This window comes from Gobius niger (genome assembly GCF_951799975.1).
Source record: "Gobius niger genome assembly, chromosome: 11".
Classification (NCBI taxonomy): Eukaryota; Metazoa; Chordata; class Actinopteri; order Gobiiformes; family Gobiidae; genus Gobius; species Gobius niger.
Genome location: NC_136862.1, coordinates 11090549 through 11234202, shown reverse-complemented (window position 1 = coordinate 11234202; position 143654 = coordinate 11090549). Strand labels below are relative to the sequence as shown.

Below are 143654 nucleotides of genomic sequence, written 5' to 3'. Positions count from 1 at the left end.
GCAGTGACTTTGCTCCTCAGACCGGAGAACTTCTCATGCACATATTTAGGATATCCCTCATCCATCTTCTTAGTGATCTCATTATAACTGTGAAAATAAACCCATGACTGTTAATATTTGTTATCTCACAATAAACCAAACTTACACAAAGCACACTACATACCTGTAATACATATCGTCTACAAAGAACAGCGCCTTGCGAGTGTCCACATCAAACAAAGCAGCGTCGATTTTCTTCACCGTCTTGGGAAGACCAAAGCTGGAAATGGATTTTGGGTAACCTGCTACAAGATCATAAGTGTTGAACGCCCACACCTGGCGACCTGTGAAATAGTTGAAAAGGTTGTTGAGTAAAGAGCAACATAGTAGTGCAAGTTTTGTCTTTGAGGTTCCGCAAAGGCGGACTCACCTTTAAAGAGAAGAACCCGGTCCGTCTCCTGGCTCTCATAGGCTGCGTCCACAGTGTCAGGAGCGTCAGGCCAGAAGTTGGTGATGAGAGACTGCTGCGTCGCGTAGCTCTGAGGGTAGCTGCGCCAGAAGAAGCTAAGGCACACAAGAAAGTAAAATAGTATTAACTTTTTATATGAAGAACATACAGTATGTGACAGACATAAAGATATGGTTAATTTAAGACTGTTATATGAGTGTAATACCAAGGCTATGTTAGAGAGTAGATTTAATATAAATGTTATGCTCTGTATCAGTGTTTCTCAGCTTAATCCTCTCATAGCACTTGAGAGTCAAGCTTAAAATAACTTTATAGAAGGATTTGCAAAACCAAATACTTTGTGATCATGTGAATTAGTTTTTGTCAGTAGTTCATATTTATTCATACTTAAGGTAACAGATGAAAACTAGAAATGCAATGGCTGCGCCATTGCGATTGACTGCGGAATTGCGGGAAGCGAATGCAGAAATTGTATAAACTGTTCAAATTGCATAAATTGCTTGATTAGCATAATCTAATTTGCATAAACTGGTAAAATGCATAAAATGTCATGTTGCATAAACTGCATAAAGTGGTAAAATGCATGAATGGGTTAATTTGCATAAATTATGTAAATTGCATAAACTCTTTAAAATTTATAAATCCTAAATGGCATAAACTCGTCAGTTGCATAAACGCTTTAAAACGCATTAACTGGTTAAATCCCATAAAGTGGTTACTTTGCATAAATTATTAATATTGCATAAACTTTTATATTCCATAAACTGGTCGAACTGTTGCAAGTGTTTGATTGGCAGAAGCTGCACAAATGGCTGAAAGGCGGAGTCTCCCCATTGGCTGGATTCCCCCATACACACCAATGCAAAAATTTCAAACTCTCGTATAAAAAAACTGGAAATCTGCAGAAGGCCAATTTTTTCTCAAAACCCACAAGTTGCTGAAGCTGAACATGCACAAAGTGCAGAAAATGCAGAAAATGCAGAAAAAAGTGCAGAAAAGCATGGATTTGCTGCAGCCCCATTATAAGTCAATGGGAAAAATCTCCGACATTTTGGCCAATTGCGGAAAAAACGTAAATTGCAGAAGTCCCAAAAGTAATAGCACCCTTCTCCTCAACGTGCGGAACGTTTTGATGCATAACTTGCATAAATTGCACAAAGCATGAAGGTGCTGAAAGCTCTAGAAAATCGGGAAAAAGATGGAAGAGGAATAATAATAAAGAACATGAAAACCAATAATTGACTGCGGAAGAATTCCGCAGTCAATCAATTAAAGCCGCAAGCGGCATCGTGCCTCCTTTAGCGCCTCTATTGCCGCGCCATAAGCCTACCGAGGGCTCCAGCGTGACCACACTGCATTTTATTGCCCTGATGTGCCACATCAAAACAACATTTTTAGCCTCTCCATGTGAATAATGGAGAACATTGGCGCAATGTATTTTAATTTTTGTAGGTTTTATTTCCCCAATATGAAACACACATTTAAATAAATTTTTCACCAAACCTGAATTTTGGGCAAAGTTTGGTGAGTTTTAGACAATGTTCAGGGGGTCACATTAAGGAAGGAAGGAAGGAAGGAAGGAAAATAATATTTTCTGCAAAAACAACAACAACAACCCGCACACAGCGGTGGGGCTCGGAGGTGGATGACGAGCGATTCGCACTCGTCATCCACCTCCGTATGACAGTTGACCATATACCCCCATTCATTTTCTTGCAATAATAAGTATAAAGGGTCAGTCACTGTTTTACACGGTGAGTTTATGTTTGACATGGGGACAGCGCTTCGTGCTGTTTTCGTGCGCTCCGCGCACCTTGGTACATGCGCTTCGCGCACTGCCTGCGTTGCGATTACAATAGAGTCTTGCAACGCCAGGCCGCTCGGGCCTAACAAGCCTCTTTGATTCATTTCATCTGAGAATTTTAATCCAGAGTTAGACAAACAAGGTCTGCTACAGTTTTTATTCACCTAAAGTCTCAAATTAAATCATATATAGAATAATAAAATGACAAATACATAAAGTAAAAACAAAAATGGTACTTTTCTTTAAAGAAGATAATTTCTCCTCTGAGGCTGGCAACAGCATTCAAGACCAGATTGGAGTCACATGCGTCAGGAGTAGTGGGAGCCGTGGGGTTAGGTCCTGGGCCAGGTTTATCAGGGTTTGGGCCTTTAAGAAAAAGATACATAAGTGTGAATGATACCCAAAAAAAAGTGTTCAGTACAAATTTGTGCTCACCATAGAGGGACTGAATGCCGTTGACATCGTCCTGAGGTAGAACAAAGGTGTCAGGGTTGCTGAAGGAGTAGATGGGGGCCATGAGTGCGCCAGGTACTTTCGAATGGGACAGGCCCAAAGAGTGACCGAACTCATGGGCAGCCACCAGAAACAGCACATAGCCTGGGAGACAAAGATTTGTTTTGTTAATTTGTGTTACAGTGTGAGTGTGAGTGTTCAGCTGTGGCATCATGAGGGAACTAACCAGAGTTTGAGCGGTAGGTGAAAGTCTCATCCTCGTCGAAATGTGCGTCTCCTCCGATGCCGGATGACGGGGCGAAAGCGTGGGCCAGTGTGCCACCAGGTCCGTCAAAGGGGTAAAAGTCAAGGTGGTCTGTCGGCATGAGGATGATCGTCGTGATCATCTAGTTTTATTAACTCTGCTACTGCCATTTGATCAAATACTTACATCCGCTGCCAAAGGAGATCATGATGTCTGCAGTGCCGCTGTAGATCCGGGTGAACCGCAGGGGAGTGACTTTGGCCCACACGTTTAGGGCTTTTTCAATGGAGTCATCGACTTCTGCCGCGGTCATATCTGGAGTGTAGTTTTCAATTCTGTTCCAAGCGAAAATAGTCAGTAAATGCACATTCTATGAAAGATCTTTTCCCCTTGAAAGAGACGCTCACCTGTACGTCAGGGTGTTTTTTGGCCATACGAGGTTATTCCCAAAGGTGGAGAATCTGGCGACTTTTTCATCCGGAACACCGCAGCGAGGTTTCTTCATCATGGACATTGTTTCGGCGTCAAGGTGACCAGTGACTTTGAGTCCGAAAAACTTCTGCATCTCTCTCAGCTTCTTGGTGATGGGACTGAGGCCTCGTCTGACCGTCGGGCCCGTCTCCTCAGTGAGGTTGTAGAACTTCTTTAGATAGTCCTAAAAATGGCCTAGATTTTAGATTTTGTACATGAAACATACACTGATCAGTACTAGCATTTCAATAGCTCATCTTGTCATTATTGCAGGGACTCTCAAACGTTTTTTGGACTGAGGACCCGGAACTGAACAAAACCCCAAAAAATCCTATGGGTTCCTCATATAGTATAAAGATATACCATTGCAAAGCTCTCATCCTGCTTGGTGATGGTTGACAGTGGCATACAGTAGACTACAGTGGCCAGGCTCAGGATCAGTAAGCTCTTCATGACTGTCTTCATGTTTCTCTCTTGATTGAGATTTGTGTTTGTGCTCGGGGACTTGCCGTTTTATAGCCCAGGTGCCAGGGTGTGTTGAGCAACTCCACTGTCACAAACTGAGTAAATGCTCCTTTAAAGGAGTAAAGAGGAAGTGGTGGGCCCTTTGGTCATACAATACTGCTGAAGTATGACAGCATTATGATTCGGGAAGAATAGATTTACGTTAATCTATTTCTGCATCTGAAACTCATAATAATTCTGTGTTGCAAATTTTCAAGCTTATCACATTTCAGTCAGTCCATCAGTACATATACAACAATTCAGTGACGTCTTTAATTGAATTAAATACATTGTGTGATTAAAAAGTAATTTTTTGTTTGAATACTTTTTCTCGGCGGGGTGTTCTTGATGGCCCTGCGCCTTGTTGTTCCTGCAATACCCAGTGCAGTAAAGGCTTTGTGGAGGGAGCACCCTACAAATCCTCTGCAGTCAACCTCAATAGGCATGTATCTCGCCTTCCATTCCTGAGCTCTGTGACCAGATGTTCATATTTGGTCATCTTTCTTTTGTGAGCTTCTCCAAAGCCGTCCTCCCATGGCACGGCCAGCTCCACGACGATATTCTTGGTGCTCTCTGAGACTACGTTGGCGGATACAGAGTTGTGCTGACAATGTGCTGGGGGAATTTCAGCTGCTTCTCCGAATCCACAGATAGTTTCCAGTCCTTGGCTGATGCCAGGTGGTGCCTTCCTCCCTGCTTGTGGCTGTTCCTCTGCCCTGCAAATGTGATTGAGCTGGTGGTGTTACTCCCTCGGCCACCTGGTTTTGATGCCAGGTGTAACGAACCTGACCAAGCACTGTTGGACAAGGGCTCAGAATGTGCTCCAGCATTCCAGATGGCAAATTGGTGACATATCTGCTTTTCCCCACGTACAGAGGTTTGATAGGCTAGATTTGGCATCATATGCCCGAATCAGGAAGGTTATGCAGTGCAACTCACTCTGCCAGGCTTCTTTGTGCTGCTTCCTGAGGGACTTCAACTCCATCCACCTTCTGGTTCCTTGTGTAGGTGGATCGAGTTGATCGCTTCTCCTCAGCACCGAACCTCTCCTGAGCTAAGCTGGAGATGATGGTCATCATTGCCTGCAGCCTTCAATCCACATCTCCCTTCACTGTTGCTTCACTGTTGCTTCAAGCACCTTAGCGACATCGTCTAAGGACGGGGGACACCCATGCCGCTCGTCACTACCTCCTATTGGACATTATATTTGCCTGGATTCACCTGAACTTTTAATTTTCAAATTTATTGCCCTGTTTTATTGCCTTAATGTTTGGTGCACCCCTGTGAGGCGACTTCTGTTGTGATATTGGGCTATACAAAACCATTAAACTTGAAACTTGAAACTTGTCAGACTGCTGTCAGACTGCCATTTTACAGGCCTGTGGCCACTTGATTTGAACCTTTGCCTGGGGTAGAAGACATGGAGGGACGGTTAGAGGCTCTGAGTGCTATGGGGTGCTTCCTGGCTCGGCTCCTCCTGCGTTCTGATCAGAAGTAGCCTCTGTACGCTGTGATGTTCTCCAAACACTTCATCCTGACTTGGTGGATCTTAAGGTCATGGCCGTTTTTGTAGGTTTTCCCACACCTGCATACTGCGGTCGTTGTCGTTTCTCCATTGCCATTAGTCGGTAACCTTGGGTCTGTCAGATTAGGGTTCTCATTCTCCCCCCCTCTCAGGCTCCCCTGGGGGAATGCTTTCATGAGTCGATCTGTAGCTTCAAAAGGGTTCCTCCTCTCGGAGAATGCGGTTTGGGCTGCCAAATACAAAGCTACAGCAACAAAGCGAATGCAGAGTATCTTAAATTCCAGCAGGTCGTTCACGGGGCCGGTGGAGACCACTTGTTTGGAGTTGTGGTCATACGTGTAGTGGACATTCCCCTTGAAAAAGTGCACATAATCTGCGGGGGAAAACATCAGCAAACTATGAAGACTCAAATATGCTTGTTTGCAAAGAGCTAGCAAGAAAACAGTTTTCCCATTATATGAAAGAAATGCCTGATTGAGGCGTGGAAATGTGGCTTTGTAAAAAAAACTAATGTGTGTGTCATTTTTTATGAAGCTGTTGAAAAATCTCCTTTGAAGAAGAAAAAAATTATAGGTAAATTTCAGTATTTCATAGAATAATCTATCCTATTTATAGACTTATACAGTTGCATGAGGCTTTGATGGCAAACATAATGTAGAGCAATTAACTTAAACAGCAGCTTGCTCTATGGGTGATGGTCTGTTGTCCAGTACCTCTCATAGTTCATCATATCTGGAAAAAACAACATGACAAGAAATCTTCAACCTCAACAGTGTAAACTGGAGTCTGTATTAAGTGTTATAAAAAGATCAGCAAAGTCATTGTTAGTGGATGGTTGGATGACAAATAAACATCCTCAGTGTGTTTGCTGTTGCAAAGAGGAAATTACTTGTTTACTGTATATGGCTCTGTAACCACACAATTGTGCAGTATTTCAAGTTAAAGCAGAAGAGACGTGTTTGATTGCCTATGCCTATTGCAGTTCTGGTGTGTACCCCCAACACTCATGTCCAGTGAAGAACACACTGTAGCGCTCAAAGCGGAAGTGAAGAGCAGCATCCACAGATTTTACTCTGGAAGGAAAACCCAAGTCTGTGATGTTTTTGGGAAAACCTTCCCTCAGCTGTAACTGAGCTAGTTTCCAATACTGAGTGCCTGAAAAGCAAAACACCAACATTAACTACATAACACTAAACTATTAAGTAAAATTCACACAGTGAAAGTCATGATCAAAACTCCATAAAGTCACAACAGCTACAAAAACTATGCAAACAAACTATGCATGTATAAATGATTTGTCTGTGATGAGAAGTGTGTGTGTATTAGGGTGTGTGCATAATCAGTGTAATCAGATCTGTAGCCATAGTTTTGTCTTTCATTGGCACCTTTTGTTCATTTTCTTTTGAAAGAGTAATTTGTGTAGTAGGCCAGATGTTAACTGAACCTTACATAGGCGTGGCTGCAATGGGTGGTTGATCAGGAACCAGAACCGAGCTTGAAACCAGTCCTCCAATCGCAGGCCAGAGCTCGCACAGCCAGATATCCATGGACGGAATAGACAGGTTTAGGCCACACAAACAAATACAGTATACAAAAAGGAGGGAGCCTGAGGGCTGTTTCATAATTACCAGACTCTGTAAACTAGGCTTATTTGGCCAAGTCTGGCTTATTTTGTTGTCTTTTCGGTTTCATAGACCAGGCTCACTCTGAGTCTGGCTCAGTTACTATGGAAATATAGTCTAAGAATTTAGCCTGGTCCGGACCAGGCTATAAGCAGATTGAGCGCGAGCTATGTTTCTTCTTCGTGGAATCCAACACCAATGGGCAATGTAAATGACACAAGCAGGACATTAGCGCCATCATCTGGCCAAAATGTATGTTCGCCTCAAAAATGTGAAAAAGAAAACATGACATCACAAAATCAATTACTTTATGCAATAAATTATAAATATACACCAACATTGTCTCTTTCTCTCATCTGTGAAATACAAAGTTGTGTGACTTATTAATGACTTTATGTGTCATCAAAAAGCTTGTCCAATAAAAGGAACCTTAGCCCACAGGCCCCTCCCTCATGACCTGTGTCATGTACCTATGAAGCTAATGTAGAGGAACAGAGCTGGCGGCCTGTGAAGTATGCTGCATGTTCACGCTTGGCCATGATTTCTCAATGAACTCTGCGATTGTTAGTGTGGTCTGCTTATGTATGTGTTACACTTGTCATCAAAAGAAGAAGCAACTTGTCGATTTTCAGCTGGTTTATTGTCTACAGACAACAGCAGGCATCTCTTTTCGGTCACGTTCACAGTGCGTTGTACCCATAGACTGTAAAAAATAATGGACGTCTTATGCTCACTCCTCCCCGTTTACCAGAATGACCACGGTCGTGGGGGAATTCATGGCGGATTTACAGACTCCCCCTCCCCAGCTCTGACGAAGCATGTTTCTAAAAAGGACATACGGGCGGGATTTTCACCGTAGACTCGGCCCTTGCGTGACGTGTAGCTCGCGCTGCTCCAATGCTAACAGTCCGAGCCTCATTAAGTACGAGATTTCAAAAATTCTTCTTACGAAAACCAGCCTGGTTTCATATATTGTGATTAACCCAGCGTTATCTCAGGAGGAATATCTAGCCTAGTCTAGTGTTGAAAAAATTTAAACCAGGCGTTAAAGTTGTTTTTAAGGTGTCTAAACTCCAATGCTTTTCAATGGGGGCCTAGTGGCGATATGGAGGTACTACAGCAATGGCGGAGCAATGGCGGAGCAATGGCGGCCCCCAGTGTCGTGGTCATAAAGCAGAGCAGCCAGTGCCCATTGGTTGTACCGCAACTTGTCTTACTCGAGACTTTTACCACACATATTGAACGACGAGCGCCCACCTGTGGCGCAAAAGCGCTATTGCTTCTACAGGTTAAAGGGATATTTCAGGATTTTTAACATAGGGCCTCATTTCCTAGTTATCCAGAGTGTTGCTGGTATCTTGAGATATTTTTTTTTGTAATTCATGCAGTTCTTATGTTTGAAGAGTTTCGTGGCGCTAGGCCAATGCAAGGCTAGCGCATTTCTACGATATCAGCTAGCCTGCATTAAAAACAGTCTTACGCACTCCACAGTGCACCTGAGGCAAATGACTTATTACTTACAAAAAAAATATCTCCAGGTACCAGCAACACTCTGGATAACTAGGAAATGAGGCCCTATGTCAAAAATCCTGAAATATCCCTTCAACTAGATTTGCTTACAACATACTTTTATAATTATGTACGCTATCAGGATCCAACTACTAAGACATTTTATGGGAGTGTACAATTTTACTTATTCCTACATACGCAGCAAGTGCTAATTAGTTGAACCTCATGTCTTGAATTAGTGAGATTAGTCAAGCTCGGTGTCCCTTTTGGTGAAACCCAGTAATCGCAGCTTGAATTGTTGTGCCTAACTTATGTCAGGATTTGGAGCCTAAGCCTGGCTTTACTGAGCGAGTTTTATGAAACAGCCCTCAGGAGGGGGGCCGTAACAACAAGCATGAACCAAAATACAAAATCCTTTCCGGTGACATCTGGTGGCTGTACTTTGTATTGCAAATATAAAAGATGAGCTCCTATCTTTGCATGTGGTCAGAGCTTTAATGTTTGTTTGTTTTCAATTAAAATAATAAAGGATAATTTGGTAAATAACAGTGGTGTAAAAGTGTAAATGTGCTGATAATCAGATTTTTTGTTTTTGCTTTTCATTCGGTGAGTACTGCCAGTCAGTGGTGAATTCTTCTGTCTCTTCTCTACATGTACTTTATTTTTCTAATCTATACGCAGCTCTACAGAAGATAGATTACATTAGGCTTAGTATGCATGCATGTCTTCATAATAATCAATGTAATGAAAAGATGTCAACCATTTGATTTTTTTTATAAATTTATTTTGATGAGATTTATGTAACAAGTTCCAGACTGACTTCAAAGAACACATATTAACTTAGATTTAAATAGCAGTAAAAAACACATAAATAAGACACATATGAAGTTAATTAAGGTGCTTGAACAGAAAGGTGCATTACAGTATTTAACCGTATCAGTGCAAAGACATTCATGCTGTTTTTACTTCATGTGGCACTCAGGACGGCTCTAGTAGTTGCTGCAGGGCAGGAAGTAGTTGTTGTTGAGCATACGGAACAGGTGTCCACTCCTCAGACTGTACTCAAACATGAACGGACCACTGTAGATGTACGTGAAACCTGCGCAAAAACACACTTATGTTAGTCCATCATCGAAACTGCACATTCATTATGAGGAGATGCACGTCTGCACCTTTGTTATTGCTCAAATAATATGACTTTTTAACCTAAGCAACTACAACTATTATAAATGCTTTTAATTAATACTATTCTTTTTTCTGGGGTGGGCAGGCTTTATTGGACAACACAGTGAAGACGATATATTCAGCAAATCTAGGACTTTGAGACTGGCGTTGTGCTATGACTGAGTGATAAGAGCCGTCACCAATCGCCTCAAGGCCATTGCAGAACTCAACAATTTAAATTCTATCATCGTCAAAACACAAATGTAGTTTTATTCAGTCACTGACAGACTCTGTTTGTGATGGACTCACCTCTGTGCTGGAAGGCTGCAGTGACTTTGCTGGTCAGACCGGAGAACTTCTCATCCACATATTTAGGATATCCCTCATCCATCTTCTTAGTGATCTCATTATAACTGTGAAAATAAACCCATGACTGTTAATATTTGTTATCTCACAATAAACCAAACTTACACAAAGCACACTACATACCTGTAATACATATCGTCTACAAAGAACAGCGTCTTGCGAGTGGCCACATCAAACAAAGCAGCGTCGATTTTCTTCACCGTCTTGGGAAGACCGAAGCTGGAAATGGATTTTGGGTAACCTGCTACAAGATCATAAGTGTTGAACGCCCACACCTGGCGACCTGTGAAATGGTTGAAAAGGTTGTTGAGTAAAGAGCAACATAGTAGTGCAAGTTTTGTCTTTGAGGTTCCGCAAAGGCGGACTCACCTTTGAAGAGAAGAACCCGGTCCGTCTCCTGGCTCTCATAGGCTGCGTCCACAGTGTTAGGAGCGTCAGGCCAGAAGTTGGTGATGAGAGACTGCTGCGTCGTGTAGCTCTGAGGGTAGCTGCGCCAGAAGAAGCTACGGCACACAAGAATGTAAAATAGTATTAACTTTATTTGAAGAACATACAGTATGTGACAGACATAAACATATGGTTAATTTAAGACTGTTATATGAGTGTAATACCAAGGCTACGTTAGAGAGTAGATTTAATATAAATGTTATGCTCTGTATCAGTGTTTCTCAATTTAATCCTCTCATAGCACTCCAGAGTCAAGCTTAAAATTAGTTTAGCCTGTTGTTGTTGTTGTTGTTGTTTTTTGTCCCGGCTTAGTCGAGATTTGGATACGTTTTGGGAAATATTTGCAAAACCAAATACTTTGTGACGATGTGAATTTGTTTCTGTCAGTATTTCATATTTCTTCATACTTAAGATAACAGATAATTTGATTCATTTCATCTGAGAATTTGAATCCAGATGTAGACAAATAAACAAGGTGCCATCGTTATTATTCAAATTAAATTGTATATAAAAAACAATAAAATGAGAAATACGTAAAGTACAAACAAAAATGGTACCTTTCTTTAAAGAAGATCATTTCTCCTCTGAGGGTGGTAACAGCATCCAAGACCAGATTGGAGTCACATGCGTCAGGAGTAGAGGGAGCCGTGGGGTCAGGTCCTGAGCCAGGTTTATCGGGGTTTGGGCCTATGAGAAAAAGATACATTTGTGTGAATGATGCCACAAAAAATACATTTTCTATAAAGTGTTTGTACAAATTTGTGCTCACCATAGAGGGACTGAATGCCGTTGACATCGTCCTGAGGTAGAACAAAGGTGTCAGGGTTCCTGAAGGAGTAGATGGGGGCCATGAGTGCGCCGGGATCATCCGAATGGGACAGGCCCAAAGAGTGACCGAACTCATGGGCAGCCACCAGAAACAGCACATAGCCTGGGAGACAAAGATGTGGTTTGTTAATCTGTGTTACAGTGTGAGTGTGAGTGTTCAGCATAATGAGGGAACTAACCAGAGTTTGAGCGGTAGGTGAAAGTCTCATCCTCGTCGAAATGTGCGTCTCCTCCGATGCCGGATGACGGGGCGAAAGCGTGGGCCAGTGTGCCATCAGGTCCGTCAAAGGGGTAAGAGTCACGGTGGTCTGTCGGCATGAGGATAATCGTCGTGATCATCTAGTTTTATTAACTCTGCTACTGCCATTTGATCAAATACTTACATCCGCTGCCAAAGGAGATCATGATGTCTGCAGTGCCGCTGTAGATCCGGGTGAACCGCAGGGGAGTGACTTTGGCCCACACGTTTAGGGCTTTTTCAATGGAGTCATCGACTTCTGCCGCGGTCATATCTGGAGTGTAGTTTTCAATTCTGTTCCAAGCGAAAATAGTCAGTAAATGCACATTTTATGAAAGATCTTTGCTCCTTGAAAGAGACGCTCACCTGTACGTCAGGGTGTTTTTTGGCCATACGAGGTTATTCCCAAAGGTGGAGAATCTGGCGACTTTTTCATCCGGAACACCGCAGCGAGGTTTCTTCATCATGGACATTGTTTCGGCGTCAAGGTGACCAGTGACTTTGAGTCCGAAAAACCTCTGCATCTCTCTCAGCTTCTTGGTGATGGGACTGAGGCCTCGTCTGACCGTCGGGCCCGTCTCCTCAGTGAGGTTGTAGAACTTCTTTAGATAGTCCTAAAAATTGCCTAGATATTAGATTTTGTACATGAAACATACACTGATCAGTACTAGCATTTCAATAGCTCATCTTGTCATTATGGCAGGGACTCTCAAACGTTTTTGGACTGAGGACCCGGAACTGAACAAAACCCCAAAAAATCCTATGGGTTCCTCATATAGTATAAAGATATACCATTGCAAAGCTCTCATCCTGCTTGGTGATGGTTGACAGTGGCATACAGTAGACTACAGTGGCCAGGCTCAGGATCAGTAAGTTCTTCATGACTGTCTTCATGTTTCTCTCTTGATTGAGATTTGTGTTTGTGCTCGGGGACTTGCCGTTTTATAGCCCAGGTGCCAGGGTGTGTTGAGCAACTCCACTGTCCACAAACTGAGTAAATGCTCCTTTAAAGGAGTAAAGAGGAAGTGGTGGGCCCTTTGGTCATACAATACTGCTGAAGTATGACAGCATTATGATTGGGGAAGAATAGATTTACGTTAATCTATTTCTGCATCTGAAACTCATAATAATTCTGTGTTGTAAATTTTCAAGCTTATCACATTTCAGTCAGTCCATCAGTACATATACAACAATTCAGTGACGTCTTTAATTGAATTAAATACATTGTGTGATTAAAAAGTAATTTTTTGTTTGAATACGTTTGCGTTTATTATTATTATTATTATTTTTTGTATTTTTAGTATAGAAACACATCTTCAGATGCACCTCAACACATCATCAGTGATGTAACCTGGGGTCATTGGGTGTTTGGGTCTTTCAACATCAGACTCCCTCGCCCAGGCGACCCAGCCACGGCTAATCAGACCGCAACTTGTGTCCTGGTTGCCCCCATGGTTCTCCTCTACGGATCCAGAGCCATCTTGAGGCTTTCTCGGCTGTGCGGGGTGTTCTTGATGGCCCTGCGCCTTGTTGTTCCTGCAATACCCAGTGCAGTAAAGGCTTTGTGGAGGGAGCACCCCACAAATCCTCTGCAGTCAACCTCAATGGGCATGTATCTCGCCTTCCATTCCTGAGCTCTGTGACCAGATGTTCATATTTGGTCATCTTTCTTTTGTGAGCTTCTCCAAAGCGGTCCTCCCATGGCACGGCCAGCTCCAGGATGACGATATTCTTGGTGCTCTCTGAGACTACGTTGGCGGATACAGAGTTGTGCTGACAATATGCTGGGGGAATTTCAGCTGCTTCTCCGAATCCACAGATAGTTTCCAGTCCTTGGCTGATGCCAGGTGGTGCCTTCCTCCCTGCTTGTGGCTGTTCCTCTGCCGCGCAAATGTGATTGAGCTGGTGGTGTTACTCCCTCGGCCACCTGGTTTTGATGCCAGGTGTAACGAACCTGACCAAGCACTGTTGGACAAGGGCTCAGAATGTGCTCCAGCATTCCAGATGGCAAATTGGTGACATATCTGCTTTTCCCCACGTACAGAGGTTTGATAGGCTAGATTTGGCATCATATGCCCGAATAATCAGGAAGGTTATGCAGTGCAACTCACTCTGCCAGGCTTCTTTGTGCTGCTTCCTGAGGGACTTCAACTCCATCCACCTTCTGGTTCCTTGTGTAGGTGGATCGAGTTGATCGCTTCTCCTCAGCACCGAACCTCTCCTGAGCTAAGCTGGAGATGATGGTCATCATTGCCTGCAGCCTTCAATCCACATCTCCCTTCACTGTTGCTTCACTGTTGCTTCAAGCACCTTAGCGACATCGTCTAAGGACGGGGGACACCCACGCCGCTCGTCACTACCTCCTATTGGACATTATATTTGCCTGGATTCACCTGAACTTTTAATTGTCAAATTTATTGCCCTGTTTTATTGCCTTAATGTTTGGTGCACCCCTGTGAGGCGACTTCTGTTGTGATATTGGGCTATACAAAACCATTAAACTTGAAACTTGAAACTTGTCAGACTGCTTTCAGACTGCCATTTTACAGGCCTGTGGCCACTTGATTTGGACCATTGCCTGGGGTAGAAGACATGGAGGGACGGTTAGAGGCTCTGAGTGCTATGGGGTGCTTCCTGGCTCGGCTCCTCCTGCGTTCTGATCAGAAGTAGCCTCTGTACGCTGTGATGTTCTCCAAACACTTCATCCTGACTTGGTGGATCTTAAGGTCATGGCCGTTTTTGTAGGTTTTCCCACACCTGTCCTGCATACTGCGGTCGTTGTCGTTTCTCCATTGCCATTAGTCGGTAACCTTGGGTCTGTCAGATTAGGGTTCTCATTCTCCCCCCCTCTCAGGCTCCCCTGGGGGAATGCTTTCATGAGACGATCTGTAGCTTCAAAAAGGTTCCTCCTCTCGGAGAATGCGGTTTGGGCTGCCAAATACAAAGCTACAGCAACAAAGCGAATGCAGAGTATCGTAAATTCCAGCAGGTGGTTCACGGGGCCGGTGGAGACCACTTGTTTGGAGTTGTGGTCATACGTGTAGTGGACATTCCCCTTGAAAAAGTGCACATAATCTGCGGGGAATAACATCAGCAAACTATGAAGACTCAAATATGCTTGTTTGCAAAGAGCTAGCAAGAAAACAGTTTTCCCATTATATGAAAGAAATGCCTGATTGAGGCGTGGAAATGTGGCTTAGTAAAAAAAACTAATGTGTGTGTCATTTTTTTATGAAGCTGTTGAAAAATCTCCTTTGGCTCCTTTGAAGAAGAAAAAAATTATAGGTAAATGTCAGTATTTCATAGAATAATCTATCCTATTCATAGACTTATACAGTTGCATGAGGCTTTGATGGCAAACATAATGTAGAGCAATTAACTTAAACAGCAGCTTGCTCTATGGGTGATGGTCTGTTGTCCAGTACCTCTCATAGTTCATCATATCTGGAAAAAACAACATGACAAGAAATCTTCAACCTCAACAGTGTAAACTGGAGTCTGTATTAAGTGTTATAAAAAGATCAGCAAAGTCATTGTTAGTGGATGGTTGGATGACAAATAAACATCCTCAGTGTGTTTGCTGTTGCAAAGAGGAAATTACTTGTTTACTGTATATGGCTCTGTAACCACACAATTGTGCAGTATTTCAAGTTAAAGCAGAAGAGACGTGTTTGATTGCATATGCCTATTGCAGTTCTGGTGTGTACCCCCAACACTCATGTCCAGTGAAGAATACACTGTAGCGCTCAAAGCGGAAGTGAAGAGCAGCATCCACAGATTTTACTCTGGAAGGAAAACCCAAGTCTGTGATGTTTTTGGGAAAACCTTCCCTCAGCTGTAACTGAGCTAGTTTCCAATACTGAGTACCTGAAAAGCAAAACACCAACATTAACTATATAACACTAAACTATGTAGTAAAATTCACACAGTGAAAGTCATGATCAAAACTCCTTTAAGTCACAACAGCTACAAAAACTATGCAAACAAAACAAACAAAATACAGGATTAGGGTCACAGTCGTGACACTTATTCCTATGGTATTAGTATTGTTGAGAAAAGATGTATGCATGTATAAACTGATTTGTCTGTGATGAGAAGTGTGTGTATTAGGATGTGTGCATAATTAGTGTAATCAGATCTGTAGCCATAGTTTTGTCTTTCAATGGCACCTTTTGTTCATTTTCTTTTGAAAGAGTAATTTGTGTAGTAGGCCAGATGTTAACTGAACCTTACATAGGCGTGGCTGCAACGGGTGGTTGATCAGGAACCAGAACCGAGCTTGAAACCAGTCCTCCAATCGCAGGCCAGAGCTCGCACAGCCAGATATCCATGGACGGAATAGACAGGTTTAGGCCACACAAACAAATACAGTATACAAAAAGGAGGGAGCCTGAGGGCTGTTTCATAATTACCAGACTCTGTAAACTAGGCTTATTTGGCCAAGTCTGGCTTATTTTGTTGTCTTTTCGGTTTCATAGACCAGGCTCACTCTGAGTCTGGCTCAGTTACTATGGAAATATAGTCTAAGAATTTAGCCTGGTCCAACACCACTTGGCAATGTAAATGACACAAGCAGGACATTAGCGCCATCATCTGGCCAAAATGTATGTTCGCCTCAAATATGTGAAAAAGAAAACATGACATCACAAAATCAATTACTTTATGCAATAAATTATAAATATACACCAACATTGTCTCTTTCTCTCATCTGTGAAATACAAAGTTGTGTGACTTATTAATGACTTTATGTGTCATCAAAAAGCTTGTCCAATAAAAGGAACCTTAGCCCACAGGCCCCTCCCTCATGACCTGTGTCATGTACCTATGAAGCTAATGTAGAGGAACAGAGCTGGCGGCCCGTCTTATGCTCACTCCTCCCCGTTTACCAAAATGACCACGGTCGTGGGGGAATTCATGGCGGATTTACAGACTCCCCCTCCCCAGCTCTGACGAAGCATGTTTCTAAAAAGGACATACGGGCGGGATTTTCACCGTAGACTCGGCCCTTGCGTGACGTGTAGCTCGCGCTGCTCCAATGCTAACAGTCCGAGCCTCATTAAGTACGAGATTTCAAAAATTCTTCTTACGAAAACCAGCCTGGTTTCATATATTGTGATTAACCCAGCGTTATCTCAGGAGGAATATCTAGCCTAGTCCAGTGTTGAAAAGTTGAAAGTTGTTTTTAAGGTGTCTGAACTCCAATGCTTTTCAATGGGGGCCTAGTGGCGATATGGAGGTACTACAGCAATGGCGGAGCAATGGCGGAGCAATGGCGGAGCAATGGCGGCCCCCAGTGTCGTGGTCATAAAGCAGAGCAGCCAGTGCCCATTGGTTGTACCGCAACTTGTCTTACTCGAGACTTTTACCACACATATTGAACGACGAGCGCCCACCTGTGGCGCAAAAGCGCTATTGCTTCTACAGGTTAAAGGGATATTTCAGGATTTTTGACATAGGGCCTCATTTCCTAGTTATCCAGAGTGTTGCTGGTACCTGGAGATATTATTTTTGTAATTCATGCAGTTCTTATGTTTGAAGAGTTTCGTGGCGCTAGGCCAATGCAAGGCTAGCGCATTTCTACGATATCAGCTAGCCTGCATTAAAAACAGTCTTACGCACTCCACAGTGCACCTGAGGCAAATGACTTATTACTTACAAAAAAAATATCTCCAGGTACCAGCAACACTCTGGATAACTAGGAAATGAGGCCCTATGTCAAAAATCCTGAAATATCCCTTCAACTAGATTTGCTTACAACATACTTTTATAATTATGTATGCTATCAGGATCCAACTACTAAGACATTTTATGGGAGTGTACAATTTTACTTATTCCTACATACGCAGCAAGTGCTAATTAGTTGAACCTCATGTCTTGAATTAGTGAGATTAGTCAAGCTCGGTGTCCTTTTGGTGAAACCCAGTAATCGCAGCTTGAATTGTTGTGCCTAACTTAAGTCAGGATTTGGAGCCTAAGCCTGGCTTTACTGAGCGAGTTTTATGAAACAGCCCTCAGGAGGCCTGGGGCCGTAACAACAAGCATGAACCAAAATACAAAATCCTTTCCGGTGACATCTGGTGGCTGTACTTTGTATTGCAAATATAAAAGATGAGCTCCTATCTTTGCATGTGGTCAGAGCTTTAATGTTTGTTTGTTTTCAATTAAAATAATAAAGGATAATTTGGTAAATAACAGTGGTGTAAAAGTGTAAATGTGCTGATAATCAGATTTTTTGTTTTTGCTTTTCATTCGGTGAGTACTGCCAGTCAGTGGTGAATTCTTCTGTCTCTTCTCTACATGTACTTTATTTTTCTAATCTATACGCAGCTCTACAGAAGATAGATTACATTAGGCTTAGTATGCATGCATGTCTTCATAATAATCAATGTAATGAAAAGATGTCAACCATTTGATTTTTTTTATAAATTTATTTTGATGAGATTTATGTAACAAGTTCCAGGCTGACTTCAAAGAACACATATTAACTTAGATTTAAATAGCAGTAAAAAACACATAAATAAGACACATATGAAGTTAATTAAGGTGCTTGAACAGAAAGGTGCATTACAGTATTTAACCGTATCAGTGCAAAGACATTCATGCTGTTTTTACTTCATGTGGCACTCAGGACGGCTCTAGTAGTTGCTGCAGGGCAGGAAGTAGTTGTTGTTGAGCATACGGAACAGGTGTCCACTCCTCAGACTGTACTCAAACATGAACGGACCACTGTAGATGTACGTGAAACCTGCGCAAAAACACACTTATGTTAGTCCATCATCGAAACTGCACATTCATTATGAGGAGATGGATGGATGGATGGATGGATGGACGTCTGCACCTTTGTTATTGCTCAAATAATATGACTTTTTAACCTAAGCAACTACAACTATTAGAAATGCTTTTAATTAATACTATTCTTTTTTCTGGGGCGGGCAGGCTTTATTGGACAACACAGTGAAGACGATATATTCAGCAAATATAGGACTTTGAGACTGGCGTTGTGCTATGACAGAGTGATAAGAGCCGTCACCAATTGCCTCAAGGCCATTGCAGAACACAACAATTTAAATTCTATCATCGTCAAAACACTAATGTAGTTTTATTCAGTCACTGACAGACTCTGTTTGTGATGGACTCACCTCTGTGCTGGAAGGCTGCAGTGACTTTGCTGCTCAGACCGGAGAACTTCTCATCCACATATTTAGGATATCCCTCATCCATCTTCTTAGTGATCTCATTATAACTGTGAAAATAATCCCATGATTGTTAATATTTTTTTATCTCACAATAAACCAAACTACAAAGCACACTACATACCTGTAATACATATCGTCTACAAAGAACAGCGTCTTGCGAGTGGCCACATCAAACAAAGCAGCGTCGATTTTCTTCACCGTCTTGGGAAGACCGAAGCTGGAAATGGATTTTGGGTAACCTGCTACAAGATCATAAGCGTTGAACGCCCACACCTGGCGACCTGTGAAATGGTTGAAAAGGTTGTTGAGTAAAGAGCAACATAGTAGTGCAAGTTTTGTCTTTGAGGTTCCGCAAAGGCGGACTCACCTTTAAAGAGAAGAACCCGGTCCGTCTCCTGGCTCTCATAGGCTGCGTCCACAGTGTTAGGAGCGTCAGGCCAGAAGTTGGTGATGAGAGACTGCTGCGTCGTGTAGCTCTGAGGGTAGCTGCGCCAGAAGAAGCTAAAGCACACAAGAATGTAAAATAGTATTAACTTTATTTGAAGAACATACAGTATGTGACAGACATGAAGATGTGCTTAATTTAAGACTGTTATATGAGTGTAATACCAAGGCTACGTTAGAGAGTAGATTTAATATAAATGTTATGCTCTGTATCAGTGTTTCTCAATTTAATCCTCTCATAGCACTCCAGAGTCAAGCTTAAAATTAGTTTAGCCTGTTGTTGTTGTTTTTAGTCCCGGCTTAGTCGAGATTTGGATACGTTTTGGGAAATATTTGCAAAACCAAATACTTTGTGACGATGTGAATTTGTTTCTGTCAGTATTTCATATTTGTTCATACTTAAGATAACAGATAATTTGATTCATTTCATCTGAGAATTTGAATCCAGATATAGACAAATAAACAAGGTGCCATAGTTATTATTCAAATTAAATTGTATATAAAAAACAATAAAATGAGAAATACGTAAAGTACAAACAAAAATGGTACCTTTCTTTAAAGAAGATCATTTCTCCTCTGAGGGTGGTAACAGCATCCAAGACCAGATTGGAGTCACATGCGTCAGGAGTAGCGGGCGCCGTGGGGTTAGGTCCTGGGCCAGGTTTATCGGGGTTTGGGCCTTTAAGAAAAAGATACATTTGTGTGAATGATGCCACAAAAAATACATTTTCTATAAAGTGTTTGTACATATTTGTGCTCACCATAGAGGGACTGAATGCCGTTGACATCGTCCTGAGGTAGAACAAAGGTGTCAGGGTTCCTGAAGGAGTAGATGGGGGCCATGAGTGCGCCGGGATCATCCGAATGGGACAGGCCCAAAGAGTGACCGAACTCATGGGCAGCCACCAGAAACAGCACATAGCCTGGGAGACAAAGATGTGGTTTGTTAATCTGTGTTACAGTGTGAGTGTGAGTGTTCAGCATAATGAGGGAACTAACCAGAGTTTGAGCGGTAGGTGAAAGTCTCATCCTCGTCGAAATGTGCGTCTCCTCCGATGCCGGATGACGGGGCGAAAGCGTGGGCCAGTGTGCCATCAGGTCCGTCAAAGGGGTAAGAGTCACGGTGGTCTGTCGGCATGAGGATAATCGTCGTGATCATCTAGTTTTATTAACTCTGCTACTGCCATTTGATCAAATACTTACATCCGCTGCCAAAGGAGATCATGATGTCTGCAGTGCCGCTGTAGATCCGGGTGAACCGCAGGGGAGTGACTTTGGCCCACACGTTTAGGGCTTTTTCAATGGAGTCATCGACTTCTGCCGCGGTCATATCTGGAGTGTAGTTTTCAATTCTGTTCCAAGCAAAAATAGTCAGTAAATGCACATTTTATGAAAGATCTTTGCTCCTTGAAAGAGATGCTCACCTGTACGTCAGGGTGTTTTTTGGCCATACGAGGTTATTCCCAAAGGTGGAGTATCGGGCGACTTTTTCATCCGGAACACCGCAGCGAGGTTTCTTCATCATGGACATTGTTTCGGCGTCAAGGTGACCAGTGACTTTGAGTCCGAAAAACTTCTGCATCTCTCTCAGCTTCTTGGTGACTGGACTGAGGCCTCGTCTGACCGTCGGGCCCGTCTCCTCAGTGAGGTTGTAGAATTTCTTTAGATAGTCCTAAAAAATGGCCTAGATATTAGATTTTGTACATGAAACATACACTGATCAGTTCTAGTTTTCAATAGCTCATCTTGTCATTATGGCAGGGACTCTCAAACGTTTTTGGACTGAGGACCCGAACTGAAAAAATCCTATGGGTTCCTCAGTGTCCTCCTTACCTTATCAGTGCAAATTGACAATTCAGGAGTTTAAAATCATGCATACAAGAAGGAAGGAATCTTATTTGTATAATGCTTTTCACATGACACAAGCCACTCAAAGCGCTTCAAGGTTATATCATTCAATCTATAATCGCTGGTCGACTGACAGAAGCGCGGCTGCACACATCTGCACCAACAGACCCTCCAAATCACTCACACAGTTTGTGGTATTGCCTCACATCTCTTAGCTTATTAAGAAGCTCACATATTCACATTCATGCATATTATAAAAGCATAAAAACATACCATTGCAAAGCTCTCGTCCTGCTTGGTGATGGTTGACAGTGGCATACAGTAGACTGCAGCGGCCAGGCTCAGGATCATTAAGCTCTTCATGACTGTCTTCATGTTTCTCTCTCGAGTGAGATTTGTGTTTGTGCTCGGGGACTTGCCGTTTTATAGCCCAGGTGCCAGGGTGTGTTGAGCAACTCCACCGTCACACAGTGAGTAAATGCTCCTTTTAAGGAGTCAAGAGGAAAAGAGGAAGTGGTGGGCCCTTTGGTCATACAATAATAATAAAAAACAATCCCTAAACAAAGTGTGACAGCATCATGATCCGGGAGAAATAGATTTAGTTTGAATACATTTTTAATCTATTTCTGCTCAAAATAAGTCTGTGTTAGCTGTAAATATTTAAACTTATCACGTTTCAGTCATTTTATCAATACATATACAGCAATTCAGTGAAGTCTTAAATGATTATAAACTCTATTTTTACACATTTATGAGGTTCATGGGTCTGAACAGCTATGTTTAGATCTCTACAAATCGGCCAAAGTGGGAGGAAATGTTCTGCCATTAACAAGGCCAGATGTTTTGGTCTTTACAGTTGTGTGTTTTTAGTATTGAACTTGTAAATTAAATGGAATGTGTGATGAAAAAGTCAGTTTGAATATATCATTAGTAGCAGTAGCACTACTACTACTAGTACTACTACTACTACTACCACTACTACTACTACTACTACTACTACTACTACCACTACTACTACCACCACAGTTTAATGTAATGTGCAGTAAGGACATTTGGAGCGGCGCCACGGCTGCAAACACAGACATGCTCGTTCACGTCATCTGAGACAAAAGCCTGTTACACCTCGCTGTGTTCATTTAAAGATTAATCTGATCTGTAAATACATGTTTTCCTGGAATAACCATGTCAGAAATCCAAATAATTCGTCATTATGAATCATTAAAATCCACTTTATTCACCTTTTCTGTTCAGGTCATTCATAATTGCCATAATCCCTGCAGATTATATACTATAGTTGACACATCTTTTCACGCATCCAACAAAGATGTTATTTTCCACTAAGTAAAGTGTCGCAGTATTGCTGATTTATTGTTGTATGGAAAGCTACAATTTAGGTAGAGTCATTGCCTAATAGAGGACATCTGTTTTGTGTAACAATTTGGTCAGGTAACTTCCCAAAATATATATATACAAAGCTACAACGACAAAGCTAATGCAGAGTATCTTACAAAAGGACAAACACAGACAAAGTAAAACTTAAATATGTGCATAATTTAAAAAAAAACAATAAAACACAAAATGATCGTCACAGGTAAACTCATTACAACCATAGATATTACAACACCTTGTCTACAACAGGAGACGTAAGCAATCACATCCGCTTATTCACCAACCTGCAATTCATAAAGAACATTGTGGTTTGTTGAAATTATACAGTGTCACATTTGCGTCCATTATGTGCAGTTAGTCAGTGTGGATTTCGTTGTTTATGGTTTTGGTGCATTCCAGCAGGTCGTTCACGGGGCCGGTGGAGACCACTTGTTTGGAGTTGTGGTCATACGTGTAGTGGACATTCCCCTTGAAAAAGTGCACATAGTCTGTGGGGGGAAAAAAACATCAACAAACTATGAAGACTCAAATATGCTCATTTGTAAAGAGTTAGTAAGAAAACAGTTTTCCCACTATATGAAAGAAATGCCTGATTTAGGAGTGGAAAGGTGGCTAAGAAAAAAAAAAAAAAAGAATATTAAAGGCCTACTTTAAAGAGAAATGATTATAGGTAAATGTCAGTATTTTGCAGAATTATCCTTTTTATAGACCTATACAGTTCTGATGAGGCTTTGATGGCAAATATAATGAAGACTTGAACTGCATGAAGTTTGCCCCATCAAAGAAAGGACTTTTTGTACCATCAAAATATACAGCAGCATCAATTGGGGCTGGAATCCCAGGCCACTCTTGCTCTATGAGTGTTGGTCTGGTGTCCAGTACTTCCCATAGTTCATCATATCTGAAAAAACAACATGACATCTTCAACGTCAACAGTGTAAACTGGAGTCTGTATTAAGTGCTATAAAAAGATCAGCAAAGTCACTGTTAGTGGATGGTTGAATGACAAATAAACATCATCAATGCGTATGCTGTTACAAAGAGGAAATGACTTATTTACTGTATATGGCTCATGAAATTGCAAAAATACAGTATTTCAAGTTAAAGCAGAAGCAGAAGAGCAAGTCTCTTCTGCTTTAACTTGAAATACTGTATTTTTGCAATTCCCACGTATGCCTATTGCAGTTCTGGTGTGTACCTCCAACACTCTTGTCCAGTGAAGAACACACTGTAGCGCTCAAAGCGGAAGTGAAGAGCAGCATCCACAGATTTTACTCGGGAAGGAAAACCCAAGTCTGTGATGTTTTTAGGAAAACCTTCTTCCAGCTGTAACTGAGTTAGTTTCCAATACTGAGTACCTGAAAAGCAAAATACCACCATTAACTATATAACACTAAACTATGTAATAGGATTCACACAGTTTAAGTCTCAAAGTCATGATCAAAACTCCATAAAGGCACAACAGCTACGAAAACTACACAAACAACACAAACAAGTCAGGATTAGCGTCACAGTCTTGACACCTAGTATTGTTGAGAAAAGATGTATGTACGTATAAACTGATTTGTCTGTAATGAGAAGGGTGTGTATTAGGATTTGTTCATGAGATCTGTAGCCATAGTTATCATTCAATAGCACCTTATGTTTAATCCTTTTCTTTTGAAACAGTAACTTGTGCAGTAGGCTCAATGTTAACTGAACCTTACATCGCACACGTCAAGTAACACTTTGGTTCCACATGTCCTTTGTCTTTTATTTCACTCACAGAGATCTTTATTATGCACACACACACAAAATGGTAACTTCACATTACAGAAAAATCATAAGATAAACTATTGTGTGTCTGAGAGGTGAAAATAATCTCCCTAGTTTTGACTAAAGCTGAAAATGTTTAAAATCCTACATTTTTCACCAGTGATTTTTGTACTTTGATTTACCTTTGAAAAACACATTGAAATTCTTCTCTATATTCATGTAGACGGCGTCCAGGTTTGAGGGTATGATGCTCGGCCACAGGCTGTTGGTCAGAGTTATACGGGTTTCCCCAAACTGTGGATGCTTGCGCCACATGAATCTGAAAAGGCAACACCTGAGTTAGCTTAATCTTTTTGTTTTTTTTACCTGGAGCGTCTGTCAGCCTACGCAACGCAGATGGAAAATACATGTAGATACACACCTGTCTTTGAAAAAATGCAGTTCTTGTTGTAATTCTGTTACGGCGTCAAAAGACAAGTCTGGGTCACATTTGTCAGGGGTTTTGGGAGGAGGCTTATTGGAAAACAGTGAGTCAAAATGTGGGCTAATGCCTGTAAAACATTTGAAGGACACGTTTAGATCTCTTCCTTTCTTAAAGGAACAGGCCACCGTTTTTCCATACTGGGATATGTTCTTACTTGAGCTTAGACGAGTTGATGCGTACCTGTCTGGTCTTTGTGCGTGCCCTCAGTCACGCAAACGACCAAAGATGTTGTAAGCATTTGGCCTCTACCAGTATATTCCTATGGCTCCAAACAGGGGTGACGTTGGAAGCGACCAAGCTCTTCCACGGACACGCACAAAGAACAGACAGGTACGTATGAACTCGTCTAAACTCAGGTAAGAACATATCACAGTATGGAAGAACTGTGTGCCCTCAGTCATGCAAAAAGACCAAAGATGTTGTTAGCATTTGCCCTCCCCCAGTTTATTCCTATGGCTCCAAACGGGGCCATAGTTCGTTGGAAGTTACCACGCTCCTCCACGGGCACGCACAAAGACCAGACAGGTACGTATGAACTCGTCTAAACTCAGGTAAGAACATATCTCAGTATGGAAAAACGGTGGCCTGTTCCTTTAACCTAAAGTACCTAATTAAAAACTAGGATAACAAAACTAGGTATATGGGGAATAAATTATTTCAGAAAAAACTACATACCAGCTAAACATTGTTATGTACAGAGATCCACAATTTCAGAAAACCAAACAGGAATTTTGTTTATTTATTGATTTATTATTGATTATAGTATCCATTAGTAGTTTTACCAGCACAATAACACTTTGTAATAACCTATTTTCTTATTAAATCACGAACTAAGACTTTATTAATCATGAACTATTTATTAATAAATACTTATATATAAACTGTGAAGTAAGAACTTACACAATTAGATGCCATACTAGAAGTGCCATAGTGGGTAAGTAGTATAATATGTAGTAGTATGTTTCACACTTAATTAATAAAGTTCATGACTGATTAAGGTATAAGGTGTAGGTATTATAAAGTGTCACCGTGGCATACTAAAGAGTGCCAGACAGGTGAATTTAGTATTTGAATATGCGACATCTTACCATACAAGTGTTGGACTTCCTTCACATCCCGAAATGAGAGTTCAAGTGTATTGTTTGGTTCAAAGTTGTACGAGGGGTACATGACTGCCCCGGGGTCTGGTGTGTGGGCCAAGCCAATGGCATGGCCGAACTCGTGCACCGCCACGGTAAGCAGATTGTATCCTAACACAGGATGTGCAGTTGGTAAGACATAATGTTTCATGGTCAGTTTGAAAGCTATTCTGAAAGTCTCACCAGTAGAGTTTGTGCTCCAGTCTTCATCTGCATCAAAGTGCACGTCTCCGCCAATCCCAGTGCCAGGCAAGAAGGCGTGCGCAAGGATTCCCTGTTTACCGTCAAATGGGGTGCCATCTTGATGATCTGCAAAATAATTATCATAAATTACTCTGTACAAGTTACCTCTGACCTTTATGCTTACCACCACTGTAGAAAGAGATAGTTATGTCGGCCTCTCTTCTGCCGCGCTTCTGAAATTTCATCGGCGTGACATTGGACCAAATCTTCCATGCGTCTCTGAAGACTTTTCGGACTTGCGAGGCAGGGATTGGCAGCCTTTTTCCAACTATCCTGAAAAGTATTTTGGATTCATTAGTTATACCATAACATTCCAGCTCTGGACAGGGCACAGTGTCATAGTGTCCTTGGGCACATTGCTTTCATTATCTTCTGTTGGTAAATAGGATTAAAGAAATGTTGTCGTTGGTTTAATAAGCGGGAAAACGATTTTAGCATCAGGGATAAAACTCCCAAAGGTCTGATTGGTGTAAAACTTTTATGTTTGTGCACGCTCTAATTCATCCAGGTAGTGTTCAACGTAATGAAACTCAACCTGTTACCTGCCAGGTTAGGGTTAGGGTTGGGTTATTAGCAATTATACCTATCCATATGTTGACGCGTTATGACTGGAGAGCTTACAGCTTTAGCATGCCTTGTCTCCTTTCTATAATGGCCTGGATCAAGTGAATGATCATGTTTTGTTAAAGTGATAATCTGGAAGTCTAAATGTATTACACATTTTATTAAAGGTGCAAAATTGACCACCTGGTCTTGGATTTTAATGCATAAAGTAAGTACAGTATACACTGTATATACATTATTTTTCCTTTCCTTCCTTCCTTTATCCTTCCTGGATCTCAGCAACTAATCACAGTCCAATATCCACCCGTGTTGACCAATGAGACAAGCTTTTCCTGTGAACCAGCCTGTCAGCTCCAATCAGGAGGGAGGGGGAGGAGCTTGATCATTTCCTTTTGAAAATTCTGATCCTGCTCACCTCATTTTGGAAACTCAGAAGGCTTTCTGGTAAAAGAGGGGAGGAATTTGATTCTCTCTCTCTCTCTCTCTCTCTCTCTCTCTCTCTCTCTCTCTCTCTCTCTCTCTCCTCACTTTCTTACAAACTATCACTTTAATGCTAAAGGATCATAGCACCCTTTTGCTTCTGCATCAGAGAGTTACAAAAACTTGCAAATTGAGTGATACAGTCTTGTTCCCTCCTCCCAGCAGGGGCTAGAGTCTTGATTAACGATCGCTCTAGCTCGGGCTAAGTTGTCACAATTTTCTGACCACAAGAGCAAAGAAGCAGCTTCTGCAAATAAAAGAGTTCTGCAAACTCAACCAAACTTATTCATTTCGACTTTTAGCTTTACCTGTAGCTCAGTCTGCTTTTTGTCCACCTCACTGTATCTCCAAACGGTTCCACATCAGACAGGCCGCAGCGGGGCTTCCTCATCACCTCCAGCGTGTCTTTGGTTAGCTCTCCACTAGGGGGCAACCCGAAAAATCTCTGCATGTGCTTGATTTTATCACAAAACCCCGTCGACCAATTGGCATCCACTTCATTCTGCGCGCTCCTCTTGGGTCTCCTCTCTGGCTGGTAGCCATAGAAGTGCCTTAGATACTCCTGTCGACACAAAATTATATGCTGTGATCTTATAATCGGCAGCGTTTTCCTTTGTTGAACTGTAACATCAGCTGTCCATGTTTTTACAGTAAACATTCCACACATTTCTGTGAGCTGTAATCATAGCACTCAGATGGCTGTACCTGTGTAATTGTTGGAGTCAATTTGTCCACAAGACCTTGGGATAATGTGTACTTATATCTATAAAGCAAGTCTTTTCATCAACTACAGCTTATGTCGGGTTCTGCCACAACACAGCCTGGTAAAATGCACATGAAATAATGCGAAAAAATACAACAACAAGCCTTTAATAAGCCTAGGAATCTGACATTATGATAAAAGCTACTCGCTTACTAGCAAAAATGCTGTGTTCAAAACGTTAAACCTAAATATCTCAGAACTACAATGCAGATAGAACCTTATATCATTCTAAGGGGACGAATTGTATTTGTCAGTGTTTTTATCTTTCAATCTCTTAATTAGTCTTGTGGTCATATTTTGAAAGTAGAAGACGCCATTGGCTCAAGTGTAATGAGCAGCCTATAACATTGCTCTTAGTTGTGGTTTGACAAAAGTACAATGTTTTGTTTCTATGAAGCATTCTTGGTTGACAGGGTTAATAGCACCATGATATATAGCCTACTTACAAACTTACTTATGATATAATGAGCTGCATTTGTTCTCATGGTCTGTTATCATCTTATAGAATAAATCATTATTTGAATTACTACAATAATAATGTATTCTATAAGAACAAATGTAAAGGTCCTGTATAATAATTAAAGGGATCTTTGCAACATTGTTGATCTATTTGGGTAGTTTTCATTAAAACTTTTTTTTTTTTTTTTTTACAAATTCAGTCAAATTTTTTATTCATTTGGGCGACATCATTTGTTGATGTTGTGTGAAGTTAACAAATACCTCTATATGAATGACCATTACAGGACATGTAGCATATTGCAGTAGCTTTAACACAGGACAAAATCATCCCTGTACAGTCAGCACAAACCTGTTGTAAAGAGTGGTGTTCGTTATGGGAAGCTTTTAAGGATATGCAGCACTTAGTCAAAGCAGTAATTCACTTCGTACCTGCTCAGGTCAAGATAAGTGGACTATAAACCTGTCTGAATTCAGTCTGCATACCTCTGCAAATGCCCTCTCGTCTTCTCGAGGTCCTGGGTGATGGTGAAGTCTTGACAGGGAAGGAGACTGCAAAGGTGCACAATTCCCCAGATTTTGCCAAGCCACAGTCAGGAGGCACAACACGAGCATCCTTGACGTTTCAGCGACGGACTGTGCTCCACCAATGCACAGGGGCTGTGTATATATATGCAAAGCAGTGCTCGGGACCACCTGTTAATTATCCCCGAGTCGTCCTGTCCCAACAAGAACAACATGGTGGCTTCACACACACACACACACACACTTTTTGAGCTTCGTCCAAATCAAAGTAGACAACCTCGACCTCGCACTTTGTCACCAGGATGTCCACAGCTGAATAGACACTGACGATTCTGCAGAAGTGATCTTTTGCTGTTTTTCATATTCAGATGTTTTCATGTTTTACGACAACAGACACTCGTACAAGTAGAAGCCTATAGGCAGACACTATAATAATCATAAAGGGCGCAATGATGACAGATTTAAGAAGCGTCTCTTTACTTGGGAGTATTGGGCCTGCCAGAATATCACAGATAAGATTATCAGAAATACAAATTTGGAATTAAAAGATGTTTGAATTGTGCTGGAGGTCCTTTGTGGTTTGGAAAGAACAGACTATTACTGACTAGATGATTAATAGTGTCTGTCTAATTACATTCAAAATAAAATCTGATATGTGACTGTTTCACGAGATAATATCGTTACCAGTGTCAAACATTGGCAGCTTGATCAAGATGTCCTTTCGTCTTTCTTCTTTCTTCTAAAAGCAATAACTAGGCTCACTTCATAACCCAACCACAGTCAAAGTTGTGGTCATGAGCGCGTTAGGACTTTTGGATCCTCCAGTATGCAAATTAGGGAATTATAAGGAGTAACAGCTGCACCAGAGACCAGCAGGTTTTTTTTGTAAAATTGTCTTTTTCATTGTACTGTATCATGAATCAACTGTTACTATGACATACTATTTAAGAATTAAACAATCTTGACAGAAAACAGTTGGCGTATGATTTTAACATGTTTATCACAGAGGGGGAAGGTTGAAAGAAATGTGTCCTTGATTTGAGAAGATTTAAATCAAGAGGGGGGACATATCTCTCTGGAATAAGTTTGAAAGTAAGAGCAAAATATATTGTGGCTTTTAAAAAAAGAGGAAAAAAACAATTATTCCACTAAGAAAATGTACTCAAATCAAGTAAAAATGTCCATAACCATGTTATAGCGGGGTTTTTCCAACTACACCCCTGTATCTACCCAGAATGTTGTAAAACTAAATTTTCCCTCTTATTTTATTAATAGACTTGCCATTTCATTATGTTTATTGTAAACTTTGATCAATACTTAATAATACCACTGACATCCTCCCATCAAACTATTAGAAGACAAACACATTCAAGTTATGAATTAGTTTTTAATAGAATGATCTATTTTAATTTGTTTCTGCAGAGCATTAGGTAAATTACATGATGTCACCGGTGGTTTCAGAGGATGTACATTGCTGTTTGCTCAGATCTGATGCAATATCCTCTCAAAACACAGCTTTCAACAGAAGTTTGGTGTCTGTGGGAAAACAATGTGGCAATGGTGCAACCAAACATTAGAAGCCATGAATAAAAAAATGATCAGCTTGTCCATCCGACAAGTTATCCATCCCTTACCCTAACCAGGGATGTGGGGACCACAAGGCGAGATCAGATATCATGTTAAAGGAAAGCAATGTAAAAGTGTTTGTGTCGCCCCCTCGGAATGACCAGGGAGAAGCAGATGTCTTTTTAAAGTTTATTTTGAGCTCAAAACAAAAAGGTAAACATAGATCCCCTGTGAACAAACAATAGAAAAAAAGTAGGTTTTAGAATATTTTGGATTAAGTTAAAGGTGTACAGTACTGGATAAAATGACATTTACACGTCCCGCAGGTGTACCACGGCTATAAAATCTAATTAAAAAGGCAGTGTATTACATTTGCAAAGGATGAATAAATATATTGTTATTTACAGTGAACCATTTCCCAACATCAGTAATAAAAAGAAAGCGCTTAAGTACTTTGTGTAGAAAATGGGATGGCAACACTTGGCTTTATTTTGAGCGTACTGCATTGTTTTATTCTTTTAGTACAGTGTTTTGTAAAAAGCTAAAGTCTGGTACAAAGCATCATTTCATGCACCGATTAATCCTCCTATCAAATAGATTAAATAAATTAAACTAATTGACTGAATCATAGAGACTAGAAGAGTTGGAAACCATTGCCTTAATTCACCAAAATGCATTTGTTTGAGCACATACTGCACATAATGCCTATACAGTACGTGGTTGCAGCACAATGGACTTTAAATAACAGTACTGGAGAAGCGTGACGTCACAAACAGTAGTTCTCTATCCCAGTTAAAGTCATCCTGGAGTTCCCGGCCTGAGTCAGCTCTGAAGGGGTGACTGTGTGAGATACAAACACCCACCTCCAAAACCGGGACCAAAACATTTACACTTCAGACGCTTCAAGCTGCAGCTGGTGTGAGTCAGACTTACTATGGAACTGTAAAAGAGAAAATACAACTATCATCAATCATTACCACTGGGTTACACACTTGAGATTTGTGCCAACACTTGAGGCTATGGATTTAAAATAGGAGTGGATTAAACTGTGACTCTAAAGATTATGTTTTATGTTGAACTCACTGGCAATTTTTGTGTATTACATTAATTAGCAGCACCAAACTACAATGTTCAGCCAAGTGTTGAAAGCGGCTGGACGCATGCCAGACTACTCGGAGTAAGGGTACTTTTCAGATTTGTTATTATAAAGAACATTTTTCTCTTTATAGGTCTATATTTCTTGGAACTATGATAACAGACCTGTAATGTTACTTAACACTGTATGTTTGGGCATGTATGATAGTAACATGGACTGATTTGCATACTACACACAAGATGCCTCACACAAAAGTATCAATTTGCAATAAGAATCCTGACATTGAAGGCAACAACTGGTGATTTATCATAGGAATTCTCCTCCCACTTCGTTTACAACTTGTTTTTAATATGATGCAATGAAAGGTATGAACAACCTGTCAAAATACATACATACAATATGCAAATCATTCTGCTTTATGCTTGGAAATGGGAGAACTACATTGTGTGGCTTGTGGTTTGTTGGATGCATCACAAAACCAATACTTCCTGATAGACATTGTTTAGTAAGTGAGTTGCAATAACAAAGCTGTTGAGAAATATATTTTTTTTTTCTCAAGGGAAAATTCTAACCAGAAAAAAATGCTCAATGGCCAGCGCACCTTTTTTTTTTATCAGCGTGACCACCACACCTCGATAGTAAACCCTTGCTCAGATACTCGGGCGGACTGTGCCTACGCCAGTGAGTCAAGATCTTTATTATCTCTGCACTGAGCACGTTCACCACAAATGCATCGTGTGCAAATATAAGAAAACATGGTCTGATTATTTCACATGAAACAGGCATTGTTTTGGATTAAATATTTTAGCAAGTTTATAATTTAGTGCTGACGTTCCTCAACTTTTCAGGTCGAAGTCTACCAAATAATCACGTGAAAGATTTAAATTCACTGATCATTGTTAACTCTGTCACTAAGTGAGGTCTCACACATAAAGGGCTACCTTTGATTCTGAAGGTTGTGTCGAATAAATTTGAACACTTTCGTCTCCTTTTATTCAACCTCCTCCTCATTATCACGTCGGGGCCACTCTACTTGGAGGTGGCCCCAGACACTTTCATGGGAGATGAAAGTGTCTGAGTCTCTTCAAATTGATTCTACTAAAAAAAAAAAAAAAAAACACTTGTCAATGGCACAAGGTTTTTCTCAATCCCCGGCTCCAACAACAAACACAACCTTCAGAATAAAAGGCGCCCCTTTGTGTGAGACCTTACTTATCATTATCACCACGATATCAACAAAAATATCTGTTTTATAAAAGCATTTAACTTCGGGGAGTGCCTTGGTTTCGCAATTTTTTAAATATACGTCTTTAGTCTTTATTATATATATATTATATAGTCTTAGTCTTTTGACAAAAATGCAATTGAATTTTAGTCAAAAAAATATCTTCCATTTTAGTCTAGTTTTAGTCGACTAAAATTGCATTATGATATTAATTATAATCATTTAATCTTGTTCCTCTGCTTCAAGGTTCAAGGTTCAACTTTATTACTGTCCCGAAGGAAATTATTATGCAGCAGGTGTCCACACATAATAAAGCAAAAACAAACAAACAAACACAAAAAAAACACAGTGAGACAACAATTGTGTTTGGGACAAAGATCATAGTCACAGCCATCATCAGTCCGGCTCTGAAGCTGAGAGACAATCAGCATAAGCATTTGTTTATGTGAGCTTCTCTCACATAAACAGAGCTCAGAGCTGTTCCTTTGGCCGTGAATTTACATGATATGAGGCTCTTTCAGACTGTCAATAAAAGTTTGGATGATTTTAGTCTCTCCTTTTCATTTTTATTTAGACTTATTTTAGTCGACTGAACTATCTGGACATTTTAAGTCACAGTTTTAGTCTCATGAAAAACTTTAAATTTAGTTTTAGTCCAATTTTAGTCATCAAAAATATTACTTTGACTAAAATTAATACTAAATATTTGAGTCGACGAAATGAACACTGATATACGTTTTATAAATTAAACCTTTAATTCTTCTTTGGATCAAAGGAGTCCCTGTTTTAGCGCACACGGGTGCATACACATGGTGCTTCTTCCGGGTTCATGATCGCTCATAGTGTAATACACGGCAGATAGGAGCCATGTGGATTTAAATCTATTACAAAAACAAATTAGGTCCAAGCCTTTAAGTGATGCACCCTCCCTGATGCAAACAGTTTTACACATATTACATTTTCTGATAAATTAAATGGTTAAGTAAACTTGCAGCCGACCAACCCTTTCATTCAGTTTGCACGTCTGAGAAGTTACATTTTTAGACATTAAATAACGTAACTGTTTTTCCCCCCATTGCAATAACAGGGAAACAACACACGCAAAAAAGCTTTTTGTTATTATTTGTTTATATCACCAACAACAAGGCAACTTGGATTACACTGCAATAATATCAATAAGGCACCGTTTTTCTGCTGCTTGTTTTTACAGTGACGAGCAGTGATTTAATGTCTACACATGTACACACATACTGAACAATGGTAATACTTATCTCCCATACACTGTGCTGTTATTGTGCTCATGAATGCTGGCTCCAGTCCACAATAACTGCAATCAACAAATTTGTGAGTAACATTTTTGCATATTCAAAACATGTATAAATGTTTCATGGACAATAATGCACAGCGGTTTATGGGGCAGAGACATTAGCTATAAATAAAACACCTGTATTTCAAGCATAGGTCTATTAGTACAGTGCATACAAGGCCTAAATTATTGAAAATATTTTAAACATATTGTTGGCTTCACACCACAAAATGTAGTACATACAACTTTATGTTAGCAGTAAAAGGAGATGGTAGAACTTCAATGCATTATGGCATACGCTTGGCAAGGAGAGAGATGGAGATTTATGCCGCCTAGTGGTCAAACCGTGAACTGTCCATACAGTCGTTCTCCAAATACAGGTACTTTCTTTTTTTCTTTTCTTTTTTTGACAAAACAAAATGTAAGCTATATTAGTATTAAACATTAATAAATAATTTGTAGCTTTTAGAATATAATCAACATTTTAGCACTAAGGTACAAGAAGAGGAAAGAGGGCTAGTGAAATAAAACTATTACTGGGGGAGTTTAGTAATTGGCGTTGTATAAATAAGCTTCATGCATTCAATTGGTCCCTTCATGAAATTTAAACAACTACAAATCCACAACACTTTGCCCTCTATAATAGTCTCGGCTCAGGCCTGAGTAACCTGAACCAAGGCCTTTCCAGTGTATCAGGTTTCTAATATGTGCAAATTCAACATATTAGTCAAATCACAACACGGCTGCAGCTAACACTGTCAGAGGGGCGCACTTTAACATGAACTACGAGGAACGTCACACAACGATTAAGCGATACTACTGATCTACATTTGATCCCTCCTGAAATGGCTGCGGGCGCTGGACATCGCTCCAATAGAAAAAAGCAATCCTTCAATGGTGGACCCTGTTCTTCACATTGTGCAATATGACAACATAATAAAAAAAATTAAGAAAAAAAAACGTAGGCATATTTAATCTAAAAGCAACTTTGGCAAATTAAGTGTTTGCATATTCTTGGCAAGTCTAAACTCAAGGCATAGGACGCAGGATTTACTGACAATTGTGTACATGTAATTTAAGGGCTGGTTAAAGCCCTGGTTGATATTTCTCGTTTACTGATCCGGATGTTTGATACGTTTTAGCTTATTCATCTAAAAATAAAAATAAAAAACTTTAAAATAAGCCACAAATTTAACAGTGCAACTAAAATAGAAATTAAAACACAGCTAAAATAATAAATTATGATTTAATGTCTTCAGTTAGTCTCAGTCCTACTCTTTCGACCCCACAGCGGAGAGCCCGGAGGCGCTCCTACTGTCTGGCTGTGGGCTGAGGTCCCTTTGGCGGGATGGGGCTGTGGCAGGTCAGCCCCCGAGCCTCTGGTGTCTCACAGGGGGGCAGTCGGCGTCCTTCATCTGCCCCGCTGTGCTTCGTCTCAGCTGCTCTTCTGTGGCTCCATGTGCAGCGTAGGCCACACGCCACACTGAAACTGTGACAAAACAAAAATCTCAAGAACAAGACAAAACAACGATTTAAACTATGTCTTCGTGTTGACGCTTACCTTCACTTTTGGTCTGAACTTGAGGTAGGTTGCTCTTATTTGCAGACTGAAATGATCATTAAATAATATTGAGAGTGATTCAATTACCATAAATTAGCAATGTCGTTTGCTAACAGAAGCCCACCTTAGAAGTATGTGCAGGTAAGAACCCAGGCCTGTGAAGATGTGCCACCACGCATGGAACTGTGTCACCACTCCAACACCAGAGGGCAGTGTTTCTCTGCTGGACCTGAGAGGACACAAACAAACTCAGAACTAAGTAACTCATGCCCCTAGAGGCCATAAGCGCCACTGCAGGTGTCGTAGCATGTTGAGGATTTTTACACATTAATTGTAATTGAGTGTAAATACTACGCTGACAGAAAAGACAAAGGGAGAGAGGGATATTGTCCATCCAATTACACAATGGAGATCATTTTTTTCACTCAAACTTGGCTGTAAATACTGTTTAAGTGGCGCTAGCCCGGAGTTAGCTTTGCCCGTTAGCCTGTTAGCTTCTTCTTCGTGATTCAAGGAGGAGATGAAAGACCCCCCAATTATCCCATTAACACTTGTATTACCCCGAGAGGGACTACGGAAAGGATTTTTCAAGGTAAACAAGTTAACCCCCACCTGAACCAACCACATGTTCTCCAATTTGGCTTTACCCAAATCTAAAAGTGTCTTGAAAAAAGGATAAAAACAGTGACAAAAACATGATACACGGGGGGGAAAAAAGCCACAAACACGCAACATTAAAGTGACAAAAAAAGCATTAAAAATATGACGAAATAGCAACAAAAAAGGGGGCAAAAAAGCCACAAAAGACCAACAAAAAAGTGACAAAAAAAGCAACAAAAAAAGAAAAAATAGGCATGAAAAAGAAACAAAAAAGCACAAAATAAGTGACTAAAAAGCCACAAGAGAAAAATGTTACATAAAAATGCTGAAAAAGTGACCAAAGGACAATGTAAAAAAAAAAGGTCAAAAAGTGACGGCAACACAACAAGAGGGAAAAAGATACATAAAGCCCAACTACATAAAATGTCCCAAATTAGTCCCAAAATAGAAATGACCATCTTTTTTGGGTGCACTAGTAGATTTTAATGGAGAATATGGCATGAAGCCTATTCTGTTATTAAAGGTGCATTAACTTTTTACGTGGAAAAAAAAAAGTTTTATTAGTGCGTATTTGGGCTTTTAGTGACCCAGCAGCTGTACGAGTGGTTAGCCTGCCTTTACTTTCCATCACTGTGGCTCCAGGGTCAGTTGTTTTTCGAGTTTCATTTCCTTTTTATTTTTTTTATTCAATTGAGCAGCATGTTGTGCAAACTTATTTTACAGAAGAACAAAACAAGACAATTGCGCACAAAAGGAGTAGGAAGAAGTTCATGCTAACCACCCATGCAGCCATTGGGTCACAAAAGGTTAAATTACGCACCAATATTAAGTTATTTTTCCACATAAAAAGTTGCACAATGCATGTTTAAGACACGCATCACCTAAACCCGAATTTCTTTGCTGCAAACAAACCTCTTTGGCAACACTCTATTTTTACCCTATCCTTCATAGATTGTACCTAATTTAATACAATGTAATGTCTGTAACAGTGTGTAATAACTTGTACCAATGGGTTACATACACAAAGGAATAATGTGTATTTGTAGTTATTATAGACTGTAACAAAGCAGATTACATCGTACTAAATTTTGTTATTTACCGGTACAATGTATCAAGGTAGGTTAAAATAAAGTGTCTTTATTTAAACATTAGACAAGCTGCAGCAGCATATGTCTATGTTTCATCCCAGAGCCACTCAACTTATACGCTTATACGCTTTTTCATTAGGCCTAAAGCACTTTACAGCAAGGAACCAGTCACCCAATCACTCTCTTAATCATACACTTATGCACGGACACACTAAATAACCTTTGACTCGTATTTGAAAGAAAAATGAAAAAGGATGTCAAACAGTACCTTAAGGAGTCGCAGAATATGTTGTCAATATTCCACAGTAGAAATCCCAACATGAAGATTCCTAAAGAGGTGTAGCACAGTGGCTTCAGCCATGGGTACACCCTACATTCACAATACAAGAAACACAACATAGTAATTAAGTAGTATGCAATTATTAGACGCCTACATTGTATGACCTAGTTTTACACACTTACCATGTAACGATAAAGATAGAGCGTATCACTAGGCAAGCTACTAGGGCACCATACATGACCTGAAAGCAATAACAAACGATAAAGCATGAAGCACAGATAACGACATAACAAGATAAAAAAACCTTGAAGGTCTTAAAAAATGTTGCATCAGCTGCAACATGTTTACTGAGTTTACAGTCTGTTTTTACAATGATTCACAGTTGGTTTATAACTCCTTATAACGCTTATAACTTTTCTCTTGCTAATTGATAGCACATTACAAATGCTGCTGTTTAGATAATAAATAGAAACAGCGAACCACCCTAAACATTGTGATTAGTAAACAATGGCTCTCCATAGAGACAAAGAAAACTCTGTGGCATTGTCCTGTTGTGACTGACAACATACTGTGTCAACACACCAGCAACGCAGTTTGGCTCATTCAAAAATTCATACTTCATGTATTCCTTCTTGCAGCACATTAAAGTAAAGTAATAAAAAGTAACAAAAAATGTAATGAAAAATATCAACTTAAAAATCTAAAGCGCTTTTGGTTGATCCGCGTGTCACTATTCAGTTCAAAGCTTCACATAAAACAGGAAAACATCATCTAAATCTATCTATGCAGGGAATTGCAGAATATATAACATAAAAAATGGCCAAAAAATAAATACATTCAACAATATGGCAGTCTTCTTACTTGGTGAAATACAGGCTCCTTCCACTGTAGATACACCTAAAGCAGAAAACATAGGTCTAGTCTGCGATCTCCAAAGACATATTAATGTGTCTGTTAATAATGCACTTACCACAGTAACAGACACACTGAAGAGTAGTAATATTGCAATTAGAAAGAAACTAATGGTCTTCTCTTGTTTGAAGCATTCATATCTAGGAGGAAAATAACAGTGAATTTTGGACTGCGCAAAAGTAACTGGATATATTCAAGGTCAGCCTAAATCAATAGCTCCGCACAATGCTGGGTAATCGAGAGAGTTGGGACGTTTCCCGGTGGGCCACAGTCCGAAAATATGAATTAATTAATAACAAGCTCTCACAGTTGCGGCGTTATCAGGCAATAGGTTTTAACTGGGGTGTGGCAGGAGCCTGGGCTGAATAAAGTCACAGTTTTGGTCACCTAGATCTATCAATTAATGACGGAGATGTTGAAATCAGAAAGAACTTTCACATAGTGCTGTTCATTCATGCTACTCTACTCTAACTAGGAGATACCATTTCACCTTAGACTCGGGGTTAAACAGCCCTCCGTGTCAGTTCAAGTTGGTAGAGTCCAATAATCTAGCAGAGAGAAGTGTTGGTGCGTAAAGAACAAGAACCCATGTGTAAAAAAGTGAAGAATATGTTTCTGCTGACTGTGGATCAGGTCCAGATTATGTGTGTAGCGGCACATGTGACAAGAGAAAGTTTCATCAGCTGGGACCGATCCTACAACCTCTGACTAGTGAAAGTGAAAGATTTGGGAGTTAGTTTCACAGCGTGTTCACAGTGTTTTCTGTTGATTCAAACTTGTTAGTCTTTAAGGTCAACAAAGTCAAAAGTCTGAGTCACTTACAGACAGTAGACGAAGACACAGGTGCTGTAGATCATTGGCAATTCATCAAGTAACTGCAAATAAATTATCACAATGTGTTATTTTGAGATACTGAAAAGAACCCTCTTCACACTAAACTAAATGTGTTGTTATTATAATGGCTGATTTCATCAATTTAAATAAAATTTGCAATCCAAATGAGTGCTTTGCATGACAAACCAAACAGTCTTCTCAACAAAAAAGTGAAACAGCATTGTCTACACTACACTACCAATGCTGTTCCAAGTTAAATACTGCATACTAAATGGTTTGCTGATATTGTGCTGAATCTAAAGTACACTATGTTCAAGTGCCTTAATATTTGCATGACAAAAATGAAATGTCTGAGCTTATGTCAATATAAGTAATATGAATCCCATGCAATAAAACATGCCCTCAATTATCTTTTACTGTCTGTCCACAGCTCACCTGCATCTCATAAAGCAGCGTCATGTGAAAGCACCAGGAACCAATGCCAACAGCTGCAGAAAAAGACAAACAATTACTTACTCTCCCAATAACACAGAACAGCTATATATATATATTTACAATCGTCCACACACCTGTCAGTCCTATAAAGGAGCAGATATAGCGGAACTCCAGTCCATCCCGATACGTCTGTATGGCTCCGCAAATGGGAGGTATGATCATAATAAGGTTGCTAACAGTGTTCCCTGTTGAAGAGATGAGAGATAAGGTTACGGCACAAATCTGAACAGAACAGGCAAAATGAACTGGCACAGCGTGCAACAATAAAAGTGAAATTGCCAGATATTTTGTTACTGCAACCTGATCTGGGAGCACGGAGTTCACAAAGATGCAATAAAGACATAATGCAGGCAATGAATTTGTAGGTTATACATATTTAATGGCTGCTTAGAGATCTATTGTTGCAAGTGTCATTTCATTGTTATAATTTCTTTAGTTGGAAAGGTGATTTGTAACTGTTTTAAATACTCTAGCGCCTGCCATATCAACCTCAACTGTGCATGCAAACTCCTTCCCCTTAGGCTATGACTGTGTAGTAACTGCAACGCTAATACCTTGTTAGTGCCGCAAGGAGGACAAATTTCAGCTAGATCCGGGTGTTAACATCGCAGGCGTGGCTTTGTTTAAATGAAGACACTAAGAAAGGATTATCAGGATGTGTTGTGACTATCTTCTGCTGTGTGGCTATTATGTTACAGTTAACTATTTTCATATGAAAGGATACTGTGGCTTCACTTTATCTACAGATAAAGCTCAAGGCAGGACCTTGGAGTGATCTTTTTTTTTCCTCGCTGTGGACTTTGTTTGCTGATAATATCACACAAACGACTGTGGTCTCTATGTAACATTACACGTCTGTCAGATTTAAGCCTTGTGCACACCTCTCCCTAAGCCTCATATGTTTAGGGGCAGGCGTGGACAAAGACGCGATCATTTGATGTGCGGCTTTTACACAACTCACATTCCACCCATTGTCACCTGAATCTGCGTTTGAACGCCAAACAATTGTGGTGCGGCTGAAAACAATTATCCAGCCAGCATGTGTCACAAGCTCAAATAAACACATCAACTGTCCGTGCTGAATGATTTCAACGTCAGTGAGATTATATTAGCGTCGCAGTCAGTTCAAAGCAGGGGTGGGAAGTAACAAAGTAAATGGTACAAGTAAAAAGTAGAACTCGTAGGATTTTATGATAAGGCCTAATGATAATGTGATGGATGTATTATCTATATCTATTTAAGCACATTTCTTCTACAATCTACTTTTGGTTTAAACGCACTGATTTTTTTTTTTTACAGTGGGTGAATCTAAAGTAGCAGTAACATATTTCTGATCAGAACCATGATGCATCACAGTACCAGAGTCAGAAAGTGCCAGGGAAGTCTCCACTTCCTTTGAGCAGAGGTCAAAGGAAGTGGAGACTTTTATACGTTTACCTTAGAAGTGTTGTGTTGATACTTTTACTGAAGTAAATCCTCTCCTCCTTTACTGTACTTCTTCCTGCATAAACAGTCAGTCTTCCACCACTGGTTCATATATTTAACAACAATAGACTGGAGTATAAATCATTTAAATCCATTACACTATAACACTGATCCAAACTGATTCTATTCTACTATTCAAGTTTGGATTTTTGCATATTCAAGTATATTCAGGGGACTAGGCGAAAGGCCAACAGTCACGTGCAGATATGTTGACACTGTAGTTTTAAGGGAGCAGAGCAAAGCCAAGTTAAAATCTATAGATAATCATCTCTGAGTAACCAGTTTTTCCTACGTGGACAAAGCAAGTGCAAAGGAATGGCAGGTATATTACAGTGTGTATTTATGATATTAAGTGTTCCTTATAAGTGTCATTGAAGGCATCACACATCAGTTTTCTATGCCCGTAAACCCCAGCTCCATGCGCACCGGAGCTACTAGAGCCTTTTCGCAGCAAAAACGTGCTCTCGTTTCATCATATACCGTGGGCAGATTAGATTTAAAGCTACGCCAACAGAACGGAAGACACGATATGTAGAAATTACGCACAATGCTGAAAGTGGCAGAGTTAGCAGACCATTAGCCAGCCAGCCTCTTGTTTACATTCGGGGCGACGGACGGCGCGCGGACACGCACAGCGGATCGTGAAACAATCGCAATGGAGACACGCGATAACACGTCATCCGTACTCACAGAACTCGGCAATGTGATGAGAAATGACATAGTTCTCTTCACACCAGTCCAGTGTGGAGGTAGGTTGCCCCCAGTATCCTTGCCTGTCCGCGGTGGGAGCCATGATGGAAGCGAGCAGGCAGTGGGCGCACACCGATCTGTCCCATCACCAGCTCACACTCCTCCTCCTCCTCCTTTGCCTGAGCTCTCTCTCTCTCTCTCTCTCTCTCTCACACACACACACACACACACACACACACCCTCCACACACGGGGCCAACGCAAACACTACTCACCCTGTTACATTAATTATTAATACGGACTGAATGGCGACACTTCACTGTACGCGCCGGGACAAAAGAGAGAGGGAGATATATGAGAGTGAGACATCTTGTTCGAGAGGAGTGACCTGTGGATGAAGTGTGTAAAACAAAGTCCATGCTTGCTGCAAATAGCCCGCCTTGTTTTAATATTCCGCCTTATTTATGATTATTTATTCACACATTATTAGCCTAATACATTGTAATTAATTGCGCTTTCATCATTTCACCTCTAGATGGCGGGATATACAACATTCCATGGGAAGATTATGACTGTAAAATCTTGTGTAATATTTGTATTGCTTTGTGTTATCTGAGTAGTGTCTCATTTGCAAGTATTATGTAATATAGTCTGTTCTTTGGTTTAACAATGTAGCCTAAACTCTTCAAGACCACACAGGCCTGACTCCCCACACATCCGGTTTGTCATCTGTGTAGAATCAAAACAGTGACTTTACATAAAAAAAGGGTATTTTATTTTTTGAACATCATGTGACAAAAATAATAAAGTAAAAGGATTTTCCCTAACTTGTGATCTGGGGTTGCAGCATTTGGTCAGGTCTAGGTTCAGCAACACTATGTGCCCAAAGAGTGAGATCAGCTGAACATCCTGAATGACTAGGTTGTTCCATCAATGGATTTCTTCTTCCCTGATGGCAGTGGCATATTCCAAGATGACAATACTAGGATTGATAGGGCTCACATTGTGAAAGAGTGGTTCAGGGAGACATCATTTTCACACATGAGTTGGCCAAAACATCTTTCAGATCTTAACCCCAATGAGAATCTTTGGGACGTGCTGTAAGGCAGTAAGGTATTAAGGCATTAAGAGACCTTTCAGGCACTGTTATACAATCATTGGACATTACAATTAATATGTACATTACCACTAAGAAGTTTGGGGTCACTTAAAATGTCCTAATTTTTTTAATGAGGATAACATTAAATTAATCAGAAATACAGTCTGGACATTGTTAACTTTGTGAATGCCTACATGCTCCAGTGTTCTAATGGTACATTGTGTTGGCTAATCATGTTAAAGGCTAATTGATGATTAGAAAACGTTTGTGCTATTATGCTAGCACTGCTGAAAACTGTAGCAGAGCTGGCCTTTGTGACCCCAAACTTTTGACCGGTACTGTATACAATTACTTTTTTCATACTATACTGCAAAACAGAATCCAATAAAACAATTTCTGGAATGCTTCAGTTCACGTCATAGAGGAATGTTGAAACTATACACCTTGTTGCATTGTGACATCATTTAAATAAAGTTAACAAATCAGTGATTACAACTCATCTCTCATCTTCTCGCCCTTGGGCCTCACCATCCGGCCCATGAAAAGAACGGAGTTGGTTTTCTGGTCCTTGACGAAGAAAACGAACGGGTGGTCGGCGTAGAAGAGTTTGGGGCTTCGGAGTTTTTCTGATGCGTAAATGCTGGTGTCCATCTCGTTGCCCTCTGTGTCCCACTCCAGGGCTGAGGCATGGAAGACGCTGGACAGGTACAGGTCTTTCTTCCCGGAGATGTTGGAGAAGTCAGCTTTGGATTTGTCCACGGCCTCGGTCAGACCCAGCTGCTCCAAGTATTTCTAATACAACACACATAGAGAGAATGTTTCCATCAATGACCTACAATATCCATCTGTTGGGCAAATATTTTAAAATAAGGCTGCCCCCCCCCCCCCCCCCCCCATATGCATGACAGGACCAATTACCACGGGTTACATTCTTCCTACTGAATGTTCACGCAAGAGATAGAAAAACGGTTTTACTTGAGGAAGCCAATTAAAAGAGAACCACCCTAGTTACCATACCTGTTCCACAAAACACTGATGAAACAAGAACAGGTGAGGCATGTTGAAAATGAAAGTCTACGTTAACCTAAAGGTCAATGCCAGTCCTTGTGCACATGTGTCAGAAGAAATAGTCCATGATTAATGCACCTCTAGTCCTCTCCTTTTCAACATGTCTCTGTGGATAACTATCAACAAAAAGCTAGTGGTCGTTGTGTTTTGTGCAGTAGAACATTTTTTATTGTTAATGGGCTAATCCGGTTGTCCTTTTTCAGTGCTTACCTGGAGATTGTGGCTGACTTCCATGCTGACTTTGGGCAGAGAGACGGCCACTGGGGTCTCCTTGAGTTTTCCCAGCCACGTGTCCAGCTGCTTCTTGGTCAACATCTTCTCCAGTCTGCCCAGGGACTCCACTTGGTGAGGCATGATGAACAACATACTGGACTTCTTGTGGGACAGGGGAATGCTCAGCACTGTCAACTTATTAGCAGTGTCATCAAAGTAACCATAAAACCCTGGGAAAGAGAAATGACAAATTCAGCAAGTGTCTCAAAACGTGTTCCTTGATATTATCAAAAGTATGAAGCAGCAGCAAATACTTGAAAATGATGAAAATGTGGAAAGGATCAGATTATTTGTTTCTATCTGATATGCTTCACATGATCAACACGTGAGATAAATGCAGGCGCCACTGGCTAAGAAACAAAAACAAAAGCATGTCATGTTGAAAGTATCCACAAAGGAAGTATGAAAATTATTTTTAAATATTGAAAAATATATATTTGATGGGCCTGATTTAGGCCAAATTGGCTTGACTATTTTTTATGCAGTTCATTTTGTTCCCTTGTGAATAAAAACATTTGTGCATGTAATCTCCTTCAGCCCACCTCCTCAACATTTGCTCTTCCACCAACTCAACTTAAAGGGACCATACGGAGTTTAAAAAATTTAAAATTTTGTATTTTCCTCCCCCTACATGTTCCAACAATGTCCTAATGTGTAGAATGAGCCCAGACCTGTTCACCACAACTGCCTCTAAAATCCTGCGCTGTCACTCAAAAACGTGTTACTTTGGGTCTGAATTGCGGTCATGCACAAGTTTAATATAGAAGGTGCAGTTACACGTATGACCTGAGGTGGCAGTAGTGAGTATTAAATAGCGAACTTGCATCTAGCCCCTTTAAGCATGCTTCCAGTGTCCATACACCTTCACCTAATAGTTTTAGCACTCAAATTGCCTTTTCCTTATCAACTGGGGTCGAACATTCTGTTGGTGGTCAAAACTCAAACACCAAATGCTTCCAAATGATATGTATTAATATTATAGACATCACATGGGAGTCTGGGTTCTTCCCCCCAAAAAATGAATAAATAAATAAAAAGAACTTGAGCATATTTTTACTAATTTGGGAGCAGTAATCTCCTTCTCAGGGGCCAAAGAATCTCTTTTGCATGAGAGATTGCCTTCTCGTGCTGCAAAGCTAGCAGTATGTTATTATAACCTTATTCACTCTATTCCTTGCTCCATAATTGGTAATGATTGTGTTTTCTATACATATGCATTATTTCTAGTTCATGAATTATGAATATTGGATAATTGTAATGCTTTAAATATTATTTGACTTTTCACCCGGATAAGGTAGAAAGTTCACCTGATAAACTCATCTTCAGTCAGTAGCAGTAAGTCAAGTTCGACACCGTGCTGACATGTAGTATTATGTACCGTAGTATAACAAATACCTGTGCGATGCATCATCTCAACAGATACAGTATAGCTGCGAGACACCATGAAGCCACGTTTATCCACCATCTGATGATGAAACTGCTGATCCCAGTGAGCTATGACAGTAAAAAATAAAAAAGGTCAAACTTTGGGTCGAAACATATAACTATAAAACTATTGCATACTCACGCTTAAAGAACATTGCATTTACAATCATCGCCCCATCGGTCTTCTCCACATCTTTGGTGACCTCAGGGAGCTTTCCATCAGTCGACTTTGCCGCCCATTCATTTATAGAATTCACCGCACTCTTCTTGTCTTTGAAACTAATCTTGGAGTGGTCACAGTTGTAGTGCTTCTTGCTGTTCTTTACAAAGTTGTCCACGAAGGTGACAGAGCTGGGCCCGTACAGGCGGTTGCTGATCTTCCAGGTGACGTTGCGTGTTTTGGGGTCGCTCACTTCGCTCAAGAGCTCGGACAGACCGGAGTGCAGCTGGTCATCTTTGACTTTAGCTGCTTTGAGAATCGTCTTGACCTGAGATGCTGTGGCAGCCTTTCCTCCCAGAGCCACTAGACCCAAAGATGAGGCCACAACAACGGGGGATATTGCGATATTTTCAACATTCTTCTCCTTCGCCATGTTCTGGTAAAGGGCGAAGCCTAGATTGGCACTGTTGTCGGCCAGAATGGTGGCATGGTTACTGAGCACCTTATCAGCAGAGGCAGAGGTGGCAGCGGAGACAGCATTAACAATCAGTGCAAGGGTTACCAGCTTTGCCATCCACATTTTGAAACCTAAAACACAAAAACAATATTTCAATAAAGGGCTAAAGTACAGTAATTTATGCCATTCAAGTAGTTATTCTTTAAATGCTCCTCAGGGCCAGAGCTTACGTAACAGCCACGTAGGCAGCTGCATGCTTGTAAACCACAACATCAGCTCATTTTACAGATTCATATCTTGGCACCATGATTCCTCCAGAGATCTTTAACACACGAGCAGATTTTTGAGAAGGCCACTGGTTTGTTCCAGTGCCATCATCGTTACTTTAAGCCCACGCACTTCCACCTAATGTCTGAGTGCAGCTGCATCCTCCTCGGAGTGGCTATACTTCCCACGGGCAGAGGAAGCTAGAGTTGCAAAAGATATAAAATGATGCCAATGCCTGTATATGCACAATATTGAGGTCAGTCAGGAATAGGACTTTTAAAATAAGCAGGGACAACGAGTGCATGATTAAAAATAGATTTGCTTTTCCTTCCATTTCCTGTCTGGAGTCACTGCAAACACCGCCTTAGGGACATTTGCTTTTTGATTTGGAAACCAAAAACATTATTGCCCTTATGCTCCTGCAAAGCTATGTCTTAATATGCATTGGAAATGGGCCTGGCACATTATGACCACACTAGAAAAAAGTCATAAAGCTTTTTGTATGACTTGGGAATGAATGAAAAATGATACATCTACAAAAAACAGGAGATTCAAGAGCCTTACATAACCACTCAGTTTTGGCAATGAGTTCCTTTTCTTTCTGAATGTCCCTTGAAACTTTAGCTCCATTGTCCCCATTCTCAGTGGAATCCCATATCTCACTGATCAGACATAGTGGCCTCTTTTTACATGCCTAGACATTTCCCATGGCTGCTCCCTTCCCCCCCTTTGTTTATCTTACCTTAATATCTGTCCCTAACAGGTCCAAACCGCTGATCTTTAGTGATACTTGGAAAAAAGTGCAAAAGATACAAACTGTCAGTAGCAGAAGTAGCACAAGTTTTAATGCAGTGGTCTAAAACAGGGGAAAATTTGGGAAGAGGAATCCAATTTCCAGATGTCCCGCCCAGTGTATCCCGGGGAAGTGGGCGAAGAATCCTGCCCCTCTTGGTCCTAAAGCCTGAAACACTAGTACTTTTAGCCACTTGTTAACAGTGGTGCGCTTGAGGACATAACAGCAGGCCGTGTTCTGTGTCAGCATATAACATGTCTAAATACAAAGAGCTATTACTATACTATATCCTATAGCGGCTTCATAAGAGGTTATTATTCCTTGGTTTGCGGCTGCAGTATTGATTGTAGATTTGTATCACGGGACAAGCTAGGCCAATGCAGAGACGCTGTATTGTTATTGTTTATGCCGCTATAAGAGCGGGTCTGGGCAGGGACACAGAGGGCGGGAAAGGACTATTGTAAAACAGCTTTGATGATGAAAATAAAACAAGAATAATGCAATAGCGGTGTGTATACTATGCACCTTTCAAACCTCTGCATCAGCCCGCACGAGCGTACACTCACTCACGTGACCACATTCTCCGCACGGGGCATTAGACATGCTCTTGCTCTCCCCTCCTCCCCTTTTACGTTATAACAATTTATTTATTTTGAGACTATAGTACTTTAAATAAGGAAATTTGAGAAGAATGGATATGTAATGTATGTGTATGTATGTGTATGCATGTGTACGTGCATGTACGCGCAGATGGGTATATGTATTTGTGTATCTATTTGTATGTGTATGTACATAAATGTGCTTATGTGTTGTGAATGCATGCATGTATATGTGTGTATATATACGTATATGTAGATGTATGTATATGTATGTGGGTGTGTATGCACAGTATGTATGTACGTATATGCATATGTTTCTTTTTGTTTGTTTTTATTTAATATCATTCTTTACTATTATTTATTTACAGCGCACAAACCCATAAATTGCAAATAATAAAAATAAAAAAAAATAAAAAAAATAAGACATGCTCTTGCATACTCACCAAGCTATTATGTCGTCTATAGCCTACATTGGGTCACAGGCTTTGTATTTCATTGGTCACTTTTGTCAAATTTATTAAAGTCATTTGACGGTACAGTAACCAATGGTGCTGATGACAATTGGGCTGCCATAAAAACTGCAAGGCTATGTGGCATTGTTTCCCACGGAGCCTTCCTCTGTAGTCCCATGAGTCTGCTCCACTGAGTGGGACGGGTGTGTTCTGGGCTTGAAAGTGGATCAAGCAGGAGGAAGCTTCAGTTGAATAGGCCTACTGTTCTGGAAAAGTTACTTGATAATTCAAGAATACGTTTAGTTCTCATATTCTCATAACCCCCGAAATGCACTTAGGCCTATTATTCAACAACCTATTAGGAAGGAAGTAGCTCGTAACTTAAAAGGCCTTTATGTATGATGGCCAAGACAACGCCATCCTGTGGTGAGGATTTGAACTGCTGCCTTGTTGTTCCTTTTGTAACCACATGGTGTCAACAAAGAGCTACACAGAGAGTAACAGCCAATAGGCCTATGCTTGTGCTCTCTCACTCTCTAATCAATATCCAACGAAGTGAGTTCCTCCACAAGCGGGACCCCCAGCACGAGGGCTTTTTATGAAGAGGTCAAAACTTTGACAACTGGAACTGGCATTTTACACTGCTGTAAATGACTGTTCTATGTTCTCTTTTAGAGGAATTGAAATGAACATGTATTCAAATCTTTAGAACAGCTGCTGATGGAAGAGTGTTGGGGTTGTTAAGCACAAAGTCTAGGCTATAGATTTGCAAAGGATACATGTTTTGTTCTTGACTTTTAAGGGTATGCTTGAATGAATGAAAGACAAGATGTGAAGTCAAGAATGGCATCATGCAACATTTTTTGAGCAGTAGACTAATAGTGTTCTTTCAGAATATGCTGGTGTCCATGAGTACCGCTCAATTGTTTGGGATTAAAGGGATCTGACGTAATTATCCCAAGCCAAGGGTTAATCTGCTGCAAGGCCTGGAATAGATCCTCAAGACGCTTCAGTGGTGTGGTTCACACATTTACAACACACTGCGTCACAGTTGGCCGCACAAATCCATGTGGGCTGAATCCATATCTATTTTGTTATTATCATTTTCTTTGTTTATTTATGTATTCATCAATTTATTGAATGATTAGAAGGAATACTAACTATTGAAGATAGAAATTTGAGGTCAGATTCTCTGTTTTCTGATCAATATTCCTTGATGCCAATGAGGAAAAACTGTGCTCTTATGGGTCCCACACCTTTTCTATAAAACTGAGGCAGGTTTCACTTAAACCTCACCTCCGCACTGTGACTTTTTGCTTCGTGCATTCCAAGAAAGTCTGAGATCTCTTGGAGTCGTGGTGATGCCTGCTTTCCTCAGCAACCGCAGCCCTCCCACTGGGAAGTTTAATGAAATTATTTGTTCCCTTCGAGATTGATCTTTAGTGACATTCACATCTGCTGGAGGAGGATGAGGCGGTATTGAAAATAAATTGGCCTTTTCAGTTCTTTGTGGCACTAACATGTTTTAAAAAGACGATGTAATGCTCACAGTCATAGAACAACACAATCCTGAATGTTCATAATAATGGCATTGATAGTAATATGGTCAGTGGCAATGAATTAAGAAACATAAAAACAGATTTTAATCGTCAAATCAAAAAAATTCAAAACCTTTGGGTCATGTAAGCGACATTTCATCACTAGTTACATTTTTAAAGTTGCTATTGTAGCCACAGCTGCCCTGAGGTAGACTGACAGAAGCACATCATGTCAATTTCCGCCATCGGAATCTACATTACACAATTAAGGTTAAGAGGCAGGGTGAAGAGTCTTGCCCATAGACACAACAACAAAGCACCCTAAGGCAAGTCCTATGGAGCAGGCCATTGGGGATGCTCAGATCATTATTATGGCACGTGCAGGTTATATCTTGTGGCCTGTGCGTTGTTTTACGTAATAAATCAAACAAACTCAATAAATACGAGTTCACTGCGGTGACTTGGTGTAAAAGTCAGGCGCAGGGAAAGAGACACAAACGCACCTTCACCATCACGAGCCTATAAATAAGCCCTGTGAGATTTTTACAGTGCGCCTCTTAGCCCCGCCCACACGGTGTCGGGGAGATTAGTGATTTTAACTCTTCTGAGAGCTGCGTCCTCACTGTACACGAGCTCAACTCTCTATGAATTAATAGAAGCATTCATCGGTGCGCCTGCGTCAAGAACCCTCAACAGGTCTCCGTTGTCCATGTGGGAAGTGCGCTCATGCTGGCGATCGTTTCACTAGAGCGCGCGCCTGTGGAGAACTTTAAAGCTTTATCCTGCGAAAGTGCGAGGTCCGACTGTGGGAAGGAGACCGCTTGGTGACATCGTCCAGGGAAGGTTAATTGATGGGACCGAGGAAATAAAGACTATTGTGGAGCTAAGGTAAGCGTTTGTCTGCACGTCATCCGATTATCAGTATATAATCTCCTAAAAGCCATTGTCTGTTGTTTGGCACGGGGTTAATTAGCCTAATAGCCTTTTATACATGTGCGTGTTTTAGGTGGCTGCGTTATTTCCGCCAGAACAATAAACTGGGTATTATTATGTCTACATGCATTAAATTATATGGTGAATTAACTGTTATATTTCACGTGAGGTTATTAAGTGTGAAGTTTTGTGAGGCCTTTTGTAACTTTCTTCATATTATCTAATCTCACCATGTTCCATTAGGCTATTACAGTAAATTAAATACTGACTAATTGTTAAAATTGGTTGTTTTTTCCCCCCTTTCTTTCTTTCTTTCTTTCTTTCTTTCTTTCTTTCTTTCTTTCTTTCTTTCTTTCTTTCTTTCTTTCTTTTAAAGCCAATTAGACTATATAATCAATCGCTCATGCTCATTGGGTTTGAGTGTGCAATACTAAAATTAGTCAGCTTTGAAATTGTAAACAAAAAGGATAGCTTCTTGAGTGATGAGTCCAGACTCTTCACTGCATCCAGATTCCACCTCATTAGATATTCAACCTTCCACGCACCACTACGCCTAGATCAAGATCAAATTAATCTTCAACCCAGGTCTTAAAGTGTGTTAATAGAGATAAATTGGACTAAATTGTGTCTAGGGCTGGGTACCATTAAACGATACCAGTAAGTGAAAGTATCAAAAGCAGGTACAGAAAATATTATATCTATGAGACCACGTCTTGATGCTGTTGGTCCAAGAACAGCTTTAAAAGAAGTTATTTGGTTATAAATGGTCTTGTATGGAATACATTTACATTGTTGCTTTGTTTTATGGTTCTAGACGAGAAGTATTTTAGTATGGTATTGAAAAATTATTGTTGAAGTAAACCAAGTATCGTTTAAGTACCGATATCGGAAACAAATAAACAGTACCCAGCCCTAATTGTGTCTATGATGAGTGACTGTCTAAACCAGAAAATCTTCTAACTTTGAATGCATCGGTAAAGAGTAAATGAAAATATATCTCCTGTTTTTGTATAGAAGAGAAGTGAAGTTTACATTTTAAGATAGGCTTTTACAGAGAACGTACATGGCTGTCCAGACTGGTGTGTAAAATAAGGGTAAATTATTTAATTTTCAATAGAATAAGTTGGCATGTTGCGTACTGAACTGGTCACTGCGTACAACTACCTGTATCTTGAAAGTAACGCCTGTTGAATTCTACTCTTCTGCGTCAGGGACTGCGCTGTAGATGTGTATGCGGTTGCCAGGTTGAGTGATAGCATGCGGCACAGGAGCTCGGGGCCCAATCTGGATGAGAGGCCCTTCAGACAACCACTTGACAGAGGAACATAATGCCCGGGCTAACCATCAACTTGGCTGTGAGTGCAACTTTCCAGCCTGCATGATCCCCCACCCCGCCCCTGGGGATGCTCTATTTCAGGCCAAATCTTCACAAAGATTATTATTAATGCGAGCATGTAAACTTAATGAAAGAGTCTGGAAAGAGGGGACAGTGAGCGATATAAAGGGCTAATAATAAGTCCGCATTCGCAGACATGGGGACATTTGTCTGACTGAGATTGAGTTTTGTGATTATTCAATGAGCACAAACTGACACACCTGCACTTTTTAGGGCTTGTGTTGCCAGGTTACCCCAGCAACATGCATGTGGGAAAAGAGGCGAAGACAGAGGAGGGTCTGCAGGTAAATAGCAGACGACCTATAAGCCCGAGGAACAAGAGGTCGTGTGAAAGCCTCAGGGCTGCTGAACTATGGCCTCAGTTATATTTACAGAAGAGGGTTGTAGAGCAGTGGGTCTCATGCTGCGGTGCGCGGACATCTCCTGGGAGTATTTTACAATTTTATGTAGTTAAACATACGGTATACTTTACTATTTGGGTTTCTGTTGTAACACTTTTTCATGCTGATTTTTGTGGGTCAGCTACAGTATTGAACTGTTGTTTTTGTTTTTCCTTTGTAACGTTGGCATACAGAAGAAATATACCATCTAAACTGGCCATAAAGCTGGTTTAATAAAAATGTCTTTAGGCTAAGGAAATGCCAAACATGTTTTACTATCTACTAAATGCCTTCATGTGACTGTGGTTCTATTACTCACTGATACACACTTTTATTATACTGTGTGCTGAAGAATTTTGTATTAAAAGAGATTTATATTCAAATGCTATCAAGTAGTGTTTGCAGCTTTGTCATGAAAATCAACATCTTATAATGGCCCTATACCTGATTTTTTTAATTGCAAACAATGAAAGGGGAAGCCACTAATTTCAAATGTTAGTTGTGGACCAAACTCATACGTAACTTTCCTTATATATTTGTACCCTTTTCTTTATAGGGACAGGTTTAAAGGCACATTTCACCACTTGCGGGGTAATTTTTCAGGGTCACATTCACAAAAATGTTAGAAAAATAGCCTGAAAGTTCATGAAATTGATACAAATGTTCCCAATTTGGTGCACACTGTTTTTCCCACAAACGTTTGAGTTTACATTATACTAAAGGAGTTTCGTAGTCCCTCTGGGGGTAACACAAGTGTTAATGGGATGATTGGAGGGTCTCTCGTCTCCCCCTGGTGTCTCTGGCCAGAAAACCACAATTGTAACTTGACGGGCACCGGACCGGAGCCACCAATACACACTAATGGAATCACAAAGAAGAAGCTAACAGGCTAACGGGCAAAGCTTACAGTGGGCTAGCACCACTTTAAACAGTATTTACAGCCAAGTTTTAGTCAAATTTCCATCGTGTAATTGGATGTACAATATCCTTCTCTGCCTTGGCCTTTTCTGTCAGTATAGCATTTACCCTCGGACAATTAATACTTTTAAAAATCACAATTTGCTATGACACCTGCAGTTGCCTCTAGGGGCGAGAGTTACTTAGTACTGCTTTAATGATAATGTTTTTTTGTTTTTTTACCAGACTTAAATACTGTTTCCAGCATCATTCTGAAGTGGATACATTTCCTTAGTAGTAGTATGTATAATTGTGGTTCACACTTCTTGAAAATAGTTTTCGTCTTCTTGAAACCTAGTGTCTCTGTCTCTAGAAAATCACTTTCCAATAACAAGCGTAAAATCCTCTGATCATCTCTTACTGTAGTTTGTGTAACAGAGCATCAGCAACATGTTTTTTTCCTTTCAAAGCTTTGCTCCGTTTTTACAATGTGACCGCTCCGTGAGAACTTAAATACTTCTGTTACCTTTGGAAGACTCCTTTCTCATTGTAGCTTGAGGCCAACATCCCTCCCATTAGCTTTCATTATTACCTTCACCAAGGTTATGTGATCAGCTGCTAAATTATAATGGAAAAAAGTAGTCTGCTGATTTTGATTAAACTTTGCTAAAGTGCACTTCATGGGCCAAGGACAGAACCGTTAAAAAGTGAAGCAAATCCACCGAAGGAGCCAAGGCTTGGGCTGTTATTGCGTTTTGTAACATTGACTTTGAGCTGATTTTCCTAAATTACAGTGAATGTAATTATCTATTTTGCACGTCCTTGCTTTGCGGTCTGAGATGTCAAAATGAGAAAGACAAAAACCTAGTTGTATAACGTGTGTGTGTGCATGTGATGTGACCCCCTCTTTTTGCGCCTAATGAAGCCATAATCTCAACGACCAGATAACATCGGTAACTTCTGCTTTCTGATACAGGCGTCACTCCCCTCATACTTCACCTGCACCTCTAATCTTTCTCAATACGTCTCATGAATTTCTGTCTAAACCCCCCAAACATGATAAAAACGACAATTTATTTTCCCTTCAGTGGTCATGAGGTTATACCTGATTGCCAGATCCCAATCTTGTAATGAATCTAATCTTTCAAGTAACGCTTTTCATCCCAATTTTAACAACTGTCCTAAAAATAGAGCTTGTAGTTAAATGTAATCTTATCAGACAAACCGAGAGAGATGGGGAAAGCAGTTCCTTCCTGAACGCTGCAGATAAGGGTTAGACAGCTGTCTGTTGTGTTAACCTGTCACCAGGAAACGGAGCCTTATCTGGGCAAGGTCATTTTTTAAATCTTTTAATTAAAGCAAAGAGATGGTGGTTTGATCTAAGTGCTTCGATGCCATTAGCTTTTATTGAACAAACATGATACATAAATCCGGCACTATTTCATGTGAAGAAAAAGATTTGGCTTCTCCTTTTTGGTAGATACTTGGATGGATACAAAGCCTAAAATATCTCAGACTTGTTTGTAGCCAAGCAGAGTACTCCTACCCAAAGGCAGACTGAAATAACCCAATCATTTTTAATGGTCGCATGTCACTGTGACATTTTGAGAAGGCCATTTAAACTGGAGCTTTTCAGCCGGCGCTTTGAGTGGACGATCAGAGCAACAAGCTTTATCCACGGCTCAAGTCAGAGAGAGAACAGAACTCTTCTTTATCCATTGTTATATTATACAATTATATATAGCTGTCGTCTATATATACCACTATACTACCACTATACAATATATATATATATATATATATATATATATATATATATATATATATACATATAGACCACTATACTACCACTATACAATATATATATATATATATATATATATATATATATATATATATATATCAAAACATATTGCTGACTTTGAGTGCAGACCAGTCTTTATTCTTTATATTGTTGAAAAATCTCTAAATCTCGACAAGTTAATTATGTAGCTGTAGCATAATTTCAAACGAATGCTTCATCGGTCTTTGTTGGCTTTTGAATTGTCCAAAGTGAAGACTTAAACAGAGCAGCTGACGTCCCAGTGTAGTACCATATCATTAGAGTCTACCCCAGACATGACTCACAATGGAACACTGTTGACTTCTTCTCAGAGCTGTTGTCACTCCAAACAAGCGTGAATCTTGACAACAGATCCTGCGTGTTTAGTGAAAATACCCCCGGTACAGGCAGTGACCTGGCTTGGCACTGTGCTCTACCTCTGCGTGTTCCTGAGCTGGTGTTGTTGTGTGCCGCTGCGCAGGTTTCCAGAGCGGTGTGGGATGCTGTCAGACCAGCAGTGCGAGGCTGAAGGAGCATGGTGAAACACCAACCCTTGCAGGTCTATGAGAAGCAGATCTTCTTGTCCATTATCACTGGCATCTATGGTTGCCGCTGGAAACGCTACCAGCGTTCCCAAGACGACAGCTCCAAGGTAGGCTTTCACTGACTCACCATCACTCACTGTGTCTGTGCCGAATATGTGAAAAACAGTCTTGTTATTTAATGTATTTAAATGACAGTTCAACTCTTGATGTGCTGATCATCTGGTTGCAGAACATCAGAGAGAAAAGAGCATAACGTGGTGAAGTTGGTATTTTAGCAGCTGAAACGAAACTAAAAGTGATTCCCTATTTAGATGGATATAATGCTTGCTATTTTTTACCAGTAATACTCATTTACAATACACGTAATTACTCATTTACAATACACGTAGTGAATATTATAATGCATATTTCATACACAGTTTGCCGTTCTCTGCTCCAGTGGTCCCATGCCTGGGATTGTAGGGGAGCTTTGTCTGGTCAGACAGTCGGGCCAAAAGTAATATTATTTGAGCAAATTGATCAGCATATATATACGCACATCACCTAGTGCAAGGCAGTGAAGTGAAAAGGATGCACACTTACTCCAACAAAATGTATTCAAAACATTCCGATCCACGTGTATCTACCTCTGGCCATCATTTCACTGTTCACAAATTTATTGGTTTAGAATATCAAATATGACTGAGAAAGTGCTTCAAGATTTTTAGTTTGAAATAAATGCTGATTGGGAACTATTTGTATGTTTTCATACATTTGTGGGGTCTGTTGTTTTGGCCTGGAGGGGCTTGACCTTTAACCTCTGTGTCTTATCACCTTTAAGACGCAAACACATCAACATCCAGTATCCAAAACACCGTAAATTATGTGGCACTACATTTCTTGTATTACCCCTGCCAAATGTGTATTTTATACTCCACATCCCCCTACCTCGAGGTTCCTGCCAAAACCTTTACAAAATGATTACCCGTACCCCTGGTTGGGAAACACTGCTGTACACTTTACACAGGCTTCTGTTCTGATGCTTATTTTTTTTTACAATTATCAAAAAGAACACAGTGCTGCAACAATACGTCATAGTCTCAGATACACACACGACAATTCCTTTGAAAAAAACTCATAAATAAAGCAAGACATGGAAATGCACATCATTGTTATGTAATAATACTAAAGATTCTTGTAAAGTCTGTTTCCAAAACAAACCCAGTCATCACATTTCCTACAGCCTGGATTCCTGAGGGTGTTTTGGAGAGGCCCTGGCTACTGGAAACATGAGCGAGAGAATGTGAGCAGTGTGGGGATGAGTGAGGGAGAGCCAGACGCCCAGCTGTGATCCAGAGCAAACAGCCCCTCAAGATACAGCTACTGAATAACACTGTGGGGATTTAATGCTGATGATTATGAAGAAACAATGAGCGAAAGGAGACGCTTCAGAGTCGAGGGCAGAGAGTCTAGTGCTGCAGCTGCTCCCAGCTCCAAGCTAATGATCGGTCTGGTCACAGATCGACCACTTGCGTTACTCTGCAGTGTGGCACTAAACCTCTATATTCACTCACTCTATAGCACACTTAAAACGTATCCATCTTCACTCTTGGGCATTTTAATCTATGCAAACACTTTTTAACATCAAAACCTTAGTATGATATTTCAAATAAAGACCAATCCATAAAGAAGTATTTATAACTGTTGTAATCATTTCTTACCAAATATATAGTGCCCAAAGTACTTTAACATTGCATCCAGGTAGATAAATACACAAAGTCAGATGAAACAAATCAGCTGGACATTTCTTGATGTAGATGGACAACGTTATGTGATTAACCAAATCATTTCTCCAGGTCAAGTTGGCAACTGAGTTCTCACTAGATGGCAAAATGAGCGGTGATGCATAACAGTGCACAGATGTTAAAGATTACTCAAACTTATTTTAGTTCAATTAAACAGGAATCCTCAAATGGACACCATGTTTTGTTTGATTGGAGTTTGTCTATTAACATTGGCTGATTTAATCACAGCCTCATGGTGATAAACTACTGCTGTAGCCACATATGCCCTGGGGCTGACTAACAGAAACTGCCCCTCTGACCTCCATCAATCACACATTTGACCTCACAGCCAGGTGTCTCTCCCACCTGAGTCACATGTCAGTTATATCAAATATCTCCACTTTATTGAAACATAGCTTCAGTAAAGTTTTCAACACAATATCACAAACATTCTAGTATAATATGCACCGTCTTGTAAATATGGTTTGGGTTACCTCGGGTCATAGTTGTGTGTAAAGCAAAAATAATCCTGTTGATTTGGTATTCACACTTTCACTGAGCTGATTGCAGAAGATGGAGCCGACAACGTGACTCTGGCTCAGTGCCAATGTTTGACCTCAGTTTAGCAGATAAACCAATTAAAACAAGCCCGACCCAGCCGTCATTTCTCACATCAGTTTGACACGCTGTGGAAGGGAGCGCGTTCCTCTCTCCCGCCTCCGAAAACCCCCCCACAGGATTTCAACTGAGCCACAAAGGCACAAGTGACATGACTTCTTTCTGTTCACTCATATTTATCTTCCCACCAGTGCGAGGTGCAGCTACAGTGTGTCACAAAGCTGGTAAATTCTCAGCAGGACCCAGGGCCTGACGATCATATTCGACACATTCTCTCGCTTGGTATTAACCGCTAATCCTGTTAACTACTGAAGAGTCCTTGAGTCCTGCGTCCCCATGAGAGCTTGAACCTGCTTGTTGCTGTAAGCCATAGGACAAGCTGTCGAAAAACTACCTCCCTGTAGATTCTTTTTTCAACCAAGAATCACTTTTACATTTTTATAATGTCAAAGTACAAGCTTGCAGACCGCTAATATGTTCACAAAATTCAACAATTAGTTCCCTATGTTTTTCTTTTTTCCTTTTTACTACTGTAGTCAATATGTAAAAATACAAATAAATACCTCAGCTGTTCTGATACACATTACCGCCATCAACGAGTTCAGATCCATCATAACAAGTCTGCTTTTTGTGTATTGAAGAAGCAGCACAACAGCACTACCATTTGGTTATTTGGTCAACAGTCTGATATCCAAAATGACCTATTTACACTGAAAATGTATTGTTTGTGTTGTGTCTACAGTGGGAGTGTTTATGGTTCACCATCCTGTGCAGCTCCTTCTTCCTCCTCCTCTTCTGGACCTACTTCTGGCTTGTGGCACAAAATGACTTCAACGACTTCAATTGGTATGCTACGTCACGTTTACTTTTTACCACTTAAATATGTAGATATATATTTGGACTTTTCCTCTTGTTACAGGTCAGTCTATAACCGCACTGGTGAATGGACCGACGAGACCATCCCCATCGTGGCTTCAACCACTGTGGGAATTAGCTACATAACATTCTTAGTGGTAAATACTTTGGTATTTTAAGTAGTTTGCACAGTGATAACATGGTAGGCCTGTCACAATAACAAAATCTGAAGTTCGATATCTTGAGGCAGGAAAATGTTGATATTATTTAAGACTTTTTAATGCCACAGAAACTAACTCTAAAGCTGAAAAATGACAGTAAAGCTTTGTTTGAAAAGCGCTTAAATCTTACTTTGGCTACAAAAGAAGTGTATTACTTTAGAAAAATGGCAGGAAAATGTAAATAAATGTACAGACAATTGACTGTGAATAACTTCAAATTATAACAACACCGCCCAAGAAGTGGCTTCCTGTTTCGATACAGCACACCAAAATAAAAGCACCATCTTATTCATTAGTTACACATAAACACTTAAAATGTGTGTATTTAATTATATTCTTGTAATGTTGCAAATACCTGCTGAACTAATCACTGAGACGAGCTGTGTGCTTTTATTTTGGCGTGCTGGAGCGAAACAGGAAGTAGCTAAGTAGTAAGTAAGTAAGTAAGTAAAAGTTATGATTTGAAGTTATGCACAGAGTCAATTAGAAGTGGGCCTTATCATATTGCATATCGTCATCCCGATATAATTTTTTGAAATCGTTGTTAACACGATATAATTTAAGTTACGCTCAGCTCTATCAGAGCAACATAAACACTGACTGTAGAACACGGGGACAGGTGCTTAAAAAGTAAAATGAAATGAAGGATGTAAACTGCTTGAGTAGATCATATTTGCGAGGAAATTAAGGAAATTAAGGTCGTAAGGCTGGAATTTTGAAGTAATTTGTCCATTGTCAGTTATATCGTCAAATATATCGTTATCATGATATTTCTTTTTTATATCATGATATAGATTTTAGGCCATATCGCCCTGCTCTACAGATAAATATTGAGCCCAAAAAGTATTGTTTTTCTGCCATTTATTGAAAGATAAGTCAATATAGTAATTATCGTGACAGCCCTATAACATGGCAATGGGACATAGAAGTGTAATAACATGATGATAATTTGTACATACTAGTCACTCAAGGTAATAGGACACAAATGTATGAATAGTTTTAACTCTGCTCTCGTCTTTTTCAGATTCTAGCGCTCTTCCACATCTCCCTCGGCCAGCAGCTCAATCTTTTTTGGTTGCACAAGGTATTGTGTAGCTTTTATTCAAAATATTATCACTTTTGATTTGGCAGCACGAGTTTTTCCTCAATGTTCCCTGATTGTAATACACGTTTACTGTCATTGCAGATCGGTGTGTTGGCGACTTTGGCCACCACTATCTCTGGAGTGGTGTCCGTGGATGACATTTGGGGAGATGAGTGGGAGGTCCTTTTTATTTCATTGCAGGTTTGTTTACAAAGAAAACCTTTGAATCGCCTTGCTTAGCATCATATCACTTGGGCTGTTCAAAACTAGGTTAAATTGAGATTTCATTCTGACAAGACTCCAACACACATTTCTGTTTGTTTTCAGGCCACTGCACCTTTTCTGCACATTGGAGCCTTGGCAACAGTCACCGCTATGGGCTGGTTGGTTGCTGGATACATTGTCCGGAGACAGAGATCAAGTATGTCGAGTCATTTCAAATTGATCTGAATGAGTGAGAGCTTTTCAGAATCTAAAGTTGCCCGTTGCCTTGTCGGTCAGATTTCCAGATGATGGTTCTGGCGGTGTACATCATCATCCTGGCTGCTCTGTACTTGGCTCCGCTCTTGTTTACCTGCCCCTGTGTCATGGACCGACACAGCCTCAAACCACGGCCAGAAATCATCGGCCGGCGGGGAGCTCCCATGGTGAGTTGGTGCTCTGCCAGAACCCCCTGGTCTGATCCAGTTAATGGTCTAAATGCAAACTGGATGACCCTTGTGTGCAAAAGATATTTTTTTATTTCAGTTATTAAATATCTAAGAACAAATTAATCAGTTTCAGCCAATACAGTCCGTTCTGAAAAATAATAGGATTAGCAAGGATTTAAAACTCCGACCCACGTTTAGCTGTTTTTTAGCAACTTAGATTGAAAGATTCTCTCAATATATGTGTATCATGTGCAAATATTATTAAACATGTTAAAAGACCAGTATTGGACCTAAAACTCTGTGCTTCCCTGTGGTATTCCTTAAGCAATTGAGTCATTTCTTGTTTTCCAAGTAACTGTCCAACAAGCTAAAAAGAACCCCCTGAATCTACAGTTTAAAATTTTCAATTTAATTGATTTCGCTCTATTGACAATTGTATCACACCTAAAGCTCAGGCAGAGAATCAAAACTGTGTTAGTTTTGTCATTCACCCACTGCCTGTGTATGAATGCACTGTGTGAACGAATGTCTGGAGGGGCTGATGGCACAGATTGGCAGCCTTGCTTCCTTCTACAGTAGGGGCAGCTGTTGCTACAATAATAGCTTACCACCACTGAGTCTAGAGTGAATGAATTATGACTATAGTGTAGCGCTTTCAAAAACTTGTCAACACAGGCAAACCAAGTGCAAAGCAACTATAAGGCATTATATTTGCAAACCCTCGGTGCAAATAGACAGTATTTAACACTATAAAGCAGAAGTATTTGTGTTTGTAGAGCACAGCCACACTGTTGCCAAGCTGTCCTCCCCCTGTGAGCGCGAGGCGGTCCACAACACACTGAGCTGTCATTTCACAGCTGGGCAAACAAGAACCGCACCATTGCCATTTTCAGTAAACAAATGTCCAATGACGTGTATTTCAAACTGAGGGATTTTACAAATAAAGAGACATTTTGACATATTCCAGTATTTTTTTTTCTTTTTCATGAAAATACCTTTGACCAATAATACTGTACATTATTCTGGAGCTCATGCCTTTTCATCTGTGTTTGCTGAAGATGGCTCCAGAAAACACCGTGCTGTCCTTCAACAGAGCACTGCAGCAGGGGGCCACCTCCCTGGAGGCAGACGTCACCATCAGGTCAGGAGTGCAGCTATACTGACATTTTCTCAACACTATATCGATTGAGGCTTTTTATATAATACTCATTAAGTTTGTATAACACGATATACGAGCTGGATTGCAGTACTTCTGATTCAAACCTTATAGATTAAACTTTCTGCCGCACAAACTGTCACTGTGCTGTTATCCTTAGTGTGGATGGTGTCCCGTTCCTTATGAGAGATCGCACTCTGAGGCGAACCACAGACGTCAGAAAGGTCTTTCCATCCAGACAATATGAAGACGCTTCATTCTTCAACTGGACAGAGATCCGCACTCTCAATGCTGGACAGTGGTTCCTGGAGGTAAAACTAATAATGAATTTATTTCATCATTATCAGAAAGTCCCATTAACATCAATGTTTATATTCCAAGCACCCAAACTTTTAGTCTCACCCTTTGAGTGTTTCAGTTATACTCTGAGTAACCCCTTCCTCCTGTGTTCATAATAAAACTAAAACACAAAACCCTTAAGCCATGTCCTCAACTGATATTTGGATTACCTGAATTACCTCTATATACAATTCGTAAGCTTGGTTTGTACTTAGAAGTATTTACTCCCAATGTACACTGCATGAATCTGCGACTGTTTTCCTGCTCTAGAGCGACCCCTTCTGGACAGTGGCCACCATCACACCGAAGGACCAAGCGAGAATCGAGAACCAGACGGTGTGCAGTCTGGTGGATATGCTGCGGCTCGCTGCCAGAGCCAATGCCTCTGCTCTTTTGAACATCCGCAAGCCCCCTGCCCAGCACCCCCGCGCCCGGAGCTGGTTCATGGACACTCTGTGGGCCGTGCAGAAGGCTGCCATCCCCACCAAGAGGGTGAGGACTGTATGTCGACTTTCATCTTTCTTTTCGATGTCCATAGTTACTGTAGATTTCTTGGTAACTGTCAAACATTATGATTGCAAACCCACATTAATGAGCTACAAATTCCTTTTTACTGATATTGTCAAATGCAAAAGATAAAAAGATAAATGCAAGGCACTTTTGGTCATGCTCAATGTGGCCCTCAGTCTTACTGTATAACTAAGTTAAACCAATATTACTATTAGCTCATATTAAAGTATCAAATCACAGACAGCTAATATTTTGTTGTACTGTTGGTTTTATTATCAGGGCTTAACTGTTTTGGTCAGCGGCCACAGTGGCCAGTGGTTTTCTAAAGTCACTAGTCACCAACTGATTTCACTAGCCAAAACTAAAATGTATATTTAAAACTTCATTCTAGTGTCAACGTCATCAGTTTAACATAGAAAACCCAATAAGAAATCAACCAAAAATATAATCACTGTATTAAATACAAGCCCAAGGCAAGTTGTAGACTACAGATGAAAATTAGCCATTGTGGCTAACTCTGGCATATTTACATGTGGACCTTGAGGACTCAAGTTAATTAATATGCACTGTCCCATCTTAAATAAATGAATATATTGTTGGTGTAGGCTACTCAGCCTGCGGTGCCGCTTCACTCACCGGCTTGGCACATGCTGGTGCACATGACAGATGCAGACCCGGTCCGAGAACGAGATGAGACAATTAAGCTTGAGTAGAGAATATTTAAACGCTGCAGGAGAGTTATAGTGCAGTAGAATGATGTTCAGATGTCAATGAGAGGGCACTGAAGGAAAATGAATGGGAGCAGTCTGACCCGCCACAGCTCAAATCTACCCGCATTTGGCCGGTCGGCGGGAGCTAATGTCAAGCCCTGCTTATATTAGCAGATAACCTTGTAGTTTAACCGCAAATATGTTTGTTTAACCATAATTCAGTCATACTCTAGGCCTGTCACAATAACAGGATTCGAGGTTTGACATAATGAGCCACAAAAATATTGCGATAAAGTAAAGCTTTGTTTGAAAATTACCTAATCTTAGAATATCCCACTATCAACATGAAATACAATGAAACACAATCTATTCAGGATATGGTGTTTATTTGTCATTATACATTAGGGTGAAAAATAAAGTAGATTAGATTAATAAATTAGAAAAATGTGACATGAAAGGCAAATAAATGTACAGATTATACATTTTGAGCTCAAACATGCATTGTTTATCTGACATTTATTGAACGATAAGTTCATATAGTAATTATCGTGACAGTCCTGGTCTACTCTCAAGTGTTAATACTCCTGGATGTGTTTAAAATGTCCCTATTGAAACCAACTTTGATTTCAAAACCACGAGTTGCTAATCTAATCACGATCATCAGAAAGTCACACTTATATATAATAGTGCAGCCCCAGCTCACAGTGATTTTTGTCTATCTTAATAGGGTAGTTTATTTGGCAATTTACTATATATATGAATCAAATAACTGACTGAGTATGACTTGTCCATGAATGTTGTTCTCGCATCATTGACTTTCTTTACAAAAGCAGATACAAAAGCCTGTCTCGTCTGACGCGTCCCTTGTGTTTGGGACAGGTGATGTGGAGCCCTGACACTGACAGGGGGAGGGTGCGGGGCTTTCAGCAGAGCACGCAAGAGAAGCTGTCAGTGCAAGAGATGAGGCAGCGGGGAATTACAAGCCTGACCCTCCACTACAGCAAGGCCAGCCACAAAGACATACAGTAAGACAAATGACCCCCCCACCCCCTCTGACAGACAGGCTGCACACGCGGGCAAGTGCTCAAAGTTACAATGTCAATAAGGCAATGTAAACTTTTCTGAACTGCCCTTAAGATTCACCCGGCCCGTGCATGTCTGATTTATGAGTGCAGAAAATGACCGTATTTACTGTGTCTGTAAAAATGCCCATTTCGATCGAGAGTTATGTGACAGCGAAGCAAAAGCTGCCAAGTGCTGAAAGGGAAACCAATATTTCGTCGCCGATGACTTGTGTCTTTCCTCGGTCCCCGCAGGGAGTATCTGGCCAACAACGTGAGCGTGACGGTGTACCCCGTGAACGAGGCCTGGCTCTACTCCACACTGTGGTGTAGCGGGGTGCCTTCTGTGTCCTCCGATGCCCCCCACGTCCTCCGAAAGGTGCCTTACCCCATCTGGCTTATGGTAAACACTTCTGCTCTCCCTCATCTGCTCCCAACACACACACACTCGCGCAAAACACAAGAGGCAAGGTCACGCAGCGAGACAAGGGGGACAGCAGGAGAGAGGACAGAGACTGACGAGGGGCCCGCGCTAGACTGGAGGGCAAGGACGCCGGAGAAACGGGGGGGGGAGAGGAGGTAGCTTCGCGGGCAGCCTTTAGCTCAGCGTGGTGCGAGGGAATAACAACACGCTGGGATGGAGGCCGAGACGGGCGGGCGCAGCTTTAGACAAGGGCACAAAGAGACCAAAAAGCAGCTGTCTGGCAGCTTTTTGCATTAGTCAGTGCCCGGGGACATGCGCCAGGGCTGACGACGGTGACCTCCAGTGGTGCCGGGTGGAACTGAGTCTTCTATCTCTTCATTTCCAACAGAGCCAGACCGCTTACTACTTCATCTGGATCGCCTCAGATCTGTTCTCCCTCGCCGTCGTCTTTGTGATCTTCGCCTTTCAGAAGTAAGTCCAAGGATATGATGAAGGTCAAAGACACAAGTTTAAAAATTGGTCTCCTGTTACATTAAAAGTTAAAACCACCCCTTAACCGATCTCAGTTTCTCCACTTTTACCCCAAATCTAAAGGCCTCTGGACGTGAGAGCTTACAGCCTATAGGCCAGTGTAAGTGCCTAATTTAACGACTAAAACTTGACCACAAGAACAAGGAAGAGTTTTGTAGGCCTTAGCTTTCAAATGAGGCTTTACCCTGTGAGCTCTCATGTAAATAAGCTTTAAAATCTGGGTAAAGTCGAACAGGAGAAAATGTGCTTGGTTAAGGCGGTGTTAAACAACATAATAACGATTATATTTGTTTGTTCATCACTTTATTTTTCGGTTTCTCACTCTGTTTGTATGTCTGCTTCAACTTCAAATCTAACTATTAATTGTCTTCTGTTGTTTTTGCCTCATCCACTTTGTCTTCCTTCTCGCTTCTTCTTTGTGTCCCTACTTGCATGCAACCTCTCTGCACTGACCCTTGGCATCTGTCAGCTATCATATGATCAGGTAACTGCTTCCACAGCATTGGCCTTTCCTCGTCTCCTGCTCTCTGCGCCCTATTGTGCACGACAGCCGGGGCCATGATCTTTCACCTTTCACCTTTCACCCTGCCTGGTTACTTCCTGTATGCCTTTTACCGCCCTGATATGTTGCCTATTGTTTAAACAGGTGGAAGATGAGCGGGATCCAGAGTTGTAACCCGGAGCAGATAGTGCTGAATGTCGTTACGCGTCCACAAACACGAGAGGTCAACATTATGAAAGAGAAGCTCCTTTTCTCAGGTACTTAGCATTGATATTTGTATTAATGACTGAATACATTTGATGAAAAGTATTTAGGTGTACATCAGAAATGTAGGCTCACCCAGTTATTGAAGGGGGTCAAGTAGATTTTTTTTTTTTTTCAGTGTATCATGGTGTCCTTTGGAAAGACACTTCATCCTATTCCCCCCTCTAACACACTCTCTTAGTACTGTTTTAGGAATTAAAGATTACTAGGAAGAAAATAAAGAGTTACTAATTCCCGTAAGTGTCAAGACATTAACCTCTTCACCCCCGTCTAACTTAATTTTCCCTGATTTGGTTAAGGCGGGGTTAAGAGGTTAACTCATTGACTGCCAATGACGTCTATAGACGTCAATCGAAATCCGAACTTGACTGCCATTGGGTTTTTCAATGGGAGCAGCTGCAGGAAGCCTTGAGCATGTCTGGTGTTAAAATCTTAGTTGTGCTGCCTTATGCTGCCACCTAGTGACTCAATAAAAGAACTACAAGTTATTTTAGTGAGTCACTAGGTGGCAGCATTGCTCTTTCATTTTTTTGGCTTTTTGGTCAGAAAACAGCATTTTGGGTGATTTCACCTATTTTCTACGGACGATTACTAAAGAATGGAAAGAGGTATACACAAACTTTTTTTTTAGATGTAAGAACAGAGTCTAATCTTTCTTTTGGTGGGTTTTGTGTTGACATAGACCTAGACCTACATTTTCTGTGGGTCTTGAAAAAACAATCAAAATCCTGAAAAACCTCTGGCAGTGGGGAGTTCTCTGATTTGAAAATGGCTGGCAGTCAATGAGTTAAAAGATCAAAAAATAATAAGATAAACAAGTCATATCATATCTGAACATCCTCTTATTTACTGGCTGGACACTCACTGTCTTAAAGCTGCAGTATCTAAATCAAACCGTTAAAGTCATAGGTGGTAAAATCTCTCAGCTGTTGCCAGAATGATTTCTAACTCTCAGATCCTCCCACACATCCCGATCGTTCACTGGAGTTAATCAGAAGCTCATCTCGCGCTGGAAGAAAAGGCCCTGTATTTTGACACACAACAGCACACATTGTCTGTTTTTCTGTTGCAAAAAGATGAATAACATAAGATGAATAACATGAAGTGCCTTTGTGTTTTTTTCAGAGCTCGGTAATGGACACAGCAGTGCAGAGGAGATTTCCCTATATCCCGAAAATGGATACGCAACATACTCACCGGAAGAGCCCATATAGCGCATTGAGCTACTTCAACTTTGAAAAAGGGAGTTTTAGACACTGAAGATCACAAGAACTTGAGAACCCATTTGTTTTACGATATATTCTTTTGTTATAATAAAAACGTAACATGGACCAGTCTAAATATATTTTCTTTTAAATGTAAGACTGTAGTCATGATTCAAGTCTTGTTTTGACTTTATCTCATTTGAATATGCTAAGAATAACCAAAGCGTTTTATGTATTTAGGAAAAAAAGGATAATCTTCAAGCTTCAATGGAAGATCCTGAAAATACCTCAAATTACCGTATTGGCAATGACTTTAATGCCCAGATTTAATTTCATCGTTATAAACAGCAGCTGTCTGCAGGAGTGACCTTGATCGTTTTTCTTTTTTACACTTTACTCACTGTTGCTCTGTGAATGGACTGCGCTGTTTTGTACATACACTGTTGTGGAAGCTCTTTTTCATTTGATTTTGAAGAGTTATGGACACGTCTGTACTACGCTTCTTTACGACTGACAGTTCATGAATTATAGTGTTGTTCACATGGTTGCCTTTTTCCTAAACTTGTACTGGACTGGATTGGTTTGGTCTTTGTAGTTTCACAAAGTCTATTAGTGTAAAAAAAAAAAAGTTTAAAAAAAAAGAGCTTTGTGCAGTTTTAGCCAGAGATCAAATAAAATGTGTTATACTTTATCAAAGGCTTAATTGTGGTTATATCACACACAAAGCAGTACTCAACAGACACATATAATTAACCTTTAAATCTACTATATTTGCCACCAACGTTTTCCACTGAAAAGTTTGTATAATGTCTTTTTTTTTTACAATGAGGTATCACATAAATTTTAATTGAAGTCCAAACTTACTCTTAACTTTAACACATTTCTAGCATCGCAAATCATCACAGGGATGATTTTCTAAGCATCTTTAACAGTACTGAAGTAATGCTACCTGAAAGTTGTGACTTATCCTTTATATGGTCGTACAGGACAGCACTCTATATATATATAATATCTAGCAAACTTACTTAACTGTAAAACTTCATATTGTTAAAAAATTGCTTGTTGGTTTAGTATTGAGCAATTTGAATGCAGTTCACTCATACTTTCTGTAGTAAAAACAAGCGGCTCATTCACCAATGATACAAATGCTTTATGTTTCTATCTATGCACAAAGGTTTGTTTTTCACACATGTCTGCTTTTACAATATACTGTAGGACAAAACTAATTGTTTTCCACTGATAGTGCTCAAAGGCTTACACACCATGGCAGAATTTTTTTGGGACTATTTTTCAAAGAATAAAGATAACACAAAAAGTGGTTGTGTGAAGCCATTTGTGGTGAAAAAACAGTTTGCTTTTTTTTTTTTTATGAAAAAAGAAAGTACCAAAAATGACCCTGATCAAAATGATGATCAATGGACCATTAGATTATATACAGAACTTTCTCCACAACTACCACAAAAGACTCCAAGCTGTCATTATTGTTAAAGGGGGAAATACACAGAACGGAGGTGTGTAAACTTGGATGTGGGTCATTTTGGTACTTTATTTATTCTCTTTTCGCTGAAAAATTGTCTAAAAAATCTTTAAAAATTCTTCCAGAGTATGTATACTTTTGAGCACAACTGTATTTAAAATATCAAGTATAGGGCCCTTAAAACTATCTACAACTCATCCGTACAACGACAAGCCACATCACAACTTCAAGTATCTTCAAGGTAATGCCTTCAGGGAGGAAACTGCGGAATCCACGGGCCAGGTCCAGTCGACTGAAGAACAGTTTCATACACCAAGCTATCAGGAAGCTGAACTCCCTCCCTTCCCTGCCTTTGTTTCCACCCCTTACTCCCCACCCCCTGCTCCACAACAAGGACGAGAGAAGGAACTATTTCGATTCATAGTGAAATGAATTGACAAAATAAAATCTTCCTTGAATCTTTGAAAAAGACAATTGTTAGGTATAATGGATTTTTTATTCGTAACAAAAGTGTCACACATCCAAATACAGTATGTACAGAAATATAAACACAACAATTTTCATTAATAAAAAAACACACACACATTTGGGTCATCATCTTCAACAGGCCGTGTCCACATCTGTTTGACTGTGTTCTGACGGGGAGTGGAGTTCAGCGACGTTGTCCGGACTAACCATCCCGCAGCCCGAGTCCCTGGGGCCTTTCCTCACGTTCTCATACACGGCCTCCTCCTGACTGTCCGCTGAAAACACAAAAACAAATCACGCTCAAATAATCCCCCTGCGTTCCTACCCGTCCCACAAGTGCCCCTTTATGAAACCGCGCTCTATTTTCAGAAGCCCTCTCTTTGGGGTTATCCTGTTGACCAGTCGCTATGATTAGTGGGAAACTAAACACCGCTCTCGTCTTATCGGGCTTGTAATGTCCCGTCATTTAGGTTCCGCGGTAAAGGGATAATATTTCGAGACGGTTTATCATGCCACGATAAGGCGGTGTGTCCTTGAGTGCCCTTTCTGCTCGCTCGCTATCACTCACAGCGCAGAGGCGGGAGCGTGCTGACAGCCGAGAGGAGACGCCGCCTGTGCTCCGGATCAGTCACGTTGAGTTCGATCAGGTGGCGCTCCTTCAGCTTCGCCAAGTCGTCAGCGGTCTGGTAGCCGTGTAACACCAGAGTCAAGGCGTATCCCTGAGAAGAAAAGAGGAAACTTTGAGTATCACGAATATCAGTGTAAAGCATTGGTCAGTGCTTTATCCATCATTTATAAAAACAAACCATTCCTCATCATTTGTTTGTCACTTTAAAGCACAAAACATGTTATAGCTCAGACCGAGAATATGTTTAAACCAAACCCAATAAACGTAACCAGACAGACTGATGGTGCACAGTGTTACTATGGCAACACAGCATCTATTTAGGTCATTTATCGATGGTTTACGCAAGATTTGAAAAGCATTGTAAATGTTTTTCTAAATAATGCATTTATTATTGATCAATGCTGTTTTACAAATGTTTAAAATACACTCAATCCCCACCTTTTTTCAAGTTCAGTATTACCCAAATCTAAAAACTTCTTGAAAAAAGCCTAAAATAGAAAACAAGGATGATAAACCCCCCTCCCAAAATAAAAACATTATATAAGCGGCAAAAAAGTGACAGAAATGCAACAAAAAAAAATAATAATAATTTGTCATAAACATGACAAAAACGCATCAGAAGTGACAAAAAACGTAGAAAGGAGAACGTGTAAAAATAATTATAAAAAATGGCAAAAAAATTATCAAAAGAATCCAAAAAGGGGTGTCACACAGCAACAACGAGAGTAAAAATCATAGATTTTAATTTTAATTTACTTTTATTTGGTCGGGACAGTGCATGTTAATGAACATACATGGGATGCATGTAAACACGCCACACCAGATTGTAGCCATGGGCTAATTTCCATCCGTCGTCCCCCGTGCGCACTCTCAAACACACTCTGATTCATCCTGGCCTATTGTACATGTTTTTAGTGGTAGGGGAAACCTAAGTACACGGAGGAAACCTACGTAGACACGGGGAGAACATGCAAACTCCACACAGAGAGGCCCCGTCCAGGTGGGAATCGAACCTGGGACCTTGTAGCTGTGAAGCACGAGCGCTAGCCACTGTACTACCATGCCACCCAGATCAGTTCTTAGCTTTCAAATAAGGAGTTACACTGGCCTATAGGCTGTAAGTTCCACTCAAGAAGCTTTTAGATTTGGGTGAAGTAGAACCCTGCATAATGTGCTTGTTTAAGGCGGGGTTATAGAGGTTAACAGTTTGACCAAAAGTCACATCTACACAGTTGAAATTTGAGAACGTAAAATCGCAAAACACATACCTCTAAATCGCAGCGCTTCAGCAACTCCTGAACGCACAAATCTCCAGTTTTGGACTCAGAAGAATCCGAGGACTCGTCTTTTAAGAGGTCCACGTAGATGAATTTGAAGTAACCTATTTTGTTGTTGAGCATGCCGGTCCAGGTTCCCATCGCGGGCTTGGAAATGATGTCAATCACATCCCCCACCTGGAAAGAGCCGTCAATTAGGAAAACAAGCTCATCTGTATCACTTTAAATCCAGATGCTGTTGTAATTCCATATGGCACAAGAGTCCAAACACAAATAAAGCAAATCTGTCAAAGCTACAGTATTTAAATCCATCTATTATGAAAGTATATACAATGCATATTATGTACTTTGTTGTCGTTACATACTCGTCGTAGTTTTTACACACCGTGAGGGAGACATTTCGACATTAAAACCCAATATCTCAATGCTTGACAGAATGTAGCATAATCCCTCGTGGATTTACCTTGAGTTTGAGCGACTCGGTGTCGTATGGATTGGGCTCAAACTCTGTGTGCACTCGAGCTCGTCCGCAGAAGTGTCTGGGGGAGGACACGTCATCGTCCAGCCTCAGACTGGCCCTGTTACTGGAGCAGTTTGACCCGCTGGTGACTCCGCCTGAGGACCACAGGTACAGCAGGGTAAAGCCAAGGCCATTGTTTAATAATTCAGCAGTAACTTTCAGCCTGGACTGTACACACGCCGGCAACAATAGGACGCGTTCGTGTAATATCGGAGCATTTGAGAAAAGATATAGTTTTGTTTTGAGGAGGAGGAAAGGCCTGGATGGTAGAATTAGGTTTTAAAATGCCAACATTTATGGTTATGATCTCTTGAAGGGACTATACAGAGTTTAAAAATGTTAAAACTAAGTATTTTCCTCCCTCTACATGTTCCAGCCATGTCCTAATATGTAGAATGAGCCCAGACCTGTTCACCACAACTGCCTCTAAAATCCTGCACTGTCACTCAAAAAGGTGCTAATTCGGGTCCAAATTGCCGTCATGCACAAGCTTAATATGTAAGGTGCAGTTACACATATGGCCTGAGGTGGCAGTAGTGACTATAAAAGGACGAACTTGCATCTAGCCCCTTTAATTACTTTGCCTATCCACATGATCAAAAGCAGGCATTAAGTTTAATGTCTTCTCTGCTGGGAAATCATTATTTTCTATTATTGTTATAGTTTTAATTACAGTATGTGGTGACACTGAAAAGTAGTAACATTATTCTACCACAAAGGCATGACTGTTTCAGGTTAAAAGGCCCAAATATAAAGTTAAACATAAATGTATTTTCAAAAAGAGTACCACAAATATATCCGGCCCTGCCCTTCATCTGACAATATGAAATCAAAATCCAGAACGTCATGATCTTACGAGTTTGCCAATGGTAATTGTTGACCTGCGCGGTGCAAAGTGTAACAGGATCGTGGAGCTTACAATCACACGTTGCATAATACTTCCAGTCGCCGCAGCAGCGACTCGCACATTAGGATCAGAGGTTAATAGATTCTTACTGGAGGAGCTCTGTCCGCTGCTGTAGAGACTCTCCAGGGAGTTACTGTGTCCTTTGGTTAACGCTCTTCCACGACCATTCTCCTTTACCTGTAAGAGAGGATACGGCTTTGGGCATTAGAAACATAACCCAAAGATGTACAGTGCGAGGAAAAAGTATGTGAACGCTTTGGAATGTCTCACATTTCTGCTTAAATTGGTCATGAAATGTGAATGGCAGATTTGGAGAGACTGTCTCATTGCAGTTCACATTTTGTTTTATTCAGGTTTATGTTCTTGTAAATTGGTTCATCTTCTGTGTTGAGAAAGTATCCGAAGGCTTGATGATATTGTAAAATGCAGTTATACTAAACTCCAACAGAGGGCGCACATCCTACTTTTGTATAACTCCATGGAAATCTGCACATTGCCTAAACCCCCAGCTTGAGCTTAATTTGTTTTTTTCCCAAATCTAAAAGCTTCTCAGAGCTCACAGCTTACATACCAGTGAGTCCAAAGTCTCATTTGAAAGCTAAGACCAACATCAGTTTGATAGTAACTTTTGAAGCATTTTGTAACGTTTTCAGTCACCTTTTTGTTGCTATAACATGCCTTTTTTTCTTAACTTTTTTCATCACATTTTTGTCATTTTTTGTTACATTATCGTCACTTTATTTGTCTCTTTTTTCACTATTTCCATCATGTTTTCGTCACTTTTCTGTCGCTCTTTTGGGGCATTTTTGTTGCTTAATCATCATCGATTTTTCATTGTGTTATCGTTGCTTTTCTGGCCTGTTTTTGTCGCTCTTTAGACACTTTTTTGTCACTTTTTGGTTGCATTTTCATCCTAGACTTTCTTCAAGAAGCTTTTAGATTTGTGGTAAAGCCAAACTGAGGAAAATCTGCTCGGTTCAGGTGGGGGTTAAGAGGTGAAAATTTAGTTTAGTTTAGTTTAGTTTAGTTTAGTTTAGTTTAGTTTAGTTTAGTTTAGCCACTGTATTTGGCTTCTGTGTTTATGAATGCTGGTCACTTTTATCACACACAGTGAGATACCGATCCCCACTCACTTTCAATATTTCACTAAATAAATATCAAAAAAGACAGCCAGACTCCCGCTGTGGGACTATATCATCTGCAAAAAGAACACAACGCAAATTTGTCCTGCTTCAAATCACTTCAGTTTTTCTTGCACAGGAGACAAAAAAAAAAGTGTGAACCAAACTGCTGACTCGGGGCTAAAGCCGGCTGCTGTTTGATTCCACATGTGACAGAGGAGCTCAGCGTCCCACCGGTGTGTGTGTCGGGAAGTAGACCTAATCCTGCAAGAGTTGCTTAGCTTTTTATAGCCCAGACCTAGAAGTGAGCAGGCGAGGAGCCGTAATCCCCCAACTACCTGCGCTTTTGCTTTAGTCTTTCTGTTCCTCCCAGGCAAACAACGCGGCGCTAGCTCTTCTTCTTTCTTTGACATAGTTTTGGAAGTGGGACAAAAGCGGGGCAAGTGAAAAACTGGGTTGCACACAGTAGCGAGAAGTAGTGCGGTGGTTGTACAAAGAGGCTTTAGAAGAGACTGCACATGCGGCTTTAAACATGAAAGAGAAATATTGGAGGAAAAAAAAAAAAAGTGTGTCAGGTCAGACTGCATGGAAAGTGAATACATTTAGGGAAATCAACAGCCAGCATGAAAGACAAATTATTATCTTTGTGACAATCCCAGGGAATGCAGTGAGCTCGGGAAAGCATTCAAACTCTTAAAACTATTTCTCTAGATTTATTTGGAAATACAAAAATGTGGCTTTTAACTAGAAATATGTTTGAGAGCACTGGAGTGAATCTGCAGTTGTTGAAAAGGGGCCCTGAATACCATGAAATGTTTTTATATTTTCCAATCTTGTTACGTGTCTATTTTTAATGTGTTATAGTAGTTTTACAGATAGAAAATACATTTGCAGGATTTCAGAATCAGACTGTGACATAATAAAACAAAAATATTTAAAGTCTAAATATTTTCTGAAACAACCGCAATTGTCAAAATTCAGTTTATTTGCCATTTGTATGTAATAGAAAAGTCGCTCAAAGTGCACAGTCAAATATTCACCAAGTTACTGCCTGAATTTTGGGGGGGGATTTGTTTTCAACCTCTTAACCCCTGCCTTAACCAAGCACATTATCGGCTTTACTCAAATCTATACAGCCTATAGACCAGTGTGATGTCTCATTTGAAAGCTAAGACCTACAAAAGTGATCTTTTTCCTTGTGTTGGCGTGTTGTCGTCACTTAATAGACACTCTTTTTCATCACATTTTTGCCACTGTTTCATCGCTTTTTTGTCTCTTTTTGATCACATTTTTGTCTCTTTTTTATCAATTTTTTGTCTATTTCTTGTCACATTTTTGTCTCTTTTTTGTCAAATTTTTGTCTCTTTTTCCATCACCTTTATGTCTCTTTTTCATCACATTTTTGCCACATTTTGTCACATTTTTGTCTCTTTTTTGTTCTGTTTTTGTTCTCGTTTTCATCTTGTTTTTGTCGCTTTTCTTTAGGAAGCTTTTAGATTTGGGTAAAGCTGAACTGGAGAAAATGTGCTCGGTTCAGGTGGGGGTTAAGAGGTTAAAATACTTGGTTCACACATCACATTTAATTTGCCACCGTGTGATTTACAGAAAGTGAATTTCGCCCACTTGTACAGAGACATTTCATCCCCACAGTCAGCACAGGCTCTTGTGACGCCTGAGTGACAGTGGCGCAGGTGTGGGGCTGTCAGCTCTGTCACAGAACCAGCAGATGTGGAGCTTCTACATTCTACAAAAACACTGATTACAAACTGTGAGAATACGTACAGTGATGGACGCCGTGTCTCCTGCGCTCGCTGGCTTGCTGTCTTTACACGGTGCCGTCTCAGTCTCCTTCTGTTGACATGCTACGTTTGAGTGTTCACCAGGAGTTGTCTGTGTTTGTAGCAATCATGAAAAAGAGGAAAAGGTAAAAAAAAAAAACAATAAAACCAATAAGTATGAAATAATGATGGTGTGGAAAAGTTGCTGCTAAACAATTCTGCTCAACAAAAGGAAAAAAAAGAAGATGAGAATGATGGCTAATTCCTGGAGGACTGAGACTGACAAAAACACCAAGAAAATAACACAATAAACAACCACACTGTCATACAAATGAGTGCTGTTACCCAATACCGTAATTATAAACAAAGTTTGTAAACACTTAATATATTGGCTGTCCTTTATTTTCAACATTATTTACATTGTGTGATTCTCATTGAAGACATTAAACTATGAATGAACACATGGAATTATGTAGGAAATAGAAAAGGGTGTATATTTTAGATTATTCAAAATTGCCACCATTTATTCTTGGCATTTTCTCAGTTAGCTTAAAAAGGTTGTCACTGAAATGGTTTAACAGTCAAGTGAAAACCATTTCTGGTGACTGCATTGTGAAGCACTTGGAGAAAATGTCAAAAGTGCAAAGCAGTGACCAAAGCAAAAGTTAAAAAAAATAAACTTTTTTTGTTTAAAACATAATTTCATCTGTGTTCATTCAGAGAGAATCTACAATGTAAACAGTCTTGAAATAATAGAAAAATCAATATATAAAAACTCCCAGTCACCACAAACAAAAAGCTTTGATTACAGCCATACCCCCTTTGCTCTGCCCGATCCCGTCAGATCTCAGAAACTAAGCAGAGAACGGCCTGGTCGGTGGATTGGAGACTGTTTGAGAACACCAGGAAGCCTGATTGAATGTGAGTGAGAGGTTGGTGGTGGTCGGAGGGGCCGATGGCACAGACTGGTAGTCTCGCTTTGAGAAACTTCGTAATACAGGCTTGTAAAGTGCAATACAGCAGTGTACGGCATTATTATTATTATCATTATTACAGCTCGTGGTATTGTTTCAATAAGCTTCTGCAAAATCAAAAGATCCAGTGTTGCATTAAATTTTCACCAAGATCTTGTATTGATGATGGGAGAGTGTGACCCCTGCGGAAAGCCTTCTCCAGCACATCCCAAAGATTCTCAGTGGGGTTAAGATCTGGACTCTGTTTTTGCCAATCCATGTGTGAGGATGATGTCTCTACTCCCTGAACCGCTCTTTCACAACGTGAGCCCGATGAAAAAGAAAAATCCTCTACCAACTCCTACTTCACATCTGGCTAGATTTTAATTTGTCTTTAGAAAGTCCTTGTTGGAGGATTTGGGGAAAGTAAAATTGCTAGATGCACACACACACACACACACACACACACACACACACACACACACACACACACACACACACACACACACACACACACACACATGGACACGCACGCTGGCAGATTTGGGAGACTTCTCTTACCGTACAACAGCTTCCATTATCCTGGGCGGTCAATAAAGGCCACTGCCGTCTGAAGGCGTCAAATCTCCCAAATCTGGTCAACTGTTGGGGTTAAAGACAGATTAAAAACGTGTGTGTTTCTCCTGACAGATGGGATGTTATCTGCCCACTCTGTGCCATTAACCCCAGCCGGTGTTTATTCCCATTTGTAATATTACTCTGAATTAGGAAAACAACTGGCGCGCTATTTTTTTTATCGCCTGTCATTGCGCTGCTCTTGTCTGCTTTATTTGCATCACTTTGTTGGTGCATATTCCGTTATTGTTTGGGCATAATGAACTGTTAGTGGCCAAATGGTGGAGGCAGGATGAAAGCAATGAGGCTCTTCTTAGCGGTTGGCCATTAACTTTAGTTTAGCGGTCATTCAGAGCGCCTCTCGCAGCAGCTGTTACACGCACTGTTGGCTCATTCCCAACACGGACTGTTAGAGAGGGGCATTACACACAGGATGGATAAGCAACAACGTTATAACGATCCTAAACCAAACTATTGATATTTCTTATGGCAATTGGAGAGTGTGGTTTGCATGAGCACACTATTGACAAGGTTGAGAAGTTCAATTTGGATCGTAGCATTTTCATATAGGTTTTTCTTGGAATGGACGGGATTCCATCTCATTAAAATGAGTTATGGGATAAACCCTGGACAATTCACTCTCCTAAGTAGGACAGTGTGGAGGACATGCAAATACCATCCAATTGAGTTAAAAATTCAGCTGTAAGGATCCTGACAGCAAAGAGACAGGAGCACATTCATTTTAAAATCTCTTCCCTGGCTCGCTGCTTGTGTCTTGTTCATTCATAAATGTCTGTTCTGACTTGAACTGCATAAATATTGCAAAATTATCATTATTGCAATATTAGGTGACAATATCCAAGAAGACACAGCATTTCTATAATTCAGGTCCATTTGAGTCTTGTTTTGGTTCAGATTAGTAGTAGTATTAGAACCTGCGTATGGCATATCGAACTGTTTGAAAGCTTTTGAAGAACTTCATTTGGTGAGTCTGCCTTTGTGTATAAAAGAGCAAAGTTGTGGAACTCACTGCCCACTGAACTTAAAAAACGTATCTGAGTTTAGAATGTTCACCTCTCGAAGTCTAAATAGCACTGAGTTTGTGTGAATGAATTATTTGTACAGTGTAAAAAGGTAGGTGGAATGAAATTGAAAATGTACTACAAATTTTAAAGGTGCATTTTGCAACTTTTTATGTGAAAAAAAAAGACATTTGTCCGTATTAGACCTTGTAGTGACCCATGGGGCTGTTTGAGTGGTCAGCATGGTGCCTTGACTTTCCATCATGGTGGTCTCTACAATGCTCCAGGATCAATTGTTTTGTAGGTTTTCTGGTGAGAGGGTCTGTCCACGGTGAAAACCTCCCAGAGCAATTGCTCCTGGAGCGTTGTAGAGACCACTGTGATCAAAAGTGCCACGCTAACCACTCATACAGCCCCTGGGTCACTACAGGGTCAAATACCCACAAATATCAACCTTTTTCTTCACAAAAAAGTTGCATAATACACCTTTAATGTAGTGTAGAAAGGCCTACACTTTTTTGCATAGCATCAGCTACAAGCTTGGTTTGTACTGTGTTTAATTGTCCCTGTCAAAAATTGTATTTTGTTGTATTATGTATTTATGTGTCTTCCATTGCATATTGTTTGATGACTTGCTGATCCTTTTCATTTGTTGAGTTCAATTAATCAGTCTAAGGGAGAAGAGCTCAATAACCGAGATTTTATTCATATGTTTGTTCGTTAAAATATTCCCTCAAGGTTCCCGTGATTCGCTCAAAGTCACACGGGGACATCATAGTAATAAAACTCTAATAAATGGACAGTGGAATCTTACTTCGTCTTGGTGCAGGTCCAGGTCAGTTATGGAGTGGACCATGTGGGGGAGGCAGGGGTCGGGCTGTTTACGGTCCAGTTCTTGGATGAGGTTCTCGAAGCGATCCCAGGCCGCCGCCCGAGGCAGAGACAGAGCAGAGCCGCACTCCCACAGCTCGTGCCCGACGGCGTGCCCGGGCTCGTGGCAGTGCTGCGGGCTCCACGGCTCACTGGGGCTCTGCAGAGGACTCCAGAGGGACTCCACCTCAGAGGGTTCCCGCGAGGCACTGTCGGGCTGGACTGGTGAGGGGGAGGTGACAGTGGGAATCTTCTCTTTCTTGCCCAGACCGATGCATGTCAGAACTGGGTTATACGAGCTAAACATGCCTGCCAAATGATCTACAAAGAGGGAAACAGAGAAAATCAGAGAAAAAATACATATTAGGACACACTGGAGGGACTACTGCATGTCTCTGCTGGAAGAAATGTCCGGGGTGAGAGAAGTCAGGAAGTTACTCTGGATAGGCAAACCCAGCGCAAACCCTAACCCTAACCTATAACCTGCACCCTAAATCCCACAAAAACCCTAACCCTGCTACTCCTACATGTATCCCTCTGGGCCAGGTGGGGCGGGCCTACTCCAGGTACACACATAGGAGCGCAATCATTGCATACGGTCAGTCATGCCGCAAAGTGAAGTGATTGGTAGGCCCCTGGGCTCCAGCCTCGGCCCCTGGGCCTCGACCCCTGGGCCCCGGCCCCTGGGCCCCGGCCCCTGGGCCCCGGCCCCTGGGCTCCGGCCCCTGGGCTCCGGCCCCTGCTAGCCCGTTGGATAAGGTGGCTCTGTCAGCTGCACAGCGACAAAGCATTCCTCAGATGAAAGTGAAGTCAAATTTAAGCCAAGGAGGAAAAACTGTTGAAAGAGGAGGGAAATGGACAGACAAGGGTTTTCCACCTTTCACCACAAAGGAGTTTTTGTGAAACTACTTTAAGAAAGACAAGTTGATTTGTAAGGTATATTTTATTTATTATTGTTTGGAAAAGGGACAAATATGTTACACAAGCAACTTCCAAACAAATAACACAAGGATTCCTAACTCATTAGTCAAATCACTGGAAAGAAATACGAGAAAATGTAATTTCATTTATTTTATTTGTTTACAGGGACAGTCCACATTAATGAACATGTCCGTAAATGTGTCAGTGTTAGCTAGTTTTCAAATGTTGTCCCTGGGCAAGGTGTATAATGCCAACTATAATATAATTATTAATGCCAATGATGGTGTTGGAGATGAATTACATGTCAAATTAGAGTGTACAAAAAAATGAGATATTGGTTTTCAGAGAGAAATTTCTGCCTATTTTACCTCGTCTGTCAGTGTGACATGTTTAAAGGCCCTATACCTGATATTTTCATTTCAAACAATGAAAGAGGAAGCCACTAAATTGAAATGTTGGTGGGGGTACAAACTCATCCCTAATCTTCCTAACATATTTGTAGCATCCCAGTTATTAATAGGGAGATGTTTATGGGCACATTTCACTACTTGTAGGGTCACTTTTCAGGGTCACTTTCACAAGGATGCTAGAAAACTAGCCTCCAAGTTCATGAAATTCGGGCGTTCTGCTCTCCCAAAATGTCATCCACTGAGCGGCGCTGTGATAAAAATCGACACTGTTCGTGGCCTAGTGCACTTCCTGCTGCTATTATACTGCATTCAGACTGAACACGATGGAGACTTTTCTGTTTTAAATGCCGCCTGTAGCACAGACATTGCCAAACATGAACTTTGCTTTAGTCTAGTGTTTTTTCCACCTTCATTAGGCACTCAAAGATCTATCCAGCAAGGATCCGCTCACCCATTCACGCACTCATTCATACAACAATGTACGCAGACACTGGGGGCAAGGCAGGTGAAGTGTCTTGCCCAAGTACACAACGACATTGTGCCCCTGCAGGATTCGAACCGCTGGTCACAAGATGACCCGATCTACTATCTGGCCTGTGTGTGTACCGTAGGACTGTCCTGTCAGACCGCTCACGGCACAGGCACAACGTGCGAAGCCAAAGGTGGATGTTGCCTCGAACAGTGCTGTGGCGAGTCTAAATGAATAACTATGCGCTAATTTCAAGTATACCATGAATATCAGTAACAGCATTTTAAAAGGCTCACTAATCACAGCATAAAATAGAATTATATGGAGTATGGACTGAAACGAATGAAATGCTCCATGTGTGGAAACCTGCAGGAGCGCAGCCTGGCTCCAAGTCTTTGGTCACTGCATGTACCTGCAGTGCATAACTGACCATATACTTACCATAATTCTCAGACGGGCTCCTCTCTTTCCCACTTGCACTTTGTTGTCCTCCTTTCTTAGTTGGCACCAGATTCTGTAACTTCTTTAGTCTTCTAGCTTTTATCGATTCTGCTGTGTCAGCGGCAGTTTCGCTGGCCTGCAATAAAGAACAATATGTGCAGCGTGCACACATTCAAGGCTAAGTGTGTTTCGTTTTGCATTTAAAAGTACAGGCCATTTCTCATCCCTTGACTAGCGGTCAGAGCCGGAAAAAGGGGAGCTCTTCATGAAGACTGCTTTTACAAATAGACATATTACATTTTCAGATTACCCCTTGAGCCGACAGCCTAGAAGAAATGCAATGATAATGACTTGTCAATGTCTTTCAAACATAAAATAAAGTACAAAACTCGATGTCCTCGAGAGCAGATACACCAGGCCTGGATGGCAAAGATTAAAGATTATGAACCAGATTAAAGTGAACAGTGGATCAGATTTGGCAGATACACGGCTGACCTCCATGACATTCACTCTCTTTTTCCAAGATCGGCTCAGATTACTACATGTGCTGTAGTAAAGCAAGTTGCATTTAGGAGATATTTTAGATAACGGTGAAACTGATTTAGGCAACAAAGTGAAATACTATTTAGAAATTTGACAAGGAAGATCTTCGGCAACACTTCTCTTTTCTTTTCCCCATAGCAATTTTGTTCATGAATTTCTATTTCAAATGGCCCGTTTATTGCATTTTGTTTGTTTTTTTAAACACAATAACACCGTCAAATTGGGTCTGTACATTAACGCAAGCACTAAGTATAAAACGTGATGCTTTTGGCCACATTTTCTGCTGCACCTGCATGTGCACTCACACGTGCACATGCAGGTGCAGCAGGTGCTTCCTGGCACACACGGCCATGTGGGCACAGGATTACAACAGACTCAGCCATTCACTCCGCTCTGGCCGCAGCACATGAATGCATCAATGGGAGGTTTTACCAAGGAGGAGTGATTTAAAGCTACAGCGGCACAACCAGGAAAGAGTTGTTTTTATTAGAGAGAAACACCTTAATAATGACTTGACTGTGAGCGGACTCTCCTCAGACCTGGGTCATGACATTGCTGAGAGTGGGACATCTCCAGCTAAAATCTATGCTTTGATACAGCGTTTTGAACACTAAACATGAGGCTCCTCTTTATTTTAATAACCTAATGTAAAAAATAGCATTCTTATTGTTTAGCGAGTAATTAGACGCATGCTGATGGACAGTACCATTTTATATTAATTTTTTTACCGATACATTTGGGGTGATTTTAGTCAATATCAATAGCGATACCGACAGTTATTTCCTACGGGTGAATGCATTTCAATCAATATGCATGAATCCTTTCTGAAACTGGTTGTAGGCTACATCAAAATGTTGATCTCACTGGTTATTTAACTGGTTCCTGTCACAGGATATGGATGGATCAGTCCAATACTCTGCTGTGAGGTTGTAAGCCATCCTTTTGTTTTATTTTACTCAGCGTTTGTACAGGCAGCAGCAAGTCACGCTTAATGCCTGCAATATTTTAATGCCACAAATGCACAAGATCTGTGGAAATTTTTCTTTTCTCTGCGTAACCAAACATTTCATTAAATGAAATAAAGAGCGGAAATTCAGCCAAAACTGTAGCCGTGTTGACCATCATTTCTGTGTTTCTGATGAACCTATGCAGCAAAATGTCGTCATTTTCCAAGAAATTTAGATTTGATCCAATCTTTTTTGTTTTTTATGACCTTAGCTACTAATTAGTGTCGATTGTAGTTACCAGGTATCAACGCTTTTTCACAGCAGGCATATTAGTTTATGTTTTGAGTGTTACAACAGTTCCATTGCACCAAAGCAGCGTATAACCTGGAATGTTCCGCACTGTGGCTTTAAGTATTCTTGCAATTCACTGATAATGAATCAAATGTTTTACCTGAAGCAAAGGATCTGCCTTTGTTCTCTCATGGTCCACTCCCACTATCTTCTCTGTGTCTTTGAATGGTTCACACACGTCTTAGGGGAACAAGAAAATGTGATTACAGATTCACTGTCAAATTCGACTAAAACTTTTATGCGTCATGTGTAACACGTTCATTTCCATACCTTTGTCTGGCGCTTTCCTTTGATGAGCTAAGTCCTTTTTATCATCAGATGAAGTCCAGCATGCGCGGCGGATATCTGCAAGTATGGTAATATGTAAAAAGGATGTAACGGATATGACAAGCTGTCCTTCACGAAAGCACAAGTAGGATCAAATTAAAAGGAGAAACAGAGGTAACTCATTCCATAGCGTATCAGCTTCCTACCTATAGTTTCATTGTCCAAGGTCGACGTGACAAAACAAGACCTAAAAAAAAACAATTACATGTGCATTATATCGGAATGTCAGTCTGATTTCAAACATTTCAATACACTGAATATAATAATACACACTTTACGTTGTTTCTTCTCGTTTTTGCAGTTTGCGATTTGCTCTGAAAGAAACAAATATATGTGTCAATGCACATTTGAGACTGCTTTTTCATCTTCTTCCCTACACTTTGACAGAAACAGTACGCATACCGAGTTTATAGCAGGGTCAGAGCCGCCCCACTCCGGCCTCCTCCGCAGCAGGGCAGGACTGCACTGGTACTTGGGTCGCACCTCTCTCACCGACCTGCTGTAGGCCGGCTCATACATGCTTTCTGTGGAGCCCTCCTGGAAAACACACAAAAAACAAGCCAAATTAAATGTTAGTTGTGTCCAAACTCATTCCTTCATTTTCTAACATAGACAGGTTGATTTTTTATTTTATTACTTTTCAAAGAACATGAAAGATAACACCAAACGTTTTTTGTTCACTCATAGTTAGTGGTTGTGTGAAGCCATTTATGGTCAAACAACAGAGTTTGCTATTTTTAAATCCAGCTTGGAGTCTTTTGTGGTAGTTGTGGATGAGGTTCTTTATTTTTTCTGATGGTAAAGTGGCCCATTCTTCTTGGCAAAAAGCCTCCAGTTCCTGTAAGTTCCTGGGCTGTTTTGCATGAACTGCACATTTGAGCTCTCCCCACAGTGATTCAATGATATTGAGGTCAGGAGACTGAGATGGCACAAACGGGACCTTCACTTTATTCTCCTGGAGCCAGTGGGATCAGCGAAACCACCTCTATATTTTACAGTAGGTATGGTGCACTTTTTTGTTGTCAACAAGGCCTATGATGACCTATGATGAAAGTGAAGGTCCCGTTAGTATCCATCTCAGTCTCCTGACCTCAATATCATTGAACCACTCTGGGGAAAGCTCAAATGTGCAGTTCATACAAGACAACCCAGGAACTTATAGGAACTGGATGCTTTTTGCCAAGAAAAATGGGCTTCTTTACCATTAGATCACAAACAGAACCTCATCCACAAGGGGCAAATACACAGTATTAAAAACTGGGGTATGACTCTGAACTTTTGATCAGAGTCATTTGGTACTTTCTTTTTTCATTATGATTTAAAAATAGCAAACTCAGTTGTTTGACCGTAAATGGCTTCACACAACCACTAACTAACTAAAAAAAACCTTTTTGTGTTAACTTTCATATTCTTATGTAAGTGTATGTAAACTTTTGAGCATCCCAGTTCCCAGTTCTTCACAGGGATGAGTTTATCGGCACATTTCACAACTGGCAGAGTCATTTTTCAGTGTCACTTTCACAGAACTGCTAAAAAAAATAAAAAATAACCTGCAAGATCATGACATCAGTACAAATGCTTTATAATTTGATGCACAGTGATTTTCCTACAAATGTCTGAGTTTACAATACACTAAAGGAGGACAAAACACATTTCGATCCACTCGTAGAAAAAAGGCCCTAATCTCCAAACTGTGTAAAACTAAAAGGCTGTTGGATTAAAGCATCCCAGGTGATGGCCAACCGAGTAATGAGAGGAAGTGCGGCCAAAGCAGGTCCACGCTCTGAGTCGGGAGAGCAGTTTCTTTCTCTCACACAAAATGCTGAGGAAAAGACATCTGTCAGACACTGAAGAGCCTGAAAGCTTCTCAGGAAGACGGAATGTCAAAATATTGAGATGGGACGCACAATCATCAAACGTTTTGTTCCTAACAACCAACAAGGTCACAACTTTAGAAGCAAGTTTATAGGAAAAAAAACAACACAAAGTAACTGTCAAAAACTGAAGGAAAATCAAGTGCGGTGCCAGCGGGAATCCATTATCTACCAGTGCTGTAATTTTCAGCAGCTGAAACTGACCTGATACAAAAATACTATAGGACAAAACATATTCTATTCCACTTACAATCAGATATGTATAGTTTACTTTACATACAGTCAAAATCAGAGGCTGAGGAGGATGTAGCTGGTATTGTTTTTGTCATGGCGAGTGGACTCAAAGAGCAAGAAGCTGAGTATCAACTTTAAGACCATGACACAGATACTATAAGCTGCTGCTGTAAATCCGGTCGGCATATACATATTACATATACGGCATCATGCATTTTTCTTCTTTTGTTTAAAGATATTCCTCCAAAACATTTATTAACACTTAAAATATTGCATGGTTAAACATTACTGCAGCTATAACGTCACTTCTCGCTGAATAGTCATTTGTTAAGTAACTCCGAGCTGTAATGGTTTATGATCTCCAAAGCACAGTGGCCTCTTCCATAAGCCTGAACTACAAGCCATATGTTCTAATTGGTGTTACTAAATTCAGGGTTCACCTCAGAGTACAGAACCAAATCTGTTCAGGAGGGTGTATTTAAAGCCTGGGCAAATTTAGCTTGTAGTATTTTTATAGTCTAATTTTATCCTGTCCCTTTGTGGCACCCGCTGCGGAAACCAGAAGTTAATTCAAAGACAAAATACTCATTATTACTTGTACTATGTTTATGATAAACGTTGGGTCATTGTCTAGAAATATTAGTATAACCGGCTCAGGCTGCAAAATATATTATCCATCCATCCATCCATTTTCTTCCGCTTTATCCGGGGCCGGGTCGCGGGGGCAGCAGTCTCAGCAGAGATGCCCAAACTTCCCGATCCACACACACCTCCTCCAGCTGTTCTGGGGGGACCCCGAGGCGACACCAGGCCAGCTCGGAGACATAGTCCCACCACCGTGTCCTGGGCCTTCCACGAGGCCTTGTCCCACTAGGACATGCCTGGAACACCTCCCGCGGGAGGCGACCAGGAGGCATCCGAAACAGATGCCCGAGCCACCTCAGCTGGCTCCTTTCGACGTGAAGGAGCAGCGACTCTACTCCGAGTTCCTCCCGGGTAACTGAGCTCCTCACCCGATCTCGGAGGGTGCGCCCAGCCACCCTGCGAAGGAAACTCATTTCGGCCGCTTGTATTCGCGATCTTGTCCTTTCGGTCATGACCCAAATCTCATGACCATAGGTGAGGGTGGGAACGTAGATCGATCGGTAAATCGAGAGCTTTGCCCTCCGACTCAGCTCCCTCTTCACCACGACAGACCGATACAGCGACCGCATCACTGCTGACGCCGCACCGATCCGTCTATCGATCTCACGCTCCATCCGTCCCCCACTCGTGAACAAGACCCCGAGATACTTGAACTCCTCCACTTGAGGCAAGGACTCCCCACCGACCTGAAGAGGGGAAGCCACCTTTTTCCGGTGGAGAACCATGGCCTCGGATTTGGAGGTGCTGATCCTCATCCCGGCCGCTACACACTCGGCTGCAAACCGCCCCAGTGCGTGCTGAAGGTCCTGGTTCGTTGAAGCCATCAGAACAACATCGTCCGCAAACAGCAGAGATGAGACTCTGAGGCTCCCAAACCGGACACCCTCCGGCCCCTGGCTGCGCCTAGAAATTCTGTCCATAAAAGTAATGAACAGAACCGGTGACAAAGGGCAGCCCTGGCGGAGACCAACACGCACCGGGAACAGGTCTGACTTACTGCCGGCAATGCGAACCAAGCTCCTGCTGCGGTCATACAGGGAACGGACAGCCCTTAGCAGAGGGCCCCGGACCCCATACTCCCGGAGCACCCCCCACAGGGCACCACGAGGGACGCGGTCGAACGCTTTCTCCAGATCCACAAAACACATGTGGACTGGTTGGGCGAACTCCCACGAACCCTCGAGTACCCGATGAAGGGTATAGAGTTGGTCCAGTGTGCCACGACCAGGACGAAAACCGCATTGTTCCTCCTGGATCCGAGGTTCAACTATCGGCCGGATCCTCCTCTCCAGCACCCCGGAGTAGACCTTACCGGGGAGGCTAAGGAGGGTGATTCCTCTGTAATTGCAAAATATATTAATCGACAAATTATTGTAATCATGTTATTAGGTGGCATCAGGTACAAAATCCCTCAGGTCTTCCATCTGACTGAGATTTACACGTGTTTTGCAGACACGACCTAAAACAAAAGCACGTGGTAGTTTAAAAGAGTGCAAAAGTTCAGTTATTGTCATGATTTTCCTAATTTAGTCCCATTTTGCCTTGATTTAGTATTTTTTAAGTCTTGTTTATCAGAGTTTGATTTGAACTGCTGTTTAAATGGAACACACTGTTTTTAATGGTTTAGAAAAATATTGCAATACTAGTATATCAAAGATCGCGTTTTATTCTGCTATTGCAAAACTCTTGAGCAAACAGTAATGTACAGGACTAGTATTAGCAGTAGTAGCAATAATAATAAGGTGGTGATGTTAAGCATATTAGCTGCAGGACTATAATACATTGAATGCAGGAGCAGGAATGCTTTAGAAATGAGTACTCACAGTGTGTAGTGATTATTTATTGATTGACTTTACTTTTTAAGAAGAAGATTGCATGTTTAGAAGAAGTCCTGAGTTTACAAGTGACTGACATGGAAAAAACTGTTGAAATTTACTCTTGAACATCACATTACATATTCACAACTTATAATTCTTTCTGATGCAGAGATTTAAAACCAGTAAAAATGCCAGTTCTTACCAGAGTGAAGCAGAAAAGGTTCATGTCTGACGGCCCGGGCAGAGACAAAGGCTCAGATCCGGAGACGAGCAGCACTCCGCGGCCTGAGGAGAGGACAAAACAACACACACTTTCACCGTGGTAAAGCTCGCACAGCCCCCATGCTGCCTGCCCGCCCCGTGGCCTAATCCCAAGTTCAAAATCCCTCACGTAATCCAATAGAGGCGCAGAGCACAGAGGGGCCACAGGGAGAGCCGGGCCACCCAACTACAAGACAATAAACAAGCACAGACAGCCTTTGTTTGGCCCATGTCCGCACCGATTACCGTAATGTCAGGGGGAGATTAAGTTATCAGGATGGAAGGTTAACTCACTGTCTACTAGCCCTGCTTTACTTGGGTGGTTACGGGGATATCATCAGTTAAATATGCATTTATTTATTCTGATGGGTCATACGTTATTGGTAAGTAAAGCATAATCCAGACACAGGTCAGTGTGTGCCAAATAAGGATAGATTTAGTTTTGCAAAGGCATCCAGTGTTTGCACCCATGCCAAACAATAAAGACTTGACATGAAGCTGCCTCAATCCATGATAAGCACAACCAAATCAATCAAAAGAGGGTTCATAACATAATCTGTTTAGCACTGGCAGTCTATTGGCAAAATAATAACATCCACTGTTTGTATTGAAGTTCAGTGTAAAGCTAAGAAAGATACATTATTTGACCCATTCTTTTATGCCACTGGGGCAACCCGTAAGGAGCAGGACCCATCACCAGATGTGGAGCCAGGCTGATGGTCAGAATCACCTGGCTGGAGTATTCACCTATTGTATATGTTTTTAGTGGTAAGGGAAACCGGAGTACCTGGAGGAAGCCTACACAGACACGAGGAGAACACGCAGCTTGAGTCATGAATTCTACTTGTGTATTTTGTATTTTATATATCCTTAAAGGACCAACTAAACATCACAACATGACGACATCACCAAGTAGCAGATTGTCACAGAAATCAAATCCAGATTTGTTTTTGTTTTTTCATCATTTTATCACTCAATCCTAATCTCTTCATGCTTGCTGCAGGTATCTTCTACTACAACGCTGTAAGGTCTTTATTTTCCTTATTGTAGTGGACAGCAGAACAAAACATTATTCCTGAATGTCAAAAAAAAAATGATTTTGAAACAGTGCAACCTTTAAATCTTCAATATAGATTGAGTTAAACCATTTTGTGCTTTATCTTCAAGGCTGTACACCTTCAAAGCTTGTGCAACGCGGTGTGATGTATTTTTCAACATGTGGGAACAACATGGCTTTGACAGGTGCATTACAATTGTATTCATGAGGAATGAAAAAGTAATAAAGCACAGCATCAGATAAAAGCCGACAGTAGCTGTAGCCACAAGCCTTACAGCCTTTTCACGCTATTTTAAGCAACTTGTTCACAAAAAAAGTGGGAAAATATGGATGTTCCTTCGTCAAATCCTACAAATCTATAAATACAAGCTCAATTCTTTTGGGTTTTTTATTTATGTTAAATACCTTTAAGCCGTCTTATATCACTACAGTTCTAAAAACATTTCTACTGTCTGTCAGGCTAACCTCCTTTATGCACTACGGCGGCAGAGCTGTCTTTTTGTCTTTCATTCAGAAAAAGAGAAGTGGTGTGATCAGTGCTGTGCTGCAGAAATAGGTCAGAAAATGAGGACAAAACAGCTCACATCAAAAGAAAGAATTATACAAGTTGTCCAAAAGATGGGTGTGGGGAGTCTGTTCCAAATCTGTGTTGCACTTGTATTGTTTAGCAGAGCTGAATAGGCACCGGATTTCAACACTTTAGAAGAAAATGAAAATAGAATGTTCAATTTAAGTAATGATTTGTGTCTCAAGAGAGAAGATGAATCATTAATCTTTAACAGCACTTACAACTGTACACACATTTAAAATGGTGGCTCTGGATGTCTAATTACCAAACGTTTGGAGAGATTGAAAATAAAAAACACAATTTAGGAAGGGTTTATTGACGCCAATGGCACAGAATGACAGCCATTCTTTGTCAGTATGGTCCTGGGCAGATCAGTAACTCCAGGGGCGGATCTAGAAGAAAAATCCCAGGGTGGCAAGCAGGGTCAGGGATAATTTCGGGGGTGGCAACATATTTTACAGTGTTGAATGTTTATAGCAAATTTTGCTTGATTGCAAGGCAATGTTTTCTGTTTAAATGCAAGCTGAGCCTCCCAAAATGATATACAAATAGTAGCATTGTCCATAATATAAGTAGGGGGGTTTCTAACTCAGGTAAAATTTAAACCTTAAACAAAACAAAAAACAAAATCATCATCTTGGGAGCCACAGGAGTTGGCACTTTGCTCTTTATTTTGCTCTCCAAGTAGCTTCTAGAGCAGATGTGAGACATTGGTTATACTAGTCCTTCAAACAAAGCATTTATAAAGTGCCAGGTTGATGACTATGCTTGAATTTAGACAGTTCCAGACAATGACAAAACCTGGCTGACATCAATGGGGTGGCAGCTGGGGTGGCAAGACCTTTACTAGGGGTGCCGTGCCACCTCTCTAGATCCGCCTCTGAGTAACTCACTGCCATCATTGCGACTGTTGTTATTTTGAAGATTTATTTTTGACAGTGACTTGGCACTGCCAGGTTGACGGACAGTAGCCTATTAGTTGACCCCATTTTTATATGTTGGACTTTAATTTCTGACAGTCAGTGCCTGGTCAGCCACCACTTCATCATAATGTTACTCTCTCACCAATGTCCAATGTCCAAAGGCGGGACTGCGATCCGTTGCACTGCCCCCTGCTGGCTGTGGTCTGATAAAGACTGTGTAGGCCCGAATAATGATGTTCTACCATAAGCACAGAAAGAGAAGAGGAAGCAGTGTGAAAATGCAATTCAGCAGATCCAGATGAGGCCAAAGCTGAAAATATGTAAGTTAACGAATATTGTTTTTTATAACAGTTACTGAAGTAACTGAAGAAAAATACAAAACTCACCGACGGCTAGTGCAGCTTGATATATGTGGCCCGCACGTGGGCGCCAGGCCTTGGGGAGTGAACGTCATCTATTGATTGGGGATTGAGAAGGTATTAATGGCAATAATTGTTACTATAGTCATTTGAAATAAAAACATTTCTTACAATGATAGTAAGCTTTGCGATTAACGAGAAAAAGGAAGCAAACTGTTCATTCTCACCTCCAGCTGTTCCCTGGACCTCCTCTAGATGGCAGTGTCCCACCAACTGATTCCCCAGTCCATGTCTTTCTTCTCACCTGTCATCAGATCTCACAGCTTTGCCTCTGCTACAAGCTTCTTTTATTAGCAATGCTCAGGTGTCCGAGACATTTAGCAGAGTCTGTATTTTAAGCCTTACCTTAAAAGCCCTGTCTTAAATACTCTGTGTGCTTGTCCGGGTTGACGTTCATCAGCCTTGTAATAACTTACAGTATGCAGCTCGGTACAGTGTAGGCCTTGGAGGAATTGCTGTCATGGGATCTTATATTACTTGCATAAATTTTAACCACTGCAACAGTTATTCCTGAAAAGTTTAATTAAAATGCATAATTCTTCTGGTGACATTCTGAATGTAATATGATCCATCAATTCCCATTATATCCTCCCTTTGTGTGTAATTATAATATTAAATCACAGTTACACCTTTGGCTTTCATCCGCAGACCGCTGCGGGCCAAATCTGACCTCCACTTTTAGGATAGATACTAGGCAGAAATGTTCGTCATTTACATCATCTACGAGGGGGGTGGGGGCCACACCTTTAACCCTTTGCCCGATCCCTTTTACCCAGCATTCCTCTTGTGACCTTTGCCCTCAGGACACGCAAATATCAGCCTGAGGGCGATGACCCTGTGACCTTTGCGATGACCTCTTGAACGCCCGACACCTCCCGGTCAAAAAGTGAAACAGTTTGTCCCCTCCGACTGCCCTTGTCCGGCAAAGGTATGTGAGTAGGTTGACCCCTGGTGACCTTTCATTAGCGCTTCCCTTTATTGCAGGACTTCCTCCCTCTTGCCTCGTCAGCAGCGGGACAGGGGGGGAGGGTGTTTGGGAGAGGGGCGGGAGAAAGTAAGAAGGAGAGAAGGGCACAGAGTAGTTTAAAGGACAGAATAAAAAGCGAGGGATAGAGTGGAGGAAAGTAGAGATAGGGGAATAGAAAGAGCGCAGCACGTAAAGCCAAGGAAAGATAGATTGGTGGCATCTGCTGCGTTGACTAAAATGTCACCTTTAAATGGCTTCCCTGTCCTTGATGCTGGACCTCCCTATCTGATCGTCATTCTCCTTGGGAGTTGTGGTTCTGATGACTTATGCAGGGCACAAAACAGACCTCTTATAAAACATTGCACCTCCTCAAGATAAGCTTACAGCAAACAGGAAAAAAACAGTTTCTCGTAGCTCACACCAGCTTGCTGACTGCTGCTAAAATTGACCATTTGAATGTGAGGTCAAAGGCCAGTGTGCCATGTATGAATAGGATAATTGGATTTTGTGGTTGCTGATTCCAAGAGCTTACCAGGTGATGCATCCACTCGCCCCAACAGCTGTAATTCACTCAGTCCCCACTTTGGCTCTCGCGCAAAAAGGTTTCCTGAACAGTGATGCAGTGAGACTAACCTTTATATGAACCAAAGCACATTTGACTAAAATCTGAATACTGGCACTTATCCTGCTTTCAAATTCTATGATTGTAAATGAGCTTATTCGACTGTGTTGCGTTTTAAATAATATTGTAATCCTGCTGCTGCCTGGTAAAAAACAAATTCCTTCAAAAGAGAAATGTATTGTGAAATTTGGTCTGTTTTAATCCTCCTAGAGGCAGAGAGGCTCTTCACATCTGGAAGGTGGCAGATCGTGTTCACTGTCACTTGATGTGAGCTGCAGCTGACATGTGAAAGAGATCAGTGTGAGAGAGTTATCTGAGGTTGACAATCTACAGAATGGGAGGTAAGTCAGATCAGCTGACATTGCCTCCATGTGGTGACTTGCCACAGGGCGCAGCGGTGTCACACTTGATGTCATTTCTATCTTAAATGTCACTCTCAGTTGGACCATCACATGTTGTGCGTGTGTCCCCAGGGCCGCATTCACCCTTCAACCTTATAGTAATGTTGCAAAGAGGAGAGGCCAGACTGCGCTGAGGCCACTGTTTACTGCTTTTTGCATAATCCACTGTGTCACTGTAAACTCAAAAGAATATAATGAGCTGCTGGGCCTGTCAGAGCTGCATATGCCTTTACACGCACACACTAGTCTTAGTGGTGGCCCTGATGTGACCTTTGACCTGGCCCGACCCAAAGGTCACAGAATGCCCTTTCATTCCCACCAGTGTGGCGACAGCCACGCTAATTACCACAGTGTGATACAGCGGCCATAAAAGGAGTTATAACCGGAGCATGACAAAGCACTGGAAATGCAGCTGCTGGAATGATAAAGGAGAAGGTGTGGCTCACGTCATAATAAAGACATCGGTGTGGCTCAATGTAAGCTTAGTCTTAAGAACAGACACAATCGACAGTGCCATTCAGAGAAAATACAAAATAAAACTTGCACTCAATACTCCATTTCATTAGTAACCCTTATATTTGAATGCTCCATCATTAGGACATTAGAAAATTCATCATTCTTTATGCTCGGGGTTCAAACATATTGAATTTATAAAGACTCACATTGCTACTTGTTGTTTAATCTTCTGCGCTATTGACAATATAGGCAGTTGCACATTTATTTATATCTTGTAGACGAAGTAAACCTAGAAGTTGAGATTATTGCGAAAGGCTGTGTTGCATATTCACATACCAGAAGTTAGGCTGCCAATATTATCATTACAACATACTACCTAGACACACAGTGAGGCATCTGACCACAAGTTCAAAAGTCCACCCTTCCAACCCTTGCTCAATGTTATCATTGACAAACATTATGACCTATATTTTTTATTTATTTTGTCATTCCGCTCCAAAGGTCCCACTGTGGTTATTTAACTCAATGTTTTTATGCCCTGTTTTACATTAACCTTCACCTTTGCGTGACTTCTTTTTATGAAGCTGTTCCAATGTTCACTTGGTTGCAGCTTGGCTCTGCCCACACCATGACCTTCGAAGTACTCATTTTGTAAGAACTGTCTGTTTCTTTGGAGAAGCATTTTTCTCAAAATGACCAGGACAATATAATGTCACTGATACAGACAGTTTCGAACAGCACGTTCTGAGTCTTTTGTCTGTTTTACAACTTCCAAAAAACACGTCTATTTTCAGGACTTACCGCACACCTATTTAGCTACTTTGTAACTTCAAATAATCTGTAAGACTAAACACATGAGGTACATTTTGTTATGCCATAAGTCTCGCACGTAGGTATTATATCATTTTGTCTCACATGCAGTCTCAACATGGCTGCCGGTCATGTCAGACGTCTCACCTCGCAGCGAGAGGGTTACAGATTCAATTCCTGGGCCAACTGGTATTTTGTTGTGTCGGATTTGCGCGTTTTCCCTGTGTGGGGAGAATGTGCCTGTGTAGGTTTCCTCCTCTAGTTTCTCCTACCACTAGAAAATAGGCCAGGATGAATAAGAGTGTATTTGTGATTATGACGGTGGGACAATGGATGGAAATTAGCCCATGGCTACAGTCCGGCGTGGCGTGTTTATATGCATGAGTTTCATTTGTGTTCCTTAACATGCACTGTCCCCATACACAGAGAAAGAAAGAACGAACACACAAACAAAAGAATGAAAGAACTTTAGACGTTGCAAATGTCGGGTTATATTTTAGTGATAAATGTGAAGCTCATGATCCACCATCAGCCTGAGATGACGAGCTGTGACCCACATGAAATCCCATAAAAAATAATCAAATAAATTGAAACAATAACACCATATTGTATGTAATAAAACTACATTGTGTCCCCAGAGAGTTCTGCTCATGTGGCATTTTTATCAAAACAATTCTGCGACCCACTTTTGAGCCTCGATCCACCAATTAAAAAAAACAATTTTGTGTAGGTCTTTGGGTAGTCCAGGAATGGAAGGAGTGGAACTTAACACAATTATGTGTAGGGTTGTCAGTTGTACAATAAGTAGAAATAAGTAGCAGCAGTTGTGCAGGTAATGTCAGGAAATACACTCTAATAATGCGTATTTGCTTTTACATACTGCACTTATATACCTTGATCATTTTGATTAGTATTAACTGGCTACTGTCCCTGGTCATATGCAAAGCCTGTCCACAACTCTTTATCAAAGGCTCAGTGTTGAAACACTTCCTGATGACGATCTAAATATAGCTCTCAGTGAAAGCGATGTCACAACAAAACAAAAAAGATAATCCATTTGTGACCCATTTCCATCCCTGTGTGGGCTCTATTGTTAAGTATAAACATAATAATTAAAAAACACCGTCTCCCTCGGGCGCTTAGGCATCTACAATCCCCATACGCCTGACAAAGAGAACGTCACTGTTGGTCCACGCGGGAAATGTCTGTAGCTGTTCGACAACCGGCGCCTCCTCCCAAACAGACGCCTGTCCCACCCTCGTGCATCGAAGCGTCAGATGAAGGACGTGTGTTATTATAATAGGATAGCACAATAAACCTGTTTTCTGGTCAGCAATTATCCATTCTTCTGGCGCGATGTATAAATTAGGCTGGAAAGAGGCTTTGAAGCTGCAAGAAGTGGACAGCATATCAAATTAAGGAGTTTTTTACAACCCCTGAGCTGCCACTAAAGAAGGGCTTCCCAGTAATAGGCAGACACGCAATGTGCCGTTTGTTTGTGGGATATTTCGAAAATAATTTGACCCATGGGAAAAGGAGTTTATTCAATTTAATTCACAGATCAATAAAAGCAATCAAGAAGTAATAAGGTGTTAATGCCGCTCTTAATAGTCTGCAGCTCGCATTGACCACGAGCTGTTGGATTAGTGAAATATTTTATCGGCGATATTTTATGAATTATAAACAAACGGCTGTCGTACTTCGGCATTAGTGGCTGTCATATTAAACACTGATCTTTTTCAAAAATCTTTTTATATGTGCAATCGTATGTTAATAAGTCAGCATGTGTGCGGTATGAATTATGCATTTACTTTAGCAGTGCAGCTCCACACAGTTCCACACACAACCAACAATACATGCATACATATTTGATTTTATATGTAGGTTGCTTTTATGTGAGGACAGGCCAGGATTCTAAGGTAGACTTTTAACTTTCAAAATGCAGGTGTATTTTCGCTGTAAATACTGGGCCTATCCATATGAAACAAAAAAACTGGCATACTTTTAAGGTTAAGTGATTGCACAATTCAATCACAAAAGCACGACTGTTGTCAGTTAAAGGAACTTAATCTTAGATAAAGGTTTTTGGATCATCTTCTGTACTCTGTAGTTTAAGGAACAGGCCACCGTTTTTCCATACTGAGATATGTTCTTACCTGAGCTTAGACAAGTTTATACGTACCTTTCTGGTCTTTGTGCCCGTGGAAGAGCTTGATGCTGTTAGGGCACACAGTTCGTCCATACTGTGATATGTTCTTACCTGAGTTTAGATGAGTTTATACGTATCTGTCTTGTCTTCGTGCGTGCCCATGGAAGAGCGTGGTAGCTTCCAACTTCACCCCCATTTGGAGCTATAGGAATATGCTGGGAGAGGCTAAATGCTAACAACATCTTGGGCTGTTTTACGTGACTGAGGGCACACACAAAGACCAGACAGGTACGTATCAATTTGTCTAAGCTCAGGTAAGAACATATCTCAGTATGGAAAAACAGTGGCCTGTTCCTTTAAAGTGTAGTATTGCAGAACTTCAGAGTACAGAAGATGACTCAAGAACCTTCTTCTAAGCTGGTCAACTCGTGTGCGACTGAGAGCTTACACAGACATGACCCATTAGTAGCCCAAATTGTTATCCAATATGAAAAGGTTTAACATATGAGTTACAATAGGCCCCTCCACTTCATCACTTCACCAGGATTTAACTAACTGTTATGATCTAGGGTCGTTGCAGTTGGTCAGGTCTAAGTTCAGCAACACTATGAGCCCAAAGAATGAGATCAGCTGAACATCCTGATTGACCAGGTTTTTCCATCAATGGATTTCTTCTTCCCTGATGAAGAATATGCATATTCCCAAGATGACAATGCCAGGATTCATCAGGCTCATAATGTGAAAAAGTGGTTCAGGAAACTAGGGTTGGGCCTTATCGTATTGTACATCGTTATCGTGATATCATTTTGTGATTTTTTTTTTATTGCACGTGCTTAAAAAGTCAAATGAAATGAAGGATGTAAATTGCTTGAGTAGATCATCTTGGTGAGGAAATTAGTGTGGCTAAAGAAAAAGACTGAAATATACCGTAAGGCTGGATTTTTTATGTAATTTGTCTGTTGTGAATTATATCGTCAAATATATCGTTATCTTGATATTTCTTTTTTATATCGTGATCGAGATATCGAGATTTTACGCCATATCGCCCTGCCATTCAGGATAGATGAGACATCATTTTCACACAAGGATTGGCCACCACAGAGTCCAGATCTTAACCCCATTGAGAAACAATGGGTAGGGGCTGGACAAGGCCTTACGCAGTGGTCACACTCTCCCATCATCAATACCAGATATGGGTGAAAAATTAATGGATTTAAATTTTGACATTTGCAGACAATGCCACAGTGAATGCGTGCTGTAATCAAAGCTGAAGTCCAACAAACTATTAGAGTGACCTTTTTTTGTGGAGACATTTGTTTTGGTGAAAATACAATCCTGTTTAGTAGCATTATTTATATTATTTTATCTCCATTCACAATTCTATGCTGTTTTTAATTAAGAAATATAATAAACAAACTGTCAACAGCACTCATGACCCTTAATTCGGAACTACTATTCTAGAGCATTTTGTACGTAACCTATTTCAAAAGGTCAAGGCAGGAAATGTGACCCACCTGAAAGTAACCTAGTTTTGAATGTATTACCACAAAAAAAAGCATGTAAATATCTTCTACTGCTTCTCACATGTATATGCTGGTTTTGTGTTTTCCATATAGCGGTCATGCTTCTGGCTGTTCTGAAATCAAACACCTTTTCTTCATGGCAGACCACAGGACACACACCACACATGGACCGCAGTGTCACGAAGATCGCAGACTAAACACGGGAGCACGAGCGCAGTATCATTTCCCCATCGGCCTCTCGCACAGGGACTTTCTCCGGGACTTCATCTTGTGTCTGGTGAGTTCACTATGCTGTTAAGGACGGAAGAGGTGTTCAATCAAAGGCCAATAAGGACATGTGTCAAACGCGGCGCAAAGGCAGATGGGAGTCAGGGTTGTTATATGGGTTCAAGCTGAAAATGGCCAGATCTTCCTTCCTTTTGATTTATACTGTACTTTTTACTATACTGCTGCTGTGATTGCAAAGCGACATGGCTTTTTAACAACTGATGTCATTCCTGGTGTAAATCTATGACTTTGTGGATTTGTTTTTGTTGTTTGACCATGGGGGCAAAGTGCAAACATGCTCACCTTTTATAGAGAGTCATAAGGCTAAGCAAGGGTTTCTGTGGGGCATTTAAAAGCCCTTACATGAATTATGCCAACATATTAAGGCCTTGAAAGTCAACAATAAGCAAGTTCAATCTGGCACTAGATTAGAGTTCATTCGCAAAAGCAGATGTCACCATTTGAATATTTTTCAGAATCGTTTTGGATATTTGTTACTCTACTTTACAGCTTGTGAAACTAAAGGTGTGTAAATCTGATTAAGAACTAGTGACTTTATTCTTTTTTCAATGGCACTGTTTTTGCAAATTAACTATTCTTTTTGAAAATGTAATCCTTTCTTCGAGGCAGAACCCTCTCAATGACATTGCTCAACTATTTTAACTGCATACATTTGTCAAAAGCACAAAAACTATGATCTAAAACAAATTCAGCTGCAGTTGTGACTGATCTTTTGGTCAGAGGTTGCCCAGTGTGTCCAATTTAGTTTTGAATATCTAAATTTCCCCTTATTCCTCTGTTTGATTGAATGTTTACAAATATCTCAAAATGAAATATTCCGCTTTTTTTGCATTTGTTGCATTTAAAAGGTTGGATTATAGCATTAAAATGGCAATAAAGAGCATTAAATTTGCTGCCACCTGTAGAAACCCTGGGTTGGCAGTAGTAGTTGAAGTTTTGATAGAAAGTACGCATATCAGGTTATTTTTGATTAATTGCTTTTTCACCAGTGGCCTAAAGTCATTTATTACATTTTATATAAATTAGACATTTCTCTCCAAAGTAATCATGAATTATCATCAAAAGAGTAAGATGATTAATTGAGAGAAATCTAGATTTCATGTGGTATTCAAGTTTGCCAGCTATCTTTTATTTTATTTTTAGTTGTCAGTTAAAAAAAAGAAGAATAGGCAGAGGCAATGCTTATAGGGTGTATGATTTATACCCAGCTTAGACTTAATTCTGTCCATTTTAGGTCTTTGGTTAGTGCTCGTGCCTCTCAGCAAGAAGGTCCAGGGTCTCACCTGGATGGGGCCTTTCTGTGTGGAGTTTGCATGTTCTCCCCGTGTCTGCGTAGGTTGTACATTAGGCCTGTATGAATGATGTGTATGTGTGGATGTATAGTGGTGGTCAGAGCGTTCGGTCAATCGCCCCCAGGGGAAACCAAAGCTACATACATAGTTTACCACCACAGAGAATGGAGTGAATGTAAAATGGTCCCATGTAAAGGGCTTTGTTACCATGTCTGTGAAAGGCACCATACAAATAAAGTCCTTCTTTCCCTTCCTTCCTATTTTTTTGTTTCAATCTTGATCTTGGTGAAATATTTTCATGAAACATTGGAGTGAAACATTTGACAACCACTGGTTTACAAAACAGTTGCTTTTTATGTTCATTTGTCCTTAATTCCGAAGGTTCTCAGATGCTACACGAGAATCTAAGTATGTAATAGTAGGTAATATTTCTTAGGATTGATTAATCTTGAACGCAAATGGTCAACTAGTAGCCATGCTCCAGCTATTTCAGCCACAGCACTTTTAACTTGAGTTCAGATTTTTAGCCTTCTTCTTACCTTAAATAATGTTCAGTCCTTTTCTACCTCTTATCATTTACAGAAGCCGTACTTCTTGAGTCTCCATTGAATGCTAGGCAACCCCAGGACAATTGCCAGGTAATTGCACGGCCAAAGCTTTGAGACAGACACTGACGCACGACCGTTCATGCACAATCTCATTCCCTATGGACAATTTAAAGTCACCACTGCTCTGATGTATGTATGCGCGGGGACAGTTTGAGGAAGTGGGAGGGCCCTGGGGGAGCCCACTAAAGCGCAGGGAAAACATGCAGACTCCACAGAGAACGACTATTGCTGACCTTTGCATTTAAACACATGCATTACCAAACCCTAGGCTGCGTATTTAGTCAGTTTCTTAGCTGGGGACCTGATGTGTATAATAAAGGCGCTATGTTAAATTACATTAGGACAAAAGCATGTAATAGTGATTTTTTAGCATTGCGGCTGCGAGTGCATTTGTAATTTATATTTCAAAATGTATTCACAGTGCATTTTGAACACCTCCCGGAGCTTTGAAATTTGAGGGGAGACAAAATGCTGAATTACCGTAAGAATTACATGCATTTCAGAATATGTTTCTTGTGATCTAAAGCAGGAGTTCCCAATTTGGGGGGCGCCTGGGATTGCAGGGGCTCAGAGAATTGTCTGGTCAGAGCATAAAGTTGTGTTTTGATACATTTGTGGGGGCCACGGTTTTGGCCTGACTACAGCATGTGCAGGGGCTGCTTCAAGGAAGGAAGATTGGGAACCACTGATCTAAACTACCCCTCCTGGAACCACCACCTTAACGTGGTGGAGGGGTTTGAGCACCCGAATGATCCTAGGAGCTATGTTGTCGGGGGCTTCGTGCTAATGGTAGGGTCTCCCATGTCATACTGGTCCTAGGTGACGGGTCAGACAAAGAGCGGTTCAAAAGCCCCTTATGAGAGACAAACAGGCCCGGTTAAAATCGTGAGGCCGTCCTTCCGTGGACCCACCATCTGCAGGAGGAGCCATAAGGGGCAGGTGCAATGTGATCTGGGCAGCTCCAACAGCTGCCCCGACGACCCGGCAACGGACAAGTGGAAGAAAATGGATGGATATCAATGGATATCACGATATAAGTTTGAGTTATTGTTATTGGTGCGGCCCTCCGACTCAATTCAGGGTTCTCACGTGGCCCTTATAAAAATGAATTGCCCCCTGGTCTAGAGAAAGACTTTTGTGGTTTGGAATCTAAATAATCATAGCCTGTGGAATGTAATGGAAGCTTATTTGTGTAGCGCTTTCCACATCACACAAGTCACCCAAAGCGCTTCACACAGTGTAGGTGATTTAGCGTAGATTTGTAGCTACAGTTTCCCCTGGGGTAGATTGACAGAAGCCCGACTGCACACATCTGTGCCAACAGTCCCTCTGACCACCTTTCATTCACGCACACACATCATTCATCATGGCCTATTGCACAGTGGGGGAAAAAAAGTATTTGGTCAGTTCCCCATAGACTTTCCATTGGATTTTGGCCAAATACTTTTTTCCCCACTGTACATGTTTTAAGCAATAGGGGAAACCAACGCAGTCATTGTGATTCGCTGCTATTCAAATTGCAATTTCAGTTAATTTGTGATTAATTTTTCCAATTTAATCCCTATGTATAATTTAGGCTCTCTATATTAAATAGATAAAACAAGTCTTTCAGGCGTCAAACAATAAATTGGCTCCATGACCCATTTATTGTGATCCCATCCCAGCTCCATCAAAGCTGCCTGCTAATTAACGATGAGATGACAAGCGTTGCTATTCAATGTACAGCTAATACGGAACAGCTGTGACAATCCTTTGACATTTTGTCTCAATGTTTAGTACAGAACCACAGTAGAGCAGGCTGTCAGGGAAGTATATATTATCCACTATAAACAGAAGTCCTGCCAGGAGCTGTCAGCCTAAACATCTGGGTGCTGTTCTCTGCAATCAGATTTGTCAAAGTTGTAGTACTCCCACCCTAATCAACTTTTTTCCTGCACATAAATTAACATTTGCATTGCATTTTACCAGCATGTGTAGACTAACCTACCGGTGTCGTATTTTACCTAAATTTTGTCACAGCAGTCTTAAAGGGACAAGATCAGGTGTGAGAAAACTAAGGCCCGGGGGCCAAATGTGGCTTGCCCAGCCCTTCAATCTGGCCTGCACGTGATGATAAAGCCCAATATGCATTGTCGGGGGAAAGACCTATGTTTTCATTGACATGATAAAAGATAATGCATAACTGCAGATGTTTTTTTGCTTTTAAAAATGTGTTTAGGCAATTAGTCTATTTGAGAATTTGACTTTCTTGAAACAACCCAATTCTAGCCCTGGTCTGGTCCTTTTGGCAAGTTCAAAAATCCAATGTGGCCCCTGCTTAAAAAAGTTTGCCCACATCTGGACTAGATGCCACTGCCACCTTGAGTCGTCTGCGTGAATGCAGTCTCTATATTAAGGTTGAGTGACGGTGCCAGGCCCAATTTGCACAACTCCGGCAGATGTGCCCTCGGTGGCTAAAACAGCTGTTTTAATTGCGTGTTAATTTCTGTGAAAAGTTGCTAAAGTTAGCTGCTTACTCAATAATAATAACACCTAGTTCCTAGCCAGATTTATTGAGTTTTGAATCTCAAAAAACAAGGCAAAAATCAAAGCATGTTTTACAGATGTTCTCACTAATAACTTGCTTGTTCAAAAACTGAACCAATGTAGTGAATGTGGTGAAGAAGTGAAACCTGAGACACAGAATTATGCATCATTTTTTATTGCTGTGTCACAATCCGAAGATGTTCTTGCCTCCAGTTTTACCAAAACATCACACTTCAAATACTTTGTTTTCCGTCGAGCTCTGGGAGTTGTCCTCTGTGGGTGCTAATGTGTTTTCGAGTTGATATTTGTAGGAAAACGCTTTGTCACAGGTTAGACAGCTGTAAGGTTTCTCTCCTGTGTGTGTTCTTCTATGTCTGATGAGCGTACACCCTCGTGCAAAGGCGTCTTCTTACAAACTGAGCACTGGTGCTTCTTCTCAGCTCCGTTATGAGACAAAGCCTTTAGAGACAAAGTTTTGACGCCCGCTTGGTCCAGGGACGGCATTTAAGGATGTTACTCGGTTGTTTCAGCTCAAATAAATGACACAAATTTAAAATACATTGTTTTTTTATGGGATAAAAACATTATTGTTCTGTTTTCTGATTCTGGATGACAAATATGTTAGTATTGATCACACAGCATATCTGGAATCGCCCATATATGGTCATGTTTGAAGCAGTGGAGGGGGAAAACAAAGAGGAGAAACATCTAAACTTTCTATAATTACTCTATTTCAACAAATCGTTAGCCACATAGCATAATTTCCTAAGTAATTTCGTATTGTTACAATGGCGATGAGGGAAAACCAGTGTGTTTCCTAAAAAACGTCTTTTTTCATGTTTTCCAAAAACTGTGAAAAATGAATTTGGTATTTAAATTATTAACGAAATGCTGAATTATGAATATAGTTTTCTACCCAATAAAGATGCAAAGACATGGAGAGGAGCAAAGCGGTTCAACAGCCCATAAATACATAAATAATGGCATGTTAGCATCATGCTACATGTGATACACCACGCTAGCTATGACTGCCGTTTTTTCACTTCTAATGAACTTGCTGTGAAAAGACATCCATATGGGCCCGATTTAGACTTGACTTTATTGACTCGGCTAGGCCACGCCCCCTTGTATTGATTGGTATCGAAAAAAGTGTATTGGTATTGGAAACAAAGTTAAATAATTAAAGTGCCGGTATCAGGGAAAAAATGTAACGGTACCCAGCCCTAGAAACAATATTAAGTGATTCTGGAGTGGAGGATTGATTTGATTTGTCTAGTTCATGAGTCACATAGGAAAAAGTCTTATTTAATTGTTAACTTTGAACAAAGCAAAAAAAAAACAACTAACAATTAAATCAATCAATACGAGGATGAAAATACCAAGCCCTAAAGAAAAGTGTTGATGATTTTGAACTTCGCGTGACGTTTGATCCACCTGTACTTGCTCTTAGATGCTGCTGTTTGACACGATTACAGCCCGGAGGTACATTTGTCTGTCTGTATTTGCACAATCAAGCGCAAGTTCCCCCGTCTTTATTACTGTCAAGGCGAATAACTAATTAAATAAATCGTGTGACCTTTTCAATTACCCCTGCTAAAACAATAACACTGATTTGACAGAGATGTATTTTCACATTTTCTCAACGCTTTGAAAAATAGAAGGTCACAGATAATTCATCGGGTTTTTTTTTCTTTTCTTTTTTTTCTCTCTCTCTCCCTTGCCAAACCTTCGCAGTACTTTGTGTTCTCATCAGCTTATTGCGCTGGCAGCCCATTAAGAGTCAGCGCAAAAAATAATATGCTGTATTCAAACCCTTGAATGTAATATGAATAGTATTGTTGCTTGAAATACAATGTTCTCTTCACTGTGGGAGCGTGTAGGGATGTACATGTTAAAGGTCACATTCACAAACAGAAGAAGTCAGAGAAGAATAACTATGGAGGCTTTAATGCATTAATGTTTCAGAGTTTATTTATTTGCAGAATATTTATGTCTGATTGCCCAAAACATTATTCTTTTCTGTGTTAGGGACTCTGGGGAACTAAAAGAAAAAATCTATCCACAATATTAATTTGCCATTTCCTCCAGTTCACATTATTTGTTTAAATGTCATATAGTAAAAAATAAATAAAAAAAATACAGAAAAAGCAAACTCGTGTAAATACTGAATTGTAGTTTGAAGTTCCCAATGGGTTTGACACGCACCTAGTTATCTAGCAATGGAAAACAATAACAAGAAACAAGTTGAAGCTGGAAACTAAAGCTAATTTAAATGTACGTGTCAAAGTTGTCAAACAAAAGAAGTAAAAAAAATAATAATAAAATGTCATCACACTTTTTAAGCGAAGGTTCTGTTTGGAATTAATGCAAATTCATGTCAGGCGGGAACCATACGAAAATATTGTGACACATTTGTTACATTAGCGCCGCTTCATTTGTTCATTCGCAATAATATGCCGTTAGCAACATATCGTACGTCCTAAAAGGGCCGCACGCTGCACAGTGTCTGGCGCATGACCAGAGTCAGGTCAGTGTATAGTGCATGTTCATGAAAGTGAGTGGGCCGCGTCGGGGGGGGGCAGGTGATGTGTGCCCCTGATGGCCGCTGACATCTCCCTCTGAGGTGTTTTAGGCAACAAATAGCAGGTCTGTCTGCTGTCTGCCTTTAGGCCACCTGGGGGGTCAGGCCTGACACTCACCGCTCTGACAGCCCGCCCTTCCCTCCCTCCTCTTCCTCCCTCTATCCTACTCCTCCGCTCCCAGACCCCGCGTCCCAGAATGCACCGGGAGCCGTCAGTGTGGATGAGAAGTGACGCCGGGCGAGGAGGGAGAGAAGGGGAAAAAAAAAAAAAAAATCCCCTTCTTTCCTTAAGGTGCAACAAAAGGTCAGCAGCCCCGTATCACTGGGAGAATTACTCACAGCGCTGCCTACCTTGACATGAACACAGTAGCGACTTAAAGGGGGGAGGGAAGTCGGGATGGGGGGGAGCGCGAGAACAGGTGGAGGAGCGAGATGGGCCGAGTGGGAGTAATAAGTCGAGGGGAAAAGATGAGGATGACAGGGTCAGGGGGGCGAGCCAGGTTGAGGTAATGGCCTATAGGGAATGCGCGTTACGAGGCACGCACACTGTTTGGGTGGATTTGGAAAGATGGTATTTTCGATGATGCAGAGGAGGAAGGGGAGGGGAGGGTGGGGCGAGCGAAAGGGTCAGGCCAAAGACGTCTTACCCTTGCAGCACTTCATCACATTGCGTCTCTTTTTTTTCTCTTTTTTTTTTCTCTCTCTTCTTGAACTTCCAGTGGCTTTTCCGCTCCAGTTGTCTCTCGACTCCGTGCGCGGACAATGCGATCAGCCGCGTCCCTCGCATCTTTATCGCGTGTGTGTGTGTCTATTCCGGTCTTTTTTAGTTAAGATGTCAACAGCTTCCAAGGTCAAAATCCGTAATGAGACGACTCCCGAGGCAATGGGAATTATCATGGGAGTCAGTGCAAAGCCGGGCTGTGTGCGCAGGAACTATTCAGGACGTGGTTTTGTTGATGTTTTGTCTTCTGTCACATACTTTTAGCTTGTCAGGCCCTGTCAAGTTTGAATCCTTGGACCATATGCTGCTTCTCTCTTCCTTCTAATAGCTCTCATCTTACATGGCTGTCACACGGTCTGACATTTTGTAGTGATGCGCAAGATTGTTGTCGTAACTGTCCTGGCTCCTTCCCAACTCGCCCAAAACAGAACGCGATTGTGAGCAGTGAGGTGTGCACAGTAGTCATTTTACACATGCCCAACATTGCTTATTATAATACTTAAATCATATGCATTTTCTTTCTAAAAATCCCCACGTCCAAATTGGCTCTTGGTTCTAAGCCTGATGTGGTAATTTCAAGTTTTTTTCTGAAGCTTTCTAAACTAGAAAAAAACAGATAGAAAAGCATTTTGTATTTTGTGGGTCCTTTGTTCTGGTGTCGTGACTTTTTCGAAAAGTCAATGGGAATTTTGAATGGGATTTTTACATCCAAAGCCATATAAGAGTTAGATTTTGTTAAAGAATGAATAAAAAGTAATAATTTAAAGTTTTTCCAGTATCAGCCCTCGACATAATAACATAGGGATCGATAGGAGGAGTGTGAATGCTTCCTGACCCCAGTCTATCGGGAGAAGGTAAGCGGAGTTGTAGGCTTTTGAGATTGATCAGCGGTGAGACAGTGGCTGCAGCCCTCCTCCGTGAGTGTTTCAGATTTTTTAAGGTCACCCTTGCCAGAGCCAAAAGGGCACATCAATTTTCGAGGCCCTTCTGGGGGGGAGGCACTGCGTCTTCCTCCTCGATCACTCAGCCCCCTGTGGAGGGACCGACATCTGAAGGTGCATTTGATTTGTGTGAAACTTGCCAGCGTGCATGATCAGAATCAGAAAACAAAACACTCCGCAACCTGGGTAAACAGATGGGTAGCACCTCGGCATGCGGCGCCAGGCAGCTTCACGGAACAGGCAACAACTGGAGAGACACTGATTAGAAACAAGGCAGTTGTCAAAAACAATATGGTGCAATGTAAAGCTCTCTTTATGGAAATTTACATCTGGCTACATAAAGATATACAGTGCGAATCTTCAATTTCATCTGAAAGTAAACTCCTGCTGTACAACTGATCTTTTCTGTTTGCCTTGAGGGCAGGGGTGAAGAATTCAATAGAGGCCAGGGGCAAAATAAACATCCTGGCATTACTGTAATACAGAATAGACGGGAGTTACAGAGTCCACATCTCCAACTCTCACCACATGAGTCACTGAAGTTGGATATTAACAATAGTGAGGCCAACTTGGACACTTAAAGGTTATGTTATTTACTTTATAATTGTTGATATGAGATGGACATAGTGAAGAGAAAGTAATAAGACACTCTCTGAAGAAGGGCCTCTGTGCCCAAAAAGTCACTGCTTGGTGAGCTATATTAAAAAGCTGGGAGCTAATAGTTTATTATTTTCTCTTCACTAGTATCATTTTGATCCAGCACACTGAGTTAGCTTTAGAGGATGTGCGTGCCTTCACCCACATGATATGGACAAAACAATGACTTTAGACTAGATGTGTTGTTATAGATGAATTTCCTACACTTGTCCATAGGAGGGCTTTTGCGAGGTTAACCAATGAGATTGAATTATAAGAATTACATTTACAAGTGGACAGTTTACAAAAGGACAACGCAAAATTTGAGACCTTTGCAAAAGAGACAGAAAGTGGCGGCTAGTCACATACGTTTCTTCATTAATTTTGTCAACACTTTTTAGTCGACGTTTAACTATGGACACGCCAAGATGTTAATCATGTCCATTCATATTTATTTTCCGTGTAGTTTAGCTTGTAAAGAATTTTATCCACCATCACGCAGCATTATTTTTAATAGTTTGCCATCGGCCTGGGAGATAATGCAAACAATATTACAACTATTTTGTTTATTTTGACGGTCTAATAAAATTGGCTATGATATATACTGTGTAAAGTATTTTGGATTTAAGTTTGTGAACATAAAGTATATGATGTGCTGATGTACTGAAATGATACTTTGATGATGTTGCAATGGGATTTTCATTTGACTAGAAGAAAATGTCTTGTTCTTGTTTTTCTCTCAACATGAGATTTGTAAAAATGTAGCTTGTTTAGGTGTGTAACATTGAGTATAATTCCTTTGGAGTTTCTTTCACTCTCACGCTTTTATTTATTTATTTTTTATGTTATCATTCATTCATTCATTCATTCAAGCTTTATTAAGGACATAGAATCCAGGTCCATAGTATTAAAAGCAAGCACAAAAAAATAAGCTAATAAAAGTAAAAATGCTTCCAAATATTTGAAGTAAACCTGACTGAGCTTTTTTCAGGCATACCACAGCTTGTATAGTACAGTTGGATTGATTCAGGGCTGTACACATAAACGTATAGAAACAATGCCTTATGCAGCTGCACAAGATCTTATTCCACAGTTAGCAAACATCGCACTGCTGTGCCGCGGTACTTTCAATAGCATTCTCAAAGAGTCGTTGTATGCCACTGTCAAGGCCTATCAAAACTTCTGTTGTTATTTACGTGAAAATAACAAATAAGAAATTCTCTACTCCAGCACCATTAACTCCACTTCACCAATGAGCTGTTTTTGCCTCAAAATTGTCCATAGACCTGACGATTATCAAGCACAAAGGCGATCATTTTGACCTGAAATAATCTCACTCATCAGTTAACACAGCCATAGTTTTCTGTTGATTCCGACACTTCAACTTGTTTATGTGGTGACTTTGACAGGCATCTGCTTAGCCCTGAGATTAATGCCATTTGTATTAGTTTTAACTGCATAATTATTCTGTTTATTGGTCTTCTGTGTGGAAGGGTCAGCGACAATTATAACCACAGCCATGACATTACTTCAGCCGGATAAACTGTAATGTGTCCGGTGTGTCCTTGACTCGTCACAGTGGCAAAGTCCCCACGCCATATGCGTCACATTCGACTGTGTGCTACAAAAACATGCAGCGTGGCTTTTAATTGGATAATGAAGAGACTAATGAAAAAGCCCATAAAGTGGCTGCTGATGAGTACACTTTTTCATATAGAGTAATTAGCCCAGACATGACCTCTGCGGTTGTAAAAAGGGAAAAGGTCAAACGGAGTGCGAAGCTGCTTTGCACGCACGCCCAGTACAACGCAGGTCTGCAAAGCTGCGCAAGGACAAAAACAATGAGGTGCTCATCCGCGAGACGGCTTCAGGGAACAGCAGTGAGTGGGAGGAGAGTGAAAAGATAACATCACAAAAAACACAGACAAGGAGAGGAAGAACGAGGGAGAGGAGGAGGAGGAGGAGGAGAGACATCAGGGATCAGGGTGACCTCGCGCCACTCAGGAACACTCTGCCTATGTGCCGAGCTATAAAAGAGCAAAAGTTTAGCACGAAATAATCTCCGCACTGTTACTGTCCCAGGAACTTGGTCTTGACATTGACCATGTGGAGCTAAGTCGAATTCACAATGGGAATGGTTGCAATGAGCAAATAGTAAAATCTGCATTATTTTGGTCAGTGTTTCTCAAACTTTTTGCATGAACTCATAAAATATTTGAACTTCTAAGTACCACCAGGCCCAGATTCAGATCCAATCAGGACTAAACTGGGTCTAAAATAGATCTGTGGTCATACCGCCTTTGCTCTGCCCAATCCCGTCAGACCTTGGAAGCTGAGCAGGGAAGGGCCTGGTCGGTACTTGGATGGGAGACTGTTTGGTAACACCAGGAAGCCTAGCGAATAGTAGTGAGTGAGTGAGTGGTTGGTGGTGGTCGGAGGGGCCGTTGGCGCAGACTGGTTGCCTCGCTTCCGTCAGTCTACCCTAGGGCAGCTGTGGCTACAATAGTAGCTTACCACCACCGAGTACGGAGTGAACGAATAGTGCAATGTAAAGCGTCTTTGAGTGTCCAGAAAAGCGCTATATAAAACCAATGCATTATCTGAATTTGGGAGATTGTGTCTAAACTGGGTATAAACCATGTCTAAAACAAATAAACACTTAACTTAAATGCATGACTAAAGCATAAATTAAATAATCTCGAATTAAACGGATAACAAAATGGCGTCTGATCTGCCAGAGGAGAGAGAGGACAGAACTCCGGTACAGGGATGACATACCTGATTGATTATTTCACATCATAACGTGATTGTAAGCAGTCATTTTGTGGATCTAGCCACTGTTACCACAACTTTAGCAGATGTTGGCATAAAATGATTGTTGTTGTTTGTTGCTTACCTTCACAATTCGTCTTTTAGCGGCTTCTTTCATCTAGTTTTTGTTTAGGCACTTCTGAATGATTTCATAAACTCCACCCAAAGGCAGTATTTGTCCACACAGAGTTCTCTCTTAATCGTACTTACATTCTGTATTAGGTGTTCCAGTTTTGCACTGCCGCCAGAATCTTTGTTATGGAAATAGTAGATCCAGGCACAGCGTCCTGGTAGTGTGCTATGAAAAAGAGATATACTTTGAGAATCACTGACATGTTCTGTGAAAATGTGTTGTTTAGACCTGATATTCTTATGTTTTGTGTTGATTTGTGAAACCAGAGCACCCAAAGGAAGTCCACACACAGGGTGGAAGAACATGCAAACTTCACAAAAGGCCAGCATGGTTCCTTGAGTGCTTTTCTCTCACAGAGCCACATATTTTAGCATCTTCACTCAAATGCTAATGCTCCTGGGCCTTTGAAATGTCCATGTTGCTCTGAATCCTGACTTTAAAGCATATACTAGACATAATTTATTTTAGTTATGGAATAAAATTTGTTTTGTCCTCTTTTAGTTTATTGTAAACTCAGACATTTGTGGGGAAAAACACTGTGTATCTAATTATAAATTGCGATAGTGACCCTGAAAAGTGACTCTGCAAATTGTGAAATGAGGCTCTGAACTCATCAGTGTGAAGAATTGGGATGCAACAAATACAATGGAAAAATTTGGAATGAGTTTGACCCTAAACATTTAGTGGTTTCTGCTTTGATTGTTCAAAAAAAAAAAAAAAAAAATCAGGTATAGGGCCTTTAATGAACAGCTGCACTGACAAAACAAAAACAGATGTAAACATGCCGGATTATAGGCACAAGCTAATTGACATCCGTGGTCCCTCGGCAGATAATAGAACAGAAACTGGAACAAACAATGTAACACAAGTTATTAAATTCACATTCCTTGTTACACTTGTCACAAAATGTGAATCCAAAATAGTGCAGCCCTGTTTCCCAGTGCAGTGTTTATTGAACTACAATGTCAATTCTCAGAAATCTCTTCTTAACAATCGCTTATTAGCAGCACCGTGAGTTAAAATAACCAGAGGGGAAATATTTTCTTCCACAGGGGTGCCGGAGCAGAGGCAGAGTAAGGAAACAGGCTCGCACAAACATCCCCAGCAGATGGTGCCTCGCTTTGATATATGTCGGCTTTAATGGGGCCTACCTATCTTCAAAGCAAAACAAACTCTTACTTAAATTGACTGAGGCCGACCAAGATGTGCATTAGTCTGTGGCAACAAGGAAGAGGGCTGTCAGGGTCACCGGCTCAAAGAAATGGCAACAATTAGGCAGTGGCTCAGCTTGTACTCAATAAATGGATGTACGTACACAGTTTTACAAACAATAAACCGTCAGCGGCAGAGAAGAGGCAGGAACAGACTTTAAAGGCAGAGAAGAAAGTAGGGGTTTATTGTCATTTTGTGCCATTTTATAGTTTGCTGTTCTCTATTAGGCCAGTACCACTTCAGCTTTAATAAACAAATAGAATACAATTAATAAAATGGCGTTACCCTGAGGTTGACCTGAATAGTAAATACAGTGATACATGCAATTGACAAAAAATAATGGGTTATTTCTTTGGTCTGTCTACCCAGGTTACAAATTATTTATTTTTAAGTATTGATTACTTTAGCTTTCCCTGCCATTGTCAAGAGTTGTTCTTTGTTTATTTTGTCTTAAACTTAGACAATGCAAATGTGGAGGTCAAAAGTCAAGGTCACAGAGATTCGACTAATCCCACGGAAATATCGTGAATGCCTTGAGGGGAGGTCTTTACGTCTGCTGCAAATGTTTACTTGAAATTATTAAAATAATCGGGTCAAAGGTCAGTTTTTGATCCAAACAAAACACTGGGAGTTAAAGCATAAAAATAAAATTTCCATTTTCTTATTTCAATGCATTTTCTTTGTTTGTATTTGAATGATTGCCTTTCAGCTTTTGAAGGGTCACCGCAGCAAACTTCAGCCTGCTCAGGTTAAGCTTTATTATGGGCTTGTCGAAAGGCGCTTTTCGGACAAATCATTTACATTTTGCTGTGAGAATTTGCATTGTTATTTTAAATGCCCTTTTCATCCCGACATTTGAATTTTCCATCTCAAAGCAACATCACCATTTCCGATAAGAACATTAAAAGCTTACCCTCTTCCAAATTGTAACCTTATATACTTAAGTGTTCACAGCTCGCCCCCTCTGCTGCTATGCAAACTAATAAAGCTGCGTGGGGGCATCTTAAAACGGATAACCCCAGCAGAAATGACTGGCCTGCATTGACCCCATACATAAACAACATGGCTGTGAGACCTGGGGACACGCAGTAATGTGTCTAGTTAGTATTTAATGCTGTGGCCATCGCTCTTCGGCTCGCTCCTTGGTGTGACCCTTCTGAAGCACTGCTGACCTCTCCCTTAGGTCCTTTGTTAGAACAGCAGCTCTACAGTGTATACACACATTTGCATTTTACAATTGTAACACAAATACCCACCCATGGCTGCTTCTCCCTGCCACCTTCTGTGACCCTCCTCCCACTCTCCTCTTAGGCCGACCAAAGGTAAAAACGCTACAGTGGTACAGTGTAGTCGCTGTTCCAAATGTCGGCCTGAAAAAGACCATTCATTTGTATTCACACATGCTAAAGACGAGAATATAAGTTTAACGATCAGTGTGATGGCACTGATATGACTCGTCAGCGTGATAGAGAATGACTGAACTCAAATGGCGTCATTTGGCCTAATCTATTAAGCACCATTTTGTCATAAAAGGGCTGCATTATTGAACAGGGGCCATGTGGACTCAACCTGACACACATTAGCTGATGATGTCACAGGCTGGGAGGCAAGTTTTTGCCACTTGGCATTTTGGAAATGTGGTCATGCCGTCGCTGTCAGAGCCATGTGAGGAAGACTGTGGATCAATAGCAGCCTACGAGTAGACAGAGCCGAGCTGCAGTGCAATCTGGGAGTTTCCTCTGGGGACTGATAGGTCGCCCGAGTGCAGAGCCTGGGCTGCTCGTGTTGTTTAAGATGGGAATACAGGCGAGCGTCTGTGTGTTTGTGTTGCAGCTGCTGAGGCGTGAAATGGAACTCAGGTAGTTGGGTGGGCCCCGGGCCTCTGCTGTATCTTCCGCCAAGTGATTACTTTACTCCATTGATTTTACTCCCTCCTCCAATGATCTGAGAAGATCACTGGTGAGAGTGAGGCAGAGGAAAAAGTGAGAGGGCACAGGAACCATTGATTGACCTAGTACTGAGATTCAACAATTGACAGAAGCAGCTTGAGTGGCAATGCACCTCTTAGCCCTCTAATCTATGTCTGTTGTTATAGACTCCTGTTTGTCAAATCTTCTGTTGATCAAAACGTGCGGTGCATCAAAAATCCTGAATCTCTCCTTGTACCGTCATAAACCTGCCTATTAACATCATATTGAGAGTGCATTCCACATTATGGAGGTAATGCACGCAGTATGTTTGTTTTCTTCATGCTTGTATCAAGGTTTGTCGACCTGGCAGGCCTAAGTAAATATATTCATGAGTTTGTGAATGCTTTATTTTATTTTCATAATGCGCTGCATCTTTCAGACAGCATGACATCTCTTAGAATCAAAATTACACTCCCATGCCTCGCAGGCAGATCACACCAAGGCCTATGCAAAAGGTGCACCTTATTACCTTTAAGCTACACTGGCTTTGCAATGGTAATGGTTAAGTATCTGTTAGAGGTAATTGCATTTTACTTTTTTTTTTTATCATTGCACAGAGTTCATCTTGAGGGCAATTTGCTGATTTCTGAGCTACAACAGGCTCAAGGTGGAGTTTGATCCAGGGTACACAGCACCAAAGCAGGATATGCAAACTTCTGCAATTACAGACTGGTTCTTTAAAGGCTTGTCTGGTTGTACTGACATTGTGTTTTAATAACATTGTCACGTTTAATCTTACTTTTACATTCCAAAACATTTTCTCAGTACACCATTAAAATAATGATTTGGTTATGCAAACAAGGTCACCTATAGAGCCAAGGAGAAATTAGTTAATTCAGCTTTGACCAAGACTTTAGCTACCAACATTTTTGCATGTATTTTTACATATGTGAAGGTGAAGTTTATTCATTGCTCTGATGATGAAGATGAAGTGAAGTGCAGTGAAGTTACTGCCCAATTAAAGATGCATATCAGATGGTAAGATGGCAACAAAAGCTTTTGATTCATCATATGTGTGGTTATTATTACTGTACAAAGGAGAATTTAAACATGAAATAATGTTTCCTCTGTACCGACTGTGGCCTTAATTGAAGCCACAGTAGCATTGTCAGCAGTAGCAACTCTTAAAACTGTGTCTGTAAATCAACAAGAAGTCAATTCAATAAAACTTTATAGATGTTTTAATGGACAGCCCGGTTAATGATTACAGTTGACATTGTTTGACAGGAAGCAGTCATGTGACCGCTGTGTATCTCTCCTCGTGTCACCTTTTTCCTCGCGCTAAAGCGTCGCACATGTGATTAAACTAAATTGACCTTTTCACTGTCATTACTGTCATTAGGTAAAAGTTGAGTGCCTTGCCCCTGGGCACTAAAGCACAGCATATGGCTGATGCGAGTGCTGTAACCTCCCATTAACAAAGCGGTCACTTTGTGCACAAGGTCACGCCGCTCACTGATATCGATGTCTGCGCGCTGACAGTGATGGAGCTTCCACACCACCGCTAGATACAACCGCGCCAAGAGATGTTAAATATTAAATAACAAGGATCCGCACCGAACAATCCTAGGTCAGGACTGCTTTGGAAATGATTGAAGCAATACAACTGTATCCCTGACCGTATCTGTGGAAGTTCTCAGTTAACCAGGTGTGTTCCATAGCATCAAAGGTTTTAAAGATATTTATCTTAATGGTTGGTTTTTAGTTTGTTATTCAGGAAGCTTGTCAGTTCTGAAATTCTTCTGATAGAGAAGCTCTACTCCACTGGGGTCTAATTTAGAAAGTCCTTAAGTACTTTATCATTAGTCTTTAAGTACATTGTTATCAGCTGGTGGCTCTGGACCCAACTTTTCCAAAAATATTGATACATTTAAAAAATGTTTTTTGAGCCTTACTATAATATGTAGTTTTCATTGTTAGTTTGACAATTGTTGATAATAAAAGGTGTGTTTTGGAACAAGCTGAGAGTTAAACTGAGTGGAGGTCTAAAATTGAGATCATTAATGCGAAACATCCAATGAGAATCTTCATGACTCATCTATGATTACAAGTGTAAATATTTATATTGGAGTCATGACTTGAGTCCGAAAGCATCACCAGATTCATGTCTAACTCCTCCCCTCAAAGAAAATAATGATTAGCTCCCTTTCTGGAAAAAGGCTTGAAAAAAAAAAAGCTTCCTTAATGAGAGGTAAACCCTCTTCAACTAAGAATAACCTAGTCCGAATGTATGGTTCTGAAACCTTTATTACTATCCCTGTATGTAGCGGAGCTTGTGTCCATCTGCGAAGGTCAAACTCAGCGGTGTTACTGGAGCATCATTAGGCGTCGAAGCATGTAAAGGCCACCGCCGTAATTAAGACCTGAGACCTGCGCTTTAACATTGGCACACTCCGGGTCTGAGAGTGATAAGTGCTTGATCCAGATCAATAAGATGCACAGCCCGGGTTGCCACTCGCACGAATCAATATTGTTTTATTTGCTGTTACAATAGGCTCGTCTGGTTGCAAATGAGGTCTGAGCTGTGCAGTTACTTTGGAAGTGGAAACCCAAGAGCTAAAGTTAGCCCCAGTCAAGGTTGCGATTGCTTTGGTATACGCCAAGAGGAAGGTTGATAACGTTGGGCGGGTGTGTTTAAATAAAACAGCTTATATACTTAATAGGGCTTACACAATTTTGGAAAATATCTTATTGCAGATTTTTTTTTAACAAAAGAAGTTCAAATTCCAAGGTAAGGAATGAGTTCAATAATATAGCTAAATAAAAAAGAGTGGTTCAGGAGCATGAGACATCATTTTCACACATGGATTGGGCGCTACATAGTCCAGATCTTAACCCCATTGAGAATCTTTGATATGTGCTGGAGAAGGCTTTGCACAGTAGTCACACTCTCCCATCATCCTTCGTGAAAAATTAATGCAACACTGGATTTTTTGACATTGCAGAAGCTTCTGTGAAGGTTCTTGAGTCATCTTATGTACTCTGTAATTGAAGTGTTGAACGTTTCGCCTCTCATCCAAAAGGCTTCGTCAGCGCACTAAGGTTCAGCTCAGCCCGCAGCCCAGATATAGACTATAGGAAGGAGTTCGGCTTGGCTTAGCCCCTCCCCTCTATTAACAGCTATTCCCACCTGAAGGTAAACATCTTTGTAATATAAGTCTTTGTAATTCCATGTCCTAATGACCTAAATCACACCTAAATTTCAGCCTGAAAGACCCTAATCTCTGCTGATCACGGCTGATGACCTGCTTATTGATCTGTCCTGGGCTGAGTTTCAGCCTCATTAACATGACAGAGCCCTCGAGATATGGACCGTAAGAGATTTCTGTGCACTGATAATGGACAACGCCTGTACAGCTGAGAGCCTACACAGACATTGCAGAAGCTTCTTGAAACAACGCCACAGCGATTTCAAGAAGCTAAAGGTAGTCCAACGAAATGTTAGAGTGTGGCCTTTTTTGTCAGGAAGTGTACTTTTACAGCAAAGCTAAACCAAAGGGTTAAATCTATTGCTTATTTTATTTTGTCATGTGTTGAAGTGCAATTGTCCATTCCAGCTCATTACCATAGGTGAGAGTCATACTTTACAAGCTTTCTAACTATTTTCGTTCTCTGGCAGCCCTCCTTTTCTGTTGAACTGAAGTGACCGAAGCCTATGTAATTAAATTTACATACATTGTATCATTACTATAAAAAAATCTGCCTGTGATATATGAGCTTAATTGAATTGAGCGTAACGTTTTGTGGCTGTTCTTACGAAGTCCCGTTTTTAGTGCGACTGTAAAAAGTGTCACCTTGGCGCATTAGGATGAACTCCGGTGATCGGGGTCTCCATAATGTTAATTCCCTCTGTCACAGGACCTTCTCAAACATAATGGAGCGCATTGTCTCCATTAATCCTCTTCATATGTTCTATAGATACAGAGGTGGGACGTGTTAATCTGGATTTAGCAAACACGAATCCCAGCATTGAGCCTAATTGTCATGATGGAGCAGAGATGGGCCGGGAACAATGATTTATGCGATAGGCGCGGCCCATGTTATGGATGGCGCCGGGCAGTTCAGATAATAGAGAAAAAGGTCTAGAATAGAAGGTCATTAATAGACTCAACAAATCTATTCATTCGGGGAGAGTGTACTGCGTGGCGGCCCTAGTCAAATCATACATCATGCTAATGCTCTGGCAGCTTTGGCCTCCCATCTCCACTGGCTCCTAATGTTTATTTCAGGCGGGTATCGGCTTCATCACCGCCCTCTGACACTCCAGTACGAGCACGAAAGGAGCGGTGAGGACTGAATTTGCTTGATTTAAAATACGGAGGTGTCTTCGCACAGCCGTTATACTTGAATTTGTATCCCTATAGCTCGCTCTTATTTTCAAGTAGGAAGAAAGGAACATCATCCAAAGAAGTAGGCCTCGGGCTGAGTTTAACCAACAATGACTTATTTATTGAATCTGAGCATTAATAATTTCAAGTTTTAGAATACTAGACCCGTGATATTTTCAAGGTTCAAAACATATCATCTGGCCATTGTAGCCAACCATGCCTTAGGTTTTTTTTGTTGATTGATTGATGGAGCTTAACAGTGCTACGCCGGCTCAAAATCCACTCAGGAAATGAATGTACCAATTACTTTTCTGGTAACTTACTGACAAAAGACAGAAGAGAAAGCAATAATTTCATTTTATTTTTATAAATGATGGTGGCTAATCAGCAATGTGGTAACAATATGAATGTCCAAAACCACCCGATTTTAATTGGAATATCTATCTGAAACTGTATGAAGTAGAGGTTATAAAAGCAATGGAAAATTTTACTTATTGTTATCAGGTTTTGTAGTGAGCGGTATTGTTGAGCTCCATTGAAATTTAGGAGATGATATCAATTTCAGATAAGACACATCAAACAGATATTAGTAAATGGTAAGTAAGTAAGTAAGTAATCTTTATTTATATAGCACCTTTCACAGGCAAAGGCCACAAAGTGCTTCACAACACAGTAAATGGACTCAAATTATGTAGCGCTTTTCTACCTTAATCAGGCCCACAGCACTTTACAGTAAGGAACCAGTCACTCATTCACTCTCTCATTCATACACCAGTGTACGCACACACTAGAGGCATGTAGGGTGAAGTGTGTTGCCCAAGGACACAACGACAGTGTGCATTTGCGGGAGCTGGGATTCGAACACATGACATTCCGATCATGAGACGACCCGCTCTACCGTCACCCAATTTAGTTAAATTGTGTGGTAGACTGTGGAGAACAGTGGTAAGAAAACTGTAGTGAACATTTTGAGCTATTTCTAAATCCTATACAGAAAATCCATTTATAAGTTTATCAATCAGTCAATCAAAACTTTATTTATAATGGGCTTTTCATACACAAGTGCGTCACAAAGTGCTTTATATATCCATGTGCTTTGTTGACAGCAGCATACTATAGCCCGCACACATCGCCTGGCAACACGGTCACCCTCCACTGTTTGTATCTCACAGATGTTGGCCCTCGCGGGTTTCCGTATGCGAGTCACATTGCCCTGACCTCTCCATGCAAACTATTCCAGGCGCGGGGTAAAGGGACAAACAAGAGGAGACACGAGCACCGCCCAACCTTGACTGTGCCACCTTTTTCCTTTTCGCGCCCGTCGTCCTTTCCCCCTGTCACCGCCACCGGGCCGCCTAGAATTCTCCATTATCACCCGCTCCGGCACAATGGAATCAATAATGTTGCACTTAAGTCTTGTTCACCTCTGAACGATTTAAACCCGCTCACTTTATATCCTCGCCGCAGCGCTGTGCCAGGAAATATTTGCCGCCTCGGTCCTGCTTCTACTGTAATGCCTCGCCTTTTCTGTCCCATAATTCACCTGGCTTTCACCTATGGGGCGCCATTTTGTCGAAGAGCGCTAATAAGGCCCAGTTGCTTTTTATCAAGTGACAGGTGCGGTCAGCTCTCCTACTGGCCTTTGGTGTGCATCAGATTCTGTAACCCAGATGCCCCGCACGCTGTATGGAGGCTCGGCCCCCGTGACCGCTCTTGACACTCCGTCGGACTTGTATGTATACCCACAGTGCTGTTTTTTCCCAAGCCAGGCCACTTCACGGCCCTGGGGCTGTTCTGTCTGTTCAGCATCTCCTTTTAACCTTCATCTAGGAAACAATAAAGCAAGAACAAGAGGGGAGGAGGCGCGGGGAGGAGGGAAGGGAGAGATGCTGTGGACATTTGACACATCTCCTTAAGCCAATCTCTACTTTATTATCTTTGGCAGTCCTTATTGGTCGCACTAATCAAGTGGAAGGCGATGGCGTTGTGGCTGTGCGTGTGACAAATATATTATTAACCGGAGGGAGACAGGCGACCTTGGCCGTGTCACCTGAGGACCCCGCCGGCTCTCGCTCTGCCAGCAGGAAACGACCTTCATATTAAATCCCCGCAGAGGTCAATAAACTAAATAATTCACAAAGGTTGTACGCTTTGCGCCGAAATCCGCTAAAGAGGGAGGGAAGAGAGAGTGAGACAGCAAATGTTGGAAGTTGTGAGCAGCAGAATCAAGAGGCGCGGTGTCCTTGTCGGAGTCGCTATCATGGCAGGCCGTTTATATGAGCGTGTCACGGGACGATGTAAATCCTGGATCTCTCTCTATTTCCCCGCGCTGCTGTCATTCCTCAATCGATCCGTCATCCCAGAGCCAGGGGGGGGGGCGTAGGGGGCTGGACGAGGGGTCAGCACATACTAATACACTATAGGATTCTGTAGCGTATGTTGCAGCGTTACCTGTTTCCAGTTGTTTGCTGCAAAATGTACGATCAAGTTACTCTTATGTAAAAGGATACAACTCATAAAGCACACTGACTATTGGTGTATGCTTTCTAAAATGTACAGCTAATGTTGAACAAATATAGCTCACTTAAGCTAAAGTAAGCAATGTTTCAGATTATGCTGAAGGTTGTGCATCATTACATTACAAAACAATACCAGTATAGATTTGACATAACTTTTTTATAAAGACTGGAGTTTGGTTTTGCTGGCTTTTGTGTACTTTGGCACTACACCTCCCGCTATTGCATTGTAAAAGGGTTTGGTCTGCCTATGGAGGTTGTGGAACAGGCAGTTTTAAAGTCAATGCCTATTATACTTTTTTTATTGGTAACATCTTGCACTTTGTGGGAGTGTTTCAAGGTGCTTAATGTAAATAAATGACAGAAGCGAGGTCGCCAATCTGCGCCATCGGCCCCTCCGACCACCACCAACCACTCACTGAGACACTACATTCACCCGGGCTTAGTGGTGTTCCCAAACGTCCCAATCTCCCATCCCCATCCTAGTACCGACCAGGCTCTACCAGCATCCACAATCTGACGGGATCGGACAGAGCAAAGGTGGTGTGGCATTAAAAAAAAAGGTCACACGCTCTAATATTTTGTTGGACCACCTTTAGCTTTGATTAAGGTAAGGTTAAGGTGAACTTTATTGTCCCCGTAGGGAAATTTGTCCTCTGCATTTGACTTACCCTTCGATGCCGCTGGGGCAACACGTACGGATCAGTGGGTCACCGCAGTGCAGCGCCTGGGGACCCAACTCCAGATGTCGAGCCAGGCTGATGGTCAGAATCACCTGGCTGGAGGATGAACCTATTGTGCATGTTTTCGGTTGATGGGAGAAACTGGAGCACCTGGAGGAAATCCATCCAGACACGGGGGAAAGAAACATTCAAACTCCACACTGAAAGGGACACGCAGCCCTTTTGCTGTGTGGCAAGAGTGCTTCAATAAGCTTCTGCAATGACAAAAGTTTCAGTGTTGCCCGTGCCGTCAGGGAAGAAGAAATCAACTGATGAAATAACCTGGTCCGGTCACTCAGGATGTTCAGCTGATCTCATTCTTTGGGCTCATTGTGTTCCCGAACCTGGACCTAATCGACTACGGCAACTCCAGATCATAACAGTTCATTAAATAAAGGTGGAGACTTGTTTTTGTTCAGTGTATGTGTAACTACATGTAACCATATCTCTTTAGCTTGAACACTGACAACAAATTGAAGTTTTCAATGTCGCAGATGATTTACAGTTCATTTCGAAGCACTACTCCTGTGACTTTACTGTTTGATTTGTTAGTTGACCCATACAGCTCCTATGTGCACAAAAACTTGAATTTTATCTATCTTGTGAAGTGATGGATGCCGCCGTTCCGTCTCCACATATGCCCGGTATTGTGGAGCCAGACCTGTCACTTCTAAAGGTCAGCTCAGATAGAGACACCCCGACCCGTGAGTCATCGCCAAGACGACGCACAGCACAGGGAGACGCTCATTTATTCTGAGATGGAGTCTGCGGTGTCTGAGCTAATTACTGGAAATGGGTTCAGTCGCTTTAACTTCCGTCTCCTGAATGTAAAATCTTTATGTTTTGGGGGCTGTCCCATTCTCGCATTAGACGTTGGCACCAATTAGACTTTAGTGGCCGGAGCTTGTGGTAGCGGTGTAACCTTTTTCCGGATGTCAGGAATATTGAAAATCTCTTACAGGCCACATAATTAATTGGTTGTGTCATCTGTGCAGGGAATTGCTAAGGCTTATGTTGTGAGTGTAGTCATGCAGGTAATGCAAGATTATATCAAGTTTACACAAGCTTTCTTAGCTGATCAGTGGCAGAAGTGAGGGAGGGCTGTCTAATACAAATTTTAATCATCAGAATAAACTGGCTAAATAAAACATGCTGAGAATTTGTGGAAACTGACCCCATAGGTTTTCTCTTCTCTTCTGCCGCTGCTCGACACTATTCAGGCATTATCCTTAGCATACATTTTACATTTACCCCGAAACATGATTTTAACACATGCACAGTGCTTGTGTGGTATGATTATGTGCATATAGCTGACTTGCTGAATTCTTTACAGCACTAGAAATGTAAGCCTGTTTACAGATTAACCATACCAAACCTGAGCACTGTCGGCAGCGAAACGTATGGGAGCATATGTTGACAAAAAGGACATGCTGAAATGCTTGCACGGGATAGACCCACATTTTCAAGTCAATCATGTTTGTTGGGGAGTACTTTGATAGCTAGCTAGGTAATACCATCTCAAAGTGGCTCAGGCTCAGCCACAGAGCAAGGGATTTAAATCGTTAGCCCGAGCGTGGATGTGTTTCTAGCTTTGGTGGATCCCAAGTCTTCACATGTGCATAAGTTTGTATACAACATGCTATACTCAGACTGTGAAGCCATGGACTGAAGTGTTACCTACAAACACCACTCCACTGATTTTGTTTATTTGTGCTGTAGATCATTTAAAATCCATGATAGATACACACAACAGCAGCGTGAGAGTGACAGTACTTTTACTGTATGAAAAAAGGATAATTATACGGGACAGAGTCTTAAAAAATGAAAAATATGGCACAAGACTTTGAATTGACAGCACAAAGTTTGTAGATTAGATACAGTGGGAAGAAAAAGCAAGTACACACATCAAATTGAAATATACCTCATAAATGTACAAACAAACATGTGCTTTTGCTGTGAGTGGCTTATGACTGTAACTTTATTGGGAATGGGTACGTCTCCAGCTCGTCTCCATGGAGTTGTGACTAAAGTCAGTTGAATTTCAGATTTAAACAGGTTAGGTCCTCATCCAAATCCATTCTTTGATTACCCATTGCAGTAATAGCATTTTCTGTGTTGAGCTGGTCAGTAGGAGCATGTTTTGTACTGATGGCAACAGTATAGTCCAAAATGTTATGCAGTGTGCCTTGAAAGAAGGGTCAGCCGGCTATTTGATACAGGGGTTCACTTACTTATTCCACACTGTTGTGAATGTCTCAGGTCTTTCTGCAGAACATCTTGATAAACACCATACTTCACAGTGGGGATAGGGTTTTGATGTTGGTGTGCTTTTCCATTTTTCCTCCACACATAACGTTGTGTGTTCCTCCCAATCTATTCAACTTTGGTTTGTGAGAGAGCTCTTGGATACTCCACAGCACTACTGGAAAAACATTCTGTGGACAAAACTGATGCAGTTCAGTGAGATTCAGGCGGTGTACTCACTTATTCCACGCTCTTCTGTGAACGTTTACATGTTATGGCCAATAAAAGTATAATACAATGTAAATGTTTGGGTGGTATTAGTTTAAGCAGACCCTGATAGCTCATTCTTTTGATTTTGATGAAGATCAGACCACATTTTATGACCAATTTAATTTAGGCAGAAATGTGAGAAATGAGAGAAACAGTGTACTCACTTTTTCTTCCCACTGTATATAATATAAACATGGATCATGTACTCACAATGGCCTCTTCTCAAGTTTTCTTCTCTATTATGGTTGTATGTTTTATGCAATGCAGCTCTGTTTGGACTGATCATGAAGAAGTCATTTTTCATACCCCTTATGGATTTCGACGTGAGGGAAAAGTCCATGATGTGAGCCGAACACCAGCAGTTTGTTGTGGTGTGATTTCCTATCATGTTATAAGTAGAGGATTCCACTCTATGAAGAAGTCTGAAAATCTGCCAAAATGTCTCTGTTGTTCAAAGCGCTGTTGAACATATTCCAAGATGTAATACCCTGTTTCTTCTTGTTTTAGCAGCATGCGTAGTTTAGATTTACAATATACAAAAGACATTACCCTTTACACTGTAAGCTTAAAAACAAGCAGGATCTTTCGAAATCCTTCTAAAAGTTCCCGCATTGTGTTTCAGTTTACGCTACGAGATTCCGTTCCTGTTGTGGTGACAAGGAGTTCTTGCTCTTGTGTTGCTGGCACACGCAAACACACCCAAATAAAAGTGGTTATAAAATCGTATTCCAGGGCTGTTTTGCACAATTGGAAAGCTAGCAGCTGCTTTCTATGGAAGTCCTGCACCATTTAAAAATCAACTATAGAAACACGCATAAAGCCGATATTGTGTTTGAATAGAGTAAAAATGATATTATTAAAAGGGAGATCTGCTTTAAAAATTAAGAAAGTACACCCAAAGCACCAACCTTCAACTTATGACCAAATATGGTAAAACAAGCTCTACAGTTCATACATAATTATACTGTTTATTGCTATCATACCTAATCCTAAATGTTACAGACAAGGTTCTCTCCTGAGTCGCAGTGGTGTTTATATAGTGCACAATGGAAATACTAAAGATGAATTGAATACTTAGACATCTCTCGCAGTGACCATAGTGCAGCGGTATGCACTTCTCTAGTTATCTTTAGCCAGTGAAAGCAGCACTCGGCCTTCCAGGAAAATATTGTGCAACTCGGCATTGAACTTGTGTCAGTGGCGTGTAGGTGTGCTACATTCCTCCATGATCGGGAGATTAACCTCTGAATGATTTGTTCACCCTGGTTAACCCTGGATTCTCACCCAAAGCTTCTTGCAGTGTATATGTACAGTGTGTTTGTCTCTAATCTAGTTATTCGGTAGCTCATCGTGTTGGAGAAAAGCACTCGCTTCGCAATCTGTGCCTGTTTTACAGCTCTTAAGTGAGTGAGATTAGTGGTGATAAACCAGACTGTGGAGAAATGTAGGTCGTGTTGGGGGTTTTCAGAAAAATAGTTAGATTATACAATTCTTCGGTACATTAGGGAAGTGTGTTTTTCATGTTGCCTACTTTTGAAATATTGCAGCTGGCCCTGAAAATCTACAGCTTACCAAGAAGCATCCCTTATTTATCTAGTTGAAATAAATGTTCATAGAACTAATCTATGGCCTAAACCAGCGTTAAGGCAGGCTTTATCATAATATGAACCAATGCTTAACAACAAAAAACCAAGACAAATTCTTGTCAAAATGCTCAGGCAGAGCTAAATGATGCAGTATCTAAACTAGGGACTTAATCCGGTCAAAATCAGGATTAAATAATAAAAAAAAAGCTCTTATCAAAGCGTGACTAAAACAAAACAGTTGTTCAAAATGACTCCAAAGTGAAGAGGACTAGGTGTGCTGCCAAAGAATCTTCACACGCACAAGATTGAGAAACACTGGACTTTTCTATTGTTTATAACCCCAACAATATTTCTTGGTATGTTGCGTGGCTGAGGTGGTTAGCACTCTTGCCTCACAGCAAGAATGTTGCGGGTTCTATTCCTGGACCGTGCGGGCCTTTCTATGTGGAGTTTGCAGTTTCTCTGTCCGTGTCTGAATGGGTTTTCTCTGAATGGTTCAGTTGCACCATAGGTTAATCCTCCAGCCAGGTGGTTCTGACCATCAGCCTGGCCCGACATCTGGAGATGGGTCCCCGGGCGCTGCACTGCGGTCCTTACATGTTGCCCCAGTGGCATCGAAGGATGGGTCAAATGCAGAGGACACATTTCCCTATGGGAAAACCTGTGTTGCCAGGTAATAACTGGCTAATAGCGGGCAACCAATCATAGCGACGTCATGGCTTTTTGATCCTTCGAAATCGATCCTGTCATTGTGTAGCAGAATTCACCAACCTAATAATCATCAAGAATCATAAAACATGTACATTTTTTCTCCTAACTTTTTGCTGAAAGTCTCTACCTGCCCTTCATCCCCCTTCACCCTCAGCCATGCAGGATACTGTTTGCGCAGGCCCAGAGCAGGAAGGGGAATGTTCAATTCTTAAAATGATATAGAAAATAAGTTGTACGGGCTCATTGAGATGGTTTGTATCAAGTTCCCAGAGTTTTGCGATACACCCCTGCCCTGAGCTGTCATGTCTTATAGAGCCTACGCACCAAAAATCATTTAAAAATCTCTCTTCCAACTATAATTAGCCATTGCATAACTGTCATGTGGAACTTGCTGACACAATCGCAATTTACAGTGAATGTAGCAACTCTTGAGGCATCCTATACATGAAGGAACATAGGGAGAGTAGCAGGGGGGTTGTTGCAAGCAAAGCTCACCTGGCAACCCGCTTCAGCTCCCCCGTTCTCAAAGCGTCAAACATTTCACAGCTCAAAGAGTTCTTGCGGGGGAAGTCTTTAATATGGCTGGTAGTATCTGCTGCCGTTCGCGCCACGTCTCGCCTCGTCTGCCTTTGAGGCGTAGCGGCAGATCAGAGGCATCAGTGCCATCACGGCTTGTCATCACGAACAATCACGTCTTGAAATAACACAAACAGCCGTGTTCAAAGAGCAGACATGAAAAGATGACACGCATTTGAAGACTCGCGGATGTGTTTCTGTGCGTGCCAGACCCAGCGCCGCGTGGAAACAGACAGATCTGCAAGAAACAGAATAAGACCGCGAGAGGAGTTTTTACATAAGGCGCGCACAAGGAGTCGTTTAAGCTGCTTTTGGAACAAGTTGCACTTTTTATGTTAGTGTAGGAGGACTTTTTTACTATCAAAACCCTTAAGATACATTTAGGTCTATTGAGAGACTAAAATAGCGAGGTTAATATCCTGAAATGTTGCTAAAATCTTATTGCAAGTGTAAAGTTTGTAGGAAGCAAGGTCAAGGATTTCCAAACTACGCCTGTTTGATGTAACACCATTCTGTTTAGGGGCCAAAAGTAAGTGCTCTAATGTCGATTTAGGTGCAATATCAGGATTAGTGTAAGCCATTTAAAATTTCACCATTTCACTTGGTGTGAATTGTTGCATGAAGTGCCAGAGTGATGTCACATTGCTGCAACGTTACACACACACTCCCCAGATAGTGGCTCAGAATGATCATCCAAACTGCCTGTAATGAAATGAACCACTGTTCGACTGCAGCCCTTGTTGGAATTGAAGCCTTAATGTGAGATAAGTAGTGTAGACGAAATGTACAGAGGCAGAGCAGGACAGAGTGAGCAGGCGGTGGGGGAGGGCGGATGAGAAGGATAGACTTTAACTGTCTGAAGGACAAAGCTACTGACCCGCGGATCATTCAGAGGATTGCCTTTCAGTTTCAGAGCAAGGTCAGGCTGCTTATTTTACCTCCGTGTTTTCACTAATCTGTTTTTTGTGTGACACAAACAAACACAGGGGCCGCGTCCACATATACACACGCTCCATCACCAAAACTATAAGCCGTCCAATACTGCGCTGAAATAATAACGGCCTATGTAGGTTTTGCTATCCATAAACATTAGACGTGCGGCGGGCTTTGTGCCTACATGAGTACAGCACGCTGCCTCGGACCTGTCATGAATTTCAATTGGTGCATGCCTGTCACAGTCCACACATGTCCACGCTGCATCTTAATGTCTCCGTGTGTTTTCCCCCGCTGATGATCTGGCCTTCAAATAAATGAAAATGTGCGCGCTGCATGCTTTAATCCAACGTGAGACGTGTTAGTGTAATGGAGTAATGAGCTCGAACCGGCCGCTGTCTCGTATTGACAGGTCTTAAGGGGCTGACAGTGGTGCTTCCCTGGCAGCTCATTAGTAGCCACACTACATTTATGTCAACACGTTTACTGACAATCAGCGAGGGGGAAGTTGGGAAGACAAGGCGCTCTCTGGGGAGCAGGAGCATCTGTGGAGGAGAGGTTCTGCTGGGTGTGGAGCTCCTCGGGGAAACGCAGATACATGTTCAGAGTGATCAGCCCGGAGCTCCGTGCCCCGCTGCGGATTCAGAGATGGAAGACGAAACACTGCAGAGAATCAACAGTCACAAGCTCTCAAAACAAAACAGTCCAATGATTTCAAAAACTGCTCCGACTATTGATGTGGATGCAGGTATTTACCAAAACAAGGCGCCACTAAGGGAAATGTTTTTGCCACATATTGTTATCTTGCTTCTGCTTGGAAAGTTGTCATCGTCTGGTGCTGGTTCACTTTGCCGAACTTCGGGCCTAAAGAGGGTGCGCCCTGAAACTGCAAGAAGCAGACACAGATCCCTGCACTTGCTGAAAAGTTAATGGTTTACTTTACGTTATTGAATGTATGAAAAGAGAATGACCTGCTCACATCTATGTTTTTTTGTACATCAACATAAAAGTCATCCCCTTTTTGTTCTTAAACCCTAAGAAAGACAAAAAAAACCATGGTGATTTTCGATAATATATAAGCAAGAAGACAAATGTGATTACACTATGCACAGCCACATTTTTAGGCCACTATTCTAATGCAGGGTTAAGTCTCGCTAAACTGTACAGCTCCGTGGAAACAAGGCCAGAGTGAGGTTAAAATGGCCGGGTGTTGGTGCTGATCTGATAATGAGTGAGCAGAGGGTCAGAGGGATGTGGTTGCCCCGTGGGAATGGGTGGAGGACGAACCGGGGGCCCATGCGGGGACATAGCGCTTGTGTTTTCCGTGTCCTCTCCCTGTGTGCCGTGTGGGGACGCTGAAGGTGCCTCTGTCCCTGATATCTGACTCTTTAGCCCAGCCCACGCTGTGTCCACCCACCAACGCTCCGGTCAAACAAAACAGCTAGTCTAGTGTAAAATCAACACCGCTGCAGCTTTGACTTTGAGCAGTTCAGCGCAATATTAAAGTTGAACAATGTCAAAACAGGCAGTAAAGCATGGTGACGGTATGGTACAAAGGCTCAAAGGTATTATGAAAAGTGCTGGTTTGGAGAAAGTGCCATAATATTTGTTTTATCCGGAGAGCTTTTACACACTCTAATACAGCTATTTTGCAGAAGAGACACTATTGACGGGTGGTGCAGTGTTTAGCGCTCTTGTGTCACAGTTCGGTTATATTTTTGGATCTTCTCCATGTTCTCCCCAAGGCTGGCTGAGGCAAAGGCGAACAAGGCGGTAGAAGTCCTAAAAGGTATTGCACGAGACACCAGCCATCACCCGACTCTGCTGCCATTGTAATGTAGTGAAATTAGGGGGTGAGAAGAGCGGAGATCCCCAATCTTATCTCTCCTAGGAATCAAATCGGCTTCGGCCCGCTCTGGTTCTCCTTGTGTCTTCTGGGCGATCTGGTTTCCCCTCACAATACATACGCTCCGCTGTAAAGGAGTTTCAATCCCAATGGGGCGATTTTTTGTTACATAAATATTGAGAAAAAAAGAGGTTGACCGATATGGGTGTTTTCTACGGCCAATGGCAATTTTGGAGGATTTTTCTAAGGCCGCTGCCGATATTTTCGGCCAATATTTTCGGCCGATTTTTCATAATGTCTTGTCTATAATCCTGTGTATGATGCTTTTCAACTGTAAAATGTGTCACTGTTGAACTGTGACAGCAGGGAGAGCTTTATTAGGGTCATAGGGCTGGTTTATTTATGTTTAGTAGGTACGTCAGTGTTGTTGTTTGAGAGACAAAAATCAGCAGATTTCAAAGCAAAAACCGGTAAGTCTCTATCTCTTATGGTTGCGAAATTATAAGCAAACATCTGCAACATAAAATACGATCCGAGGTGTACAACTTGTGACGATGTTTCGAAGTTGTGGGAAGGCTCATTTAAAAGCTCTGACTGAGCAAACAGGAGGTCTCTATCACTTCCGGTTCTGGAGAAATCTGCCTTTTAGCGGCATTGGATTGGCTGATGCCCAAATATCCAAATATCCCCCCACTTACGTTCAAATCACTTGCTAGTTTGCTAGAAATCTCTCCTGTTTGGTTTTCAGTTGTGACTGTCCAATCACATTCAAAGGTGGATGAATTTGTCTTCACTTGTTCTGCACTCTAGAACTTACATTCATCCTGTGGGGGAGTTTTATCTGAGGGCATATGAATGCTCTTTGGACTAATCAGTTTCCAGTAATACCAAATGATAAACAGAGGCGTTGTAACATCTGCCTTATTACGTCTTGTACTTGCATGACCTCTAAGCATTATTGTGCCTATAAAACTGAACCAGACAACACACCTTGCATGTCATCATGTACATCACCCTGGCCTCATTATGCTTGCAAATGGCCCGTACTTAGTGTAGGAGTGGGTTAGTTGAGCTGTAAACCGCACGCAGGGTGAAAGAGTAACAGGATCACTGCAACATAAGTAATAAAACCTCATACAAGACGACAGCATGTCAGTGGTGCGTCGGCGGGAAAACTCCTGTTACACGTGTAAGACGAGAGAGGAGCAGATCTGATCAGCTGCCATCACTCAAAGTATCAGTGTCACAACGAAGAAAAAGAAACATGGTGGACAAGAGGATAAAAGACGAATGAGCTTCGATTCACTTCAATTTATGTGCAATGGAATCAAAGTGCCTATACATATAAGTCAGTATAAAACAGACTAACACGAGCAAAAAAACATGTACTCTATAAGAGAATCACTTTGTATTTTTGCAATCCACCATTAAATTAGTAGTGACGGTTTGTTGATATAATTAAATCTTATGTTTACAGAGGAAAAGATCGTTTTCTTTGATGGAAAACTCCTGTGTGACTAAAAGTTTACACAAACTTGATGGAAAAAAAATATAAATCTTAATGTGACCTGTAGAGTAGTGTTTCCCAAACTGTAGCTTCAGGATAACCTCGATGTGTCATGACAAAAAATACATTTCAAGCTATGATAGAAGTATTGGCAATTTGGCCCTGTTCTTGAAGAATGAATCAGTACTTCTTTACAACAATCTGTCGATCATAGAAGGCAGAGTGTCTGTGTCGCCTCTGAGTCATACATGAGGTGTCCATCTTAGATGAAGGTTCTTGAGTCATCGTCTGTACTCTGTCCCTGTGGATTTTATCTAGTCCACGTGTGAGCTGGAAACATTAGTGTCACTGACGAAGCCTTTTGGATGAGAGGGCGAAACGTCCTACACTTCAACTACAGAAGAACCTTTATCAAATAAAGCAGAGTATCAAAACAATCAACAGTCATTTTAGGCATAATCCCGTGACCCACTTGAAATGGTCCTGTGTTCCACTGTGACCCAGTTTTGGGCCATGACCCACTGCTGCTGAATAGGGCATATTCTGTAGCAAATCAGCGAAATTTGTGACTATCTCAAATGTTCAGAGATCTATGTAAAACTCAACTATCCAAAGTGGTGTTGAGAGTAAAGGCATCAGTAGTCTACATAGACATCTTACAGCTTTTGGCTGGATGGCTAGTGTTTATGTCAAGCCCTGAATTGATAGCCTACAAGAGAGCAAAATAAAAACATTGCGTGTCGCGTTGGCAGCCGTTCCACCCAAATCCCTTGGCAGTTTATTTATTTATTTATTTATTTATCACAGTGAAACCCCACCCCTTTGCCATCTGATATTCAAATGCTGGGTGAACTAGGGAAGAGCTCCTCCCAGACCACCCGCAGAACCGCCAGGGATTAGTCAAAGAGCACCAACTAGGTCAACAAGATGCAGTCGGCCCGAGCGCATGTTACAGAAGGCGGGGGCGCACCCACACATGCACACACAGGAGATGGCCTAGTCTGCATTCTCTCACACACACACACACGCACGCAAACGCTCGACACGGCTACGCGATGACCTGTTTTTCTCCCCCACTCATACTTTTGACAGTTATCCAAAAACAACTCCAAAATTCCACTTGATTTTTTTTTTTTTTTTTTTTTTTTTGTGGAGCAAGTGGGTATGGGTTAAGCATCAAATATGAGGACAGGCGTAGGGAGATGTAAACATTCCCAGAGCTGTCAAGATCGGCGCAGTGTGAAGTAGTCATGGGAGTTCAGGTCGGGTCAGCGGGACTATTGAATAACACAGTCACATGCTAACAAAACACCTCCAGGCGGGGTGGCGTTAGAAACTTGTCTCCTCCTTTTTTTTTGGGAACAACTGCTTATGAAGCCTATTATCGTGCGCCGCTGAAAAGGAAAGTCGACACCGTCACCATTGTGAAGCTAACACTATGATATTCCCCCGATGCTTCGAGGAGCGTGGGCCTTTCAGTCAGAAACTCAAGTCGGGAGAGATGTACCAAGTAACCACAGACATACCTGGAGACACACACACACATAGGTACGACGCCGATCCAAAAAATCCCAACATGACCTCACAGAAATCTAGTGTTTCTCTCCTGGAGGGAACTTTTTGAACAATTGTAAGAACTTGGATCGGTTACATCTTCTATTTTGCCAAGCTAGTTAATGTACAATGAAGAAAAAAGGTCAATCATATTACAGTAGCTACAAAAAAGGAACTACAAAATCACTTCAGCTAAGAATATTTAACTTAGTAGTGCTGACAGGACTTGACAGGACGGACCCCCAGTCTACAAAGAGTCTGAAATACACCTAAATTTGACTAAATTATGTCTGAACTGGAGGGTGTCTAGACAGGGAAAACACACTTAACTCAAATGCATTACTTAAACATACATTACATTATCCCTAAAAAAGGCCCAACAAAGTACAGGTTTACCTCTATTCCAGCCCAGCGCCAAGTCTTCCCATGTAGTCGAGTGTTTCTACTGACCAGACAAGGGTCAACCAGGTACGAGTTTTGGGATCGTGCTCAAGCCTGGACGCTGAATTGACTGCTGGCCTCTGAGGACAGTCTTCTCTAAAACAGGCATGTCCTACAAGATTTCATATTTTACAACAGAAGGTGATTTTATCAATGATAGCATTTAGCCGCTGTTAGCACAACTTAAGCTGGTGTTAGCGTTGCATCTGCACGTAGCTTGCCTTCATTGTTCGTCTTTTAGCTGCTTCTTTCCTCTAGTTTTAGCATTGGCACCTCTGAGTAATTCCGTAAACCCCATAAAAAGGCAGTATTTATCCACAATGTTTTCACCGCGGCTCACCAAACCTTCTGTTCAGTTGTTCCTTTAGTAATGGAAATAGTAGATGAGTACTGTAACTGCAGTCAAACAGTACTTGTTGAAGCGTGGTATGTGGAAACACAGCATTAAAGAACCACAGGTGGGGCCGCAGTGGTGCAGATGGTAGAGCGGGTCGTCTCATGATAAGAAGATGGGGGGGTTTCGAATCCTGCCTCCTGAAGCTGCACACTGTTGTTATGTCCTTGGGCAAGACACTTCATCCTCCTTGCCTCCAGTGTCTGCGTACTCTGGTGTGTGACTGAGAATGTGGATCCTTGCTGTAAAGCGCTTTGAATGCCTAAGGTGGAAAAGTGCTATATAAGTTGAGACTGTTTACCATAAAGTGTACCTGTAGACCAATCCTCAAGCTACCATGAACTTGACTCAAGATGTGGAGATGGGTTCCAGGCTTTGCTGCAGTCGTCCATTGCTCTTAGTAGTGACATGACGTTCATGATCGACTCTTTTGAATGGCTCTTTAAGGTGAACTGTTCACTGTTCTCAATTGTGAAGTTCTGGGGACTTTTTTTTTCAGTCCCCAGAACTTCCCTGAACGAACAAAGGAATCAGCCCAATAACGGAGCAGGTGACACAATGCTCTTTGCACTAAAAAATGACTGGTCAGACAGTTACAGCCTCTTTTTAATAGTTGTGGCAAGAGATTTGATTCACAAACCCGTTTTTTTCAAAAAAGGTGTGACTTTTATTGATCCCATCTTAGACGTTGTGAGTTATCTGGCTGGAGTTGCAATTTTACATTATCCTCTTCACCCCGCCTGAACCGAGCACATTTTCTACAGTTCAGCTTCACCCAAAACTGAGAAGGAACAGCCTAAAGGCCAGTGTCACTCCTTATTTGAAAGCTAAGACCCTCGAACCTCATCTATACGTAGTCGTCACGTTTTTGTCACTTTTTTGTGGCTTTTTGTTGCATTTTCAGTGATTTTATCTCTTTTCTGTTTATCTCTTGTTTTTTTGTCCCTTTTTTGTTGTGTTTTTGTCACTTTTTATTGCATTTCTACGCTTTTTTCTCACGTTTTCATCACACATTTTTGTCACGTTTTCATCACCTTTTTCATCACGTTTTTGTCTCATTGTTTGTGCTATTTTGACCTTTTTTTCAAGAAGATTCTAGATTTGGGTCAAGCCAAACTGAAAAAATATGCTCGATTTGAGTTAAAAAGAAGCAGTCTTTTGAACGGCTCTTTGAAATGAACGGATCCCAAAGACTCGGCTCCCAGAAAAGAGCCATAAATCCCATCGCGAGCTCCCAGAAGGTTTCCTCAGTGGCATTGAAGAGGTCAAACTCAGATGACAAATTTCCCTCCGGGTTGAGTAAAGTACCTCTATCTAAATTCACCTAATCTACGAGTGCCAGATTACACCCAGGCAAACACTTTTATGTCACTGTTAAAATTGTAGTAAAAGATGTAGGCCTGCCGTATGCATATGTCAAGTTTGGTTTCGGTCCGATTAACAATAACTCATTTTCCCCCCGCCCCTTGATGTCTTGTAAAGCTACTCAGTGTGACATTGTGAGGCTGATGAGAAAATAATGTGGCTCTGGAGAAAAGGTGATCATTCTGAATCAGTAATGTGCTTCACCTTTCGTCAGCGGTGACTTTCAGGGCTCTCCCTCCTCTCTCCCGCGCAACCATTATCCATCTTGTCTATCAGACGCACTTCCATCTCCTCTGACACTCTTCAAGGACAAAAGTGGAATATTTACCGAGCCTGTACGCAGATGGGCTGTTTAGCATGTCTGCCGTAATCCAGTCATAATCACTCCCGCCTGTGTTTGTTTTGAACGGAGGTCAGGAATTTTCGACACCAATAAAGAAGACAGTTCCAGTGGTTAATGTGTAATCCACTCATCACAAGGTCAGAAGGAATGGACTTATTGTTTAACTGTTTTTGCGCAGGATCGGGCCCGTGACCTTGGGGAAATGACTTTGGAAACTTGGGGGAAGATTTATCCACTTATCACTTTGTTTGTTTTGCCGCATTAAATACACAGCCCTGGTAAGTAGAAGAACTGCGAAAGAATCTAAATGAGGGTTTGGCCTGCCAAGATGAAATGTGGCCAGATTGTATTTTAGGCCCGTGGACATGATGTACATTGGTTATCTTAGACTGACACTCAAGACAATTTAGAGAACATTTTAGTAAAAAAAAAAAAAGAAGCCAGAAGATAGAGCAAGCGTATTATGTTTACACACCTGCCTAGGAAATCAAATTACTGCTGTACTCCAACTGGATAATGTTGTTCTTAAAACAGTCCGGACCATCTCTTGGTTCGGGAAGTAAATTTCCTATTAATAATGATATTAACCTCTTACCACCCGCCTTAAAGGAACAGGCCACCGTTTTTACATACTGAGATATGTTCTTACCTGAGCTTAGACGAGTTGATGCGTACCTGTCTGGTCTTTGTGCGACCAAAGATGTTGTTAGCATTTGGCCTCTCCCAGTATATTCCTATAGCTCCAAACGGGGGTGAAGTTGGAAGGTACCACGCTCTTCCATGGGATGTATCAACTCATCTCAGCTCAGGTAAGAACACATCTCAGAATAGAAAAATGGTGGCCTGTTCCTTTAACAGAGCACATTTTCTCCAGTTTTATCCAAATCTAAACGTTTCTGGACTGTAGCTTACAGCTTAGACCCAGAGTAACGCTAAGCTAAGACCTACAAAACTGATATAACCGGATCTTTTTCCTCGTGTTGTTGCAGAGTTGTTCACTTTCTTTTTCATCTCATATTTTTGCGTTTTCATCCTTGTTTTCTTCTTTTTTTTGTCGCTATTTTGATGCCTTTTTTTAGATTTGGGTAAAACCAAACTGGAGAAAATGTGCTCGGTTTAGGAGGGGGTTAAGAGTTTAAAGGCTTGGCAGAGACTAACCAGCTACTGTATGGCAAAAAATTGCAAAAGTTTGGGCACCAACGGCAAAAGCTCAAACATTTGCAATTTTGTAATACCTCTGTAGCTGTTGTTCAGAGATGCACATTTTAGACTAGCTGAGACACAAATTATGGTTCCTCTGATGTGTTTAACTTTGGGCAGTGGCAAATAACTTGAGGTAAATGGGTTGCCACATATTTGCCGAAAGTAAGGTATACTTTATTGTTTTGTCCTCGGCTTTAGTCCTATCCTTCAACGCTGTGGAGGCAACCTGTCACGAGCGCTGGGTGACCACATTGCATAGTCCAGTGACAGATTTTGAGCTGGGCTTGGTCACGATAAACTTGTGAATCTGAAAATCAAACAGTAACGAGGTAGTCGCTATTTTAAGGAAATTTAGAGTTGCAAAGATTTAGCGCTGCTGTTAAATTCCCACACTTTGTGAACGCCCCATGTCACCAGTATTTGGCTTTTTGAAATCCCTGCTTTCATGGTCAAAAGGAAAGTCAAGGTTGTACACTAAGTAAAATGAATACCAAAATTATGTTTGAAATCAAGACCTTTCTTTGACAAGTGACAACATGTTGATAGGCAAAATAAAGCCATTTAAAAGCCATTCCGAAGAGCAACAAAACAAAATAGCGACAAAAACAAGACGTAAATGAGGATGAAAATGCAGCAAAAAAGCATCAGAAGAGCGACAAAAACGCAACAAAAAAGTGACAAAATTGCAGCAAAACAGGCGTCAAAAAGTGATGAAAAAGCAACAAAAAAAGCACAAAATATATGACAATAAAAGTGACGACAACATGAGGAAAAATCCCAGTTTTGTAACTCAGCTTTCAAACACTGGCCTATAGAGTTCGGGAAAGTCCACAGTTACCATGGAGATCCGCCATCTTTGCAGCTGTTGGCATACATTCCATTTCCATAGACTAACAGCTAAAAACAGCATAAAAAGTGGAGAAAAAAGCCTTGGAACAACTCCGTTAGCTGCTGAGTTACTGCTGGTAAATGCATCTAACACACTGTGGTATCCAAGTGTTTTAATGTAAACAATAACTCCAGCATTTTAACTTTTAAAATCTCCATTAGTTTACAATTGCTGCTAATCCCATAATGCTTAGCGATATGACGTCACCTTCCCGAACTCTATTGGCTGTAAGCTCCAGTTGAGAAGCTTTTACACTTGAGTAAAGCCAAACTGGAGAAAATGCACTCTGTTAAAGTGGGGGTTAAGAGGTTAAAGGCACACTGATAGCTCGAGGTGTATCAGTGTTATTTTTGATAAAATACTGTTTGCATCTTGGAGATAAAACAAAACAGCCTTACAGTTTAGTTCTGGTCATGTCACTTCTTCATTCTAGATACCAGTGCACCTGTAGCATAGAAGCATTTTAAGACCACACATTAAAAAGTAAAGTACGCCTTTTTTCTCAGCCATGCAAACGCCTCCTGGTCCCATTTAGCTTAATGCTGCGTCATATGATTCTTTAAAGCCACAGCTGTATACGTGAGGAATGTCACAATCATGCCTTACTCATTCCAGTTCAAAGGTGACAGCATGGTGTGACTTCCATAGGGCCCTCCCACCCAACAGCCCGCACCTGCCCTCTCCCTGCCCCTGCTCGGCACTCCACCTCCAGCCACCAACCTTAGGAGACACTGCCGGTGACATTTTGGGAGGAAAGGTCAAAGGTGAAGGGTTAATGTCTGCTGCTGACTGCGCTGCCCCCTCCGTCGGAGACAAACAGGCGTCACATCTTCTCAAGTCTTTACTATTTGCACGGCCACAGGAGCGACCTTTGCCCAAGCGTTCGTTTGGTTTAAATGCGCAATTTTCTCGTTCGCGCAAATACCTCCAGTGTAATAAGCTTTCACAATGAAGCCCAGGGTCAAATCAAATAGAAGGGACAAATCGAATCTGCATATGCCATTCGAAGATATGAATGATAATGCGCCCTCGTAGCCGCCTTGTGAACTCAGGCTGATATGAAAGTGAGCTACAGTTCAATGGGCTATACAACTCCATTGTTATGGCTACGCATATTCAGTATGTAAATGTTAACTCTCTCCCTGTTTTTCTTTACAATGTGATATTAGCTAGCTGTGCTTTTAGTCTACTTTTTAGATGATTGTCCAAATATGCCTTGCCTTCATGAGGGGTTTGTGGCAGCTGTTTAAAAAAATCTTTGTAAAATATTTTCCTCTCAGGACAAAAGATTGGACAGTATCAGTATTTGCAAAAACACCAAAAACATAACACAATATTGCAGTGGTTCTCAAACCTTTCACACCAAGTACCACTTAATGATACATTTGACCTTCCAAGAATCACCAGGCCTAGACCAACATCAAATCAGGACTATACCACGTCTAAGAATGGTCAAAAATAGACTTAAATTGGACTCAATTCTCTCTAAACTGGGTGCTATCCATTTCTAAATGCAGAAAAAACACCAAACTTAATGCATTACTAACGCATCTCTTAGTTAAAAAATAACAAAGTCAAGTCAACAGTACCTTGTTGTATTAAATAGATTTATGTCTCACGCTGCCTCGTCTCTGGCTGGAGAGTAAACATTAATATTTTTTTAACACGTTATTACTCTTTTTTTCAAGCTGCATATCATTTTTTACGCACCAACATGATGCATATTGTGCAACTGAGTTCAAACCAGGTTCTTCTTTAGTGTCGGTAGTAAAGGATGTTTATTATTACAATACTTTTTAACACCTGTGTAGTGGGCAATATTTTATAGAACTGTGTTAACAAGACTATAAATGGTCTATCTTGTAAAACAGAGAAGTCTACCTCCTCCTAATCACTTTAAAGACACTTGTTAACATTTCTGTGTTTTTCTTTTCCTTTTCAAACAACCGGTCAACATCTGCATCTCTGCTTTATTACTCAGATCTGGACAGAAAGTAGTTTATAACAAGCATAAATAACATCACAGCACGTATTGTTTGCCTCAATCTGTCCCTATGCACTATGTGCTATGGGGTCAAAGGGTACCGCTCTGAAGCACTTTTCTGTGAAAAGTTTCAGGGGTCAAAGTTGAGTGGTTTCTGTTTGGAGGAGGGGTTGCGTCCGTGCACGTGTGTTTGTGTGTGGTGGGGACTCCCTACATGTTTGGCATTTCGTTCAAGTAGGGCTGGGTTTAGCCACTGATGCTTTGGGTGACATGGTGATTTTTGCAATATTTTCACTGATTATGATAATAGATACGAGTGTAATTGTTTAACTGGTTATGTTTATGTATGTTTATTACGTACAGCAGTCTAAGGGTTTTGCTAGAAAATACTTTTCTTAGACCAAAAAGCAAAACAAATACATAAAAATAACAATTTGTGTAGTTTTACATACATCTTTTTTGGTGGCAGTAATAATAATAATGATGGCTTACACTTGTATTGCACTTCACAAGCCTGTATTACCAAGCTGCTCAAAGCGCTACACTGTCATGTCATTATTCATTTAGGTGCTATCCGTCCCTCCGACCACCACTACCAACCACTCACTGCATTCACCAAAGGCTTCCTGGTGTTCCGGAGCTGTGTCCCATCCAAGTACAGACCCTTCCCTGCTTAGCTTTCGAGAGCTGACGGGATCGAGAGCTGACGGGATCGGGCAGAGCAAAGGCAGTATGGTAGTATTTGACGGGCCCTGGACGAAATGCCCAGTATTTAGTGAGTCCCTTGTGTCCTGGTTGGTGGTGGTGGTGGTGGAAGGGGCAGGGTGGTGTATCTCCATTTACGCAGCAGTCCAGGTCAGAGGTCAGAGTTGAAAGGTCTCAGGGGTTATAGGTTACAGGGTCAGATACCGTCCAAATTACTCAGCTGGTTCGCTCATCCAGATCTGCAGGAGGGAGACAGAGGGTGGATTTGTGGCGCAGTCAAAGAACAACAATAAAGCGGCGACATTAAGTTTTTATGAATAGCACTTTGGAGAGGACTTTGATCAGACTTTTAACTGCTCTTGTACTCAAAATGCAAATGGCAGGTAACACCTATTGTGAACAACAGCCCTGTAAAAGAAAACTATCCAATTTAGCTGACTGACACGTTGAGTGCCGCCTGTGTTTATACTACCGCCAATGAAGTGAATTACTGTTTAAACACCACAGCAGGGTTACAGCAGGTTAGCAGCACTGTATCCAAGTGGCCCGTAACACAGTGAGATGTGATACCACACGGGGGGGAGGGGGTGACGGCGAAGCACTCACTCACAGACCACCCCCGCACTCCCACCCCCACATCTGAAAAGTGAAACACAGAGAGATGGCCGCTACAAAGTAGGTTATGTTGTTGTGTTCCAGTTCATGAGAATGCTGATGTTCCTCTGGTCCTCAGAGACACTTTGTTCAAGGCCATGTTAAGATATCTGCCTAGAGGCCGCCGGACCTGATAGCACCGATACTGGGGGTATGAGACGTCAGCAAAGGCACACACACAGACAATTGAATTTTACATGGGAACACAAAGAAAGTGTTAAGAATAATAGTTTAAAGCACTTCCGTTATGTATCCAGTGTGTCGTTTGTCTACAACAGCTATTCCCAAAGTCGTTGCGGCTCCCTTATCGACCCGAGATTCTCAATAATAAACATGTACACCATTAAAAATAATGTTATAGATACAATTATATAAAAAAGCAACAGCTAGCAATGACAGCAGGCTAAGTACTGCTTTAAAGTGGTACATTATCGTAAAAAATGTATGCTTTCTTTCAAAACATTTTTTTTAAAGGAACTTGTTTTAATGATAACTTTGGGGGGGCCCTGCAGTACCTCTGAGGCACACTGGGGGGGCCCGGACCCCACTTTGGGAACCAATGGTTTCCAAAACTGAAAAACATTGACGTAGCATTGCTATTAGCTGCAGGAATAGGAAATGTGGGCCAGCTCCAGAAGTTACTTGTGCTAATGAAACGTTTTTGCCTCTTCAAGTCCGTATTGAACTCACTTCCTTTGTTTTTTCCCCACCCTATTGTAAATATAAGAGCTGGCTCCAAAAACCCAGCCAAAATGCTAACATGAACAAGCTTCAGTTAGCTCATGCGAAACGGAGGATGCCGTCCTCACTTTGTCCATCACTGTTCTACACTCGATGATCTATACACCCCGCCTCTCCTCATTCCAGGAAGTCATATCAATATACAGATAATGGTATCACTTTATTTTACACTACCTTGATACATTGAACATGACTGAATTTTGTAAAATTTAATGTGCTCTGTAACAATCTGTAACAACTTATGTACCTATGTTGTGCGTACACAATGGAACAACTTGTATTAATACTTTGTAAGTACATTATGTAATAGCACACGAGACCTTTAGGCTTAAGATTAGGGTTAAATTTAGAATTATGTCTTATTATATTATGTACCTACAAATTACAAATACATTTTATTCCATTGTGTAGCTAACCGATAGGTACAACTTATTACACATTGTTACAAAGCCCATTACATTGTACTAAATTTAGTTAGGTACACATTTTATTCCATTGTGTAGCTAACCGATAGGTACAACTTATTACACATTGTTACAAAGCCCATTACATTGTACTAAATTTAGTTAGGTACAATGTATCAAGGGTAGTGTAAAATAAAGTGTAAAATAAACCGCAATAGCACTATAGTTGTGGAAGAATTAGTTGATCAAGTGGTTTTTGTAATAGTAACTGTGGAATCAAAACTACTCATAATAATCACAGTAGTTGATGAATCATTGCAGTACCGGAAAATGCTCATTTCAAGTGTGCTCATTCAGTTCTTTGTTACTTTTATGCAAGATTTTACCTCATTGAGAACTCCCTGCGCAATCAACAACAAACTGTGGGAGCCAGACTTCGACTGGTGATGACTTATGAAACTTGGCTGTTAATGACTGATGCACTTCTTCACACTTTCCTGACATGCTTTCACACCTGGAGCTGTTTCAGTGTTGCGTTCAAGGGCACCTCAGTAACATTTATGTTGTTCATTTTCCCCACTTGGTCACTGTGAGCTCGGGCCAGTCGTAAATCTCCCGCACTCTGGCAGATATATTCTTTTAACTCTGGGATTTTGGAGCAGGGCCAGGAGTACGCTAATGATTTGTTTAGAGATGCTGACTAAAAGGTTGTGTGGCTACTCCTTATTTAATTCTTCATTTTACTGAAAGGCCATTTTTATTGACCCGCTTTTGTTAATAGGACATCAGTTATATGACTAGGATGGGGATGAAATTACAGCCAATTGCATGTTCTGATTTACCATTTGAGGAAAGTTGTACAAGGTTGTTTGCTTGGTGCTGTCATTTTGAATCATTTCAACCAAAGAGCAGAGTCAAAAATGCAAATTAGGTCAGTTCTGCCGGCAAGGTGGTGTAGCATTTAGTGCTCTCATCTCACAGCAAGAAGGTCCTGGGTTTGATTCCTGGACGAGGTCAGACTTTCTGTGTGGGGTTTGCATGTTCCCCTCATGTCTGGATGAGTTCCTCTGGGTGCTCTGGTTCCACCAGCACCACAAACAAGGGCCCCTTAGGGCCCAGAACTTAACTGTAAAATATGTTACAAAATCAGTGGGACTTCCCGGGTTAAATAAAGGTTAAAGGAATATTGTAATAGCCCAATAGGT

General features: G+C 41.2%; 8 protein-coding genes across 10 annotated transcripts in view; 1 reads left to right on the top strand and 7 right to left on the bottom strand.

Annotated features, from left to right (window-relative positions):
• Positions 1 to 3893, bottom strand: part of LOC306970665 (collagenase 3-like) — a gene marked incomplete at its 3' end in the record, with an annotated part of 4450 nt that extends 557 nt beyond the window's left edge. The window contains exons 1-9 of the mRNA XM_079566694.1: positions 3784 to 3893; positions 3357 to 3604; positions 3136 to 3284; positions 2932 to 3060; positions 2688 to 2849; positions 2489 to 2618; positions 410 to 543; positions 164 to 323; positions 1 to 87 (exon numbers count right to left, since the gene is read on the bottom strand). The exon at positions 1 to 87 is cut by the window's left edge and continues 17 nt beyond it. Coding sequence (XP_079422820.1) covers positions 1 to 87; positions 164 to 323; positions 410 to 543; positions 2489 to 2618; positions 2688 to 2849; positions 2932 to 3060; positions 3136 to 3284; positions 3357 to 3604; positions 3784 to 3885 — 1301 coding nt within the window. The 5' untranslated portion in view covers positions 3886 to 3893. The remainder of the gene's footprint in view (positions 88 to 163; positions 324 to 409; positions 544 to 2488; positions 2619 to 2687; positions 2850 to 2931; positions 3061 to 3135; positions 3285 to 3356; positions 3605 to 3783) is intronic.
• A 5484-nt stretch (positions 3894 to 9377) lies between these two features.
• On the bottom strand, positions 9378 to 12525 carry LOC306969879 (collagenase 3-like). The gene is made up of 10 exons (XM_079565655.1): positions 12416 to 12525; positions 11990 to 12237; positions 11769 to 11917; positions 11565 to 11693; positions 11327 to 11488; positions 11115 to 11244; positions 10480 to 10613; positions 10234 to 10393; positions 10054 to 10157; positions 9378 to 9679 (listed from the first exon to the last, which is right to left on the bottom strand). The coding sequence occupies exons 1-10, from the start codon at positions 12515 to 12517 to the stop codon at positions 9570 to 9572; spliced, it is 1428 nt and encodes a 475-aa protein (XP_079421781.1). The 5' UTR covers positions 12518 to 12525; the 3' UTR covers positions 9378 to 9569.
• Positions 12526 to 18091: 5566 nt separating this feature from the next.
• On the bottom strand, positions 18092 to 21493 carry mmp13a (matrix metallopeptidase 13a). Its single transcript, XM_079565654.1, has 10 exons — positions 21385 to 21493; positions 20688 to 20935; positions 20467 to 20615; positions 20263 to 20391; positions 20025 to 20186; positions 19813 to 19942; positions 19187 to 19320; positions 18941 to 19100; positions 18763 to 18866; positions 18092 to 18368 (listed from the first exon to the last, which is right to left on the bottom strand). The coding sequence occupies exons 1-10, from the start codon at positions 21484 to 21486 to the stop codon at positions 18259 to 18261; spliced, it is 1428 nt and encodes a 475-aa protein (XP_079421780.1). The 5' UTR covers positions 21487 to 21493; the 3' UTR covers positions 18092 to 18258.
• Positions 21494 to 22529: 1036 nt separating this feature from the next.
• Positions 22530 to 29100, bottom strand: LOC306969875 (collagenase 3). The gene is made up of 10 exons (XM_079565651.1): positions 28871 to 29100; positions 27474 to 27727; positions 26246 to 26394; positions 26062 to 26187; positions 25828 to 25989; positions 24677 to 24806; positions 24438 to 24574; positions 23699 to 23858; positions 23301 to 23401; positions 22530 to 22988 (listed from the first exon to the last, which is right to left on the bottom strand). Exons 1-10 carry the CDS (start codon positions 28997 to 28999, stop codon positions 22855 to 22857), a joined length of 1482 nt encoding a protein of 493 aa, XP_079421777.1. The 5' UTR covers positions 29000 to 29100; the 3' UTR covers positions 22530 to 22854.
• A 4817-nt stretch (positions 29101 to 33917) lies between these two features.
• Positions 33918 to 42224, bottom strand: acer3 (alkaline ceramidase 3). The gene is made up of 11 exons (XM_079565696.1): positions 42048 to 42224; positions 39947 to 40057; positions 39813 to 39865; positions 39366 to 39418; positions 38602 to 38683; positions 38493 to 38528; positions 37814 to 37872; positions 37620 to 37721; positions 35788 to 35892; positions 35664 to 35709; positions 33918 to 35591 (listed from the first exon to the last, which is right to left on the bottom strand). Exons 1-11 carry the CDS (start codon positions 42148 to 42150, stop codon positions 35538 to 35540), a joined length of 804 nt encoding a protein of 267 aa, XP_079421822.1. The 5' UTR covers positions 42151 to 42224; the 3' UTR covers positions 33918 to 35537.
• A 1204-nt stretch (positions 42225 to 43428) lies between these two features.
• serpinh1a (serpin peptidase inhibitor, clade H (heat shock protein 47), member 1a) lies at positions 43429 to 47678 on the bottom strand. The gene is made up of 5 exons (XM_079567025.1): positions 47538 to 47678; positions 46054 to 46659; positions 45882 to 45980; positions 44424 to 44656; positions 43429 to 43937 (listed from the first exon to the last, which is right to left on the bottom strand). The coding sequence occupies exons 2-5, from the start codon at positions 46649 to 46651 to the stop codon at positions 43635 to 43637; spliced, it is 1233 nt and encodes a 410-aa protein (XP_079423151.1). The 5' UTR covers positions 46652 to 46659; positions 47538 to 47678; the 3' UTR covers positions 43429 to 43634.
• Positions 47679 to 50796: 3118 nt separating this feature from the next.
• gdpd5a (glycerophosphodiester phosphodiesterase domain containing 5a) lies at positions 50797 to 68613 on the top strand. Of its 3 annotated transcripts, none has more exons than XM_079566543.1 (17): positions 50797 to 51065; positions 56087 to 56257; positions 59274 to 59377; positions 59451 to 59544; positions 60632 to 60691; positions 60794 to 60892; positions 61019 to 61112; positions 61193 to 61338; positions 62400 to 62482; positions 62658 to 62808; positions 63107 to 63328; positions 64936 to 65081; positions 65373 to 65520; positions 65930 to 66012; positions 66542 to 66556; positions 66719 to 66831; positions 67964 to 68613. In XM_079566543.1, exons 2-17 carry the CDS (start codon positions 56141 to 56143, stop codon positions 68050 to 68052), a joined length of 1764 nt encoding a protein of 587 aa, XP_079422669.1. In that variant the 5' UTR covers positions 50797 to 51065; positions 56087 to 56140; the 3' UTR covers positions 68053 to 68613. The 3 variants fall into 3 exon arrangements, with proteins under 3 accessions (XP_079422669.1, XP_079422668.1, XP_079422670.1); XM_079566542.1 differs by having other exon boundaries at positions 63107 to 63337; XM_079566544.1 differs by lacking the exon at positions 66542 to 66556 and having other exon boundaries at positions 63107 to 63337.
• A 1405-nt stretch (positions 68614 to 70018) lies between these two features.
• samsn1b (SAM domain, SH3 domain and nuclear localisation signals 1b) lies at positions 70019 to 84488 on the bottom strand (the record flags this gene model as incomplete). Its single annotated transcript, XM_079566693.1, has 13 exons — positions 70019 to 70263; positions 70557 to 70707; positions 71885 to 72070; positions 72357 to 72508; positions 73410 to 73497; positions 76224 to 76337; positions 77734 to 77814; positions 79624 to 80000; positions 81921 to 82056; positions 83862 to 83941; positions 84032 to 84106; positions 84367 to 84402; positions 84485 to 84488. 13 exons carry the CDS (start codon positions 84486 to 84488, stop codon positions 70121 to 70123), a joined length of 1623 nt encoding a protein of 540 aa, XP_079422819.1. The 3' UTR covers positions 70019 to 70120.
• Between the last annotated feature and the right edge of the window lie 59166 nt (positions 84489 to 143654).

What these genes read in the sequence shown, in the direction of transcription:
- LOC306969879 (XM_079565655.1), bottom strand. Translation starts at nt 12,517, where the DNA reads ATGAAGACAGTCATGAAGAACTTACTGATCCTGAGCCTGGCCACTGTA. An exon ending in AAAAACACCCTGACGTACAG is followed by an intron (nt 11,918 to 11,989) that starts GTGAGCGTCTCT and finishes CGCTTGGAACAG; the next exon opens with AATTGAAAACTACACTCCAG. An exon ending in CACCTACCGCTCAAACTCTG is followed by an intron (nt 11,489 to 11,564) that starts GTTAGTTCCCTC and finishes TTTGTCTCCCAG; the next exon opens with GCTATGTGCTGTTTCTGGTG.
- mmp13a (XM_079565654.1), bottom strand. Translation starts at nt 21,486, where the DNA reads ATGAAGACAGTCATGAAGAGCTTAATGATCCTGAGCCTGGCCGCTGCA. An exon ending in AGGACGAGAGCTTTGCAATG is followed by an intron (nt 20,936 to 21,384) that starts GTATGTTTTTAT and finishes GCCATTTTTTAG; the next exon opens with GACTATCTAAAGAAATTCTA. An exon ending in GTAGACGATATGTATTACAG is followed by an intron (nt 18,867 to 18,940) that starts GTATGTAGTGTG and finishes TTATTTTCACAG; the next exon opens with TTATAATGAGATCACTAAGA.
- LOC306969875 (XM_079565651.1), bottom strand. Translation starts at nt 28,999, where the DNA reads ATGCTCGTGTTGTGCCTCCTGACTGTGGCTTGGCAAAATCTGGGGAAT. An exon ending in TTTCAATGTGTTTTTCAAAG is followed by an intron (nt 23,859 to 24,437) that starts GTAAATCAAAGT and finishes TTTGCTTTTCAG; the next exon opens with GTACTCAGTATTGGAAACTA. An exon ending in TGCTGCTGTATATTTTGATG is followed by an intron (nt 22,989 to 23,300) that starts GTACAAAAAGTC and finishes TTCCCCCCACAG; the next exon opens with ACTATGTGCACTTTTTCAAG.
- acer3 (XM_079565696.1), bottom strand. Translation starts at nt 42,150, where the DNA reads ATGGCTCCCACCGCGGACAGGCAAGGATACTGGGGGCAACCTACCTCC. An exon ending in TCATCACATTGCCGAGTTCT is followed by an intron (nt 40,058 to 42,047) that starts GTGAGTACGGAT and finishes TCTCTTCAACAG; the next exon opens with GGAACACTGTTAGCAACCTT. An exon ending in TACCTGCACATACTTCTAAG is followed by an intron (nt 35,710 to 35,787) that starts GTGGGCTTCTGT and finishes TGATCATTTCAG; the next exon opens with TCTGCAAATAAGAGCAACCT.
- serpinh1a (XM_079567025.1), bottom strand. Translation starts at nt 46,651, where the DNA reads ATGTGGATGGCAAAGCTGGTAACCCTTGCACTGATTGTTAATGCTGTC. An exon ending in TGAGATGATGCATCGCACAG is followed by an intron (nt 44,657 to 45,881) that starts GTATTTGTTATA and finishes TCTCTTTCCCAG; the next exon opens with GGTTTTATGGTTACTTTGAT. An exon ending in AAGTCAGCCACAATCTCCAG is followed by an intron (nt 43,938 to 44,423) that starts GTAAGCACTGAA and finishes GTGTTGTATTAG; the next exon opens with AAATACTTGGAGCAGCTGGG.
- gdpd5a (XM_079566542.1), top strand. Translation starts at nt 56,141, where the DNA reads ATGGTGAAACACCAACCCTTGCAGGTCTATGAGAAGCAGATCTTCTTG. An exon ending in TGTCCGGAGACAGAGATCAA is followed by an intron (nt 61,113 to 61,192) that starts GTATGTCGAGTC and finishes CTTGTCGGTCAG; the next exon opens with ATTTCCAGATGATGGTTCTG. An exon ending in CTTACCCCATCTGGCTTATG is followed by an intron (nt 65,521 to 65,929) that starts GTAAACACTTCT and finishes CATTTCCAACAG; the next exon opens with AGCCAGACCGCTTACTACTT.